The sequence below is a fragment of the Calliphora vicina genome, chromosome 5 (genome assembly GCF_958450345.1).
Source record: "Calliphora vicina chromosome 5, idCalVici1.1, whole genome shotgun sequence".
Taxonomy (NCBI): Eukaryota; Metazoa; Arthropoda; class Insecta; order Diptera; family Calliphoridae; genus Calliphora; species Calliphora vicina.
Window position 1 is genome coordinate 3,394,522 of NC_088784.1, and position 121,896 is coordinate 3,516,417.

General features: G+C 29.8%; 8 protein-coding genes across 13 annotated transcripts; all 8 read left to right on the plus strand.

The window, feature by feature from the left end:
- The first annotated feature begins 60,334 nt into the window (after positions 1 to 60,334).
- LOC135961641 (uncharacterized) lies at positions 60,335 to 67,186 on the plus strand. Its single transcript, XM_065513169.1, has 8 exons — positions 60,335 to 60,562; positions 60,664 to 60,922; positions 60,983 to 62,221; positions 62,303 to 62,924; positions 62,992 to 63,105; positions 63,171 to 63,362; positions 63,430 to 63,567; positions 64,749 to 67,186. Exons 2-8 carry the CDS (start codon positions 60,672 to 60,674, stop codon positions 66,846 to 66,848), a joined length of 4,656 nt encoding a protein of 1,551 aa, XP_065369241.1. The 5' UTR covers positions 60,335 to 60,562; positions 60,664 to 60,671; the 3' UTR covers positions 66,849 to 67,186.
- A 2,281-nt stretch (positions 67,187 to 69,467) lies between these two features.
- LOC135960394 (zinc finger protein 227-like) lies at positions 69,468 to 83,897 on the plus strand. 5 transcript variants are annotated; one of them, XM_065511677.1, is made up of 7 exons: positions 73,945 to 74,229; positions 74,656 to 74,769; positions 81,016 to 81,048; positions 81,114 to 81,915; positions 82,005 to 82,046; positions 82,118 to 82,255; positions 82,323 to 83,897. In XM_065511677.1, the coding sequence occupies exons 1-7, from the start codon at positions 74,021 to 74,023 to the stop codon at positions 83,832 to 83,834; spliced, it is 2,850 nt and encodes a 949-aa protein (XP_065367749.1). In that variant the 5' UTR covers positions 73,945 to 74,020; the 3' UTR covers positions 83,835 to 83,897. The 5 variants fall into 5 exon arrangements, with proteins under 5 accessions (XP_065367752.1, XP_065367748.1, XP_065367749.1 ...); XM_065511680.1 differs by lacking the exons at positions 73,945 to 74,229; positions 74,656 to 74,769 and adding an exon at positions 69,468 to 69,630; XM_065511676.1 differs by lacking the exons at positions 73,945 to 74,229; positions 74,656 to 74,769 and adding an exon at positions 72,689 to 73,077.
- Positions 83,898 to 86,165: 2,268 nt separating this feature from the next.
- LOC135961636 (uncharacterized) lies at positions 86,166 to 91,201 on the plus strand. Its single transcript, XM_065513165.1, has 8 exons — positions 86,166 to 86,470; positions 87,410 to 87,493; positions 87,886 to 88,017; positions 88,205 to 88,258; positions 88,317 to 89,088; positions 89,194 to 89,235; positions 89,299 to 89,430; positions 89,494 to 91,201. Exons 1-8 carry the CDS (start codon positions 86,235 to 86,237, stop codon positions 91,009 to 91,011), a joined length of 2,970 nt encoding a protein of 989 aa, XP_065369237.1. The 5' UTR covers positions 86,166 to 86,234; the 3' UTR covers positions 91,012 to 91,201.
- A 2,493-nt stretch (positions 91,202 to 93,694) lies between these two features.
- On the plus strand, positions 93,695 to 98,785 carry LOC135960613 (uncharacterized). Its single transcript, XM_065511945.1, has 7 exons — positions 93,695 to 93,860; positions 93,940 to 94,071; positions 94,461 to 94,514; positions 94,570 to 95,668; positions 96,727 to 96,786; positions 96,856 to 96,984; positions 97,051 to 98,785. Exons 1-7 carry the CDS (start codon positions 93,778 to 93,780, stop codon positions 98,563 to 98,565), a joined length of 3,072 nt encoding a protein of 1,023 aa, XP_065368017.1. The 5' UTR covers positions 93,695 to 93,777; the 3' UTR covers positions 98,566 to 98,785.
- A 1,274-nt stretch (positions 98,786 to 100,059) lies between these two features.
- Positions 100,060 to 103,461, plus strand: LOC135960861 (uncharacterized). The gene is made up of 6 exons (XM_065512261.1): positions 100,060 to 100,295; positions 100,380 to 100,839; positions 100,938 to 101,415; positions 101,496 to 101,555; positions 101,617 to 101,742; positions 101,802 to 103,461. Exons 1-6 carry the CDS (start codon positions 100,139 to 100,141, stop codon positions 103,122 to 103,124), a joined length of 2,604 nt encoding a protein of 867 aa, XP_065368333.1. The 5' UTR covers positions 100,060 to 100,138; the 3' UTR covers positions 103,125 to 103,461.
- A 2,310-nt stretch (positions 103,462 to 105,771) lies between these two features.
- On the plus strand, positions 105,772 to 109,137 carry LOC135962041 (uncharacterized). Its single transcript, XM_065513770.1, has 5 exons — positions 105,772 to 105,948; positions 106,041 to 107,013; positions 107,070 to 107,129; positions 107,186 to 107,296; positions 107,460 to 109,137. The coding sequence occupies exons 1-5, from the start codon at positions 105,869 to 105,871 to the stop codon at positions 109,029 to 109,031; spliced, it is 2,796 nt and encodes a 931-aa protein (XP_065369842.1). The 5' UTR covers positions 105,772 to 105,868; the 3' UTR covers positions 109,032 to 109,137.
- A 2,454-nt stretch (positions 109,138 to 111,591) lies between these two features.
- Positions 111,592 to 114,009, plus strand: LOC135961906 (KH domain-containing, RNA-binding, signal transduction-associated protein 2-like). Its single transcript, XM_065513554.1, has 5 exons — positions 111,592 to 111,819; positions 111,887 to 112,373; positions 112,436 to 112,513; positions 112,618 to 112,715; positions 113,839 to 114,009. The coding sequence occupies exons 1-5, from the start codon at positions 111,663 to 111,665 to the stop codon at positions 113,940 to 113,942; spliced, it is 924 nt and encodes a 307-aa protein (XP_065369626.1). The 5' UTR covers positions 111,592 to 111,662; the 3' UTR covers positions 113,943 to 114,009.
- Positions 114,010 to 116,940: 2,931 nt separating this feature from the next.
- LOC135962021 (KH domain-containing, RNA-binding, signal transduction-associated protein 2-like) lies at positions 116,941 to 121,520 on the plus strand. 2 transcript variants are annotated; one of them, XM_065513716.1, is made up of 5 exons: positions 116,941 to 117,200; positions 117,274 to 117,760; positions 117,825 to 117,902; positions 118,020 to 118,117; positions 121,153 to 121,520. In XM_065513716.1, exons 1-5 carry the CDS (start codon positions 117,053 to 117,055, stop codon positions 121,188 to 121,190), a joined length of 849 nt encoding a protein of 282 aa, XP_065369788.1. In that variant the 5' UTR covers positions 116,941 to 117,052; the 3' UTR covers positions 121,191 to 121,520. The 2 variants fall into 2 exon arrangements, with proteins under 2 accessions (XP_065369788.1, XP_065369787.1); XM_065513715.1 differs by lacking the exon at positions 121,153 to 121,520 and adding an exon at positions 119,599 to 119,847 and having other exon boundaries at positions 116,945 to 117,200.
- Positions 121,521 to 121,896: the final 376 nt, after the last annotated feature.

Sequence of the window (121,896 nt, forward strand, 5' to 3'; positions counted from 1 at the left end):
GCCATATGTAATTTATAAATGTAGATATGTGTTTATTTACACAAAAACACACTCATACAAAAATAAAACTAGCAGTAAACAACTCGAAAATACACTCGCATACAAAACAACTGCATATTTTAGGGCGAGCAAAAAATGGCGACAGTTCATCATCATCAACTTCAACTCAGTTGCAGCAACAAACTGCAAAGCAAAAAATCAAACAAGTATTTGTTGTCAATATGCGAGAGTGTTTATATCAATATGGAAGAGTGTCTCTTAAATGGAGCTAACAATTTTAAAATAAGGAATATTTTCGCGTTTGTATGAGGAATAAATCAGAGTATTCCCCAGGTTAATGATTTATATTTATAGCGAAATATAAATGATTCAGCAAAAACTTTCATTACAAAAACATAACATAAAATGCTCATTATAATAATGACTTTTCACAGCTTACAAATATTCTGATTTACAGGACTAAGATAAGGAAATTGATTTGCGTTACTGTGAGTTGTGGTTAAAATTTACTCATACATAGGCCTTATATATCCGATTTCCATTTCAATCCAATCACACTCAGAAAAAACATATCTGTCATATGATCACATTATTACAAATTATTCAAGTTATTAATCGTATGACCACTGTAATCATTCATTACACTCTGCTGCAAAATGACACTTTTTGTAAGAACTTGAAAAGCGACATAATGGGGGTTGTAGGCCTAGGTGAGGACATATAAAACCGTTTTCAAAGATTTCAAAACACCCTCAAAATTTTGAGATATTTTGAAAAAACTGTTTTAGGGTAGGTCGTAGTACTTTAGTACCTCTAATTCACACATTTTTAGACCGATTTCAAAATTTTAAACCAGAAAAGTTAGGCAAGAATTAAGCTTTCATAAAATAAATAAACTATTTATATAATAAATAAATATAAATAGTTTCGCTTTCTTTTTTATTTTTTTCGTAATTTTTCAAATTCAACAATAGTTATTTTAATTTTTTTCTATGAATACCTATTCTTCTTTGAAAAGTTTTATAAAGACAATTTTATATAGACAAAAATGAGACATTACTTATTAAAATCGGTTTATACTTGCAAAAGTTATTAAACTTTTTCGAAAAAAAGTTCCACAAAATTTACCCTGTATATTAAAAATTGTACAAACATTTTTTTTGTATAGTTTTTTGTTTTTAAGTTTGTCATTCCGTTTGTAATTTCTACATTTTTCATTTCCGACCCTATAAAGTATATATATTCTGGATCCTTATAGTTAGCGGAGTCGATTAAGCCATGTCCGTCTGTCTGTTGAAATCAGTTTTCTGAAGACCCCAGATATCTTCGGGATCCAAATCTTCAATAATTCTGTCAGGCATGCTTTCGAGAATTTTGCTATTTAAAATCAGCAAAATCGGTCCACAAATGGCTGAGATATGAGGAAAAAACCAAGACAACCTCGATTTTTGACCTATTTTTTACCTATATCTGGATTACTAAGACATTAATATAGACAATATGGATATCTAATGATAGATATTTCGAAGACATTAGCAACGATGCACAGAGGGGCCAAACATACAAATTTTGCGGATTAATTGAAAAAACAAATTTCAAGTATCGTGAAAACTGAAAGTGCCAGATTAAAGAGCACAAAATTCTACATCAGCAGGCAAAAAATTAATGTGAAATATTAAAAGGTATTTTTATAATCACGTGTTGAAATTACATATTGTGAGAAGAAAACTTAAAAAATTTATAAAAAAAAAATAAAACATTGGGCAAATAAATACTATTTGTGATAGGTAATTTAAAAAAATTAACAAATCTAATTATGCATACATCAAGTTCAGGTATTTATTGATATGTTTTGGTTAAATTTAAATTTGAATTATTTGCGGAAGTAGCTTTGATATTAGTTTTTATATTGGAAGTGCAAAAAAAAAAGGAATTTTGTCAGTTCAAATGGCCATAAAGTTTTTAGCTGGGCTCAGCTGGGCAGAGAATTTGATATAATTTAAAAGCCTGGACAGATAGGCGTTATTTCAGAAAAAATTAGGTTGCGCATCGCTGCGCCTCAGAAGTTACATGTAAATTAGTAAAAGCTTCACCCTTTAAGTCTACCATCAAAAAGCACTTTGCGATTCTGATAAACGTATTATTGCTGTCGTTGTTGTTGTTATTGTCATTGTTTTTTTTTTTGAGATGTGTAAGTGCTGTGATTAATAATACGAGAGTCACGTGTGAGTGAGGCCTGGACGTGGCTATATCCTTGTATTATAATGAGATAAACAATAATAAACTTTTACCAATTACTTTTCTTTATTTCAGTTTAGTTTTCCATCTATTGATTTTCTAATCGTGAATGAATAGCACGCGGAATTTTAACAATTTAACTCTCATGCACTCACGCTTGTATATGCTTGCTTAAAAGTTTTTTATTGTGGTTAATACGAAGTCATCCGATAGCAGGCAATTTAGGTTAATAAAAAAATCATGTTAGTAAACGCGATCGCGAGAATTTTAAAGTTTTATATCGGGAGCCAGTTATCACTCACGTTCAGATCTGTATTTTTTATATTGTCTCATTTCAAATATTGTGTTGTATAAATTTCAAAGCAGTGCATTTAAAGTTTGCAAGTCTTTTAGTGTCATGAGTTGGGAAAGATCTCTATTATTCAACCGCCCATTACTAGTTAATATAATGATATCATCTTAAAACAATATGGTAGTTTTTTTTATCAATAACATGCATAAATTTAGTGTATCTCACTGATGTAGTTCTATAGATATAGGAGAATTAATAATTCATTTGTATGGGGGGATACCGATTCCACCCTCGTATACCCTTCCGATTTTGACGGAACGTGTAGTTTGTTCTTATAGTTACCCACAGCAAAATTAGTGTGCATAACTATTGTAGTTCTATAGATATAGCACAGTTAATAATTATTTTATATGGTGGGTAATTGAGTTCCCCCTCCTATATCCCTAAAATTTTGTTACAATATGCTGATTGGTCTAAGGGCTAACCACGTAAAATTTTGCGAGCGTCGCTATTATTGTTGTTGAGATATTAATAAATCCGTAAAAAAGAGGCATTTGACCCCACTGTGCGATGTATATAAGACCATAGTAAGTTGGACCTACAATGGGTCAAAATCGGTCAAAATTTTGAATCCGAATTTTTTTTTTCACCAAAAAAAAAATTAAAAAAACAAAAAAAAAAATTTTAAATTTAAAAAAAAATTTAATTAAAAAAAAAATTTAATTTAAAAAAAAAATTTTTAAATTTAAATAACAATTGGAATTTTTTTTTCCAAAAAATGAAAAAAACAACTTTGGAAAAAAAATAAATTTTTTTTATTTTGAAGTATAATTTGGTGGAGGGTATATAAGATTCGGCACAGCCGAATATAGCACTCTTACTTGTTTTTTATCCATATGGGCTGGGGAGAAAATACTAAAAAAGGTGTTAATGAAAAGTTGAATACCTTTTACAATTTTCATCCGATTTGAATAATTAAAGCGTTTGTTTGTTAAGAACTAAATTTACGTAATACATAGGTATAAATTTGTATAAGCTTCCATATCAAAATAAGCAATGAGAAGCGACTAAATTCAAAAAGTTGATCAATTTTGTCTTTCTTTTAGATATTCTTAACAAAACCATACTTATGACTTATAAATGTATCAAAAACCGTTAATAGTTTAAATCTGCAGTTATATTCAAAGAAACACAAAATCAATTATAAGCATTTCCAATATCAAGAACGCGACATTCGCATGTTTTTGAAGTTAAAGGGGAAATCTTAACAATTTGTTTTCTTATATCCAAATTTCGATATTAAGTAGCACTATGTTTAGGTCGTTTTCTTGTTTCCATATATAAATGGGTTCAAAAACGCGACAAATACTAGATCTCGCAAAAATGCAAAAATCTGCAAGCATTGTTGCTTCCTTCATCTTTAGGCTGTCATCTAAATAGGCCTGTTTAAATAATATTTAATTATTCATTTAATTCAGTCTAGAAACAAAACTCTAACAGATACACTTACTATAGCGAACGCGACGTATTTTCAAAATCAATATATAATATGTTCAGTGTGATGTAATAACTTTTTTAATTAAATTTTAATTTGAATTATAATTATCTGCCACATGTATAAAACAATTGCAGATTCCTGGTGACCTGGGCACCAGAACGCAACATTGGGACATGAACAAAATCAAATGAAAAAATGTCCATGAATAAAGCTTTATTTTGCCTCTATTAATTTCTCTGCATTAATTTGTTGTTGAATAAAAAAATCGAAATTGACAAAGAGCAAGAAAAAAAACTAAATTTAAGTTTCAGTTTTCTAATAATAACAAACAACACTAGCTGTAAATACACAATTGGGGTATTCACACGGTGTGCTATCAAGTAATATTTTTCTTTAGCTAATAAATTTAAAACTTTTTGCAACAATTTTTTTCACTAAAAAATTTTAATAGTTTTGAAATGAAAATTAAAAAAAATTGGAAAAATTTTTTTTTCTTTTTTCAGCTAACTTATGAGGATTGCTCACAGCAGTCATATTTGTTCGTGTTATTATTTTATGACATACAACTTTATGACTACCGTGTGAATACTATAAATATTACACAAATGTTAACACATTTTTAATTTTTTTGGGGGTCTACCCTTATGTTAACCCATACATAAAAATGTTAAATACAAAATTTCATATTTTTCAAATGAATATGAAACATGTTCAATATATCACTGTGATATTTGATGCTTTCATTATCCAGTTACTTTTGATGACATGCAGTGCAATGTATTGCTCACTATAGAGTAAAAGAGTCTAGTGATGCTGGGTAAACATTTTCACTCGCTTATCTCCATAGTCATCCGTCTATGTATGTTAAAGTTATCAATGGAAGATAACAAGGTTTATCCTATACCAGCAAACATAAACTCAAAAGTTTGAAAAATTATGATTTTTTCAGTTGTTATCAAATGTAATTTTAAACTTATAGAGAAAAACAACTCAATTGTTGACTAAGCCAAATTTCACAAGTTTACATTTGAGAAAGTCATTTATTTCAAATCATTCTCAATTTGAGCTTAAAACTCCTTGTTTTGCTGGGGTATTATTAGAGTAATAATTTGTAAAAATGTTGCTTATTCGCGCTAATATATGAAGCATTTTTTTTTTTGCGCTATTCAACAATTTTGTCAATGAAAATCATGTAAAGTTTTTTAATGATTGATGATGGAGTAATAGTATTTACAGTTTCAAATTTTGAGTTTTTTTCTTTATGTTTTCCTTGTTATTGAGCTTTCAATTTGTCTGGTTATTCAATGGAATTTGTGAGATATTAAAGAGATTTAAGTAGTTTTAGAGCTATATACAAATGATATTAATAATAATCATACGCCATGGTGCACCTTATAAATATTTTCAGCCATTTTGTCAGACCAAAGGGAGTTTCTGAAATGTTCTATATTCAAAAACACTCTAAACATTTGCCAGTATTTTTTAAATTGTATAATATTTTTTAAAACTATAACTCTCTAACATTTCCACTTAAACAAATTCCATTTTCTATTGTCTATTTAAATATCATTTTTATTAAACTGCCCCAAACTATGTAGACTTTAGACTTTATGTTGATTCATTAGTCTAGTCTTTGTTTAAGTGAAGTGTTTACAAATCTCTCTGTATGAAAACTGTACAAATGGATTTTACTTTAAATTGTTCTAGGAATATTTTGTTAAAAGCAAATGCCTTATTTACCTATAAAACTTCTATGATTTTGTTCCACTCAAAAGCTAAATATTTTAAATTATTTTGTGAACAACTACAAAAAGACAAAGAGGAAACAACAACAACAACAGCAACAGGAAATACAAAAACATGAGAACAATATAAATATAAAGTTTCCAGGCGAAAGTAAAAACATACATAACAGCAAAAACAACAACATCACAACATTTTTGCCTTGCTCTTTTCCCCTTGTACTTACTCTCATATATTTGCAGTATTTTCTATAGCTCTCTTGTTAAGTAAGTATTTATTATTTTAACTTGTTTACATGTTGTTGTTGTTCTTTATCAAATAGGTGCAAGGAGCAAGAGCTCGTATATTTATAAGAGAGTATGTAGTTTAATTAAAATCAAAAACTCAGGCACGAGTACAAAATAAACTAAACTAACGAGCAACTACTGAAAAATCTCTTGAGGTTTCGCCAAACACAAATATGAAGCAGAACAAAATAGTGCAAATTAAACTAAAATAAACCACAGACAATAAGCAATTGATTTGGAAAACTAAATTTTTGATTAAAAGTTTAAGTGATTTACAGAGTTATAGACAATATAGGTTTGGATCGAATTTCTATAAAACTAGTGTTGATCCCAGATTGAAATTATTTTCTCAAAAAATGCAGTATTTACAAAGTTATATACGATTTAAGTTATGAAATTGATTTTTCCAAAAACTAGAATGATCCAAAACTACTGTTATTGGAATACCAAGTTTCTTTATGAAGAAAATTTAGCATGAAAATTTCACAAAAATGGTAATACAAGAAATATGACACAATTTTCTAAACAAAAGCAACAACGAATTTGTGAAATAAAAAACTGCATAAAACAAATCAAATAAAAACTACACTAATTTCTACTGCCACACTGAAAGACAAATCAACAGTAACAAAAACTTAATAATAAAAGCGATCAATACAAGTAGTGAACACAGAACTAGTTCAAAAACAAACAAAAAGCTGCATACAAATGTACAAAATAACAAACACTAGTCCACTCACAATTACAGAACGCACACATACTAGCACGAGCACTAGCCCAGCAAACATAATTAATTGTTTTCAAATCTAAAATGATATGAAATCGAAGCCCTGTCCAACATTGACAATGATTTGCTACAATTTCTTAAAAATTATTTGAATTAAATTTAAGATATTTTTTATCAATTTCAAAATTTTGTTTGCTGGGTTCATAAACAAACATTTACATCTACTGCTTTGCAACCACATTTTTATACCCTTCACCATGAGTGGCAAGGGTATATATAAGTTTGTCATTTCGTTTGTAATTTCTACATTTTTCATTTCCGACCCTATAAAGTATATATATTCTAGAACCTTATAGATAGCGGAGTCTATTAAGCCATGTCCGTCTGTCTGTCCGTGTGTTTGCTGAAATCAATTTTCTGAAGACCCCAGATATCTTCGGGATATCTGTTTCCTATTTAAAATCAGCAAAATCGGTCCACAAATGGCTGAGATATGAGGAAAAAACCAGGACAACCTTGATTTTTGACCTATTTTTGACCTACATATATCTGGATTACTAAGACATTAATATATACAATATGATAGATATTTCAAAGGCCTTTTCAACGACGTATATAATACCATAGTAAGTTGGACCTACAATGGGTCAAAATCGGAAAAAATATTTTTTAACCCCAACTTTTTTTCTCCAAAAAAAAAATTGAAAAAACAAAAAATTTTTTTTTTCAAATTTAGAAAAAAAAATTTATTTAAAATAACAATTCGAAAAAAAAATTTCCAAAAAAGGAAAAAATCAACTATGGAAAAAAAATAAATTTTGTTTACACAAACATATTTAAAATTTTTATTTTGAAGTATAATTTGGTGAAGGGTAGATAAGATTCGGCACAGCCGAATATAGCTCTCTTACTTGTTTTTGTTTAGAATTTATTCTTTTCACATGGCTTTGTTTCTTTATATCGTCGGATTTGCTTTATGTTCGCCTGATTTTTTTTTTGGTTAAAACCAACATCAATGTGCTTGCATTATTGAGAGCAATATTTCAAAAATTTTGACACTCATTTTATTTGTTAAACCAACAAACTGTGCTTTTTTGTGGGAAATCTTTTTTAGCACTCGAATTTCTTTCATGTTGGAAACCAACACAAATTTAACAAAACCAAGTACACAAAGAGAGAAGAGTTGTTAAAAGTTAAAAATATATAAATTGACACATTGATTTATGTAATAAAATAGACATAAACGAGATTTCTTAAAAAGGATTTCGATTGAAAGTAAAAAGATTATATTTGGTTGGTAATCATATCTAAAGGTGACCCCATGGCAAATATTTGACGAAAAAGACGTAACCACTAAATAAAATACATTTGAATTCTTTTATTTATTTGAAAAACTTATTTTACTTAGGATGATTCAAAACAAAAAATTTAGTTTTATTTTATTTGATGCTGTTTGATCTTACAAAACACTTGTAAGAGTAAACACGTCAAACAAATTTGTGCTAAAAAAAGTGGTTACGCTTTTTTGAGCAAATATTTGCCATGTGTGACCCTACCTTAAGAATAGTTTGTTTTAGAATTATTAAATGGCTGTAAATTTAATGTGAAACAAAACTATAAAGGAATTACTTTGTAACACATGTAACTCCTATATACATAAAACTGATTTTAAATCAAAAGTAGAGTGAGCACAGATTGAGCTCATTTTGGATCCGAAGCAGAAGTGATCACAGATTGAGTTTATTTTCTCAAAATACGCTGTTTTTACAAATTTATTAACGATTTTGGTGGATTTTTCTATGAAAAAATCGTTTTTTGATCCAAAGTAGAAGTGATCACGCATTGAGCTTATTTTATCAGAGTTATAAACAATTTCAGTTTTGATGAACTTTTCTATGAAATAATCGATTTTAGATCCAAATCAGAAGTGATCACATATTGAGCTAATTTTCTTAAAATACTCAGTATTTACAAAGTTATAAACAATTTAAGTTTTGGTGGATATTTCAATGAAAAAATAAATTTTTTATCGAAAGTAGAAGTGATCACATCCCAGTATGCAAAATGATTCGAAGTTATGTCGAAAATGAATCATTTTTTCGTAAAATTTTATCGATATCGACTTCGATATAATGTCGAGAATGTGCGGGTTTTCCTAAGTAGAGTGCAGAGCGATAAAGAGTCGAAAATTATTTATTATTCTGATTCTAATTTTTATCGATATACTATACCTTTTTCGGTATTAAAAATGTTCTAAATTGATTCGATTTCGATTAAATATATGAACAATTTCGAATACTTTATACCATCGAGCAATTTTTTCTTGAAATAATGCATATTCGATACCTTTATTATTATCCAATAATGTTGCGTTAGATGTGTTTGCATTTTCAAATGAAATAAGCTCTGCACATATTTCTGATGTTTGCTGATTATGAGATTCGAATTGTCAAAAAACACCATCAATAATTGGCTGCGCTTTTCATTTAAGACGTCTTTGATCCATTTTTCGTGTTAAACTATATTTTTATGAATATGTTATTGATAGGATAAGACATAAAATTTTATTTTCTCACAAATTGACAAAAGAATAATATGTATGTATATACATTTGTACATTTTGTGCAAAAATAAAATTTGGCATTAAAAAAAAACTCGAACATTATTCGCCATTTCTATAAAATATTAAAATACGACATTCTAAAAAATGTAGATTAGATAGAGCATCATAATAAATTCATATTTTCGATTTTAATTCGAAATAAGTTCGATAAAAAGAACTGACTCGAAATGTTGCATACTGGGATATTAAGCTTATTTTCTCAAGAAAAGCTTTATTTACAAAGTAATAAACAATTTATGTTTTGATGGACTTTTCTATGAAAAAATCGAATTTTAATCAAATGTTGAAGCGATCTCAGATTAATTGATTGATTGATTTTTTCAAAAAAAAACCCAGTATTTACAAAGTTAAATTTGATTTTAATTCTAATGGAATTTTGTATGAAAATATCGATTTTTAATCCAAAGTAGAAGTGATCACACATTGAGGTTTTTGAAGGGTATCACCATGAGTGGCAAGGGTATATATAGTTTGTCATTTTGTTTGTAATTTGCGACCCCATAAAGTATATATATTCTTGATCGTTATATATAGCGAATTCGATATAGCCTGTATGTTGAAATCAACTTTTCGTAGCCCCCAAATAACTGACAAACATGATTTATACATCAATATATCGGGAATTCTTCCGGCTCGGTTGCTATTAAAAATCGAGAAAATCGGCTCATAAATGGCAGAGATATAAAAAAAACCGGGACAACCTCGATTTTTTACCTATTTTTAATCTATAGGCAATATGGATATCTTATGATAGATGTTTCAAAGTCCATTGCAACGTTGTATATAAGGCTATAGTAATTTGGACCTACAATGGGTCAAAATCGGGAAAAAATTTTAACCAGAATTTTTTTTTTACCAAACAATTTTTTTCTCATAAATTTTTTCACTAATAAATTAAATTTTTTTTTTTTCAAAAATTACCAAAAAAAAATGTTGAAGAAATTAAAAAAAAAACCGAAATTTTTTTTTTTAAATTTTAAAATTTTTAAAAATAGAACCGAAATTTTTTTTTAAATTTTAAAATTAAAAAAAAATATAAAATTTTTTTTTAAATTTTGATTACTTAAAAATATTAAAAAATTTGTATTTTAAAGTATAATTTGGTGAAGGGTATATAAGATTCGGCACAGCCGTATATAGCACTCTTACTTTTTTAAATTTATTATAAACTAGTTGACCCACCCGGCTTAGCCCGGTAGCATTTACTAATGTTAGTTCTTCAAGTATCTCCAACCCACATACACCTGCCTGTTCTTATTTATTTGCAAATAAAATATCTAAATTTCTACTGCATACTTTAGGGAGCTTTTTTTTATTACAGTTGACTGGAATAAAAAAAAAAATCCGAGTTTTACCCTGAATTTTTGAATTTTTTTCTTTACAAACCATCTCCTGAAAATTTCGTATCGAATAAAAGAAAAATCAGCCAAATCGCTCCAGTCGTTCTCACGTGATGCCATTACATACATGGACCATTTCATTTTTATATATATACATAGATTTCAATTTGTTTTCATTAATACTTTATGGAAAACAACCATCATTTAATCCAAATTTCCTAAACAAAGTATGTAATTTAATTAGAAAATCCTCTTCTGCCATGTAAAAGTAATTAAATTAATTTAAACTTATTTTGTTACAATACTACTCATTTTAAAGAGAAAACAAAATGTTCTGCTGATATCTTGCATTGTCGACCATGTTGTTTTTTTAAATGAACTTGAAACTTAATTTGCCAAGGGCTTATACTAGCACAAGGTCTCAATGTCATTTCCTATTTGTGCTCAGCTCATGTTATGAATAATCATTGCTACATTGTGGTAGCAGGAATCAATAATACGTATGGAAATACTGGAAATACCGCAAAGTTATGCGGATACATGGCAAAAGAATGAAACACTTATGCTTAAATCAAGAGAAATTGTTAAGAGCGGAAGCAGAAACAATCAACACATATGACCACAATTTAATTTCCGTTGATAGATCCAATAGCTCTAAGCAAATATCATGTTTTTTCGATAAGTGCTTCTGTTTTTTTGTTTACTTTTCTACGAATTATAGCTGTGACCCTATTAGGAGTTGAAAAGGGGTACGAAATGTTGTTTCAATATCGACAAGCATTTACATGATTTATTTTGCATACAAATGACAATTTTTCATAAACAGTTTTGAACGTTAAGACTCTTAAGGGAAACAACATTGGTCCAGCTTATGCATGCACAGACAACACAAATACTAAAACATATTCAAATATCCTGCTAACTAAGGACCTAGACAACAACCTACATATTTGCATTTATTTCTTTTTGTTTACATTTACAGCAACTTGGGAAAAAAAAAACAGCAAAATATAAAAAATAAATAGAAAGAAAGAAACCCTTAAAAGACCATCAATGATGAAAAATGATAACATCAAATAGCAATCAAAACGATTAGAATTGAAAAATCAATTCATTTTTGATAGAGCAAGAAAAATTTTAAAAAATAAATGACAAAAGTAAGGCAGAAGCAGTGGACTGGGTTTAGGAGACTAAGGAAGGACAAAAAATACAAAATTTTTTGGAATTTAGTAAAAATTACTTCAGCAGCAGAAGCTATTCAAATGAAGATATCAAATTTAAATGAATAGAAAACATCATATGAAAAGACAAAGAAAAACGAGACAAATATTTGTGGGCTTAGCACAATATTTTAAGGGGAAAACTCAAAAACTAAAACAATATTCTATACTCTAGAGTAGTGTACTCTAGACTCTAGAGTAGTGTACACTAGACTCTAGAGTAGTGTACTCTAGACTCTAGAGTAGTGTACTCTAGACTCTAGAGTAGTGTACTCTAGACTCTAGAGTAGTGTACACTAGACTCTAGAGTAGTGTACTCTAGACTCTAGAGTAGTGTACTCTAGACTCTAGAGTAGTGTACTCTAGACTCTAGAGTAGTGTACACTAGACTCTAGAGTAGTGTACTCTAGACTCTAGAGTAGTGTACTCTAGACTCTAGAGTAGTGTACTCTAGACTCTAGAGTAGTGTACTCTAGACTCTAGAGTAGTGTACTCTAGACTCTAGAGTAGTGTACTCTAGACTCTAGAGTAGTGTACTCTAGACTCTAGAGTAGTGTACTCTAGACTCTAGAGTAGTGTACTCTAGACTCTAGAGTAGTGTACTCTAGACTCTAGAGTAGTGTACTCTAGACTCTAGAGTAGTGTACTCTAGACTCTAGAGTAGTGTACTCTAGACTCTAGAGTAGTGTACTCTAGACTCTAGAGTAGTGTACTCTAGACTCTAGAGTAGTGTACTCTAGACTCTAGAGTAGTGTACTCTAGACTCTAGAGTAGTGTACTCTAGACTCTAGAGTAGTGTACTCTAGACTCTAGAGTAGTGTACTCTAGACTCTAGAGTAGTGTACTCTAGACTCTAGAGTAGTGTACTCTAGACTCTAGAGTAGTGTACTCTAGACTCTAGAGTAGTGTACTCTAGACTCTAGAGTAGTGTACTCTAGACTCTAGAGTAGTGTACTCTAGACTCTAGAGTAGTGTACTCTAGACTCTAGAGTAGTGTACTCTAGACTCTAGAGTAGTGTACTCTAGACTCTAGAGTAGTGTACTCTAGACTCTAGAGTAGTGTACTCTAGACTCTAGAGTAGTGTACTCTAGACTCTAGAGTAGTGTACTCTAGACTCTAGAGTAGTGTACTCTAGACTCTAGAGTAGTGTACTCTAGACTCTAGAGTAGTGTACTCTAGACTCTAGAGTAGTGTACTCTAGACTCTAGAGTAGTGTACTCTAGACTCTAGAGTAGTGTACTCTAGACTCTAGAGTAGTGTACTCTAGACTCTAGAGTAGTGTACTCTAGACTCTAGAGTAGTGTACTCTAGACTCTAGAGTAGTGTACTCTAGACTCTAGAGTAGTGTACTCTAGACTCTAGAGTAGTGTACTCTAGACTCTAGAGTAGTGTACTCTAGACTCTAGAGTAGTGTACTCTAGACTCTAGAGTAGTGTACTCTAGACTCTAGAGTAGTGTACTCTAGACTCTAGAGTAGTGTACTCTAGACTCTAGAGTAGTGTACTCTAGACTGTAGAGTAGTGTACTCTAGACTGTAGAGTAGTGTACTCTAGACTCTAGAGTAGTGTACTCTAGACTCTAGAGTAGTGTACTCTAGACTCTAGAGTAGTGTACTCTAGACTCTAGAGTAGTGTACTCTAGACTCTAGAGTAGTGTACTCTAGAGTAGTATACTCTAGACTCTAGAGTAGTGTACTCTAGACTCTAGAGTAGTGTACTCTAGACTCTAGAGTAGTGTACTCTAGACTCTAGAGTAGTGTACTCTAGACTCTAGAGTAGTGTACTCTAGACTCTAGAGTAGTATACTCTAGACTCTAGAGTAGTATACTCTAGACTCTAGAGTAGTGTACTCTAGACTCTAGAGTAGTGTACTCTAGACTCTAGAGTAGTGTACTCTAGACTCTAGAGTAGTGTACTCTAGACTCTAGAGTAGTGTACTCTAGACTCTAGAGTAGTGTACTCTAGACTCTAGAGTAGTGTACTCTAGACTGTAGAGTAGTGTACTCTAGACTGTAGAGTAGTGTACTCTAGACTCTAGAGTAGTGTACTCTAGACTCAGGAATAGCGTACTGTACTCTAGAGCAGTGTATTCTAGACTCTAGAGTAGTTTTTTTATTTATACTTCTTTATTTACAGCCTGTTTGTTATTTTTGCAAAATCACTTAGTTTATTTATCTATTAATCATATAAAAAAAAAATTATAATATTAAACTAACCTTGAATATTAACCTTGGTTTAACCCCGACATACAGTGCATCATAGCCTGCAATAAGAAAGGGAAATATAAAGTTTTTGTTACAAAAAAAAAAATAAAATTTTATTTTCACTGTCATTCAACTGCAGTTGAAAATATTCAAAAAAAGTTGTGGTTAAACATTAACAAAAGCAAGAGCAACTATAACTGCAACAAACAGACAACAAAACTTTATCGTTATCAGTTTTTGTAATTTTCAAATAAAAAAACATTAATGAAAATAAATTTAAATCTACAAATATATTTTGCCAGCATTTTTTAAATATACAAATGACCACAATAAAAGTAAATTTAAAATTTAACCACTAATTAACGTTGTCAAAAAGTTTCACAGAAATAAAACATGTTCGTCTAATAAAAAGCTGTATTACTTAGTAGCAACCATAATATAGGAACTTGTTAAAGGGATTTACAGATTTGTTGGTTAAATGAAGACGGATTCTTCTATTTCATAGACTTCTTCTTGAACTATAAATCATGCTTTAACTTAATAAAATATATTTGACGATCTTTCAAAATAATTTGTTAAGAGGAAAGCAGGAAAAGATCTGTCAGAATATACAGAATCATGTTTTACGGATATTAGAATGCTGCTACAAATTTTGGCAAATAATTATGCAATTTTGCTTAAATACAGTGTAGATCAATGATCGGAACTCATAGCCACTAAGGGCCGAACATAGTCGATTATTTCCCTGTAAACAATATGAATGTCAACAAAGTTCATAAAAATTATTAAATGTGAATAATTAGCTGTTCAGATTACAACAGAGATTGAAAATGCATAACATTATTCATGATCTCTTTATGCCGACCACTGCTGTATGTAACCAAAAACTCCCCTTAGATAAATAAAACAACAGTTTTTTGCAAAAAATTTCAGCCAGATTGCAACTTTAAAACACTCACAGAAATGTAGTTACAGTTTGTAATTCATTTTGTTCAACAAATTTTATTTTTTTAATAAATAATAAAATAATGTATAAAAGAAAATACTTGTATGCACAAGAACAACAAACACAATTACATATAAAATAAACAAAAGGACTTGCCCCAACAATCACCGAATCCTCCTGATGCTGCTTGCCAGCAACTATAGAGACTATAAAACCAAACACTGGCTGGTAGACAAAGGGGAAAAAGAACACAAGAGAACTAAAATTGTTCGAAAACTATAGTAGTTGAAAGACTACAACTGTTACTATGGTTTATGGAGTTCTTTTGTCATTCGGCACATTAACGCTATAAAAAAGGATATGAGTACATATGAAATATCATTTTGTTTGTAACATGAAGGAAATGGCAAATCTTGAATAGCCTAAATACATCGAAAACTAGAATTAAACACATCTCAACATATTATTGTAGATTTTTCATGAAAAATGTTTAAAATACAAAAACAATCAAGACTACAACAATATGTTTAAACTCATAAACACATTTTAACAACAAGCTAAGCAACAGTAACATTGTTAGCAAGTAATAGAGCAATATTCTATATATTTTTCTTAATTTTTTTTTTTAATTTTTAAAATTTTTCTTTTTGGAAAAAATTTTTTTTTTATTAATAAAAATTCGGGTTAAAAAATATGTTTCCCGATTTTGACCTATTGTAAGTCCAACTTACTATAGTCATCGTTGAATGGACTTTGAAATATTTATCATTAGATATCCATATTGTCTATATTAATGACTTAGTAATCCAGATATAGATCAAAAATAGGGCAAAAATCGGGGTTGTTCCGGTTTTTTCCTTATATCTCAGTTATTTGTGGGCCGATGTTGTCGATTTTAAATAGCAACCGATCTAGAAGAATTCCCTACATATTGATATATGAATCATGTATGTAAGTTATGTAAGAAGGGTATAAAAATATAGATAATCCCAAAATTTTTTCTAGGTTGTCTTACATTTTGTTTCATAACATGTTTTCTACTTAACCGATTTTACTGATTTTCAATACCAAACTGCTTAGACTAATAATAAACATTTTAGAGGAATCTCATTAAATTATGTTTTGTATTTAGGATATGAGAGTGTTTTACACAAACAATCTTTAAATTTGAAAATCATTAAAAAAATTTCTATCCAACAACAAATTTTATTCACCACAATTGATGTTGTAGGGTATAAAAGATTCGTCTCAGATGAATTTTTCAATTACATTAGTTTTTATAGCATTTTGACAAACGATTCAACATTAAGTATTTGGAGAATAACAGAACTTTAAAGGTATAAGTTAAAAAGTAAGAAAGATACCAAACACTTGTGTCTAAATCTTGTGATTTATTTAACGCCGGGGTTTAAGTAGTTTCACCACATTGTGCATGTTTGCGAAATAGAATTCGGGATTAAAATGATTTAATTTACAACAAATCAGATCCTCAAAATGGATCTATTTCCAGCAAAGAAATAGATACACTACACCATTTCCAATTCTATTTCAGAAGTTTCTAATTGTATTTCAGAAATTTCTAATTGTATTTCAGAAATTTCCAATTGAATTTCAGAAATTTCCAATTATATTTCAGAATTTTCCATTTATATTTCAGAAATTTCTAATTGTATTTCAGAATTTTCCATTTGTATTTCAGAATTTTCTAATTGTATTTAAGAATTTTCCAATTGTATTTCAGAAATTTCCATTTGTATTTCAGAAAATTCTGATAGCAATACCAATGGAAATTTCTGAAATACAAATAGAAAATTCTGAAATACAAATAGAAATTTCTGAAATACAATTAGAAACATTTTAAGTATAAATTAAAACTTCTGAAATACAAATGGAAATTTCTGAAATACAATTGGAAAATTCTTAAATACAATTAGAAAATTCTGAAATATAATTAGAAAGTTCTGAAATATAAATGGAAACTTCTGAAAAATAATTGGAAATTTCTGAAATTCAATTAGAATTTTCTGATATTCGATTGGAAATTTCTGTAATACATTTAGAAACTTCTGAAATACAATTGGAAATGGTGTAGTTAGCTCGGGAAAACAATCTTTTGGCACACTTGAAGAAAACACAAAAGCGTTACAAAATCACCTCTATATCAATGGTTGGCATAGAGAGACCGTGAAATATATTATAATCTGTGCAGCTATTGATGGCGATTTTTGTTTCTTATTTGATTTACATGAACTTCATTGATATTTGTGTTGTTTCTAGCTAAACAAACGAACTTGTTGAGCACGAGTGCCGACCACTGCTTTACATTTTAGATTTTTTTTTTATAAAAATTCGAAACCAACCATACAACTACATTTGTTATGAATTTTTAGATTTATTAAGCTACGAAAAAAACTAAATAATTTAAAAAAAAGGTTTCCCTACTGTTAAACTTAAACATTGATAAGGTTTTTTTCCCTTCTAGTTGTGGCTAAAATACATTTGAAATGAAAAACCAAAATAGTAGAGTGGCAAACACAAGTTTATGCCACAAATGTTTGGGTATGATTGTGTTTTGCAAATGATGTTGACTTGAAAAGCCAAAGGGCATAAATGTAGTTAAGAACTTGCTTTTTTAAATGTAAAATTAAAAGGAAAATAAAATAAATTATAATTGAAAAGAAATCAGGAAAGAAATTTGAGCACATTAAATTAAAACCTAGTGTCTTGTCTAAATACGACTTTTATTAGGATTTTTACAAATATAGGTTTCTTTCAAAATATTTAAAATTTCCTTAAAAAGGAGGGTCCATTTTCAATCCACATTTAATAGTTACATTAAGCTTCATTGTAATGGCCTTTGAAATACCTTTCACTTAATATATATATTGTCTATATACAGAATATTTGCAAATTTAAAGCCACGCCCACTTCAAAGTAGGATTCGCCTATAAGTATGTTGTTGGTATGTTGTTGTAATCCAACGACAGATTTTACAAAAGTCTGAAGTCTTTTTTAAAAACCGGTTTTCGCTTATATGTATCTCGTCCATTTAAACAACAATTTGGATGATTTCCACTATTTAAACAGAAAATTAAAGAAAGTGTTTCTGACCGAGTGTCTTAAGTAAAATTCGTTATCGAGCTATTTGTAAGTTCACCATTCATGGAAACTACAATTTCTTTTTGCATTTCATGTAAAAAATTATGAATTTATTTTCTTATTTTAATGAACATTTAACTGTTACTCAATGAAAAGCATACAAAACTATATAAAATTAAATTCATATTAAAAAAATCAACATCTAAATATTGTGTTTGAAATGAAAGTTAGAGTCTGTGGCGAAACTAGGTTTCAACTCCTTGTCAGTTGCCATATGCAAACATTTTGTCACATTGTTGCTTAAAGTCATATTTCATTACATTTTGTTTTTGTTCTTTTTAAGTTTTTTTTGTTCACTTTACATTCCTTATTATGCCTTTTCCATGTTTTTTTATTGTATATATGAATTGGAAGCTCAAAAAGGCTATTTTTATATAAAAACGGCTGTTGTATGGTCATGACAGCATCAAACAAATGTTTGTGACAATTGGAAGACTTATAGCCAGAGCAGGGAGGAACTAACTAAAGTACCAGGATAATATTAAGGAGAAGGGAAGGGAATGAGAACTTTTGACTAAAATTTCCAAAATTTCACTCGTCTCAACATTGATGCCACACATTATTGTTGCTTTTTCTTGAATACAACAACAATCCAAACTACAACAACATATAAAACATTCATATAAATATTACAACAACAAACTAAACAACAATAACAAAAATATGTAGTTTTAATAAAAAAAACAATTCGAGGTTGACCTACATTTTCGTTCATAACCGTTTTTCTATTGATTTGATTTTGCTGATTTTCAATACCAAACTACCTAGGACAATGATAAATATTCCAGGTGGAACTTATCCATTTCGCTTTTGTATTTTGGATGCTAGCATGTTTTACACAAACATGCATTTGCTTGTTTAAAACTACTATTTATACCCTACACCTCCATAGTGGGGAGGGTATAATGCGTTTGTGCAGATGTTTGTAACGCCCAAAAATATTAGTCTAACACCCACCTTAAAGTATACCGATCGACTTAGAATCACTTTCTGAGTCGATTAAACGATGTCCGTCCGTCCGTCTGGTTGGCTGCCCATTAGAGTGTCCCAAAAAATTTTGGAATTTCGGATTTTAAAAGCTGAGTGTCTTTTTAACCCCAGGTGCTATTAAGGGTTAATTTAAATGTTTGTGCTGTTATTATAAATACTAGACTTCATGTTATACTTTTCTTGAGTTTCATCAAAATCGGACCAAAAATATATAACATTTCGCTATTTTTCCATGAGAAATTCCAAATATTGAAAAATTTGACCTTTGACATTCTCGATTTAAGGGTTGACGTTTTCCGATTTTAGTAAAACTTTCAGACTATATTTAAAATTATATGCCTTATAATATTCTGAATAGCTTTTACTTAAAAATCATAACAGTAAGGAAATTCGGCTCATTCGCCAAAATATGGCCAAAAAATTGGTTTTTCTCGAAAATAGATAAATTTAAATCGCACGTACGGAAAAACTATAGGAGGTATTGACATAATTTTTTCACATTTTTATTCCCTATTATGTTGTCAATAAATCCCCATGTGATGATCAAAAAATTCTGAAATTTGTTTAACAAAATTTTAAATTGGAGTTTTGAAACTGCCGTTAAAAAAAAATAATTTTTTTTGGTCATAGGTTAACGGTATCCTACGAAGACAAAAACTCATATACAAGTAAATATGTATATATTTTAAGTAAAAAAAATAAGCTCTTATTTTAATATTTCTCAAAATATGTTAATTTTGTTCCTACGTTTCTTGTTCTAGTGGCCTGAGACACGTTAATGGCCTGGCGATTTTTTAATAACTTTAACATTTTTTAACCAATTTTTGTGTTTTATGTCTTATTAGAACGACAATTACGTACACATCTCGATTCTTTTAAATTAAATTGCAAAAATAATTATTTAATGGCAAAATTTTTACAAAAACTGAAAAAATTGCATTTTTTCCCCTTGTAAATGCACCTCAAAACTAAATCGCAAGTTGGCATGGGTTACAATCATGATAGAAAGACAAAATTTCATATTTAACTATACTATAGTTTTATATATATAAAAAAATTAGAGGGCATGCGTTCCAAAATTCCAAAAAAAAATTTGTTGGGGCACACTACTGTCCATGTAAACCTTGTGCGCAAAGTACAGGTCGCATATGGTACATATTAGTTTTTCAGCCCAATGACCAAGCCTATTAAAACTGGCTAAAATCGGTCCATTATTTCACCTAGCCCCCATACAAATGTCCTTCTGAAATTGAACTTTATCGGTCATAAATGTTTAATTTATAAATGTATCTCCACAAATTGAGCTCCAAATAAGTTTTATATATACAAAATTCATGTCACCAAATTTTGTTACGATCAGTCCATAATTAGTCATAGCTCCCATATAGACCCGCTTCCAAAAATCACTTTAACGTGCATAAATCTCTTAAAAATGTTGGTTTACACACAAAATTCACCATAAATAACTATCATATAGACATAAATCACACGAGCTAATTTCATGGTTATCGGTTTATAATTGGTCATAGCTCCCATATAAGGCCCACTTCCGAAAATCACTGTTTTTTCTCTTTTACTTAGTGTAGGGTATTAAATGGTCGGGCTTGACCGACCATACTTTCTTACTTGTTTTATTTTTATTTTGTAATAAAAATACAACAATAAACAAAACTACAACAACATACATAATACTTATTTAAACATTACAACAACAAACAAAGCAATAGCATTAATAATGAGTTTGTCTCACATTTTGGTTCATAACTTTTATTCTACTAAACCGATTTGGCTGATTTTTAATACCAAACCTCCTAAAACAGTAATAAACATTCCCTGTGAAACTTATTCATTTCCATTGTACATTTTGGACGTGAGCGTGATTTACACATACAAATAATTGTTTCTACTTTAAAAACACTTATTGATGTTTGCTCTCAAGGTTCAGAATTGTTATTCTACTAAACCGATTTGGCTGATTTTTAATAACAAACCTCCTAGGACAATGCTAAACATTACATGTGAAACTTATTAATTTATATTGTGTAGTTTAGACGTGAGCATGATTTACACATACAAGTTATTTGTTACTAATAAAAAAGCCTGCCCTCAAACTGTTACATCTCTGTTACTTCAGCCCCTCAAAGCCAAATCATATTCAAAAGAAGTTCTACATTCTTCCACTTAACAAAATAGAAAAACTTTATGACCATTTTCAAAAAAAGAAACATCAAAAACATTTGATTTGAAGTACATATTCCAAACCTAAAAAAAGGTAGTGGTCATCACACAAGCAATGAGCAAATATGCAAGCCACTCCTAGAAATCATAAATCAAAATGGTTAACATTTATTTGTAGTACTGTGTAACGTAAACATTTATGTAAAAACTAAAATGTGTGGCCAAACTGTCAGAAACATTTGTCAGCAACATGGAACTGTGTAACCAAAAAAGGACATTCATCTGGCTAACTAAATGTGTTAACAAGGTGTTAATATAAATGAAAAATTTGTTTAGGATTTAAAAATGTTGTAAACTGAATTTCAAATAAACGAACAAAGCAATTATATTCAAAATTTGTAGGAAAATTACATCAAAACTATTCCAAAACTTACTCTCTGAATCAGAAACATGAAAGGAAAATTATTTTCAAAATATATTTATCATAGATAACACCGTCCGACAAATAGAGAAAAAATTCGTTAGACATGAACCGGATGATATACGTCTGAAACTATAAATTTAATGGAGAACAAGTAAGAGTGCTATATTCGGCTGTGCCGAATCTTATATACCCTTCACCAAATTATACTTCAAAATTTTAAATATTTTTAGGTAAACAAAATTTAATTTTTTTTTCCTGTTGTTTTTTTTCATTTTTTGGAAAAAAAATTTATTCGTTTGTTATTTTAAATTTAAAATTTTTTTTTTTTTCAATTTTTTTTTTTGAAAAAAAAATTCGGGTTAAAATTTTTTTTCCGATTTTGACCCATTGTAGGTCCAACTTACTATGGTCTTATATACGTCGTTGCAAATGTCTTTGAAATATCTATCATTAGATATCCATATTGTCTATATTAATGTCTTAGTAATCCAGATATAGGTCAAAAATAGGTCAAAAATCGAGGTTGTCTTGGTTTTTTCTTCATTTTGCTGATTTTGAATAGCAAAATTCGATTTTGCTGATAGCAAAATTCTCGAAAGCATGTCTGACAGAATTATTGATGATTTGTATCCCGAAGATATCTGGGGTCTTCAGAAAATTGATTTCAACAGACAGACAGACAGACAGACGGACATGGCTTAATCGACTCCGCTATCTATAAGGATCCAGAATATATATACTTTATAGGGTCGGAAATGAAAAATATAGAAATTACAAACGGAATGACAAACTTATATATACCCTTTTCACGAAGGTGAAGGGTATAAAAATTGTGTTTTCAGTTTTTCATTTCGTGATCCTGTGTCCTTTTTTAAGGACTTCAAAGTTTCAAAGTAGTACATTTTTCAAAAAATATTTAAAAATACTCCAACAATGACAAATTGTATGTCAAAAGAACAAGAAGAACATGTCAAAAATGTCCTTTAAAATGTTTATCCTTTAATATCATTTAAGATAAAAAAAATAGTGCGTTAAAGACCCAAATATTCTATACTAAATGTCAAAATTTAATCCTTTTATCTTAACTACTTAAGTGTTAAAAAATATTTTAAATTTGAATTATTTGATTTTTTATTTTAATATTTCATTCGAAAAAAATATAACAAAATCCGTTGTGAAAAGCAACGAAGAAGACTTTATAATAAACAAGTAAAATGGTATAATATTCAAGGATAAAAATTTGAAAGAACATTTTTGACATCTTTTGATCCTTACAGGATAAAATAAAAATAATACGAAATATTTTACAACTCTTCTTGATCATTAGACACCAAATTCGACACAGTAGGATGATCAGAAGTATTTTAAAACATTTTTTTTAAAAATGTACTCCTCTGAAATTTTGAAGTCCTTTTAAAAGGAAACAGGATCACAAAATGAAAAACTGAAAACGCAGTTTTTCTCCATTTAATTTATTGTTTCAGACGTATATCATCCGATTCGTGTCTAATATTGAGTGTCGTACGGTGTAAATATAAATCAGTAAGCCTCAAAAATGAGTAAATACCAAAAATTATTTTATTTTTTTAAGATAAAGAAAACCCTAAAATCTATCTATCGATTAAAATTTAAAATTTTCGGGTTGTTGGAGATTTTGTGAATAATAGATTCGGTTCTGAATAAGTCGGACTATAATGATTTTAATGATCTTAAAAAAATCAAAAAATTCATTGGTGTTTACTCACTTTTGAGGCTGTATTTAGATCAGAAAATCTCCTATTAATGACCTAACTCAGTTGTCAAAAACCTAATATTTTTCAAAACGAAATTAAGATTCTAATTATATGGAATGCATTTGGAGCTTGAATAAAAATGTTCAGCTTCTTTTTGAAAATTGGAAAAAATTTTAAATTTCTTAAACTTTTCTACAATTGTTTTTTTCTTTTTATACCCTTCACCTTCGTGAGAAGGGTATATATAAGTTTGTCATTCCGTTTGTAATTTCTACATTTTTCTTTTCCGACCCTATAAAGTATATATATTCTGGATCCTTATAGATAGCGGAGTCGATTAAGCCATGTCCGTCTGTCTGTCCGTCTGTCTGTTGAAATCAATTTTCTGAAGACCCCAGATATCTTCGAGATCCAAATCTTCAATAATTCTGTCAGACATGAATCAGCAAAATCGGTGCACAAATGGCTGAGATATGAAAAAAAAACCAAGACAACCTCGATTTTTGACCTATATCTGGATTACTAAGACATTAATATAGACAATATGGATATCTAATGATAGAAATTTCAAAGACATTTGCAACGACTATAAGACCATAGTAAGATGGACCTACAATGGGTCAAAATCGGAAAAAAAAATTTTTACCCGAATTTTTTTTTCACAAAAAAAAATTTTAAAATTTAAAAAAAAAAAATTTTAAAATTTAAAAAAAAAAAAAAAATTTTAATTTAAAATAACAATCGAAAAATTTTTTTTCCAAAAAATTAAAAAAACAACTGAAAAAAAATATTTAAAATTTTGAAGTATAATTTGGTGAAGGGTATATAAGATTCGGCACAGCCGAATATAGCACTCTTACTTGTTTTATTATAAAACACTTAATGGTCTCTCTGTCTGGCTGTCTGCAGTAATAAAAATATTTCATGATTCTTTAATACTTTGAAAATTTTAAACAATGGCAAAAAATTCAATGCTCATTAATGAATAATTAAAATCAAATGAAAACTTTTCCGTATCTTCCTTCCATAACAAAAGACCAAATCAAATCAAATATTTTACTTCCGCTGTCAGCATAACAAAAAATAAAATGAGCAACTCACAGACAGCCTTACACAATTAAAAGCTTTCATTGAATTTGCCAGGATATAGACTAAAAAAAAACTGAAATCAAATGCCGCCACAAAAATTCCTTCATTTAAATTCTTTTAGTAGATAATGAAAAAATAAAAAAACAGCAAAAATTCTTCTTTAATCAATTCAAGATTCATGTTGGGTTAATTAATATAAGGAAAAGTTTATAATTCAAAAAAGGGCTAAAAACCTTTTTCCCGTGAATTCCTATTAAACCACAAGAGTTATAATAAAAGTTAAGAAAAATTTGATTTGCCAATAAATAATAAGCTAATTTTTCATATTATGATAAAATAAAAAATACATCAAAATATGAAATTGAAACAAAAAAATAATAAAGAAAAAATCATATAATTTTGCATATTTTTGTTTTGTTTGAAAATATACTTTGTTAAAATAAAATGTTTCCAACATAGTAATTTAAAAAAACTTTTATAAACACACATACGCTCTTTGCCACACACCCAGAAATAATGTAAAGCAGTGGCAGGCAAACAGAGCAATCGAAGGTTATTAAATGTTAACGAAACTCTTAAGTGAATTAAACTGCAATCACTACATCATTTCATCCATTTTTATAACCAGTGCAGCATCAGAAGTATCTTTGATATAATATTGATTTTTCCTATTTTATATTTAAACAGAAATAAAAACATATTTCCGAATTAATATTTATATTTATTTTATTAGTTTTTAAACTATTCATTATTATAAATCTAACGTTAGATTTCTTTATTTTTTTTTGTCTACTTTGTTTTGCATTTTATATGACAAAAACTCTAATATACTCTTTATGCCTAACCCTGCTCTAAGGACAAAAAAGTTTTGTTTCTTTTCCAGGAAACAAATGAAAATTGTTGCTGTTGAAAATGTGCAAAAGAAAAGGGTTGTTGTTCTCAAGGTATTTACAAATGTTATCTACCAGTTTTATAGCAATTTTATATAACTTTGAACCGCTAACTAACAATGCCGAAACTGCACAGTGGGCCAGATCATAAAGAAATGGTAAAATATGATGCTGTTAAAGTATGTGTCTAGTTTGTTTGAATTTTTTAGACAATTTTAAACCACCAGAGTTCAATTTCCTAGGAGCAGGTAAATACACACCTTTTGGGATCTCTGTGACAGGTCATCTGAAACTACAACAAATTTTATTACAACAAGTAAGTGTACCAAAGTATACTTTAAGAAAAACATTAAAAACATTTAAAAATTCTAAAAAAGTTGAATTTTTGAAAAAGAAAAAATTAAATTATTTAATTTATTGGTGAAAAAAAATTTATGACAAAAAATTTTTTTTTGTGAAAAAAATTTGATTCGACATGAGTGAAAATTTTATGACATACAAATTTTTTTAGGTGAAAAAAAAATCGATTAAAATTTAAAAAAAAATTTTAAAAATTAATTTTTTTTTATTTCCCTTCGCCAAGAGGGTTATTAAGGAGTGAGATCGAAAAATTCTTAACATACATATATGTTTATAAAAAAGAAACCACTAAACTTACAGCTTTAATTTTTTTTTTATTTGATTGAAATTATTATTACAATTTACAAAAAAAATTATTTTTATAGTTTTAATCACTAGTGATGAAATTTTGAACCTTTTTCGGAAACCCTTCCATTAACGTTTTTATAGTGCTTTCTGTCACTTTGCTCGAACATGTAGTCCATCTCCGTTTAAAATCTACCACACTTTTGGACACCTTTTTTGTACTCTTCAATTCTCTTTTAACAAGAGCCCAATATCTCTCCACTGGCCTTAGCTCCGGGCAGTTTGGAGGATTTGCCTCTCTTGGTACAAATACCACATTATTGTTCTTGTACCACTCAAGGGCTTGTTTGCCATAGTGACAGGATGCCAAGTCAGGCCAAAAATAAGTGGACACATTATGAAGTCTTATGAATGGAAGCAGCCTTTTTTGTAAACATTCCTTGATGTAAATTTCGGTATTTATAGAGCCCGTTGTAACAAATGAGTGGCTTCTTTTGCCGCAACTGCATATTGCTTGCCATACCAAGAACTTTCTGGGAAATTTTGTCTGCTTTTGGGTCCTAAACTTTTCTTCAACATTCCCTCGAGCATCAGCAACATAAAATTTTTGACCTGGAAGTTGCGAAAAATCTGCCAGAACATACGTTTCGTCATCCATTATGCAGCAAGAATATTTTTTTATAAAACTTGACTTCAATTTCCGTGCTCTGTTTTTGGCCTCTAAATTTTTAGTAGCGTTCCTGTCAGGAACTTTTTGAGCCTTGTATGTTTTTAAACCTGCATTAGCTTTAACTTTTCGTACCAAATAGTCCGAGCACTGAGCTAACCGGGCTGCTTTCCTACCGGATGTGTTGGGAGCTCTTTTGAAAATGCGTTCTATTTTTTTGGCTTTAGAAACATCATGTGGACCATTCCTTCTACCTGAACCAGGTTTTCTATCAACTGACAAGTTCTCCCGGTACTGTTTAATAACATTGGAAACAGTTTGACGGCAGACCTTTGTATGCTTGGCCAACTTTTTGTAAGACCAAGTTGGGTTTTGTTGAAAATATTTAATAATTTCAGTACGCACTTTTTTCTGGTCACTCATTTTAATCAGATTAACAAAAAAATTAATATAATTGACATTACACATAATAACTGACATGTTTTTCAAAGGTAACTTGATCAAAAAAAAATTCAAATAATACTTGGGTTAAAAAATGTAATGAAAAACGTGTGTTAAGAATTTTTCGATCTCACTCCTTATATATAATATATAATAATTAAAACAAAAATTTTTAAGTCCAAAAACAGCACGATAACGAAAAAAAACGCATATTTCACTCTTTAAGGCCCGCTCGCATAGGGAAGGCGTGGTCGCAGGGGCGTAAAATTTTACATTAGTTATATACAGGTCCAATATAAAAAATTTAGCAAATTTTGATCAGTACTATTGAAATTGACAAGGTTTTTTTTATGGTTTTAGAAGTTTGGGGTCATTTTAACACCAAGTGCTATTATGGGTTAATTTTAATTTTTCTGCTGTTTTTGTAAATACTAGGCTTTGTGTTATATTTTTCTTAAGTTTCATCAAAATCGGCACAAAAATATATAACATTTCGCTATCTTTCCATGAGAAATTTGAAATATTGAAAATTTTCAACTTTGACCTTCACGATTTAAGGGTTAAAGTTTTCCGATTTTAGCAAAACTTTCAGACTATATTTTGAATTACCTGGACTATATTATTCTGAATAGCTTTTACTTTAAAATCATAACAGTAAGGAAATTCGGCACATTCTCCAAAATATTAGCTTTTCTCGAAAATCTCAAAATTTAACTCGCTGGTACGGAAAAACTATAGGAGGTATTGTCATATTTTTTTCATATTTTTATTCCCTATTATGTTGTCAATAAATCCCCATGTGATGATCAAAAAATTCTCAAATTTGTTTAACAAAATTTTTAAAAATTTGAAAATGGAGTTTTGAAACTGCCATTAAAAAAAATAATTTTTTTTGGTCATACCTGGGAATAGGTTAGCGGTATCCTACGATGACAAAAACTCATATACAAGTAAATATGGATATATTCTAAGTAAAAATAAACCTTTATTTTAATATTTCTCAAAATATGTTAATTTTGTTCCTACATTTCATGTTCTAGTGGCCTGAGACACGTTAATGGCCTGGCGATTTTTTAATAACTTTAACATTTTTTAACCAATTTTTGTCTTTTATATCTTATTAGAACGACAATTACGTACACATATCGATTCTTTTAAATTAAATTGCAAAAGTAGTTATTTAATGGCAAAATTTTTACAAAAACCGAAAAAAATGCATTTTTTCCCCTTGTAAATGCACCTCAAAACTAAATCGCTAAGTCGGCACGGGTTGCCCTTCTTAGAACAAGCTAAAAAAAATGTTGGTGGTATTTTATGTCATTACACAAGTTTTCAGGGGGTACCGTCTCAACATTTCCAAAAATTTAATTCTAAGGGACACTAATATATATGTATATTCTGGATCGTTATAAATAGCGAAGTCGATATAGCCATGGCCGTCTATTCGTCTGTATGTTGAAATCAACTTTCCGTAGCCCCACAAATAACTTACGTAAAATCGACAAAATCGGCAAACAAATGGCTGAGATATAAGAAAAAAACCGGGGCAACCTCGATTTTTGCCCTATTTTTTATCTATATCTGGATTACTATGTCATTAATATAGACAATATGGATATATAATGATAGATATTTCAAAGATCTTTGCAATATATGTATATAATATATAAAAACCATAGTAAGTTGGACCTAAAATGGGTCAAAATCGGGAAAAATATTTTTTAACCCGATTTTTTTTTTCATTAAAAATTTTTTTTTTTTTCATAAATTCTTTTTAAATTTAAAAAAATTTAAAAAAAAAAATTGGAAAACAAATTTGGAAAAAAAAATTTTGAAAAACAATTTAATTTTATTTAAATAAAAATATTTATATACTTTTTGTGGTTGCAAATGAAAAATGTCACTCATAGTGAAGGGTATAATAATGTGTATGACTTAAAAATGCGGGACTTTGTCAAATTTTTAGCTTTTATTTTGATACATTTGTACAATATAAATTTATTCAAAATATAATTTATAAATATGACCTTCTCCCATCTTTATGGCAACATATGGATTCCGAGCCAAAAGAACTGCTCATCTTTTGAAGACAATATCGGATACTCTGATCCAAAATGAAGTGTCCTGCATCGATCGAAACAAATAGTAGCCGGACTGGCCATGGTCTGGACTATAAAGCGGGTGAGCCAAATCTTCCCAACCACTTCTTTCTAAATACTTTTTAACAGGTATTGCAGCATGTGGCCGAGCGTTGTCATGATGGAATATTACGGGTTAATGTCTGGCAGCATATTCTGTGCGATTGTTTGATACGTGAGTGCCCTTTTTAATACAAATATAAGTCAATTGGTTACTTTATACATCCCAGATAATCTAGCCTGAAGTCAATTGTCACATTAGTGTCTCTAAGTAATCTACAGTGTAGTCACTTTAAACTCTTTTGCATTGCCCATTACAAAACGTAAGAAAATGGATATTACTGTTGAAATAATTTTTTAAGTTCTCATTTTAAATGAAAATATAACTTTTAAGCTGATAAATTTCCTTTTAAAAATTTTATAATTTTATCCCAAATGCTAACACTGTAATAAGTATATCCTTCTCACCTTCAGCATCTTTACAGTATGTTGAAAATATTTCGAGGCATCAGCAGCAGCAAAGAAAGTTAAATTGCTTTATAATGTTGTATATTAGAACTCTTGCATTTACATTTCTATTGCTTTGGGATAATTTGCTCTTTTTTTTATCAGTTTACAACAATAAAAAATAAAAAGAAACAGGATATTACTTCTATGATACTTTTGCTACACTTTTTTTCATTGTTGGTGTTGTTGTTGTTATTTTTGTGCGTAATGATGAAAGTTTTATAAAACATTGTTGCTGCTGTTGGCTGCTACTTATAGCAGTTTCACTACTATGTGTAGGATCTGTTGTCTTCCTCTACTCTTATGATGATAATTATGACAGTTTATGTTTGTGATATTTATTGTTTAAGTAAGAGAAACAACAACAACAAAAACCTAATAAAATACTACTTGAGTGATTTTGTAATTAAATTACAACTTATTATTCACAGCTTAAGGATTTTGTCGGAAAAAAACTGAAACAAAGTAATTTATGCAATGTGTGTGTTAGAGAAATTTTAAGATTTATTTAAATTTTTTTAAAAATTAAATTTAAATAAATTTATTGGGTGTATGGTTTAAAAATGTGGGATTTACAATAGATGACATAGGTGAGAAAAATACATTTAAGAACCCATGAATATACGAAATTCTATGTCAATTTAGCTTTAGCCTGTCTGTCAGTTAGTGTAAATCATGCTCATGTCTAAAATACTTAGCCGAAATTATTAAGATTCATCTAAAAGTATTTATTATTGTGCTAAGCAGTTTGGTATTAAAAATCAGCATAAATGATTCAATACAAAAAAAGTTATGGACTAAAATGTGAGACAACGTAAAAAAAAAAATTATTTTATTAGTTTCCCAAAATATTGTTGTCTATGATTTTTTTGATAGGCTTATGTATATTTTAAATCCCCATTAATGTAGAGACATCAGTAATTTTACACAAACCTAAACGATGTCCGTCAGTCCGTCCGTCTGTCTGGCTTTCCATGCAAACCTTGCGCTCAAATCACAGGTCGCAATTATGAAGATATTTCGATACAATTAGGCATATGCATTTTTTGGGTCCAAGGACGAAGCCTATTGAAACTGAGTGAAATCAGTCCATTATTTCACCAAGTACCCATATAAATGCTCTCCCGAAATAGGAGTTTATCGATCATAAATGCTTAATTTATATTGGAATCTACACAAATTTCGCTTTTATATAGGGAAGTCATATCCCCTAATTTTATGTTTAATAAGGCAAACTGCCGAAGAGCACTTACGAAAATAAATTATTGAAATTTTCAAAGAAAAATATTTTTGCTCATTTTCTGTAGTTTATTATGATCGACCTTGACCGACCATACTTTCTTACTTGTTTTTCTTTAAGTTCATCTAACCCAGTGTCTTGCTTTGCACAATCCTTTGCTTCCTTGAAATTGCGGTTTATTCTCATTAATATTTTTGTACAAAATTGTTTCCTATTAAATACCTTCATTAGTAATCAAGCTCATATTGTTTGTGTGCGGGTTTGGGGACTCTCTTAAATATCAATTTGTTGCCGTTGCTTAGTCATATTTTGTATGCAATGAATGTTGTGAGTGTCCGTAAAGTATCTAAAGAAAATTCGTGACATTTTGTGTCAATGCCCACACAACCACAAAACATTCAAAATCTACAATTTCACACAATGGATGATGGTCAGTTGGCCGCTTGTGCTGCTGCTCATTTAACTGTAACTTAGGACAATCTATAAATGCGTGCGGTGAAGTCCAGCTATATAATCATGTTTTTAGAAACTGGCACGCTCGGATATTTACTCAAACATATATATTCTCTAATATATTAAATTATAAGTATGTTGATGGCTGTGCAAATACGTAACCTTCAACGGAATGAGCAATTGCTATTTGTTAACAATTGGAAGATTCTCAAACAACATTCTGGCTTGAATTGTAGGAATTGTAGCCATAGCATTGGTGGGGCAACAAAACAACAAAGATTTGTAAAAAATGTGTGTAAATTAATATTGAATTGTTGTTTAAACCTCTTGTTCCCCTCATCGCATCAATAGTTTGTTTAGATGATGATGAAGTTGCGATGTGTATTTCAATCGAATCCTTGACTTGTTCACAATATTTTCTAAGATGACAATTTAGGACGACACACATACATAGTTGGAAATTTGGCAGGAAACAAGCAGCACACTTATACTTAAACATGTATATATATTAAGGTGGCCATTATTATGACCATGACTAGACTATGACTAGACTATGACTAGACTATGACTAGACTATGACTAGACTATGACTAGACTATGACTAGACTATGACTAGACTATGACTAGACTATGACTAGACTATGACTAGACTATGACTAGACTATGACTAGACTATGACTAGACTATGACTAGACTATGACTAGACTATGACTAGACTATGACTAGACTATGACTAGACTATGACTAGACTATGACTAGACTATGACTAGACTATGACTAGACTATGACTAGACTATGACTAGACTATGACTAGACTATGACTAGACTATGACTAGACTATGACTAGACTATGACTAGACTATGACTAGACTATGACTAGACTATGACTAGACTATGACTAGACTATGACTAGACTATGACTAGACTATGACTAGACTATGACTAGACTATGACTAGACTATGACTAGACTATGACTAGACTATGACTAGACTATGACTAGACTATGACTAGACTATGACTAGACTATGACTAGACTATGACTAGACTATGACTAGACTATGACTAGACTATGACTAGACTATGACTAGACTATGACTAGACTATGACTAGACTATGACTAGACTATGACTAGACTATGACTAGACTATGACTAGACTATGACTAGACTATGACTAGACTATGACTAGACTATGACTAGACTATGACTAGACTATGACTAGACTATGACTAGACTATGACTAGACTATGACTAGACTATGACTAGACTATGACTAGACTATGACTAGACTATGACTAGACTATGACTAGACTATGACTAGACTATGACTAGACTATGACTAGACTATGACTAGACTATGACTAGACTATGACTAGACTATGACTAGACTATGACTAGACTATGACTAGACTATGACTAGACTATGACTAGACTATGACTAGACTATGACTAGACTATGACTAGACTATGACTAGACTATGACTAGACTATGACTAGACTATGACTAGACTATGACTAGACTATGACTAGACTATGACTAGACTATGACTAGACTATGACTAGACTATGACTAGACTATGACTAGACTATGACTAGACTATGACTAGACTATGACTAGACTATGACTAGACTATGACTAGACTATGACTAGACTATGACTAGACTATGACTAGACTATGACTAGACTATGACTAGACTATGACTAGACTATGACTAGACTATGACTAGACTATGACTAGACTATGACTAGACTATGACTAGACTATGACTAGACTATGACTAGACTATGACTAGACTATGACTAGACTATGACTAGACTATGACTAGACTATGACTAGACTATGACTAGACTATGACTAGACTATGACTAGACTATGACTAGACTATGACTAGACTATGACTAGACTATGACTAGACTATGACTAGACTATGACTAGACTATGACTAGACTATGACTAGACTATGACTAGACTATGACTAGACTATGACTAGACTATGACTAGACTATGACTAGACTATGACTAGACTATGACTAGACTATGACTAGACTATGACTAGACTATGACTAGACTATGACTAGACTATGACTAGACTATGACTAGACTATGACTAGACTATGACTAGACTATGACTAGACTATGACTAGACTATGACTAGACTATGACTAGACTATGACTAGACTATGACTAGACTATGACTAGACTATGACTAGACTATGACTAGACTATGACTAGACTATGACTAGACTATGACTAGACTATGACTAGACTATGACTAGACTATGACTAGACTATGACTAGACTATGACTAGACTATGACTAGACTATGACTAGACTATGACTAGACTATGACTAGACTATGACTAGACTATGACTAGACTATGACTAGACTATGACTAGACTATGACTAGACTATGACTAGACTATGACTAGACTATGACTAGACTATGACTAGACTATGACTAGACTATGACTAGACTATGACTAGACTATGACTAGACTATGACTAGACTATGACTAGACTATGACTAGACTATGACTAGACTATGACTAGACTATGACTAGACTATGACTAGACTATGACTAGACTATGACTAGACTATGACTAGACTATGACTAGACTATGACTAGACTATGACTAGACTATGACTAGACTATGACTAGACTATGACTAGACTATGACTAGACTATGACTAGACTATGACTAGACTATGACTAGACTATGACTAGACTATGACTAGACTATGACTAGACTATGACTAGACTATGACTAGACTATGACTAGACTATGACTAGACTATGACTAGACTATGACTAGACTATGACTAGACTATGACTAGACTATGACTAGACTATGACTAGACTATGACTAGACTATGACTAGACTATGACTAGACTATGACTAGACTATGACTAGACTATGACTAGACTATGACTAGACTATGACTAGACTATGACTAGACTATGACTAGACTATGACTAGACTATGACTAGACTATGACTAGACTATGACTAGACTATGACTAGACTATGACTAGACTATGACTAGACTATGACTAGACTATGACTAGACTATGACTAGACTATGACTAGACTATGACTAGACTATGACTAGACTATGACTAGACTATGACTAGACTATGACTAGACTATGACTAGACTATGACTAGACTATGACTAGACTATGACTAGACTATGACTAGACTATGACTAGACTATGACTAGACTATGACTAGACTATGACTAGACTATGACTAGACTATGACTAGACTATGACTAGACTATGACTAGACTATGACTAGACTATGACTAGACTATGACTAGACTATGACTAGACTATGACTAGACTATGACTAGACTATGACTAGACTATGACTAGACTATGACTAGACTATGACTAGACTATGACTAGACTATGACTAGACTATGACTAGACTATGACTAGACTATGACTAGACTATGACTAGACTATGACTAGACTATGACTAGACTATGACTAGACTATGACTAGACTATGACTAGACTATGACTAGACTATGACTAGACTATGACTAGACTATGACTAGACTATGACTAGACTATGACTAGACTATGACTAGACTATGACTAGACTATGACTAGACTATGACTAGACTATGACTAGACTATGACTAGACTATGACTAGACTATGACTAGACTATGACTAGACTATGACTAGACTATGACTAGACTATGACTAGACTATGACTAGACTATGACTAGACTATGACTAGACTATGACTAGACTATGACTAGACTATGACTAGACTATGACTAGACTATGACTAGACTATGACTAGACTATGACTAGACTATGACTAGACTATGACTAGACTATGACTAGACTATGACTAGACTATGACTAGACTATGACTAGACTATGACTAGACTATGACTAGACTATGACTAGACTATGACTAGACTATGACTAGACTATGACTAGACTATGACTAGACTATGACTAGACTATGACTAGACTATGACTAGACTATGACTAGACTATGACTAGACTATGACTAGACTATGACTAGACTATGACTAGACTATGACTAGACTATGACTAGACTATGACTAGACTATGACTAGACTATGACTAGACTATGACTAGACTATGACTAGACTATGACTAGACTATGACTAGACTATGACTAGACTATGACTAGACTATGACTAGACTATGACTAGACTATGACTAGACTATGACTAGACTATGACTAGACTATGACTAGACTATCTTTTTTATGGACGGTATAGAAAGTGCGAAATAAGGGCCACCCTAGTTCAGATGTGTGTCTCAAAGTCTGTATGGTGGTCGAGATTTTGCTGAAAATATAAAAAAACTGTCAAAATGATAATGATGAGATGTGACGATGACAACAATGTGATTTGCTGTTTATAAATGTTAGATTGTTATTTATTGTAATAACAAAACGAGGTTGATTTGAAAATTATTTTTGAAATAGAAGAAGTTAATGAAAGTTTTCAATTATTTTCAAATAACTTGTATGTCTGCCTTCAATCACAAAGAACAGTATCAATCAGAATTGTTAATACGTCTGTTCATATTAATATTATATGTGAGTCTAGGTAGGTAAGTAAGTATTCATTGAAGGTATTTATTATATTGCTATATTATTTGACAATGATAATAATAAATTGACATTTATTTCAGTTCGCTTGATTTTATCTAAATGTCTCCATCTCTCTTTCTCTATCTCTCTGTGTGTGTTCACAAGTTTCCATTTTGTGTCTGTAGCCCCGCTGCCATTAAGATTTTCTTTCTTTGAAATATAATAATGCTGTGTAATGTAATCACAGAACTTTGCTATTTGCAATTTATCCAACAACTGAAGCATGTTAATACAATTTGTTGGAAAATAAGAGTATGAGTGTTTTGTAATCGACCTTAGGGATATATTTATAAGGAATTGTATAACAAATCTCTTCTGCCTGCTGGAAATCTCCAATTGACTACCTTTAACAAGTACATAGTTGGCTGGGATTGTGGCTGTAGTTTTGTAATATTTCTTTCTTTTTGAATTTATTGCTTTTGTCGTTCGTTAGAAATCAATCATATTAAATTGATATCACTTGGATTAACATAATTGTTGTGATATTTAAACAAGACATGATAATTTTATTTGCAATTGTGCTAGAAATCATGGGGAATAAATGAATAAATAGCTAAGGAAATCAAAATGTAAGAAATAAATGTAAATCCAAAGCAAATATTTAATAGAATACACAAAATAGTTGGCAAAAGAGTTGGTATATTTAGAAAAAAATCCTCATAACTTGCAGTTATGATAAAATAAAATAGTTTCTTGTATTCGCTCACTTAACGAATCCTAATACTATCATTACTTATTGGATTTTTGAAAGATTTGAGAAAAATAAGTTTTTTAAATAATAAATTCACATTTCTATGGTTATGAACGCGACATTCGTACGTTTTTGAGGTAAAACAAGTAAAATAGCTACATTCGGCTGTGACGAATCTTATATATCCTTCACTAAATTATATTTTAAAATAAAAATTTTGAATATTTTTTACCTAAAAATTTAAAAAAATTAAATTTTTTTTTTTAATTTAAAATCACAATAAAATGTTTAGTGTGATTATTATATGCAGTAACTTTCATCCGCTTGATTAAAACGATAACAAAGTACTGACGATAATCTATCATTTAGCTACAAGAACGCGACATTAGAACCCATTATTTTTATTTCGACGCACGCTTTCACCATCTAAATATGGCTATTTAAATAGTAAAAGTATTTCTTTTTGATAAAGAATAGTTTTATGATAGCGAACGCGACATACTTTAAATATTATTATATGCAGTAACTTATTTTTAGTTAAAGCCACTAAATTTTTAATTAAAACTTTCAGTCACTTGATTAAAACGATAGCGGAGTATTGATAACAATCCACCATTTAGGTACAAGAATGCGACATTAGAACATTTTTCCTAGTAGCCCATTATTCTTATTATTTTACCAATCTAGATATGGCTGTTAAAATAATAAAAATCCTTGGTTTTGAGAAAGAATACATCTATGATAGTGAACGCTACATTAGAACATTTATCCAACTACAACATGGAACTACTTCCGGCGCACGTTTTACCCACCCATCTAAATATGCTTGTTAAAATAATTAAAATTATTTGTTTTTGAAAAATAATACATCTATGATAGCAAACACGACATATTTAGAAATTCACAATAAAAAGTTTAGAGTGATTTTTATATGCAGTAACTTGTTTTCAGTTAAAGCCATTAAATTTTGATTTTAATTAAAACCTACAACCACTTGATTAAAACGATGGTAGAGTGCTAATAACAATCGATCATTTAGATATATGAACGCGACATTAGAACATTTTTCTAACTGGTTCTTCCACACGTTTTACCCACACGTTTACCCACCCATCTAAATATGCTTGTTAGAATAATTAAAATTATTTGTTTTTAAAAAATAATACATTATGATAGCAAACGCGACATATTTTGAAAATCACAATAAAAAGTTTAGAGTGATTTGTATATGCAGTAACTTGTTTTTAGTTAAAGCCATTCAATTTTGATTTGAATTAAAACCTACAACCACTTGATTAAAACGATGGTAGAGTACTAATAACAATCGATCATTTAGATACATGAATGCGACATTAACATTTTTCCAACTGGTTCTTCCTTCAGCACACGTTTTGGCCACTTATCTAAATAAGCTTGTTAAAATAAAAAAAATTTTGTTTTACCTATGATAGCGAACGCGACATATTTTGAAAATTACAATGAAATGTTTAATGTGATTATTAAACTAAATTTTGATTTGAATTTAAAATTTCAGCCATTTTATGAGAACGATCGAGGAGTATTGTTAACATACAATCAGTTAGGTATAATAACGCGACATTAAAACAGGAACAAATTAAAAATTAATTTATTTAAATCTTTTTAAATTAAGTTGTGATTGATATAAAAAATTAAGCAATGGAAATTCAATTTGCAACAAATTCATTTGTTACAACGAAATCATTTTCTCTTTTGTATATAGTTAAAATTTAACATCATCAACTATTACAACTTCCTCCCCCAACAAATGATGTATTTGCTCATATTTCATATACATTTAGACAATTTTAATACAATACTTATTTTAAAAATTAAAACCACAACCAAAATTGTTCATATTAAACTTAAACAATGAATTTAGCAGTTTACACACTCCCACTCCCAACACAAATACTAGAAAATTATATCCTGTAAACGGAAATTTTGAAAATCTCTATGAATAGTGGCAGATAGCGGGGCCAGGACATGAGTAAATAATGTAAATATTGTGGTAAAAATGTAACTTGTAATCTATACATTGGGTTGTTCAATATTTCACAGACGTGCATTGAAATTGTATTGTTACATTATTAAAACCTACATACATATGTACCAACAAAGTCTGTAATAGAAATGATTTAAATAAATGAGTAGCGGCTTTCGTACAACGAGGCGTATCAGTGTTGTGTGTATTTTAGCAAAACACTCATACGTACCCAGTGAAATTATATATTATCTACCAGTTGCCAGTGTAGACCCAAAATGCTCATGCATATACATGTTTACATTTACATATACAAATGCATTGCATTTTATGTTTATATTGGCTATTTAATTTACTCAAAATTCTATATAACTGAATATTTTAGAATAAATGATTGATTTTTTTTTTTGTTAATTCTCCTAAAATTTTAGTTATTTTAGTTGCTGTTTTAAAATAGCTTTCAACATGGCTTATTTTAAAATCAGCTAATTAATGGCAGATATTAATTAACTTTATTACAAACATACAACATTTTTCATTCACAATGACTTTTGTGGCTACAAGCATTTTGTTTTTTTTTTAAACAAATAGATATGAAAACAAGTAAGAGAGCTATATTCGGCTGTGCCGAATCTTATATACCCTTCACCAAATTATACTTAAAAATAAAAATTTTAAATATTTTTAGGTAAACAAAATTTATTTTGCTTTGCAGTTTTTTCATATTTTGGAAAAAAAAAATTTTCGAATTATTTTTTAAATAAAATTTTTTTTTTTTTAATTTAAAAAATTAGGTAAACAAAATTTATTTTATTTTGCTTTGCAGTTTTTTTCATTTTTTGAAGAAAAAAAATGTTCGGATTATTTTAAAAAAATTTTTTTTTTAAATTTTTTTTTCATTATTTTTTAATATTTAGCGAAAAAAAAATCGGGTTAAAAAATATTTTTTCGATTTTAACCTATTTTAGGTCCAACTTACTATGGTTTTTTATACGTCATTGCAGAGGTCTTTGAAATATCTATCATTAGATATCCATATTGTATATATATTAATGACTTAATAATCCAGACATATGTCAAAAATATGTCAAATTTGTGGACCGATTTTGCTGATTTTAAATAGCAAACTTCTCGAAAGCATGTCTGGCAGAATTATTGAAGATTTGGATCCCAAAGATATCTGGGGTCATCAGAAAATTGTTTTCAACAGACAGCCAGACAGACAGACGGACATGGCTTAATCGACTCCGCTATCTATAAGGATACAGAATATATGTATGTACTTTAGGGTCGGAAAAGAAAAATGTAGAAATTACAAACGGAATGACAAACTTATATATACCCTTCTCACGAAGGTGAAGGATATAATAACAGTTGGCCTCTTTGATGGAAATAATTTACTGCAGCTCACCACATCATGAGAAATTAAACAATAGCCAATCAGGCATAAAACTAATTTGGATTAAATATTATAACAGAATGAAGCATTTAATTAGAGAAATTTAAGTGATTAAAACATGTAACCATGCTAGATGTAATGAGTATAGCAACAACCAGAGAAAAAAATAAGTTTTACATGTTTACTATAACCATTTCAAGATTTTTTAACAATATTATGGTCACAGTAATTTTGTACATGATTGTTGTAACCATAATATGGTAAAGTTAGAATTCACATGATTGTCGCAATTACATACATACATCATATATGATTGTAGTAAATAAATATATGTTTAAGGCAATCATGTCATGTACTATGGTAAATCCTCCATCATAAAAATGGTTGTTATAAAGATATACATATTTCCTGCAATGATATATATGATTGCTACAATTATGATCATATTATGGTTACCACAATCATATAGATACTACAGTGATCATAGTATTGTTCAAAAACTTGTAAAAATATTGTAATGGTTACCGAAAAAAAATCAGTAAAAACAATCATCAAAAAAATTTATCTTTTAATAGGGAGTGTGTAGAGAATTTAAGGGACCGACTTTCTATTTTCTATTGATTTTTCATTTGATTTTGTCACGTTCTAGATCCTTAATCTTAAACCTTAAGCCTATAACTAACAACAAATTGCTGCATATACAACTTACATCAAACATTTTATTTTGATTTTCAAAGCATGTCGCGTTCACTATCATAAGTGTATATTTTATCAAAAACAATTATTTTTTTGTATTTTAACATGAAGAAGGAAATAGATCAGCTGAGAAGAAGCCGTGAAGAGCTATTGGAATTGGCAAAAACAAAAATATCAAGCTGCTGAAAGCAAAAAATTAAAAACATCATATAAGTTAGACAAATTTGCCAGATCGAAAGGAAAAATTATGCTAAAGAATTATGCTAACAAATAGATTTAATCAAAGAATTAAAGTTTGCGCCTGATTCAATATTACGAACAGAAAATTGATTTTTAAATTGTTTCTGAAAATCACTCAGTTTTCAAATAATTTTTTAGTGTTTTTCATACAAACATTTTAAAATAGTTTTTCATACTTGTTGCTGAATTAGGGGGTCAAACCAATAAATAAATAATAAATGTGTTGGAAAAAATATGTCGCGTACTAAATATTTAAAAAACAAGTAAGAGAGCTATGACGAATCTTATATACCCTTCACCATATTATATCTTAAAATTATGTTTAGGTAAGCAAAACTTAAAAAATTAAATTGGAAAAATTGTTTTTTAATTTTTAGTGAAAATTAATTTTTTTTTTTTATTAAAAAATTTTTTTTTAATTCATTAGTAAAAAAAATTGACAAAAAAATTTTTTACAAAAATTTTTTTTTTAATTATTTATGAAAAAAAAAAATATGACAAAAAATTTTTTGGTAGGTAAAAAAATCGGATAAATTTTTTTCCCCGAAATTTTTTTTACCAATTGTAGGTCCGACTTACTATAGCCTTATAAAGGTCTTTGAAATATCTATCATTAGATATCCAAATTGTCTATATAATAATCCAGATATAGATAAAAAGTAGGTAAAAAATCGAGGTTGTCCTGGTTTTTCTTAATCTCAGCCATTTGTTGACCGATTTTCTCGATTTCAAATAGCAACCGAACCGGGTCTATAGGGGATATATAGATGCATGAATCATGTATGTAAGTTATTTGGAGGCTACGGAAAGTTGATACAGACAGACAGGCGGACAAAGCTATATTGACTCCACTATCTAAACGATCAGCATTTTACAAAATATTGATTTTATAAGTTTATATTATCAAAAATAGATTTATATTATTGCAAAAAAAATCTTCATGAAGTTTGATCAATGCTCTTTACCATGAATTCCCTTTCTCTTTAGTTTTTTTTTTTTTTATTTCATACATATCTCTAATTTTATTATTGAAATTTTACATGTCTGACATTTATATCTTTAGATAATATGAGTATTCATAAAGCATAACAATTAGATTTAGTTTTCTTCTATTTATCTTTTTTTTTGGGAAAATCGTTTACAAATTAAATCATTTAATAAAAATTTCATAAAAACTGATAATATTGTAAAATTTGTTAAACATTTAACTTGACCAGAATCAAATCAAAAAAATTATTATTTCTTTGCCTCTGCCATTTTGCTCTACTCTGCCATTTTGATGTTTGTCTGTTTTTGTTGTATGTATTTGTATTGCCTTGCCTGCCAAAGTGTCAAGAAATGAAACATGTCACTTTATCATACAGAAACACACTAAAAAAAATATTTACATGCATACGAGAGAACATGCATAACATATTTACATACACACATAAAATCAATATACATACATATGTATGTATGTACTTGCATATTTTAAACACACTTTTATACATACTGGGATAACACGCATTCTTTCGAGAAAAAAAATACCTGTTTTTTCTACAAGCATTCCACTAACATACATAGCAACATACATACATTTATGCATTTCCTTTGTTTATGTTGTTTTTCTTGTTTTAATATTGCATGCTCATACTCTCTCTGTTCTTACTTTCTTTTTATATTATTTTTCTCAGTTTCATTTTATGCCGTTATGAGTAGTAGTACTCATCTACCACCCAATATGGTGGATATGCATGTTGTTTTTGTTGTATTTCTTGTTATAGATGATGTCGTATGCAAAATGTGTCTATAACATTTAGTAGTTCAAATTGTTTTTATAAAATTACAGTAGAATTTCTATTATCATTCGAAATTTTACATTTATATTTCACAATTTTTATGTAAAGGACTTTCAGCATCATTCTACTGTCAATAGCAAACACCTAAATAATGTTTGTAGTATTTCTGTATTTTGTATTTGCCATGTCTATCCAGAACACTAGCACTGATCAAGAATTTATGAATATTTTACCTGGTTTTGTATTTTTCCTAAGATTTTACCATTTTGTCATATGTATTTATGCATATATGACGGTAACATAGATTCTATAATGAAAATTTTCTTTCTCAGTTTTATTTCTGTTTTTTTTTTTTTTTTCTGCTTCTGGTGAATAATGACACTTATGTAAATTGGGTGTTATGGTCAAGTTTTTGTTTTTGTCGTTAGATCTGCTAAGGATATTTTTAGTATCTCATATAAATCTTCTTGCCATAGCATGATATGAAAAGTGTGTCTATGACAAACAGAAAGTTTGCTAAGCAAAACTAAACTAGTAAGTTAAAAAGGTTTTTTTGTTTTAAGAAAAAAAAATAATATTTAAAGAAATATTTGATTATTAGAAATAAAACAACTTCTTCCGCCTGACTATTTCAAATTTTAAAATCATAATGCTCATATTATGAGCATTTTGAAAAAGTTTTAGAGTGAAAATCAAAATTTAACAGAAAACCGCAAGATTAAAAATTGAAAAGTGAAGCGGAAATCCTTCTCTATAGTAACCATTAACACTATTTTTCAAACACACCATTGCCTTAACATAAAGGTACGCATTTATTACCATATTTTGATAATCTTATATACCCTTCACCAAATTATACATTAAAATACAAATTTTAAATATTTTTAGGTAAACAAAATTTAATTTTTTTTTTTTTCAAAATTGTTTTTGAAAATTTAAAAAAAATTATTTTCAAAATTTTAAAATTTTTTTTCAAATTTGTTTTTTAATTTTTTTTTAAAAATTAATTAATGAAAAAAATTATAACAAAAAAAATTTTTTGTTAAAAAAATCGGGTTAAAAAATATTTTCCCGATTTGACCCATTGTCCAAATTACTGTAGCCTTATCTACATCGTTGCCATGGACTTTGAAATATCTGTCATTAGATATCCATATTGTCTATATTAATGACTTAGTAATCCAGATATAGATCAAAAATCGAGGTTGTCCCGGTTTTTGCTCATATCTCCGTTATTTATGGACCGATTTTAAATAGCAAATTTCTCGAAAGCATGTCTGACAGAATTATTGAAGATTTGGATCCCGAAGATATCTGGGGTCTTCAGAAAATTGATTTCAACAGACAGACAGGCAGACGGACAGACAGACGGACAGACAGACGGACGGCTTAATCGACTCCGCTATCTATAAGGATCCAGAATATATATACTTTGTAGGGTCGCAAATGAAAAATATAGAAATTTCAAACGGAATGACAAACTCATATATACCCTTGCACTCATGGTGAAGGGTATAAAAACACAAAGAAATTCAAATACATACCTTACAAATCCCATTAATTTAGCTACACTGCGTATGAGTAATATTAATTATATAGAAATATATCTTTACATTACTTTTATATATTTTAAACACCTCATGCTGTGAAAACTCATTTTAATTTTTAAAGAAAAATTAATTAGTTCTTTACATTACTCATATACTTATTGAAAATATTATTAAATTTATACATTTCATTATTGATATCAATATCATACCTACATATTTTTATGAAACACAAATTTTTTCCTCATTTAATTAGTTTCCATTTATTATTTATTTAACATGCTCTCTTTTTCCACCAGAGTAAGAGTTAATTTTATAATAGTTTCAATTAATCTTCTACGTTGTTATACAGAAAAAAAAATAAATATTTTTTTAATTGACCATTTCATATTCATTTCCTTTCAATTAAAACTATAATTTATATACCATTTTTTTTATGCTGACGCTTATAAAGGAAACATTTTAATAAAAAAATTTAAATAGGAAAAAAAATAAGTTTAAGCGATAAATTACATGTTATATGGTTTAAAACTAACAAAATATGAATGATTACCTGTCATTAGTTTCAGTTTTATTATTTTCAAATGCAGACAACAAAATAAACAATAATAACACACCTGTTTAAAGGTTTTGTTAGGCTTTGAAACCCTCAATTTCATATTAAAATAATTTTTATATGCATATGTGGTGCGAAATATTTGAATGACAGGCTAATTATACTAATGGCCTTTCGATTTGAAATATAACACTGTGTAAACGAATAAATTTTATGCTTTTAAATAGACCATCATGACCATCATGATAATAGATTCATATGCAGTAGACTCGAGTTGGAGAAATTCATATAAATGCATTATTATTTTTATTACCTAAAGGGAGAGTCCTTTACAGTCATATGGGGGAGTTTTATATTGAGCTAAAACAAAATTCTGACAACCATCACGTATTAATACAGGTGCCGGTAAAGGCGAATTCAGGCAAATTGGAGCGAATTCGTTTATTCACTCACTCTCATTAGCTCTCTCATTGTTTCGAATGTCAAATTCCATATATAAAAAATTCATGAATTCGCTCGTATTTGCCTGAATTCGCCATCGACACCATCTGGTATATAAATTCGACTTGCTCTATATGGAGATTGATATTCAATTGACTGAGAAGATGTGAGGAGCCGCAGAACAAATGGTACTTTTTTGAAAATTTAAACATTTTGGGAAATTTATCTTTTCTAGAAGATTTCAACCCAAATATTTTAAAAACACCAAAAAATCAATTTGTAAAAAAATTGGAAAAAAGTACCTTTTGTTCGGCGGTTCCTCATGTGGGGTTAATGTCAAACTCTATTTATGCAAATTCTTAAATATTTCCTAACTAAACCAAGAGTTGCACAAATTACACTTATTTCAACATTGATGTCAATTCACAAAGTGACACATTTACACAACAATGAAAGAAATACAACAACAATCAAAGCAGCAACATGATTTCTGATAAACATTTAACTCATATACGAGTACATATATAGAACAACTACAAGCTAAGCCACAGTAACAACATTAACAACTATTTTCTTTAAAAATCTTAAAATTGTTCGAGTTTGTCTCACATTTTGTTTTATAACTTTTCTTCTACTGAACCAATTTTGCTGATTTTCAATACCAGACTACTTAAAACAATAATAAACAATATTTTCTACATTTCATAAATTCTAGTTAAGTATTTTGAATGTAAGCATGATTTACACTAACATAATATTATCGGTTTTGTATTTTTGAACATAAGACAGTTTTACACAAACACCCAACTTAGCTGGCAATTCAGACCTGAATCAGAATTACGAAAGGAAAACAAGTTTGAAATTTTTGTATGAAAATCACAAAGTTTTGAAAGAATTTTTGAGTGTTTTTCATACGAAAATTGTTTTGCTTTCTTGTTTCTGAATCAGGCTCTTAATTTCGCACAAACTACGAAACCCTCCCTTTATCTACATACTATGTAGCTGGAATATAGAATACATATTAACATTGTTATTATTGCAAACGTCTACAATGCAGAGCGGTATTTAGCTGGTGCTACATTGTAACAAACATAGAATGATAAGTCAATATGTCGCGACGCTCAATTAATTATTGATTTATGCCTGGAAAACACTTACCGACTGCAGAGACTATAATACTAAATGAATATTTGTTAGCCAGTGCAAACACATACACGTTGGCATATTTAATGAATGAGTTAATTGATGGCATCAAATTAAGATTATATACAAAAGGGAATCATCATCATCATCATATTGGACGATACCAATCAAACAATAAGCCGTTGTAAACAAATAAAGAAAACCACTTTATTGTACTTTAGCTTTAAAAAATTTAAGTTACAAATCGTTGATTTTAGCATTTTTGTAGATATTAACAAGATTAAAATTTGTTAAAAAATCGCTTAAATTATTTTAGCGTTTTTTTTTTAATAAAATTTTATATGTATAACAATTTTAAGAAAAATAAAGAAAATTCCTGTTTATATTTGTAAAAGTAAAATTTGTTAAAAAATCGCTTAAATTATTTTGGCGTTTAAAATTAAAGAAAATTATTTATTTTTGTAAAAAATCGCTTAAATTAGTTAGCGTTTTTTTTTAATAAAATTTTATATTGTATAAAAATTTTAAGAAAAATAAAGAAAATTCCTGTTTATATTTGTAAAAGTAAAATTTTTTAAAAAATCGCTTAAATTATTTTGGCGTTTTTTTAATTAATTTAATTTTTATATAGTTTTATTAAATTTTTGTTGTGTTTTGTTATAAAATTAAAGAAAATTATTTATTTTTGTAAAAAATCGCTTAAATTATTTTAGCGTTTTTTTTTTTTAATAAAATTTTATATTGTATAACAATTTTAAGAAAAATAAAGAAAATTCCTGTTTATATTTGTAAAAGTAAAATTTGTTAAAAAAACGCTTAAATTATTTTGGCGTTTTTTTTTATTAATTTAATTTTTATATAGTTTTATTAAATTTTTGTTGTGTTTTGTTATAAAATTAAAGAAAATTATTTATTTTTGTAAAATTAAAAAAAAAAAATCGATAAAATAGTTTTGTAATTTTTTCATAAAATATTAGTTTTATTAGAATTTTAAGGGAATTCGTAATTTTTTTTATATAAAAGTAAAAATTCTTGAAAAATCTCTAAAAATATTTTGGGAAATCTTGGACTTTATCAGAAAATTAGAGGAAATTGCAGATTTTTTTGTATTGAAAATTAAAATATTAAAAAAAATAAATTTTTATATGAATTTTATTCCAAATTTTTTATATAAAATTAGAAAATTCTTGATTTTTTGTAAAATTAAAAAAAGAAATCGTTGATTTTAGCATTTTTGTAGATATTAACGAGTTAAACTTTTTTGTCGCGTTCTGGATCACATGTTTTTTGAGGCATTATATAAAATGTATGTCAAACCAATTCATAATAAATAAACAATAGATATGAAGCTTTTGTTTAAATTAACTAATGTTTATTACAAACGTGACGGGATAATATGTCGCATGCTAATTCATAGTAAACAACGAATGTAAATATTTCAACATGATAACAATCAACAGCATGAAACAGTATTGTGCAACTCGCAGATGTTTGCATTTTTCTAGATGCAGTCGGAAACAGATTCTATTATTTGTCACGTTTTTGAATCGAAATGTATTTCTAAATATTTTGAAAATAACAAAACTATAAAACCTTTCTTTTGCAATTAAATAGCTATCGAAAAATGGAAACAAGAAAAAATATTGATTTCTTTATTATTTACTACAAAAGCGTACGAGTGTCGCGTTCTTGACCTTGCAAATGCCCATATACTAAGTGTATATAACATGATATTTGTGTTCATATTTGTTTATGTTGCTATTTGAGAGTATTTAGTAGCTTAATATTTGTTCCAAGTCTCTAATCATTGCATTTTTCAAAAATGAGTTTTATTTTTTGTCGCGTTCTGGATCTCATATTTATTGATAATATATTGGAAGCAACAAAAAGGCAAAACTTACAAGAATTGTTAAGATTTCTTTATTATGTTCACTTCAAAGGCGTACGAATGTCGCGTTCTTGACCGTAAAAATTCACATATATAACATATTTTATATATATCTTGTTGTTTACATTAGTTTCAGTTCCTATTTTTATTTTCAAAATCTTGATATTAGTTCAAATTCTCAGATTGTTGCATTTTTCTATATTCATTCGAAAACGAGATTTATTTTTTGTCGCGTTTTAGAACCCATATTTATTTCTAATATATTGAAAACAACAAAATAAACCTTTTTCGCTAAATATGATGATACTAAAATGGAAACCAAAAAGTTGTTTCATTTCAAATTCCCTCGAATGTCACGTTCTTGACCCTGTAAATGCCCATATGTATTTAGCATATACACTTGCCATAAGACAAACTAAATTCCTTACGGCCTCCCATACCACACACTTGACCTTTAAAATCACTTCAATTAAAACCAACCCACGTAAACTATTCTCCACCACAACTTTATTTAATTAATTCAAAAAATACTATATACATATAGACATACTATTTTTATTGGCCTCCAAAGGAATCCTTTACTTCCTACATATTTCACAAACCAAGAAAAAAATATAAGAAAATTTCTCCTATAAAACTAATAGAAATCAAAAACATTGTGTGTGAGGGTTTGAGTTTTACTAGAATACTTAAGTAGTATGAAGTAATTGTAGCAGTGGCAACAAATAAAAACAAAAAACACATGCAAATTTTACCCCAGGCAGTGATTTGTTTCCGTTTCCGTTAAAATATTCTTTATTTTTTTCCTATCTTTTTGCTTAGCATGTAACTAAATGTCGAAGAAGTTGAGAGTTTTGCTTTATTCTTTTGCTGGTTGTTAATCGAGTAAAGCTGTTGGAAATAATGGAGGAACCTATTATGTTAATTAGTTCCCCAAAAAAACTTGTAACACTCAAGACAATTTTGGTTTCAGGTTGGGTTTTAAAGGTTTAAATTTATAAAAAAAAATTTTTTTAATTTATTACAAATTCCAGAGAATTCTTACAGTTTTTGAGCATGACACAACAATATAAGGTACACTCAGTAGAAAATAAATTCTAAATTATACAATTCTTGTAATGTAAGAAAAGAAAATAAAAAAAATATGAAAAAAATCAATGAAAACTCTCCCTAGTGATTCTACCTTCTACAATTATTGTATCATGGTTTTTGAGTTAAAAGTAAATTTATAGAAAAATGGTTTTAATAAATTTTTAATTTTTGTTAAACTATTTCAATATTTTATAAAACTTTTAAGAATTTGCCCCTTTTATCATAAATTGAATGTGAATTCTAAATTTAAAAAAAAAAAAAAAACTGAAATTAGTTAAAAAATCGCTTCAATTATTTTGGCGTTTTTTTATAAAATATTAGATTTATAAACATTTTGAGGGAAATAAAGAATATTCCTGAATTTTTAATTTAAGAGTAAATTAGTTAAAAAAAACGCTTAAATTATTTTGGCGTTTTTTCATAAAATTTTAGTTATTTAAGAATTTTTGGATTTTTTTTCTAAATTATTACAATAATTTATGAAAAATGCAAGAATCTGAAGCTTCAAATATATTCTCGTTTCATAAAATTTTAGTTTTTTTAAGAGATATGAAGAAAAATTTCCGAATTTTTTATACAAGTGTTAAAAAATCGCTTAATTATTTTGGCGTTTTTTTTATAAAATTTTAGATTTATAAACATTTTGAGGGAAATAAAGAATATTCCTGAATTTTTAAACTAAGAGTAAAATTAGTTAAAAAAATCGCTTAAATTATTTTGGCGTTTTTTCATAAAGTTTTAGTTTTTTAAGAATTTTTGAATTTTTTTCTAATTTATTACAATCATTTATGAAACATGTAAGAATTTGAAGCTTCAAATAATATTTTCTTTTCATAAAATTTTAGTTTTTTGAAGGGAAATAAAGAAAATTCCTGATTTTTTTATGCAAGAGTAAAATTAGTTAAAAAAACGCTTAAATTATTTTGGCGTTTTTTCATAAAATTTTAATTTTTTGTAGAGTTTTAATTAAATAAAGAAAATTCCTGATTTTTTAAAATTATGTATTTAAAAAAAATCGCTTAAATTATTTTAGCGTTTTTTTACAAAATTTTATTTTTTATGAAAATTTTTTTTCTTAAATTATTATAATCATTTATGAAACAACATTAATCATAAAGTTAATGTGAATCGTTTAAATTATTTTGTTTTCTCAAATAATTTTCTCGTTTCATTTTTTTTTATGAAAATTCCAAATATTTTTTATGCAAAATTAAAATTAGTTAAAAAATCGCTTAAATTATTTTAGCGTTTTTTTTCATAAAATAAAAAAAATTCTGTTTATTTATGTAAAAGTAAAATTTGTTAAAAAATCGCTTAAATTATTTTGGCGTTTTTTTAATTAATGTAATTTTTATATAGTTTTATTAATATTTTGTTTTTTTAATTTTTATATAGTTTTATTAAATTATTTATTGTTTGTAAAAAAAAAATAATTTTTATTTTTTTCATAAAATATTAGTTTTATTAGAATTTATATAACACAGTACAACATTTTTCAGTTCATTGCTTTGGGACTCAATTCTGACAATTGCACGTGAAAGTAGACCCAAAAATAAGAACTTCTGCATCATTAGTTTTGTCAAGTTGGCTGCCGTATTAATTTAATGGCCATACGATTTTTTTTTCCTCAAGGTGGATTTTTATCACTTTTTCTATATTTTAGCACGGTTATATCTCGTATACCGTACGGAATATCTCTTTTGTGGCTGAAGCAAAGTTGTAGATATTGAATAGTAGAAAAAAAGTACGGAACATACCTACCCGAAAAAGGTGCATCCAGTGCCTTAAAAATCGCAAAAATGCCCATTTTTTTTTAATTTTTTACCAATTTTTCACCTTTTTTGCTCAATAGCTGGATTACAAATGCAATTATGGACTGATCACCATGAAATTAGGTCGTGTGATTTGTGTCTATATAAAAGTAATTTATCATGAATTTTGTATGTATACCATAATTTTTAACAGATTTATTCACTTTAAAGTGATTTTCGGAAGCGTGTCTTATATGTGAACTATGACTAATTATGGACCGATCATAAACAAATTCGGTACATATAATTTGTTCGGCCCAAGGACGAACACTGTTGAAATTGGCTGAAATCGGTTCATTATTTCACCTAGCCCCCATACAAATGTCCTCCCGAAATTGGACTTTATCGGTTATAAATGTATTATTTATATATGTATATACACAAATTTAGCTCCAAATAAATTTTATATATACAAAATTCATGTCAAAAAATTTTATTATGATCGGTCCATAATTATTCATAGCTCCCATATAAGACCAGCACTTTAAAGTGTTAAAAATGATGGTATACATACAAAATTCATGATAAATAACTTTTATATAGACACAAATCACACGACCTAATTTCATGGTGATCAGTCCATAATTGCATTTGTAATCCAGCTATTGAACAAAAAAAGTGAAAAATTGGTAAAAAATTTTAAAAAATGCGCATTTTTGCGATTTTTAAGGCACTGGATGCACCTTTTTCGGGTAGGTATGTTCCGTACTTTTTTTCTACTATTCAATATCTACAACTTTGCTTCAGCCACAAAAGAGATATTCCGTACGGTATACGAGATATAACCGTGCTAAAATATAGAAAAAGTGATAAAAATCCACCTTGAGGAAAAAAAAATCGTAAGGCCATTAAATTAATACGGCAGCCAACTTGACAAAACTAATGATGCAGAAGTTCTTATTTTTGGGTCTACTTTCACGTGCAATTGTCAGAATTGAGTCCCAAAATCATGTGTTGTACTGTGTAATATAAAGATAAATTCTTGAAATATCTCTAAAAATATTTTGGGAAATCTTGGACTTTATCATAAAATTAGAGGAAATTGAATTTTATTCCAAATTTTTTATAAAAAAATTAGAAAATTCTTGATTTTTTGTAAAATTAAAAAAAATCGTTTTGGCGTTTTTTTATAAAATTTTATTTTTTTATGAGAATTCGAAATTTTTTATTATAAAATTAGAAAATTTTTAATTTATTGTAAAATTAAAATCAAATCGTTTTGGAGTTTTTTTATAAAATTTAATTTTTTATGAGAAAATTAAAAATTTTTTTAATGTAAAAGTAAATTTCATAAAAAATCGCTTAAATTATTTTGGCGTTTTATTTAATTCTTATATAGTTTTATTAAATTTTTCTTGTGTTTTGTTGTAAAATTAAAGAAAATTATTTAATTTTGTTGAATTAAAAAAAAAAACGATAAAAAAATGTTGTAATTTTTTCATAAAATATTAACTTTTATTAGAATTTTAAGGGAATTTGTGATTTTTTTTATGTAAAAGTAAAAATTCTTGAAATATCTCTAAAAATATTTTGGGAAATCTTGGATCTTTATCATAAAATTACAGGAAATTTTGTATTGAAAAGTAAAATATTAAAAAAAATAAATTTTTATATGAATTTTATTCCAAATTTTTTATTATAAAATTCTTGATTTTTTGTAAAATTAAAAAAAAATCGTTTTGGAGTTTTTTTATAAAATTTTATTTTTTATGAGAATTCGAAATTTTTTATTATAAAATTATAAAATTTTTAATTTTGTGTAAATTAAAAACAGATTTTTTTGTATTGAAAAGTAAAATATTAAAAAAAAATAAATTTTTATATGAATTTTATTCCAAATTTTTTATAAAATTAGAAAATTCTTGATTTTTTGTAAAATTAAAAAAAAATCGTTTTGGAGTTTTTTTTTAAAAAAATTATTGATTTTTCTTGTATGTATAATTAAAAAATCGCTTAAATTATTTTGGCGTTTTTTTCATAAAATGTTTGTTTTTATATAATAATTTCAATGGAAATAAAGCAAATTCATGATATTTTTTATGAAAAGAAAAATTTTTTAAAAAATCGCTTAAATAATTTTGGCGTTTTTTTTAATTTAATTTTATTAATTTTTTTGTTTTATTATAAACTAAAGCAAATTATTAATTTTTTGTTTGCTTTTGAGCAATTAGTAAAAGTTGTGAAACATTTTTGAAAAATAAGAATAACAACTAGGAAAATAATTATGTAATATAATTGATTACACTAGTTTACAAGGTTTTTGCTCATGAATTGAAACATATGGGGATGTATGTATTTAGGTCTTCCAACTTCGGAAAAAATATTTTAAAAAATCCTGGACGTCAAACTTTTGAGATATTTCTTAAAAACTAAACATATAAAAATGTACATTAAATTAGGACAAAAAAATTAAAAGTGAAGTGTTTTAGTCTTTTTTTTATAATTATTTTCATTTGTCTCCCTCACGACACTCCAACAGTAGTCTCCTAGCATATTCTGGTTCCAAAAACCTTGATAATTAACATCGAAAAACTTCAAATCTTGATGGGAATGCTCTCCATGTTCGTCACTCAGTGTCCGAGGTTTCCGGGAAAAAATCCACATGAGAATGTAAATAGTGAATTTTGAGGGACATATTTACGCCCATCAGTTCAAAATTATGTAATAAATTCGCAACAATATCTCTGTAATTTTGACTTTTATTATTCCCCTAATATTCTTGAACAACAGGTTTAAAAGAATTCCATGCTGCTTTTCAACATCGGTTAATAGACACTCAAATTTGGTATCACCCAAAATTTTTCTTATTTGAGGACCCACAAATATCCCTTCTTTTAATTTAGCCAAAGAAAGACTCGGGAACACACTGCATAAATATTGAAATGCTGGTTTTGTCTTATCTAAAGCTTTTACGAAATTTTTTAAAGTAAATAAGCATTTTGCAGTGTTTGTGTTATAGGAAAACCTCGATTTGACTGAATAATTTTTCCGAAAATAAAACAAAAATGGTCTGGGTTTATTTTACATTTTCTATAAGATATTTTAAAATAATTTTTACTTTAGAGTTTTGTACTTAATAGCGATTTATTAACGTTTATCTACAGGAAAGATGTCCTTTTAAACAGTATTTATTTTTTTCTCGTTAATTTTTGTTGGAATTTGTCAAAATAATACAACTCTGAAAGTATCTGGTAGCTTCTCCAGAGTGTTGAGTACCCAAAAACGATGTAAATACTTAAATACCACAATTAGGTACACTACAGTATGCATTAGTAGTACTCAGGGCAGGTGAAAAATAAAAACCCATATATCTCAAAATTTTGACGTATAGGTGGGAAACAAAAAATGTTCAATTAACTAGCGTCCGTAGCTCTTCTCAAAAATATAAGTTTCATTCCATGAGCAAACAAAAATGTTTGATTTGTAAACTAGTGTTATTTGCGTTATTTAAATATGTGGACGACTTATTTTTTGCTTTCTTGATGCCAGTTTCGATTAGTTACAATAGTAAGTCGTAGATTATTCTTAAAATAAACTTTCTGAAGCCCAAAAATATCTTAAAGGCGTGTAAGTACGTTTCTGGTATACTCCCGATAAATTTTGTATTTAAAATCAGCAAAATCGGTAAAAAAAAATAATAAATAATGTTGTATAAAATTCTGAAATACAAACGAAAAACCTCTTCTTCGTATACTCAGGTGATAATATTTATCAAAATGGAATTAACTCTATAACTTGTTTTTAATCGGTCCTGAACTTAAGAATGAATTTCTTAACATTATTTTACGATTGTACTCACTGTACGTATGATTATTATTAATATTACTCATACGCCTTATAGTTGTCAAATTTATTTAAACAAAAGTTCTAAAAGATCTTAAAAAACTATGCAAATGTTTAATATATTTAAGAAGCTTTATTTCGGAACAATTAAATAAAAATATTTGCTTTAAATTAGTTTCAAAAAAATAACTTCTTATTACAATTTCACTCTAGCACTATACCGATTTAACATTTTTTAATAAATTTAAAGTTTAATAAAGTTTCCATATAACATGCAGACTGGAAGTTTGAAGAAAAATATGCAAATTATTTCATAAAAATAACATATATTTTATTGAAAAATTAAATATAACTTTTTATATAATAAAAGTATTTGTTGACACTAATCTAGAATGTTATGATTTATAGCAAATTTCCGTTTCAAATTAATAATAAACTACAACATATGACATGAGCACAACCGCAAACAACCAAAGTAAGCAGGGGAAATAAAAAAAAAAATCCGCCAACAGAACGCACATGACTGTCATATAGTATATATTGTTAAAACATTTGGTTGTTGTTATTGCTGCTGTCACTTCTAAATCAAAAGTTATTGTTTAAATGTTACACAACGGAAAACTTACAAGAAAAGCTGCCAAAAAGTTTTCACACACGCACTGGCAAATAGACCGACCAGGCAGTCAATTCAAAATGCTTGAACACACATACAGGTGAAAATAAAATTAAAAAAACCTCAAGGGGTTTTTTCTTAGAAATATTTGAAGTCTGAAGGGTTCAGCGTAAAGGTTTATGAAAATCACTTAGTTTTCAAATAATTTTTGAGTGTTTTTTATACAAAAATTTAAAAATTGTTTTCCGTTCGTGTTTCTTAATTAGATGGTAAATTGCTATTCATATTTTGTATGTGTTGTTTATATTTTTTTTAAGGATTGATATAATGTGGTACTTTCGCTTAAACTGCGTTTTTTTTTGTTACGGCCTATAAACTACTTTTCCCATTTTAAACAACTAAGTTGTCACCACCAAGCAAAATACTGTGATAACGGTAAATACTTGTTTTGTTTACTTTTGTATTTCAAAGAAATGAGCATGAATAAAAGAGAGTGAAAGAGATAACATTTACTTGCTCTAGCAAGTGTTTGTTGTAAAACATAAAAACATGGCTGCTTGTTGATATTTTTGTTGTTTGTTTTTGTTGTTTGCATAAAAATGTAAACACAAAACCTAACAGGAAACGGAAATTGTGAAATGTGATGTAGCAAAGAATAGTAATAGAATATAATGTTGTAGGTAAACTGAATGTTAATTAATATGGGATCAATGTGATGCAATTTATATTATACATTCCAAAAATTTATTTCTATTTTCATTGAGGATGTTTATAAATTATTAAAGTTCCAATACAACCGCAATGAAATTTGTTTATTCATTATGGTTAAATGATAAACAACTTGTGTTTATTCTTTTTAAAGGATTTCCAAAAAGCTAAAGTATTCAAATTACAAATAATACTTGAAGTATAATAATGTTTTCTATGTCACGTACTTATTTAGTGTTCTTTTGATTATTTTTTGAAATTGAAACTTACCTTAAGCCACAATTTGAACATGGAAAACCTTTATAGGAATGCAATATAGCAAAATAAAAAATGAAAAAAAAAGTTTGTTTAAAAAGTATCAAACGCTCAACCTTTTTCAATTTGTATTTTTTCTGCTGCTCGCTACTTAAATCCAAAGCTATCAATGAACAATTTTACAGTTTTAACCCTCTGTTTTACTTTAGTAAACAAATACTTTTCAACGTCTTTTTTACCCACATTTTTTTTTTGATAATTCTTAACGTCCTTGTTTTTGGTTGGTTGCAGCTCAAATGGCACAAAGTGAAAGTTTACATAAAATAAATGATGTTAAGCAAAGAACTTTTGATCTTAAAATACCAAAAAATAAATAAAAAAATCAACAAAAACTAACATTCGATAGCTAAATTTTGCCAAGCAGAAATTCAGCCAACATCAACTAGAAGAGAAGGGTTAAAATCAATTTGCACAAGGGAATTTTCAAACAGCCAACCAACCAACCATTTATCAAAAAAGAAAAAAACAAACAAACAAAAATGTTTGTGTTTATCAAAAAGCACGCAAAAAGTAATAAAATTAATAGTAATTGGATTTGCAAGTCAAGGATTTTTAGCACATTTAAAGTAACGAAAAATTTTCAAGCAAAACTTTGTTTTGCAGACAAATTATAAAATTGTAAAATGTTTCGTAATTAATCATGTGTTTTTCTAACTCGTAATAAATTGCATTGCAAACTATACATTTCTTCATTAAGTATTAAATATAAAATGCCAATAGCAAGCTAATTAACAACTTTATTTTTCGCTCAACAAAAACTTTGGTTTGATGTTAATTTTCTCAACAAGATTTTCAGTCAAATAGCATAAAAAAAGTAAGTTAAAGATAAACACCTAAGAGCGTTATACTCTGCTGAATCCGAATTTTGGATACACTTCATCCAGGCATAACTAAAAGAAATATGTATTTTGTAAAATTTGCATAAATGTCAGTACATCAGAAAATTGATTTGGATAAAACCATAAGAATCGATGCTAAAACAAAAATGTTCGAATTTGTATTCGGTTTTCTTTCGAATCGAATTACGTAGTGACTGCCAAGAATACATATTATTACGTTTTTACCTTTTAAAAACGGTGGTTTATTTCCTTTATTCTTTTAGCTGCAAATAAAATCGATCAGCCTGTTGAAATCAACTTTCCGTAGCCCCCAAATAACTTACATCAATATATCTGCTATAAACCCGGTTCCATTGCTATTTAAAATCGGCCCACAAATGGCTAAGATATATAAGAATATAGATATCTAAAGTTAGAAATGTCAAAGAACTTTCCAACGACGTATATAATGTCATAGTAAGTCGGACCTATAATGGGTCAAAATCGTTAAAAAAAACTATTTAAAACGAAGTAGCTCCCAATTATTTTGCAAGGTCTTGTTGAGTTTGACAACAATATTCTTGGTCTTAGCTCATTTTGCACATATGTGTGTACATTAGGATAACCCCGTTTGTATGGATAAAAATTCGGTTCTGAAAAAAAAGATTTAAGTCGGACTATAATGATTTTTATGATCTTAAAAAAAATCACTGGGGTTTACTCACTTTTGAGGGTCTATGCATATAAGCTTTTGTATTGTTCTTGTCTTGTTTATTGTGTAAAAATTTAACCATTCCCTGAGTAAATAGTTTCTAAACAATAATTCCTTTAATTTTTAACAGTTTTTTTCTGGTTTTTATTTTCATTTTTGTCCTTCTGGTTATAAAAATCTTCGCAAACTGGAAAATAATATGGCTGTAAGTCACATGCTGTGAGGCATGCTGATTTCTTGTAGCCCTTTTTTTTTTGTTAAATATCCATCCGGTTATATTGTATCTATTGTTATGTCAGTGGGCATTGTTTACAGGAATGTAAAATGTTGTCATCAACATGTGTGTAGACACTATTTACGAGAAATCTTCTTCCCCATATTGTAACTATTTTCGTTATTGTTTCCCTGTTTCGTTTTTAAGTTTGAAAACATAGAAACATTTAATGACATGGTCTTTTTAAGCACAAAAAGTAGTAATGAAAATAACCGGGAATATATGAAGAGTTTAAGTCTAGTCTAGTATGCATTGGTATGGACAAATTTTAATTGGAAATCAGACATAAGATGAGATTTTAATAGGTTAGAAATGCATATACATATTGTTACGAAATGCTGCTTGCAACATTCGTCATGTTTATAAACATTTCCAGCAGTAGAAACTTCTTTTTATCAACAATATTGATAACGCGCAGTTATTAGCATTGTTTTTAAGTATGGAAACATTAAATGATAAAAGCTGCTAACATTAAAAGCTCTAGTAAATTTGAATAAAAAGTTGTTTAATTTTCAACTGAATACTAAACTGCTATTATTTGCAATCAAAAGAATTAGGTTTATTAAAAGGTAAAATCGTAATAATGGACATTATATATTGAATTCCACATGATGGAGTGTATGCAACCAGTCTTTCAGAAGGCAGAAGAATTCAAATGAAATTGCGATAATGCGATATATGGCAAATGTATGAATTATATGGTTTCCTACACGTAATTTTTGTGATTAATTTTTTTGTGCCGAATCGTAAATTATACTTTAAAATAAAAATTTAAAATATTTTAAAAAAAAAATTTTATGGCAAATTTTTTCAAAATATTTTTTTAATTTTTGTAAAAAAAAAAATTTATCACAAAAAAATATTTGGTGAAAAAAAAAATTTAGTTAGAAAATATTTTTTTCCCGATTTTGACCCATTGTATGTGAGGCTTACTATGACGTTATATACGTCGTTGCAAAGGTCTTTGAAATATCTATCATTATATATCCATGTTGTCTATATTAATGACTTAGTTTTTAAGCAACCAAAACGGGTATATAACGGATATATCGATGTATGAATCTTGTATGTAAGTTATTTGGGGGCTACGGAAATTTGAATTCAACAGACAAACGGAAATGGCTATATTGACTCCGTTATCTATAACGATCCAGAATATGTTTACTTTGTGGGGTCTCAAATGAAAAATGTAGCAATAGTATGTACATTTATCACATACAAAATTATCCGATCGCAATAATATATTTATTTATTATTGATTTTTATTTCATTCTGTGTAAAAAAAATTGGGCTTCTTGATACATTGCAGTTGAAATTTGTTTGCTAATTATTTATATATTATTTAAAGTTGTTTCCCTTTTTTTTAAAAAAAAAAACTATGTATATTCATTATTATTTGTTACATGCTGTAGTTTCCAATTCCATTTGTTTCAATTTCCCAATATTATGCTTAATGAAACACCCTGTCATATTTTGACAATTCAGTTGTGTCACATTTTTTCATGCCGAGCGTCGTGAGTTTTACGTAGCAGTGTAATAAATACATTACATAGTATAAAATATCGTTTACAACTGAATAAAAACAATAAATCACAAATAAAAATGTTAAATGACACATAAATGAATAAAAGAAATAACTAAATAGTTTACAAAGAAATCCAAAAGTGCAATTTAGTTTGTTCTACCAATGTTTTGTTAGCTGCTTCTAATAAGTTTTGACATTCACTTTAAAGTAATAACACGTGTTGATTTAGTAGTGTTGCCGTACTAATAATTTTCTAGTTTATATAGGAATAATTCTTATTGATGTTTTTAATTTGTCCGTTTTTTTAGAATTTAAAATGTTGAGTCCGGAGGAATATATTTTGGATTTTAAAGCTGAGGACAAAAGAACACATTCTACAGTTTTCGATATAGAAGATATTGAAAGTGATACCAGCACCATATCAGCAAGTGAAGTTAATAGTAATGACTGCAACACTCCAACACCACCACTTCTTTACAAACTTAGGAAAGCTCGGGTGATGATAAAAAAATTACCGCGTCACATTTTAGAAAAATATGATTTAAAGAGTAACAAATCGTCTATAAGGTATGCTGATTTGTTTATAACAAGAACTACGTTCTAATATACATATTTCTTTAATTATAGCCCATCAACAAAACCTGCAAGAGCATCAAAGCGTATGGGAGCTAAATCAGTCCCCGGTTTATACTTATCTTTGCATGTTAATAAACCTCTAAATGAAGTAATGAATAAGAAAAAAAGACGTAGCAGATATTTATTAAATGCTTCAAGATCGCTCAAACAAAAACATATAACTCGTGATAAAAAATCTGTGCGTTTTTCCCAAAAATCGTACGGTTCTTCAAGAACATCTGCTGTTGAATACAGTAGAAGAAAGAATAATGTTGCTGCAAAACCATCAATTTTAATAAATAGTTCTACATCGGCACGTTCTTCGTCCAGTTGTCGTAATTTACATGAAAGAAATGATGACACAATAAAAATAAACAAAGACTCACAATTCATTAAACCCGTTGCATCCATAAATCATGCCGCCTTGAGCAGCTCTTCTTCCAATCGGCGCAGTTTGCATGATAGAATTGCAGCCACTAGACAAATAAACAATGACTATCATCTCAACAAACCAGTAGCATCGATATTACCCAATTTTCCAGATGTTGTGATAACTAAATATGACGTGTCAACTAACAATTTCTCAACCACTACTGAAAATTCACCAATGGTTTCATTGTCAAATCCTATATCATCTTTTGACTATAATCAACCAGTTAATATGGCTTCTCGTGTAGTGCCACCATTTCATAATTCCACAACGTTGTCTACTAGACCTCAACATAATATAACTATACAAGTTCCCAAGTCATACGCTCCTACAATTCCAAATTTCACTCAGGCCCAAAGCTGCCAGTCAATGAATGCTTTTCCTACAGTAATTATGTCTGCACCCCGTCATCTGCCAATGATTGTTAATTCAGCTGCAACTGTGGCAAGCTCAAACCATCAATCAAAAGATCTATTACAACATCAGCCAACGATGGCCAGGCACAAAACAATTGCTGTTCAAACTTCTACAGTAACGCCAGAAAAAACTACACAAAATGATGCCGTTATAATGAATTCCCCAAAAGTATTGGTTATTAAACAGCCATTTAAAAGGAGCGATCCTTTAAATATGCCAGGCTCTACGGCAAGAGCTCAAAATACATCCGAAAGTCAACAAGAAGAAAATGAACATTTTGCAGATAGTGAAATGGAGAGCTGTGCTGAATCCGATTCAGACTTTGAGGTATCAGATAGGGAAAAACGAACAGAGCCGGAAGTGATAAAGAGAATTATATATCACACTAAATCGGCACAAACCAAGTAAGTAATCCATAGATTATTAATCGAGTTTTATTATTTTTATTTTTATACCTCTATTTTTTAAATATTTACCCTCGAAAGGTTCACTTGCAATGGCACTATTTGCGGTTTAGTAGACTCAGATGAATTTAACTTGAATTGTTTTTATTGTTATGAGATATTTCCACTGCACAAGTGGCTGGACTTTAAGGAACATATTAAAATTGTACATCATGTAGAAGAGAAGGAAAATGAATCAGACTCAACTGAAGATGTCATTGAAAATTCACAATCACAACAATGTGACACAGCAAACACAACAGGTCAAGAGAATAGTAAAACCAAAACACCAAATCTTTCTACGAAACCTCTAAGAAAAAGTGTTACTCTAATAAACAAAGACAATTCCGTCAATGAACAGGTCTATAAAAAACTACCACTTGAACCTAGACTGGTTGCTCAACGTCTCAATAAAATGGCCACAGACATTGCAAAAGATTTATCGTCCAGCCAAAAGAGTCCAGTTAAACCCATTAAACAATTAAATCAATCTCAAGACTCAAATCAAACATCTAAGAAGCAGCTGTCAAAGGATTATGTTGATGATATCATAAGTTTAGATAGCGATGACGGCGATGATATCGAACATGTTGATGATGTCACAGAAAATGTGGCGATAAATCAGCCAAGATTTATTAAAACGCCAAACAGTAGATCTCTTTTGGTAAGTAATCTTATTATCAGGTTTAGTTTGAAAACTGAAATAAATATATTTATTTATTTCCTTTTAGAAAAAGAACAATACTAATAATAATAGTTCACTGCTTGATGAAGTAGCAAAACTTATTCCGCCACATATAACAATTAAAAAAGTCCAAACAAATATCTCTAAAGAAACGGCAAATGTAAATAAACAACAATTTATTTCCATACTTAAGAAACATACAATAAATAGAATTTTGAATTTTAGACAACCAAATCAGCCACTGAAATAACGGATTCACTTAAGGAGCCCTTTATTAAATTGCCTTCTAATTTAAATATACAAAGAGTGATTAAATATATACCCAAACCAACAGCAGAACAGTTAACAGCAAACCAAAGTACAAGACCGAGATATTTTGTTGTGAAAAAAATTGTAAAACCAGCAACCAGCCAGATGGTGAGATGATGAGTTAAGAATATTTGTCCAATTTTATAATTATTATATATTATTATATATTTTTTAGAAACCAAATATAAATATATCGAAGGGTACGATTATAACGAAAATGTCGGAATCGATCAAGAGTAAGATTGACAATGATGATATGCTTTCGAATGATGAAAATGAAGATGCGTTACCAACACCAACGAATGGTTGTGGTGTAAGTACATATATTTTATTTCCAACCAAAGATTACTTTTATACCCTTCACAATTTCATTTGCGTCATAAAGTATATACATATATTCTGGATCGTTATCGATATCAGAGTCGATATAATCATGTCCGTCTGTCTGTTGAAATCAACTTTCCAAAGCCCCCAAATAATTTACATACCTGATTGACACATCAATATATCCGCTATAATACCGCTTAGCTTGCTATTTTAATTCGGGAAAATTGGCTTAGAAATGGCTGAGATATATGCGAATCAGAATTACTGAGTCATTAATATATGCAATATGGATATCTAATGATAGATATTTCAGAGACCTTTACAAAGCCGTATATAACGCCTGCAATGGGTAAAAATATTTTTTACAAGAATTTAAAAAAAAAAAATTGTTTTTAAATTTGAAAAAAAAAATTTGGCATAAAAATTTTTTCATTAAAAAAATAAAAAATTTTAAATTTGTTTTTATAACCTTCACCTTCGTGAGAAGGGTATATATAAGTTTGTCATTCCGTTTGTAATTTCTACATTTTTAATTTCCGACCCTATAAAGTATATATATTCTGGATCCTTATAGATATCGCAGTCGATTAAGCCATGCCCGTCTGTCTGTTGAAATCAATTTTCTGAAGACCCCAAATATCTTCGGGATCCATATCTTCAATAATTCTGTCAGACATGCTTTCGAGAAGTTTGCTATTTAAAATCAGCAAAATCGGTCCATAAATAACGGAGATATGAGCAAAAAATCGGGACAACCTCGATTTTTGACCTATTTTTGATCTATATCTGGATTCCTAAGTCATTAATATAGACAATATGGATATCTAATGATAGATATTTCAAAGGTCATTGCAACGATGTAGATAAGGCTATAGTAAGTTGGACCTACAATGGGTCAAAATCGGGAAACATATTTTTTAACCCGAATTTTTTTTTTCATCAAAAAATTAAAAAAAAAAAAAAAATATTTAAAATTTTGAAGTATAATTTGGTGAAGGTATATAAGATTCGGCACAGCCGAATATAGCTCTCTTACTTGTTTTTTTTTAATTTTGTTTACCTAAAAATATTTATAATTTTTATTTTAAAATATAATTTGGTGAAGGGTATACAGATTCGACACAGCCGAATATATCTCTCTTACTTGTTTTGTTTTTTTTTTTGCAGATTTTATTCGGTTTAACAAACCCCATGGTTGTCATAGAATTTCTTTTGAAGCTCAAAACCTTCCCCGAATTGTGGCGTCCACAATTAAAAACTAATTATGCTATTAACTGCGATGAAAGTATTAAGAAACTATGTTTTCATCTCAATAATCGTTTCGATTTGAATATCCAAGATTTCGAAATGCGCCGCAGTATACAACGTGTAAAAGATTGGTATTGCCGCATACTAAAGAAAATCTATGAACACAATCAAAATCTCAATAATACGGAACCCTATAAGCACAAGTTTCCGCTGTATTTTAAAATACTAAATCAGTTCTTAACATCCGACATCCAGTTTACCAATAATCAATTAAGTTTCAAGCCCGATACGTTAGACATTAATAAATATCCCAAATTGATGGAAACTGAAGCAGCTAAACCAAATGCATTTCATTTGGATGAGAAAGTCGCACAAAAGACAGCAGAAGATATAAAAAATAAATCGTTTACAACTCCGACAGCACCATCGAGCACCCCTGTCGAAACTCCATCAACCATAGATGTTGAATCTTCAGAATTGAATATGGAAAATCTTATTGAATTTGATGCCGATACTCTATACGACGATGAAAGTAGCGATGAGGAGATTCTAGAGCAATTCGATGAAACGAAACTGTCAAATAAAAAACTCAATGAAATTGATGCGCCCAAGAAAATCCGAACAAAGATCTATTTGGGAAATTATGAATGTGATGTGTGTCAGAAATCGTACAAACGTAGCTGTGACTTAAAACGTCATAAAATTCATCACTTCCCACCGGAATTTGAATGTGGCGTGTGTTCTCAAAAGTTCTATTTCAAGCATTGGGCCGAAAAATGTAAACACTTAAAAATGAAGCAATATGTTAAGAAACCATATATAAAACAAGATAGTAATGGAGTTGAGATAGTAATGCCCAAAAAAATATGGCCAAAAAAAGTATTTAAATTTAAATTGATTTGCGAAATTTGCGGTGCTTCATACAAACAGATTGGCTCATTGAATTGCCACAAACGAGACAAACACTTAAATCAACGGCTGAAGTGTGTAGTTTGTAATTTTACAGCCCTCACCAATTATCGGATAGTACAGCATCAGAAAAAACGCCATATCGTGGAACCAGGCACAGTGGAGCAAGTTGCTAAGAGAAGCAGAGCTCGAATGGACACCAAAACTCGCTTTTCCACCGAAGCTAGACAAGAATTTGACTGGCGTCGTGAAATGCGAAAAAAACTGAAGCCGGGCGAAAAATTTTATGCCTGCTGTAAATGCAGAATTATCTTTAATACACGCAAGGAAAAGGTGCTGCACAACAAAATTGAACATCCCATAAAAGAAACTACTGTTCTGTGTCTTTTGTGCTTGCCCACCAAATTTCTATTATCGAACTCAAACTCTGCACGTCGACATTACACTGATATCCATAAAGTACCTTGGGATGAAATTGACGCATTGGTCAAACGCACCAAACCCATTTTCAATATACTGAGCAAAGAGGAAATCGAACTCTTAAATGCCAGCGAAAACTACAAAGAACTCCTGGAAGAGTTAATTAAGGATAGAGAACTGGAGCCGGTGGATAAAATAAAGACTCAAGAAGACGAAGCAGATCAAGCGGTACAGAATTTACCAAATGTGACAGAAATCGACGTAGGCATCCAAAAAATGGAAATGGAATATACGCAAGAGGAAAATGTATTTGTTGATGGCATCATAGACCATGACTACAACAACGAGGAGGTGTATAAAGAACACGAGTATGCCAACACCAATGAACACGACTACAGTGAGGAACAAACAACTATTGATAATTATGATGTCTATGAAGAGGGTAACGATCTAAGTAATGGTCAGGTGTATGCTAATCGTAGTGATGTTGAGGGAGTCGAGCATTTAGCCTATAATATTGAATGTACTGAAAATGTAATTCATCAACGGGAACAGGATGAACAAGAATACCTACAAAGTATTGTTGAAGATTTTGCCGAAGGGGAATTGGTGGACGGCCAGTTGGTCGAAGAGTGCATTGTGGTGGAAGAATGTATAGATGATGTTGTTGATGAATATGAATATTTTTAACAATCTGAATTCATTTAAACATATTTATACATTCGCACTCGTTCAACAATACTGTATAACTCAAAATTTTTAAAAATTCACTTTTTGCAAGAAATCAACTAGCAACATCAATCTATCTACTGTAAAAAGTTCAACGTATTTCGATACTCTTTCACCTTGAAAACCACATTTGAGACCATTTTCGTGATAATTAGTGACTACTTGAATGAGTGCGATATGTTAAAATATAAAATGTAATGTTTTTTTTCTATGAAATAAGAATGTGAATTTATAAAATATAAATCTCAATAAAATTGTTGATTTTTAAAATGTATCTATCTACAAGGTGAAAAACAGTAGATATCGACTTTTTGATCGAAAAAAAACTGGAATAATGGCTACGTTATCCCAAAAAAAATTAAAAGACAACAAAATTTTCAAATCGATTACAATGAAACTATAAATACATATCGTCACCTTAAATGCAAACGGACGTAACTACACTTATTTTTTTTTATAGGAGAAGCAAAAAACGTTATAGGTATAATCAATAATAAACGTCCGTTTGAATTTCTTTAATAAAGTTGTCATTTTTGATCATTTTGATGGGTCTAAAAAATTTGCGTGAGCATGTAGTTTGATAAAAAGAACCACAATCAATCAAAAACTCAATTTTTAAATTTTGTTACGTCCGTTTGCATTTAGGGTGAAGATATATTTTATAAAAAAAAATCTTTTTTTTTAAAGAATACTTTTATTGTCTTAATTTATTTTGAATTGAATATATTGACTGTTACATCTATATATTCGCTAAAGTCTAACATAGGTTACTAATAAAAATCTGTCCATAAATGGCTGAGATATAAGCAAAAAAACGTTACTAACTCAAATTAATATAAGGTGACAGCATGTTAAACTTACGCGAATTATTTTTTTTTTTTTTTTATATGGAGTTTGACAATCGCATATGTGGCAAATTATTTTTTTGACATTTGCTACAGAAATCTGTAATATACAATAATGTATGGCAATGCTTGTTCATGCGCAGCATCTGTAATTTGTGAACTGTTTTTATTTATGATTCTTTACAAAACATTTATGCGTTCATGAATGTCACAAAGTCACAAAGTATATACTTTGTGACAAAGTATTGCTTCGCCTTGTAATTGCTTTGCATTACTACGTTTATGAAGTCGGCCTATATTTTATTGTAAAACGATTATTATCAATGAATTTTACGTGTCATTGAAAATATGTTGTTAATTTTCGATAACTTTTTACTGCATATAATCCAATTTTATATAAATTAATACTTTCATTTAAAATTATAATTTAATGACGGCTACAATATTTAACAAGGCGAATTTACTGCACTGTAAAGTAAATTCGCCTTGATTGTAAATAAATAAGATATTTTGACAGCAATACGATCAAGGTGCATTTAATAAGGTGCCATCGGCAGCACAGCTGATTATAGAAATAGCTCGCACAAATGTCAAACTACATATATAAAAAATATTCGCCCGTACGTCCGTATGTCAAACTCTATATATAAAAAATAAGTGAATTCGCCTGTATTTATTTCAATTCGCCACTGCTGTCACCTTGTTAAATACGAATTGAAGGTGCCATCGGCAGCACAGCTGATTATATAAATAGCTCACACAAATGTCAAACTACATATATAAAAAATATTCGCCCGTACGCCCGTATGTCAAACTCTATATATAAAAAATAAGTGAATTCGCCTGTATTTATTTCAATTCGCCACTGCTGTCACCTTGTTAAATACGCCTTGAGTCAGCTGTTCTCGTGAGGTCACCTTATTAGATTCGCCTTGCTATATGTCAAACTTTGTTTATGTTTACATTTTTTATTTAACCCAGATATGCCGACGGCTTGAGCTTGATCATTTTTAAAGTACTTTTATATTATTTTGGAAGCAAATGAGAAATAAAAAACAGTGCAATTAAAGTTTTTTAAAAATTTATTAAAAAAAGTGGTTTTTTAAGTCGTCCTATATATAGGTTTTTGGGGTCACAACAAAAAAACTAAAACGCAATAATGAAACATTCATGCACATAACAATCAAGCTACTCTTCATAAATATAAATTCCAAAAAAATATAGTATTTATTCACTTGTAAATGTACAAAATTTTACTTTCAGCACAAACGAGATATGTCCATAATGACTAAATATGGGGGCATTTAGAAAATATCACAAACTAAAAATTCAATAACTCAAAAATAGTAGCAAAAAATAATGCGATCACACAATCTCCCATGAGATAGTGGTGAGTACTAAGTATGTGAACAACAAAAAATGGTATTTTGATAAACGTGACGTATTCTGTAAACAAGAACTACATGTACTACATGTAGTACAGTCGGCATATCTGGGTTAAAAAAAAGCAAGCGAGTATTGTAATTTAAAAAAATAAACAAATATTTTGTGAAATTTAACATTTAAAAAAGTGCTGTGAAAATTAAAAATAAAGAAATAATTTTGTGAAAATAAATAAATTTAATATTTAAAAGTGCAATTTAACAATTTAAATAAAAAATGCGCAGCTGCTGGCTATGTAAAAAAAAAGTGGAACGGGGAAATGGGACATTTTTTAACGTTCCCAAGGATGAGAAGAGGCGATCAAAATGGGGTGAAATTTGTAAAATGAAATTCACACCAAATGCACGGATTTGCATTGACCATTTTTCATCCAAGCAAATTATAACGTCGGGCCGCAATCGTTATCTTCTGCCCAATGCAGAACCAATTGTACCGTACCAACAACCATTACCTGAGTAAGTACAAATTATAACGTTTGTATACACACATTTAACGACGTTGAAGTGATATTCGGATCTTGTTGGATCTGGATTTCAGAATATTGGGCCATTCTGTGATATGGATCGTGATCCATGAATACTGCATGCTACAAGTTCAATGAATATCGCGATACTGGATTGCGGTCAATATATATTGAACGTGTAGCAGTGCTCTGAAACTAACGCGATAAATATTGAACACGTAGCATACGCACACGATTCATCAATGCATTAAAATGGATTGTGAGCCAAAAATAAATACGTGTAGTAGTGCGACTTGATATTTACTTTATGTTATTTAGGTTGTATTCTTTCAAACAAACTGAAGAAGCAAGTTGCCAAATTGCCTCTGATAGGGTATTAGTTGTCAATCCAGCAACACTCGAGGCAGCAAGTTTTTATATAGAGGAACAGCCCAAAACTTTCAAAGATCAGGAAACGCCGTATATACAAGCCCGCCAAACTAAATTCGCTCACACCCAATTGGGATATGGTATGCCGGCATCGTTGGCTGCCTTTTTGGCCTATTGGAATCAACAGCAAACAATAACAAAATTGCCATTTGCGTACAGATGTAGAAAACTTACGTACCTTGATGTATTGTTGCACTAAAATTGACACAGCTACTTTATGAGGCGTCGGAATTTCTATACGTGATGTGGGATTTTGTGGATCTAATGCTTCCAATTCTTCAAAATGCTTGACACAAATCCGCATCGCACGTAAATATTTTAAATTTCAATTATTTTCATATCCTGAACCAAGGCATATTTATTAAATGCACCTTGTCCTAAACGAATGAAAACAAACGACATCAAACTAAAATTTTAATTGGCTTTTATTTTGTTTATATTTTAATTCGCCTTGATTTTGACATATTGTCTACATTTGAAGAAAAACAAAATGCCTGTTGTTTTTGCCTTGTTGTATTTGTTGCCGGGACGCACTCACCTTGTTAATTCGCCTTGTGTCAATCTTTATTTTTATACCCTACACCACCATAGTGGGGAGGGTATTATGTGTTTGTGCAGATGTTTGTAACGCCCAAAAATATTAGTCTAACACCCACCTTAAAGTATACCGATCGACTTAGAATCTGATACTTTCTGAGTCGATTAAAAAAACCTTGTGCGCAGAGTACTGGTCGCAATTTGAAGATATTTCGATCAAATTTGGTGCGTATTATTTTTTCGGCCAAAGGATCAAGCCTATTGAAACTGGCTGAAATCGGTCCATTATTTTGCATAGCTCCCATACAAATGTCCTTCCGAAATTGCATTTTATCGGTCATAAATGTTTAATTTATAAACGTATCTCCACAAATTGCGCTCCAAATAAGTTTTATATATACAAAATTCATGTCACCAAATTATGTTACGATCGGTCTATAATTAGTCATAGCTCCCATAAATCGCTTAAAAATGTTGGTATAATTTCATGGTGATCGGTCCATAATTGGTCATAGCCCCCATATAAGGACCTCTTCCGAAAATCACTCAAAAATATAAATTATTGAAGTTTTAAAAGAAAATGATTTTGCTCTTTTACTTAGTGTAGGGTATTATATGGTCGGGCTTGACCGACCATACTTTCTTACTTGTTATGTTTACATTTGTTGTTATTAATAAAGCAAGCGAGCATTGTGTTCAAGGAAATGCAATATAAAGAAGTTTAAACAATTGTTAAACATTATAAATTTTGTTAAATTAAGTGGTGTGAAATTTTGCAACTAAAATAGTTAAAAAATGCGTAGTTGTTGGCTTTGCAAAAAAAAAAGTGGAACGGGGAAATGGCACATTTTTTAATGTTCCCAAAGATGAAAAAAACGGTCAAGGTGGGCTGAAATTTGCAACATGCAATTCACACCAAATGCTCGTATTTGCATTGACCATTTTGCATCCACGCAAATAATAACAGCGGTCCGCAACCTATATTTAATGCCCAATGCAGAACCAATTGTTCATTCATCCGATGAATATTTTGTTAGCAATTCGTGTCAACAACAATTACCTGAGTAAGTAAACATTATAACGTTTGAGATTTATAAAATGTTCAAATCGTTACAAATAACAAATATATGAGAGCTTTGCCTAAATGTGGGCCTATTATTACAACAATGTCTTCCCACATTGTTGTGTTTGACCTACTATATTCTAAATCTGCCAGAACGTCATGACCCGAACATGTATATCATCTATATTTCAAACCAAAACACATGTGAGCGGATGAATAGTAGTGTACAACGAACCAAAAATCGTTCCCATTTGATAGTCTTTTGTAAATTTTTATAAAAAAAAAACAAATAATTTACTGTTAGTGTGCTGAACTATTAATCTGTTCAATTCCCGCCAGATACTCTGGGTGTATTTGCAGACAAGCAAAACGTTTCGCATTTGTGTTGTGTTTTAAAAAAAAATTGTACAGTTAACAGACTTTGCCAGGTCTCTATAGATTTTTATTTAAAATTGCAATTACGGTTAAATAATTATTTTATAATGTATTTACGATTTCAATTTTTTTACATTTTAAATGAGTTCCTAAACGAAACAAAAATTACAGTTCGTTTTTAATTTGTTTATGTTTTAACTCACTTTGGTCAAGGCGTATTAACAAGGTGACCGCCAATTCACTTGTGGTTGTTGTGGCGAAAAGTACAACAAACCCAAAAGCAAGGGGAATTTATACAAGGTGGAGTCCAAGGTGTCATCGGGAGCACAGCTGATTACAGAATTAGCACGCGATGTCAGACTTTGACAGCTCATACTTGTTGTAGAATCGACATCACCTGATATAAAATCGTCTTGACTATTTGTCAAAAATTTTTGCATTAGTTATGAGTAAAAATTTTATTTTATATTTTTAAAAAAATAAGTTTTTGGTCACTGTTTTATGTGCGTAAAATAATTGAAAGTGTTAAAAAAAACTATTTCATTATAAAAAGTGTATTTTTGTGAATTTTTTTTAAATAAAAAGTTACTGCAGATACGTGCGTACGTTTAGTTCTTTTTTAATAAAATTTTTAAGATCCCTTTAAAAGTGCCGTTTAAAAATGCGTCAATGCACCTTATGCCGAAAAAAAGGACTAGCTGGAAGTGGTACCTTCTTTAAGGTTCCTCAAGACCCAAGAAGAAGAGAAATGTGGAGTCAAATATGTCAAAAGAAGCTTACCCCAAGCAGCAATATATGCGTTGACCACTTCTCCAAAGCCGACATTATAACTTCGGGACATCGTTGTTTATTAATGACCAACGCTATGCCAATAGTGCAGCAACAAAACGAAACCGAATATGAAATGCCATCCGAACTTAATCCATTAGGGAGTCCTCCGCATGGTTTACATTTCTTTTCTATGAAAGAACTTTCAAATTCTGCAGCTTTACAGCGTCCACAGCAAATTCTGAGAGGAAAAGAATCTCAAACTGAGTAAGTTATATCAAATATGAATAATGTAAGCCATGTACACAGTTATTTTATTGTGCCTTGTGATGAAGATGAATCCATGATATTTTGTAAGATATAGGATACATTTGGAACTGGTAGGCGATTTATGAATTGTTAATTTATATTAATAATACATCTGGTTTAATGTAGGTCTGTCAAAAATTTCTTATGCTTACATTTGTTATTGTAAATACCAAGGTGCATTTAATAAGGTGCCATCGGCAGCACAGCTGATTATAGAAATAGCTCGCACAAATGTCAAACTACATATATAAAAAATATTCGCCCGTACGTCCGTATGTCAAACTCTATATATAAAAAATAAGTGAATTCGCCTGTATTTATTTCAATTCGCCACTGCTGTCACCTTGTTAAATACGCTTTGATTTAAACCAAGGTGCATTTAATAAGGTGCCATCGGCAGCACAGCTGATTATAGAAATAGCACGCACAAATGTCAAACTTCATATATAAAAAATATTCTCACGTACGCCCGTATGTCAAACTCTATATATAAAAAATAAGTGAATTCGCCTGTATTTATTTCAATTCGCCACTGCTGTCACCTTGTTAAATACGCCTTGATTTAAACAAAAACAAAATGGCTGTTGTTTTTGTTACTGTGGCGCTGTCATCTTATTAGATTCGCCTCGAAGCTGTCAAATTTTTTTTAAACTTTCCATCAAGGCGAATTGCACCACAAATTGCATGTGGTTTTTGTAAATGTTGTTTTTGTTGTAGAATCGGCACCACCTTATACTTAATTCGTCTCTGTTAAAATTTATGAAAGAAAATTGTAAAATTGTGTTAAAAATTATTAATTGTGACAAATAGTGAAAAAAAGTGATTAAAAATGTGAAAACATACACATTAAATAAGTGAAAAATATATTATTATATTGAAAAATTAAACTAATAAAAAGAAAATGAAAAACTGTTGCATTTGCAAGAAAAAACAAAAACATGGAAGTGGCAGTTTTTTCGGAGTTCCTAAAGATGAACGTAGGCTTAAGTGGAGTAAAATTTGTCGGATGGAGTTCACCGCTAGTTCCTTAATATGTATGGACCACTTCGCGCCCCAAAGTATAATCAAAACGGGACGAAATGCTTTGTTGATCCCAAGTGCTGTGCCTATGTAAGTACTATTAAGTTGAGGTTTAAACAAACACCAAATGTATGTTTTTGTATGAAAAGAATGTATTTTCAGACGAAGTTCATGTTAATATTCATATTATCTGTCCGAAGCTGTTTTTCTGTAAATCGAAATTTTCTAAAGTAGTGTCATAAAGATTCTAAATGTAGTTTTTGGTTCACAATGCAAATAAATTTTCCTATATTAGATGAAAGGTATTTTGAAGCACTATTCAATGATAACCACATTGTTTGGATATATTTTCAAAATGATTTCTTGACATACCCAATATGATTTAAATAATTTAATTTTAAATTAATACCAAGTATTGTCGTCTGAAAATACATTTAAGGTACATATCAAAGTATACTTTGGTACATACCTATGCATATTTATTTTAAATGATTTGTTAATAATTTTATATTTTAGAATGCCAGATAATCGACTTGCAAATGTAAATTCCAACTCAGCCGTATCCACCGGAATTATATCCCCCCATCAAGTATTTTTGCAGAATTTTGCAGCACAACAAACGCAAACGGGGTAAGTTTACATACATATTCGCCCCTGTTTTGGAAATGGCACGATTTTTCTAAAGTAAAACTAGTAAATCATGTGAATTCCAATTAAAGAACATCAAAATATGTGAATTCGTTTTAAAAACGAAAATATGACTCGGATTCGATTTACTGGACAGGAGCGATTATAATTATATTTCTTATTTTTTTTAAATGATCATTTATTAGATTAAATAAACCTAAACTTGAAATTCGAATAACATTTTGTCTTAATGTTCCAGTTTAATAAATGGAGTAACTCCATAAAATTTCAAGAAGAAACTAGTTTGGTTTTCTTCAAGGCGTATTAACAAGGTGAGTGCATAAAATCAGCTGTTTCTTAATTCGCTGTGGTTTTATGTACACTATATGTCAAACTTTGTTTATGTTTACATTTGTTATTGTAAATAACATAGTAATATTTTAATTCGCCTTGATTTTGACATTTACCTTACATTTTAACAAAAGCAAATTGCCTGTTGTTTTTGCATTGTTGTATTTGTTGCCGGGACGCACTCACCTTGTTAATACGCCTTGGTTTTCTTCTTAGACATTCATTTGATTGCAAGGCGAATTTAATAAGGTGACAGCAGTTACGAATTCATTATTTTAATACTCTTCACCAAGGCGTATTTATACATGGAGACCTCAGCTGTACAGCTGTTCCAATGCATATTCATTATAAGTTGGTGTAGATATCATATCTGATTATTGTTTAGAGGCTGCAGCTGTCAAATACTACACAAAACCAGGGCACACTTAGTGTGCCCTGCACAAAACGTAAAAGCAACAGAAACAGCTAAAGCCAACATGAACAAATTGCTGTATATATTCAACCTTTTTTCTCCAAATATTTTTGTTCATCAAAATATTTATTATTAAGAAAACTATGGTAAAGGGTATATAGGATCTGAATATTGCAATTCTTGCACTAAAAAGGGTGTCATCGAGAACATAGCTGGTAGTAGACAGAAAGAATTTGTTCGGAGAAATGTCAAACTTAACATATAAAAATTATTTGGCCGAACGCAGGTACATATGTCGAAATCCAAATATTAAACAAACATGTAAGGATGATATTTTGTATTGCGCCGACTAATTTGGAAAACAATTTTTTGATAAAAAATGAATTCGATACTGCTGTCACCTTGTTAAATTCGGTTTGATGCTTCTGACCAAGGCGAATTTATACAAGGTGGATTCGGTCAAACAGGCACAAGGCAAATCCAAAGTAAATTAATTAAGTAGACTCAGTAGAACAGCTAACTATTTTTTTTACTTTGGTCTACTCTGTCAATTCACTTGTGGTTGTTGTGGCGAAAAATACAACAAGCCCAAAAGCAAAAACAACAACAGGCAACTTTGACAGCTCAGACCTTAAACCAAAAACAAAATTGCTTGTGGTTTTTGTAAATGTTGTAGTACTGTCGCTACTTTATTAATTTACTTTGGGCGAATCAAATAAGGTGACAGCGCCACGGCAACAAATACAAGGCAAAAACAACATGCTTTTTGTTCAAGGCGTATTAACAAGGTGAGTGGTGCGTCCCGGCAACAAATACAACAATGCAAAAACAACAGGCAATTTGTTTTTGTTAAAATGTACGGTAAATGTCAAAATCAAAGCGAATTAAAATATTACTATGTTATTTACCAAGGCGTATTTAACAAGGTGACAGCAGTGGCGAATTGAAATAAATACAGGCGAATTCACTTATTTTTTTTTATATATAGAGTTTGACATACGGACGTACGGGCGAATATTTTTTATATATGTAGTTTGACATTTGTACGTGCTATTTCTATAATCAGCTGTGCTGCCGATGGCACCTTATTAAATGCACCTTGTTATTTACAATAACAAATGTAAACATAAACAAAGTTTGACATATAGTGTACATAAAACCACAGCGAATTAACAAACAGCTGATTTTATGCACTCACCTTGTTAATACGCCTTGTTTTTGTTTTTGTGAAAAATTCGTCCAAATGTCAAAATCAAATTACTTTTTAACAAAAACAAAGTACCTGTTGTTTTTGTATTGTTGTAGTGATGCAGTAACCTTACTAAGTGTGCCCTTGTTACCCTAGGTCTCCACGTAGCAATTTTTATTGCTAAGCTCAAGCAATAACGTCGGCAGAGCAACAGCAGAGTGATTGCTGATTGCTTTAGGTGGAGAAAACGTTCGTCACAAATACAAAATTTTCAAAGCGAGAAGTTCTATGAAAAACTGTGGTTTATTTTACGTTAAATGATTTTTTCATTAATTTCTTCGTTTTTTTTGTTTGTTTTGGTTCTTAAATAAATTAAATATGGATGAATTAATCGCATCGAATCATAGAAAGAAGAAATTTTACATTAATGACAACTGAACTGACAGCTTATTGCTTAGCAATAATTGCTCAGACAATCAGCAGAGCAATCATTGCGCAATGGATTGCTACATATGGCAATTTGCGGTCTACACTCGCAAATTTCATTGACGCAATCAAATTTGACAATTGCAGCAATAAATATTGCTACGTGGAGACCTAGGGTTAAGACCAATTGGTTTTTGTAGAACTGCCACCACCTTGTATGAATTCGCCTTGCTTCTGACAAAGCGAATTTATAGAATTGATTGTCAATGAGCATACATTTTTTTTCTTTTGCTTTTTATCTCTAGCAACTGTCAAAGTTGTTTTTGTTTACATTTTTCTGTACACTAAATATCTAGACATTTACGTTTCAAGTGTGATAAACTGTGGAAGTGAAAATTTAATAATAAAAGATTTTATCAAAAACATTTTGTACTATATTTACAAAAACTACAATATTTTATTGAGTTTAATTTAATAGTGTGTGTGTAAAAACTTTAACATTTCTTCTAAAAATGCGTGTTTGCAGCCTTTGCAAAAAGAAATGCAAACCTGGAAATGGTACATTTTTTAATGTTCCAAAAGAGGATTTTAGGAGAAAAAGGTGGAGTGAGATATGTCGAATGCACTTTCTTAAAACCGCCAGTATATGTGCAGATCACTTTTTGCCATCTGATATTATTAGATGTGGACGAAATGTTTCATTACTGCCCAATGCTGTGCCTACATTACAGCCATTAGTCGAAAAGCAAGCCACAGATTGTGTCATGTTTCCAATGTAAGCTCTTTTTGTTCATATAAATGCATTCATATTCCTAAGTTTTTACAAAAATAATTATTTTATGTACAATAATATTAAGTATGTATCGTTTTTATAATTGCTAATTTTCACACAATTTTTATTTTTTGACATTTTGCTAAGACCATACACAACAACAACATCAAGGTCAGTTCTACAACATTTACAAAAACAACTTGTAATTTGTTGTTGATGTGATTTAAGCAATCAAAGTTTGCCTATTTTTGTTACTTTTTTTTTGTTTAAGTTGTTGGAGCTGTTTGTGTAGTTTTCGCCGTAACAAACACTAGTGAATTTGACAGATCAAACCAAGGCGAATTTATATCCTAGGTGGTGTCCAAGGTGCATTTAATAAGGTGCCATCGGCAGCACAGCTGATTATAGAAATAGCACGCACAAATGTCAAACTACATATATAAAAAATATCCGCCCGTACGCGGGTATGTCAAACTCTATATATAAAAAATAAGTGAATTCGCCTGTATTTATTTCAATTCGCCACTGCTGTCACCTTGTTAAATACGCCTTGGTGGTGTCGGTGGCGAATTCAGGAAAATACGAGCGAATTCATGCATTTTTTATATATGGAGTTTGACATTCGAAACAATGAGAGAGTGGTTTTGAATGTCAAACTCCATATATAAAAAATTAATGAATTCGCTTGTATTTTCCTGAGTTCGCCACCGACACCACCTTGTATATAAATTCGCCTTGGAGCAAACTATAGAAAACAATCAGCTGTGCTATCGACGCCACCTGGTATATAAATTCGCCTTGATATGTATATTGCGTACTTCTGTCAAATTTGGTATTTGTTTAATACAGTTTAGCCACAGAAAAATAATCTGTATTTTGAAGCAGTCAATAAATCTGGATACAATTTAAAAAGTATTTTGGAAAGCCGTTAGCAATATTGTGCTGGGGATGGTGCGCTCATGTGAAATTTGCAAAAAGAAGAAACATGAAAATGCCACTTTTTTTAAAGTTCCAACAGACGAACAAAGGAGATGTAAATGGAATGAAATCTGCCAGAAGTCATTCTTTAAAAATGCTCATATATGTATGGATCATTTTCATAAATCTGACATAATAACAGCTGGTAATAGGTTGATATTAATGCCAAATGCTGTCCCTTTTGTTAAGCCTTTGCAAAAAGATACAGATAATGACCCTCTTGAAATATATACTGAGTAAGTTTAATTTAATTATAAGTAAATATTTACTAGTTACAAGCTGAACTTTGAGAAAAAATCAAGTTTGTAGTCATCACTCTAGATCTTAACAAAATTTTTGATTAGAGGCTTCTTATGCCGGACGTAGAATTATAGTTCCGGCGTATGGGTCTCTAAAATTTCGGCTTCTTTTTGTCTTCGTATACGCGGTTTGACCAGCCAGTAACAGTTTTATTTTCAATGATTTTTATATGATAAGAACTGTTTCACATTATTCCACAAATCGTTAGATTCCTATTGGATATTTTTCAAAGCAAAATCAAATAAGAATAAATATAACTTTTAAAATATATTCTAATATACATAAATTATGTAGATATTTATACTTATTACAGTTCGTTTCTACACTATTACATTTAAAATAAAATTAATAAGTTTATAAAGAATGTAAAAAAAAATCTAAACAAATGGGCAAGGCGAATTAATAAGACTCTTCTTCTTCGTTTAAATATCATTCAGTCTAGAATGATGTCCATCGTAAAAGTAACATCAAGGCGTATTTAACAAGGTGACAGCAGTGGCGAATTGAAATAAATACAGGCGAATTCACTTATTTTTTATATATAGAGTTTGACATACGGGCGTACGGGCGAATATTTTTTATATATGTAGTTTGACATTTGTGTGAGCTATTTATATATTCAGCTGTGCTGCCGATGGCACCTTATTAAATGCACCTTGAGTAACATTTTCTTATTCGCCTCGTGCTTTCTGTCAAACTTTGTTTATATTTACATTTTAGATGTTATCAAACATAATAAAGTGTAAGATAAAATTGTTTTTAAATTTGGAGTTTCTAACATTATAATAATACATTTTTGGAAAAAATGTAAATAAGTGAAATCAGGAGCACATACAAATAATTTTTGTTTAAAACTTGCTAATTAAACAAATAGCTATTCTGTAAATCATATCCTATAAAACAGTCAACATACATAGGACAAACAGATAAATACCTATAAATCAAAATAATCCAGTTTGTACATACCCAAAATGAGTAGCTGTTCGCTTTGCATGAAAAAATTTGTACGTGGAAATGGAACTTTCTTCAATATTCCAAAAGACGAAAAAATTAGAAAAAAATGGTGTGAAATTTGCAAGATGGATTTCAGTCCATATGCTCGCATTTGTGAGGACCACTTCCGTTCAGCAGACTTGATAATAATGGGCAGAAGAAAGTTGCTTATGCCCAATGCTATGCCCCTCGTTCAACCATTGCAACAAGTTCCATTTCATCCGTTATTAGAAGAGTAAGTTTGGAAAACTTGAAACTTCTTAAACATTTTAAATTTGACGAAATTTACGTAAATTTTATCTCCAGTTGCCATATCACTTAACTCACAGTAATCGTTCACATTAGGCAACTTTTCTTGCCGCAAGTGTGAATTCGTAGAAAAAGCGTAAATGATTTAAGAAAGGGTTACAGACTTGCCTTTACTCGAAAGTTTGCCTGGTCTGAAATTACACTTCGACGTGGATGTAGGTATTTTGATAAGAAGTCAAAATCCCTGTAAAATTTTATATTGCCTTCCTTTTGTCGTATGCAGTGACTTTGTTATCTGAGGTTTATCGTACCCCGGCTTCGCTGATAATACTTTTGCAGTATATATACATTTTCAAGAGTACCGTCATATAGATTCAAAATGTACCATAAAATTTATATATAAGTTGAAAGGTATTTTGAAGCAGTATTCAATGATACTTCTATTGGTCAGATAATTTATTAATTGTAATTTGAACATCTTGATAAATGCAGAAAATTATACTGTTTTTACTTGTTTATCTCTTGAATAATGTACATAATAATCTTAAACATATATTTTAATTTTTTTTTTTATTTCAGAAATACGTTTGGAAAAAATTTCAAAAAACCAAGGTTTGTAAATAAAAGCTATTACGGTTAACTTCTAATACAATACATGCATTTGAAATATATTTTAGCGATCCAAAACGTAATAGTTATGAAGATCAAAAAGGGATATTACGACAAAATTTATTTAACATAAATAACAATGCTCAACCGGCTGAAATTCAAACGAGCCCAATTTTACAAATCCCTCTTTTCAAATCGGATTCTAAAGCAGCGTCAACGCAAACTAATACTCGTTACTGCGGCACTATACAAGTTTCAGAGTTTGCCGATGAATATCGTATAAATTGTTTCTATTGCTGTAAATCATTTCCAATGGAAAAATGGAAAATTTTCAGAAACCATCTAAAGAAACAACACTTTGAAGATGAGGAAGCCTTTAAAATATCGAAATATGTTTCAGACGATCACGATTATACTACAATAGGCTCACCGACGTTCACTCCAATCGAGGTCAATCCTGTTATAGAACAAACTCTTGTTATTGAGGCTGACACATTAATAACTTACATACTCGAATCACTAGACTCAATGGAATCTACGCAAAAAGCAGCCGTAGCTGAAGTTATAACTCCCAATTTTCATACTACAGCAAAAGTTAACCAGTTACCCAAGAAAAAAACTTCCTACTTACCACACAGTTCTAAAAACCAAAAGAAAAAGCCGATTAAGAAAAGCTATTCGATTAAAATGCCAACTTATGACATAGAAACTGAATTTAACGTTTCAAACAACACCGTCGACAATGAAGAACAAATAACTTCCTCCTTTCCAAGCAGTTCTAAAAACGAAAAGAAAAAACCGCTTAAGAAGAGGACTATTAGAAAATCTTCAAAAAATGTGATAGGAAATACAGGGAAAAGTAAGCAAAAGGTAAGTTCTATTTATAGGTATCAACAATATTAAACTTTATTTAAATTTACTAATAATAAACATATGATTTTCGTTTATTACACTTGTAGGTCTTATCCTCGGGTGTACTTTATTTACAAAGCACAAAACGGGTAAGAAAACATTTAAGATTTTATATATATACAAAAAATGATTATAAAACTTGTATATTCTTGGCTTACAGCATCCATCAACTAAAACTGCTTTAAGTCGCTGTCTTAAGAGGTCTAATACAATTGAAACAATAGACCCAATTGATATTAAAGAAGAGTTCGAACCATCTGATGATGTGGAAAGTTTTCAACAAGTTACCACCACAGAGGTGCATTATTCAATGAAATATATTTCAAACAAAATTTGTTCATTATTATTATTGTTATATTTCACAGCTTTCCTTCGAATATACACCACGTGACATAATCGATTTTCTGTTAGATAATATGAAAAATTATGCAGTTTTGTGGGAATATGATGAACATCCATTCAATGAAGACTATTATGAAGCCATCGAAGAGCTGTGCGCATTAGTCAACAGCAAATGGTCAATGAATATAGATAATTTGAAAATGCGTCGCAGCGTAAATCGTGTCTTGCGATTTTACTGTTCTGTATACCCATTGGAAAATGTTGAAAATATTGACCAATTTACTAGCTTTTACGATAAATGTGCTGCTTTTCTGCCTAAATCTGTAAATGATATTGCCTATGCTCGCTGTTCTCATTGTTATAGATGCTACAGAAATGATAGCGACCTGAAAGGTCACCTGTTAGAAGAACAAAAGCATTTGCAATGGCCTTACAAGTGCATACAGTGCAAGGAATGTTTCCGGGATAATGATGAATTTGAGTTTCACAAACGTCTGCCGCACTATAAGGAAGTATTTAGATGTGAACAATGCAGCAAGAAATTTCTTCATCGTAATAAATACAATAGACATATGCTTTTACACCAAATCAAGGAGAGTGACGAACCCGGAAAATACGTTTGCAACATATGCAACAAAGCATTTAAAGCCAGTGGTGAACTTCGCAATCATTTAGTATATCACGGAGAGAAAAAACACAAGTGTCATCTGTGTCCGAAAGCGTATTTTACTAATGCTTTACTAAGGCGCCACATAATGAGCCATAATAACGAATATGACTTAATGTGTGAAGTTTGTGGCAAAGGATTCATCTTTCACAATAATCTCAGAGAACACATGAAAAAACATACGGGTGCCAAAGTCACTTGTAACATATGCAATTTGCAATTAAGAAAATCTAGTCTAATGCGTCACTTGCGAACGGTTCATGTGGCATGTGAAGGAACCATTGAAAGTACATTTAGAGCGAGATGTCATAACTATAAGAGAATATTGCGACCAATGCAAAAACGCTATAGATTCCGCAATAAATACAAAGCAAAGACTTACTTTTGTAAAATCTGTGACATTCAGTTCGATGGTTACAAATTTATCGTAGAGCATAACAAAGAGTTTCATTCCGACTACACCAAGTTACCGTGTAAAATATGCAGTACGGAATTTAAACAAAAGTTAAATCTAAATCGTCATTATCGACAAAAGCACATGTTACATTCGTATCAAGTTTACAAATTAGTGGAACTAGACGAAGATGTAAATGCAGTGTTAGCAATCAAGGTTGAAGAGTTAGAAAAATTAACGGAGACTTTAGCATATTCATTAAATGGACCAAGCAGTTCAACAGCAGCTAATAAAAGTACAGCAATAATAAAGACGGATCCGTCGCCGGATGAGATTTATATTGAAGAAGAAAGGCTACACAGTGATACAATACAAGATCAAATAATGGAAGTTGCTGATAACATCGCTCCACATGAAATTAAAGTCGACGATGATCATTACATGAATGACTTTTTTACAAATCTTTTAAAATAACCGTAGACATAAAAATTTAAAAATTGTTTAATTTCTTTTTTTTAATAAAATAAATTAAACAAATTCCTGTGTATTATATGATTTTCTTTTCGTTTTTTGACTAGAAAATGGCTAAAAAATATAGGAATATCATCTAAAATTATAGTTCATTCTCAAATGTTTATTTTACCATTTAATAGGTAGGTCTTGAATTGCCAATTACGATAAATATAATTGTAAGAAATCGCAACCATATAGGGTCCAAATTTTAATCAGTTTTATGCTACTCCTGCACTGTTATACAGGGTGGTTTACCTCTAGTAGAAGCAGCGTTGGTAGTTTCATGTTAATAACTTGACTTTTGGTAGTTTGTTCCTTTTGGTTGCCTACCATAATTCTAAATGCATATGTATTTTGAGAAAAATTATCTTTAATATATAGTTAAGTCGGGCTATAATGAACGTATCTAGCTAGTAGTGTTCAGTTCAAAAATCGCCAGAGTCAAGAAAATACTTATCAAGGCGAATCTAATAGGTGACAGCGCATGGCATCAAATACAACAAGGCAAAGTGTCAAAATCAGCTGATAATAAATAAAAATTGTAAACAAATACTTTATTTTAGAAATGATGAATATTTTGTAATAGTTTAGATGAAAAACATATAAATTTTACATTTGCGTTTCATTGAACAACTTGTACTTCATATAATTCACATGAAGCTGTAAAATTTTGATATTTTGTATTGCTTTAAGTATAAAAAACTACCATATAATATCCGTATGAGCACCCGGCCAAATTCCGTCTAAACATGAACAAAGTTATTACCAATAAAGATGTTTTCATTTTCGACAACTTTGTACATCATCTAATCCAAGTTTCTATATATTTCAAAGTAATTTTTAAATATTAAAGATGTGCGTCCGGCCAAAGTCCGCCAATACATGCAAGAAGTTATCAACAGTAAAAACAAATTGAAATTAAATCTGTGCTAAAGAAATTGATTTATTTAATAAAACTTTAATTTTTAGTGATAAATTAATAATTTTTTATACATTATTGTGCAAAAACTAAATTTTCACAAACTAAAATTATAATTTAATATGTATGTACAAGGCGAATTTATAGGTGACGACAGAACCAAGGCGTATTAACAAGGTGAGTGCGTCCCGGCAACAAATACAACAATGCAAAAACAACAGACAATTTGTTTTTGTTAAAATGTACGGTAAATGTCAAAATCAAGGTGAATTAAAATATTACTATGTTATTTACAATAACAAATGTAAACATAAACAAAGTTTGACATATAGTGTACATAAAACCACAGCGAATTAAGAAACAGCTGATTTTATGCACTCACCTTGTTAATACGCCTTGGACAGAACCAAGGCGTATTTAACAAGGTGACAGCAGTGGCGAATTGAAATAAATACAGGCGAATTCACTTAGTTTTTATATATAGAGTTTGACATACGGACGTACGGGCGAATATTTTTTAAATATGTAGTTTGACATTTGTGCGTGCTATTTCTATAATCAGCTGTGCTGCCGATGGCACCTTATTAAATGCACCTTGGACAGAACTAACAATTTCATTGTTTGTTGTTTAGTCAAGTGAACTGTCATTCATTGACAACTGAATAAACAACTGAATAAAAAAAATAATCAGCTGTTCTTCTGTAGTCACCGTCTATAGATTCGCCTTGTGTATGAATTTTTCTCAACAATGAGAGTTGTTTCGAATGTCAAACTCCATATATAAAAAAAAATGAATTCGCTCATATTTGCCTGAATTCGTCACAGCTACCACCTGGTACATATATGAATTTGCCTTGATGTTTACATTAATATAATAAAGACGAATTCGACGAATTCATATAGTTTAAAAAGTGTTAATAATAATAAAATAGATATTAAAATATGCGTGTGTGCACTTATTGCAAATTTAAATATCCAAAGGGAAGTGGAACTTTGTTCCGCGTACCTAAGGATGAACTAACTCGGATGAAGTGGAGTGAAATTTGCAGAGTAGATTTCAAGACAAGCTCCCGTGTTTGTTCCAAACACTTTTTGGATTCCAGTATGGTGAAGGTTGGAAGCGGAATGAGCCTCTTACCAAATGCGGAACCTTATATAGGAGAAATTCCAAAGTAAGTATACCAATCTGGTCAGGATAACTTTCAGAGATTCGAATTTTTTCATAACCTTAATATAGAGTGGCTTGCATTTTAAGCGACATATAGTAAAAAAATGAGCTTCGTGTCTCTAGTAGAAGTTTTCCCCTTGCTATCAGTCTAGGTTGAATGACACTAGCAGGCATAAGAAGAAGAATAAGTTTACATTATTAGATGATAGAATTTTACGTGAAATCATCAATTTATTTTATTTGCTTTGAAAAATTCTGAAAAGGAAAGTGTAAAATGACTAGCTGTTGTCTTTGCAAAAAGAAAATGCAACGTGAAAATGGGACCTTCTTCGGTGTTCCAAAAGACGAGAGAAGAAAAAGGTGGAGTGAGATTTGTCGGTTGCAGTTCGCAAAGAACGCACGTATATGTGAAGATCACTTCCTGCCAACCGATATCATAAGATCTTCAAAACAGTTCCTTTTACTGCCCAATGCAGTGCCTTTTGTTCAGACAAAACAAACTCAAACAGCGTAAGTGCACTCAAATCATAAACGAAATTATTTTTGCGGGTAATGTGAAACATGTTCTTGATATTGTGTCGGGAACATTTTCTTATTAGGATTGTAAGGTATATCTTTAATCTTCGGAGACGGGAATATATTTCTGATAACGTCAAACGTTTTATTGTTGTCTCCTTTCTAAATTTCATACGTTATCGTAACTTTTTATGTTTTCACAGAGTCTTTAATTGTGGGTTACCCGCACTACTTCGATCTATATTCTCTTTTATGCATTATATTAGGAATCCACAAATTTTGATACCAATGATTCATTTGGTTATGTTGAACAATATTTTTTAGTTTAAATTGCTAGGTATTGTAATTACTTGATTCTAGAACTTGGAGTCTTCTCATATTCTAATGGTGCTTTTCGGCATAAACTAATTTATTACGATACCACAATACATGTGCAATGTCATGAAAATTCGTTAGTTGGATTGAATACGATTCATTTTAATTTAAATAAGATCATGATGCAATAAGTGATTTTGTATCTACTTGTAGATCTTTAAGAGTTAGGCTTTTATTATTTTTAAAAAATAAGGGAGATTCCGAAGAAAAAAATATATCCTAATTGCCAATTCAAGCTATTTTAAATGATATCGCAACATTTGAGTATCCATATACATATAAGTTTGGCCTTAATTCCATTACTTGAATGTATGAATAAATAATTGTTCAATGCATAACCTGGTATTGTATTGCAGCAGTGCAAGTTGTAAAGCAAAAATAGTTTTCAAAAAATACGTGTACATTGATACAGTTGTTAATTGGTCATATATAACAAGGCGTATTAATACGCCTTGATATACATATAATGTAAAAATAAAAAAATATTAAATTTATTTTACTCCCAATTTTGTAGTACTACAAAAATTAAAAAAAAAAGTTTTATTATTTTTATTTTAGAAAAAAAAGAGTGTTTTGTGCACTAGGCTGCCCATCCGATAAACAACTTTATAAATTCCCAAGCAGAATAAATGATGTAGAAAGGTAAATATAAAATGTAAAAACGACATGCTGTTTTTTTTGTATCTGTTAACTGGTTTTTATAATTAAGAACTTTTTAAATTTTTGATAAAAATCTCACGCTGAAAAATGTTTTAAAAATAAACAGTTAACCGAACCGTATGTATTTATTAGAAACAAATATTTCCTAACTAATTTTTCTAGTAAAAATAATGACAAACTGAAATAATATTGAATATAGTGAAAAATCGGTTAACCTGTTTGTTCAGCTAAAACCGTATTCGAAACCAGTTTTTTAAAGAACAGTGCAATGTTTTTTTTTTCTTTTTTTTTTATATATTTTTCGTTTTGTATACAAAATGATGCGCTAAAAGTTGTAAAATAAATAATGTAATTTACATTTTAAAATGTTGCAGAAGAATGTTATGGCTAAACTTTTTTGATATGGAGGATCCCAATATTGAGGATATCTTTGCCTGTGAAAGACACTTTTCCCATATGCAATCCACTGAAAAAGGCATTCGATTGGATGCAGTTCCAGATGTGCCGTAAGTTGCAAAATATTCTCAAAATGTCTTATGTATTATTCCTAAGTTATCAAATAGATTCATCTGATACATATAAAAAATAAACAATTTCTTGCACGCTTGAAAAGTAATGAAACAGCTTGTGCATTGTCTTTTAAATTATACTTAAACATATATACTTACATATGGATTTCCTCAATAATTGCAGCACATTATACAATACGATAATAGAGTCATTTAGCAAAAATCCCAACAAATTGATGTAAGTAAAATATGTTCAACATAAAACAAAACATATTTAAATTTATAATACATTTTAGAAAAAAGGCCTCCGTAACTACATCTGGCACACAAGAAGATATAATTTATAGCAAGAAAAATGGAATATTTACACAAAATGTATATAACATAAATAACAATGTTCAATCTGCTCTATTCCAAGGGAATCCTGTTTTAGAAATCCCTCTTATTAAAACGGATTCAAGGACAGCATCCACGCAAACTAATACTCGTCTCTGCGGTACAATACAAGTTTCAGAGTTTGCAGATCAATACCGCATTAATTGTTTCTATTGTTGTAAAACATTTTCAATGGAAAAGTGGAAAATATTCAGAAATCATCTGAATAAAAAGCACTTTGCAAAAGAAGAAGCCTTTAAAATATCCAAATATGCTTCTATTGATCACGATTACACTCCCATACGTTTACCATCGTCCTCTCCAATTGAGGTCGATCCTCTTATACATACTCCATCACCTGAAACTGTTGTTATTAATGCTAACTCACTACTACCATACGTAGTCAAACCAGTAGAATCTACATATGGTCCACCTGAAGCTGATGTTTCAAATCCGAATTTCTATTATACACCAGAGGACACCATAATCATAAGTGACGAACCAGAAAATTTTAATAATTTTGTAAATTCTGAGAGCTATTTGTTTAAAGTTCCAACTTCACTGAACAATGTCAAAAATGGACCCAAGCCTTCCTCCTCAACACACTCTTCTAAAAACGAAAAGAACAAACCGATTAAAAAGAGAACTATTAGAAAATCTTCTAAAAATGTTATAGGAAATACTGGGAAAAAGGTGAGTTAAATTTATATGATGATTAGATGTTTACAAGGAAATAACATCTTTTGATGCAATTGTATAAAACTTTATTTAATTCTACTAATAGAATTTCACTTTTAGATCATCTCTTCGGGTGTACTTTATATAAAAAATACAAAACGGGTAAGAATAAATTACAATATATGTGTATGTATATAAAAACATAACAACATACTTGGTTTATAGCAAACATCAAATAAAACTGCTTTAAGTCGCTGTCTTAAGAGATCTGATACAATTGAAACAATAGAGCCAGTAGAAGTTATGGACGAAGGTGAACCCAATACTACTAAAAATTTTCAACAGGAGACTACAGAGGTACATAATGCGAAGAAGTTTACTTTTAAACAGCTTTTGTTATTTGTTATTATCTCTTTATAGCTTTCATTCGAATATACACCTCATGATATAATAGATTTTCTGTTGGAGAGCATGAAGAATTACCCGGTCTTGTGGGAATTTGATAACGAACCGTTCAACGAAGACTATTACGAAGCAATCGAAGAGTTGTGCAAATTAATCAACGTAAAATGGTCTTTGAATATAGATACTTTAAAAATGCGACGTAGCGTAAATCGTATATTGAAATTCTACTGTTCCGTGTACCCATGTGAAAATGTTGAAAATGTTAACCAATTTGCTAACTTCTACGACAAATGTGCTGCTTTTCTGCCTAAATCTGTATATGATATTGCCTATGCTCGCTGTTCTCATTGTTATAGATGTTTCAAAAATGAAAGCGAATTAAAAGCTCACCTGTTGGAAGAGTACAAGTATTTGCAATGGCCTCACAAGTGCGTACAGTGCAAGGAATGTTTTAGGGAGAGTGATGAATTTGAGTTCCACAAACTTCTGCCACACTTTGAAGAAGTATTTAGATGTGAACTATGCAACAAGAGCTTTGTTCATCGCAATAAATTCAACAAACATGTATCTAGACACCAAATAAAGCAAAGTGATGAACCCGGAAAATACGTGTGCAATATTTGCGGCAAAGTATTTAAAATTAGTGGTGAATTGCGGGGTCATTTAATATATCACGGAGAGAAAAAACACAAGTGTCATCTATGTCCGAAATCGTATTATACGAATGCGACACTAAGACGCCACATAATGAGTCATAATAAAGAATATGAATTAATGTGTGAAGTGTGTGGCAAGGGCTTTATCCATCATACTAATCTTAGAGAACATATGACCAAACACACTGGAGCTAAAGTCACATGTAACATATGCAATTTGCAATTAAGAAAATCTAGTCTAATGCGTCACTTGCGCACTGTCCATGTGGCATGTGAAGGCACCATCGAAACAACATTCAGAGCTAAAAATCATCACTATAAACGCTTATTATTACGACCCAATCGACGACGTAGTTATCGCAAAAGATATAAGAAAGAGAAAAATTACATTTGTAAAATATGTAATATACGTTTCGATGGTTACAAATTCCTTGTCGAACACAACAAAGAGTTTCATGCTGATGCCCCGAAATGGCCGTGTAAAATATGCAATACGGTATTTAGACATAAAATAAATATAAGGCGTCATTATCGAGAAAAGCACAATTTACATGTCTATCAGGCTTTCAAATTGGTCGATCAAAATGAGGATCTAGAAACAGTGTTAGCAATCCAACCAGAAGAGTTAGAAAAACTATGCGAAACTTTAGCATATTCATTAAATGGACCAAGCAGTGCAAAAACACCAATTCATACAACAATGGTCAAATCAGATCCGTCAGCAGAAGAGATTTATATTGACGAAGAACGATTGCACAGTGACACAATACAAGATGAAATAATGCAAGTAGCTGATCACGATTCTACGAGTACACACGAAATTAAGGTCGATGATGATCATTATATGAATGATTTTTTTACAAATCTTTTAAAATAACTGTTAAACGTTTTAAGATTGTTAGCTATAAAAATATAAGTAATATACAATATTTTTCTAATCTATAAGCGTATAATTTAATGTTAATAATAGGTATATAACTTTGTTTAATTAATTTTAACTTAATAAAAATACGTATTACAGCACAAATCTTGTACCAAAAAAATGTGCGCATGCGTATATGTATTAATATGGGTGTAAGTTTTTTTATCTCCTTCACCATGAGTGTTAATTAAGAGTATATAAAAATTTGTCATTCCCTTTGTAATTTCTACATTTTTCATTTGCGACCCCTTAACGTTTATATAATCTGGATCGCAATTGATGTAGCCATGCCCGCCTGTTTATTGAAATCAACATTCTGAAGCCTCCAAAGATGCCACATCAATATATCAGCTATAGTCCGCGTTCGGTTGCTATTTAAATTCTGAAAAATCGTGAGAAGGGTTCTATATACCCTTCTCACGAAGGTGAAGGGTTTGTAATTTCCACATTATAATTTTCCGACCCTATACAGTATTTATATTCTGGATCCCTTTAGATATCGGAGTCGATTAAGCCATGTCCGTCTGTCTGTCTGTTGAAATCAATTTTCTGAAGATCACAGATATCTTCGGGATCCAAATCTTCAATAATTCTGCCAGACATGCTTTCGAGAAGTTTCCTATTTAAAATCAGCAAAATCGGTCCACAAATGGCTGAGATATGAGGAAAAAACCAGGACAACCTCGATTTTTTACCTATATTTGAATTACTAAGACAACGACGTATGTATATAAGACCATAATAGTAAGTTGGACCTACAATGGGTCAAAATCGGAAAAAATATTTTTTAATTTTTTTTTTCACCAAAAATAAAATTAAAAAACCAAAAATTTTTTTTAAAATTTAAAAAAAATTTAAATCTAAAAATTTTTTTAAAATTTAAAAAAAAAATTTAATTTTAAAATAACAATTCGAAAAAAAAATTCCAAAAAAATATATTTTGTTTACCTAAAAATATAAAAAATTTGTATTTTGAAGTATATACGGCACGCCGAATATAGTTCTCTTACTTGTTTAACCTATTTTTGATCTATATCTGGATTACTAAGTCATTAACATAGACAATATGGAGACTTCAAAAGCATTTCCAACTATCTGTATAATTCGGACCGACAATGGTCCAAAATCGGAACAAATTTTTAATTTATTTTACAAAAAAAATTTTCACAATAAAATGTTTTTAGTAATCCCTAATCCAAAAAACGATTATTTGCTGATGTTCTTTAACTGTTGGTCTGGAAAACCTGACACAGCTGTTTAAAATTGTTATCATTTTATAGTGAAATCAAGCCGAATTCATATATGGTTGATAGTTTTGTTCTAGAGGCTGTCAAGTACTCTTTTTTATATTTCAATATCGCACAATTCTTAAATAAATACTTAGTTTTTACATACATTAATTACTTATCAGATATAGATTAAAATTTTTTAAATTATGTTCCTGTCCACACCAGACAAATTCATGTATGGACAATAAAGTGTCCGCTAACGGTGCGTTTACACATGCAAGTAGATTGAGGAAAGTTGAGAATACGTATTATTATCGAAAATGTCGAAAATACATCGAAATGTCTACAAGTTGCTTGAGCGTTTACACATGCAAGTAAAAGTTCATTTTAAAAATGTCGTCAAAACGTAAACACCAAGGCGTATTTAACAAGGTGACAGCAGTGGCGAATTGAAATAAATACAGGCGAATTCACTTATTTTTTATATATAGAGTTTGACATACGGACGTACGGGCGAATATTTTTTATATATGTAGTTTGGCATTTGTACGTGCTATTTCTATAATCAGCTGTGCTGCCGATGGCACCTTATTAAATGCACCTTGGTAAACACATTATTATTAAGAGTTGCCTAGGATACCACATACATATATTTGTAGGGAAATAATTGTTATAAATAATTATTATTATTACTTTAATGAGATTAGTGCTCTTAAATTAATTTAATAGCGTTCTTTATTCATATTTGAAGAGAAAAAACAATTTTTTTTACAAATATACATAAAATAAGTTAAAAATATAATAATTATTTTACCACAATCCAGTAATTTTTTTTAAATTTTTTTAGTTAGGCAACTCTGTTTGTGTTTTTGACACTTTATTGCAGTAAGTGTCAAAAAATCACTGTCCATCGAAATTCACTAGGCAGTGAGCTGTAAGTGGCTGCATGTGTGCTTGTGTTAGTGCAAAAGTGTGAATGTATTGTGTTTTTCGAACTGTTACTTGCATGTGTAAACGCTAGGTAAGTAAACAAAATTATATTTTTTTTTTCTTGACTACCATTTTGAAGTTTGTCATGACAACAAATGTATCGGGTATAGACATAGGCATAGAGAATTATACATAGAGACGATACACTCCGATTTGTCAAACTAAAATACAACAAATATGATTGATACAAAAACAAAATACATTGACTAACATGTATTTTGTTGTTGCAAGAGTTAGGTTTTTGACAATTACGTCTCGTCTCTATGTGACCCTATGGACATTGGTTTAAGTTTTAATACAGAGAAATATTTCACTACGTTTTAATACGCATTTTTTAAAATTTCCATTTGTTTTGTGACATTAGCTAAGACCTGTTGTTGTTTTTGTAGAACTACCACCACCTTATATGAATTCGCCTTGGTGAATATCAACAATAAATAAAATCAACAATTCAATAAAAGATTTCAAAATAATAATAATATCTTAAATTTTAGCAAATAAAATGATAAGAAAGATTTGTGCAATAGGTTGCCCACCGGGCAATAATCTTTATAAATTTCCAACTAGAGAAAAAGATGAAGAAAGGTAAACTGAACATGCATTGGACATAAAAATACATTTGTAAACAAATTCAATAATTTCGTGTTGTTATTAAAATTTTCAGGAGAAAATTGTGGTTGGACTATTTTGATATGGAGGAACCAAATATTAAAGATGTATTTGCTTGCGATCGACATTTTTCACATTATCAAGCCACTCCAAAAGGTATTCGAAGAGATGCAGTTCCAGATGTACCGTAAGTAATGAAAGTATTGTCAATCTTGCGTTTTGTCGTTCGTCCAAATTCCATTATGGATTTAATGAAGTAACATTTTAAATCAATCGAAAGGCTATCAGCCCAATTATGAATAAAAAATTCCGCGGGTGTTTTTTCCCACTGAATTTGAATAGGAAAAATGGGAAAAGAGAAAAAACTCCCGGGGAATTTTTATTCATAATTGGGCTGTATTACTTATTGACATTTTGTTGGAACCTCTCTCCTACAAATGCAAAGATGTGGGAATTAATCAATAATGTATTATTATTTTAAATCGGATGGATATGTAAATCAATATTGAAACGACTACTAATTGTCAAAAACCTATTATGTCTACCATTTATTAAATATTGTCTCAATATTTGCAGCATAATATACAATAATCCAAATCCACCATTTAGAAGAAAGCCAAAAAGTTGGAGGTTTGTAAATAAAACATACATACAACGATTATGTATTTTCATGAATATTTTTTAGACAAAATGTCACTGTAGTTACTCCTAGAGATCCAGAATACATAATTTATCGAAAACAAACTGGAATATTTGCACAAAATGTATCTAATAAGAACAACAATATTCAACCGAAACTGTTACATGAACAATTTACGCCATTTATCAAAACGGTTTCTAGTTCAAAGACCACGCAAACTAATACACGCATCTGCGGGTCAGTGCAAATTTCAGAGTTTGTAGATGAATATCGCCTTAACTGTTTCTATTGTTGTGAAATATTTCCATTGGAAATGTGGTCCAATTTTGTGGATCATTTGAAACAGAAACATTTTGAAGAAGAGGAAGCCTTTAAATGTTTTAAATATCTGTCAGAGGAACACGATTATACCCCCATAGGATTGCCATCGACCAAAGGCAATGACAAATTGAATGTAGTAACAAATTCACCAACTGAATCTTTAGTTTTTGGGCTTAATTCAACACTATCTTTATTAGAACAACCAGTATTGCAAGAAAAGTCGAATGTAAATTCCATATTTGATCCTATTATAACAGTTCCACCACTTCAAACTGTTGTTATAGACTCAAGTCCTCCACTACCAACACCCATGTTACTACAAACAGTGGAAACTTCAGATAAGTCATTTAGTATGTGCTTGGCTGACAAACTTATTAAGCTATTGGATGAAACAGTTTTAAATCCCAATTTTCAAAATACAGAAAAGCAGAACATGACTATTACAAACAACATAGAAATTTTGAATAATTTCATAGAATCGGGGAGCTCTGCAATGACAATGCCAACCTCTGCTAAAAAATTGAAACGCACAACCTCATCTAAAAATAAACGACCAATTTATTCTCTAAGTGGTGGTCAACAAAATATTTTATCCAGAAGAAATTCATCTTCATATGCTTCTAAAAATCGTGCAGTAAAAAGAAGAATTACAGCGAAAGCAACTGAGCCAATGACTAATGCCGATTACAACGAACCAATAACTTCCTCCCTACCACATTGTTCTAATAACGAAAATACAAAACCAATTAAGAAGAGGATTGTGCAACAATCTTCAAAAAATACATTTGAAAATATATACAAAACTATGAAAACAAAGCCAAAGGTAAGACAAATTAATATGAGCATCTTCAAAAGTCATTACTAGGGGGCGTAATGACTTTTGCATTTATTATTGGAAAATATGCGCCTAAAAAATGCTTCAAAAAAATCAAAATATGACCTAAAAATTAAAAAAATATGCACTTATATTTTCGTGCAGAAACATAAAATAATTAAGTATGGATTTCGAAATGTCTTAAAAATACACAACACTGTTGCCAGCAGTTAGAACTCTTTAAATTATACTAGGAATTAAACAATTAAAGTTCTAAAACTATTTTTAACATAACTTTTCTTCTAAAAAACGATGGATATTTATATTAATTGTAATATCTTAGTATAAATACATGTTTAAAGCCATGTTATGTAATATATAGTGTAGGGACTTTAAACGTTAATTGAGTAGTGCATTTGTCTCTAAGTTATCCAAAATTACTAGTTTACGACAGTATCGTAGAACTGCTTGGAAATGACTGTCAGGAGCGGTTACTGTGTAGGTGAAGTTACAAAATCTTTCGATAACGAAATCTCTTATAAATCGAATGTGCAATGAAAACAAATATGAATGTTTTCGACACATTTAATGAATTTTTGATACTAAAATTAAACTTTTTTGAAGAAAAATGTTTTGAAATAATAAATTTCAATTACTGATAGAGAAATGAAGAACTTAATGCCAGTTTCTCGATGTCAAAAGAAGTTAGTCGATAAAATTTACTGCTATTTCTATAACAAATTCGACAAAAAAATTTTTGTCGAAACAATGTATTACCCATTAACGACAAAAAATTATATTTTTATTAAAAATTGGCATAATATGCATATAAATATGCATTTTGAAGTAAAATATAACAAAATATGCATTATCAATAAAATATGCAAAAATATGCACTAACAAATCGATGCCATTTTGCAGTAAAATGTGCGATTCGGATAGATAATTAGTCTACATTGTATTTGGACGTTCAAGAAAAAACATGCATTTGCATATAAATCCGCCCCCTAGTCATTACATAAGTCATGAAAACATATTCACCATTTCACTGAATTATTTATTTTTAGGTGATCTCTTCTGGAATATTTTATTTAAAGGATATTAGCAGTAATATATTATCTAAGCGGGTAAGAAATGTAAAACCGTAAATATTAATTAATTACAGATTAATAATTAATTTTATCTAAACTTTATAGCAAGCATCAAATAAGAGTGCTTTAAGTCGCTGCCTTAAAAGGGCAAATACAATAGAAGCAATAGAGCCAGAAGACGAAGAAGAATATAAACCATTTTCCATTGAAAGTCTGCAGTTAAAACCCACAGAGGTAACTCACAAAAATGTAGCAAAAAACGTCTTTTCATAGTTACACATGATGCTCTTCTATTCACAGCTTGTTTTCGAATACACACCACGTGTAATAATAGACTTGTTGCTGGACCGTATGCAGCAATATCCGGTTTTGTGGGAATTCCATGATAAACCATTTAATGAAGACTATAATAAAGCCATCGAAGATTTGTGTCAAATAATAAACGTCAAATGGTCACTGAATATAGATTCTTTAAAAATGCGGCGCAGTATAAATCATATAATAAGATTTTATCGTTATATGTTGCCATGTCAAAACATAAAGAAATTTGCTGATTATTTTGAAAAATGCTCACTTTTTTTACCCCCATCTGTAGACGAAATACCACAGGCTCGATGTTTTCTCTGTTGTTTGTGTTACAAAAATGATATTGATTTGAGACAACATCTGATAGAAGAACATGAATCTTTAAACTGGCCTTATAAGTGTAGACACTGCACGGAACGTTTCAGGGAGAGTGATGAATATGAGTTGCACAAACGTCTGCCACATTATGTCGAAATTTTCACCTGTCAATTGTGCAACAAGAAGTTCAGTCGTCATTATTTGTACCAAAAACATTTAGAACTGCACAAACGAATTCAAATAACAGAAACTGGAAAGTATAAATGTAACATATGTAGCAAAGAATTTAAATCCAACGGTGAATTAAAATCTCATAAAATTTATCACGGTGAAAGAAAACACAAGTGTAATTTGTGTTCGAAATCCTTCTTTAATAGTACCGGTTTGATGTTACACTTAAAAAGACACCGCAAAGAATTAGATTTTATATGCGAAGTATGTGGTAAGGGTTTTATACATCAGGCGTATCTTAATGAACACATGGAAAAACATACTGGAGCTAAAGTCACTTGTAATATTTGCAATTTAAAATTAAGAAAATGCAGTCTAATGCGGCATCTACGCACTGTGCATGTGGCATGTGAAGGCACCATCGAAACTACATTTAGAGCGAAAAATCATAATTACAAAAGGTTACTGCGACCAATGCCATATTATAAACGCACTAAAAAACCCAAAGAGAACTTGCCACGCCAATACGTTTGTAAAATCTGCAAAATACCCTTCGATCGTCTCAAATTCCTCAAAGACCACAACGTACAGTTTCACTCCGATGTTGAAAAGTGGCCGTGTAAGGTATGTGGTTCCGAATTTAGACGAAAACACAATCTAAAACGTCATTATCGTGAAAAGCATAAGTTGCATGTGTATCAAGTTTACAAATTAGTCGATAAAAACGAAGACGTGCGTACAGTGTTGGCAATCAAATCTGAAGAGTTAGAGAAAATGTCCGAAACTTTATCATATTCTCTGAATGGTCCTAGCAGTGTTAAAACACCAAGTTGTCAAACAACAATAATCAAATCAGATCCATATGCAGGTGAGATTTACTTTGAAGAAGAAAGAATGCAAAATTCTTCAATACAATATGAAATAATGAATGCTGTTGATAATATCTCTACAGAAGACATTAAAGTCGATGATGATCATACAATGACTGCATTTTTTAGTGATCTTTTAAGACAACCATAAAGAAGATTTATATTGTTTATATTTATAAATTCCTAAGCTCTTTTATGTATACATATTTGCTTCTTTTCATAGCTTTCTATAGCTCCTCGAAGACGAAATATAGGTAGTAATCCTATAATCATAAAGCAGTCAGATATCGATTAGGAAGTGGACTTTCTTTCTGGCTTGAACAGGCTATACACTTGTTTATAAATAAAATTATTTTTTTTTGGAATATAAATACATTTGTATTAATTATTAATTTATATATTTATGGTTATTAACTTGATTTATAATAAATTTTTCAGCCTAATTTATTCGAACTTTTTCAACTTTTACTACACTGTGTAGCATCTTTAGGGAAAATTAACACAATCAGCCCAATTATGAATAAAAATTCCGCGGGAGTTTTTTCCCTTTTCTCATTTTTCCTATCCAAATTCAATGTGAAAAAACTCCCGGGGAACAAACTCCCGCGGAATTTTTTATTCATAATTGGTATTGTTATATATGTATTTTTGTATTTTTAAAATATTAAACATTTTGTTTATGTTTACATTTGTTATTGTAAATAACAATATTTTAATTCGCCTTGATTTTGACATTTAAACCAAGGCGAATTTATAGATTCTATAAATTCGCCTTGATTTAAACAAAAACAATATGCCCAAGGCGAATTTACACAAGGTGGAGTCAGTCAAACAGCTGATAACTTTTTTTCGCTTTTTGGTTCTAACAATTGTCAAAGCTTGTTTTTATATTAAAATATCTACATATTCTAAGCTTCTTAACAAAAAATATATTTTTACATAAATAAGTAAAGCCATCACTATTCAATTATCTACACCAAAGTAAATTAATAAAGTAGACTCTGTAGAACAGCTGACTATTTTTTTTATTCATTTTGAACTGTCAATTCACTTGTGGTTGTTGTGACGAAAAATACAACAAACCCAAAAGCAAAAACAACAACAGGCAACTTTGACAGTTCCAAGGCGTATTTAACAAGGTGACAGCAGTGGCGAATTGAAATAAATACAGGCGAATTCACTTATTTTTTATATATAGAGTTTGACATACGGACGTACGGGCGAATATTTTTTATATATGTAGTTTGACATTTGTGCGAGCTATTTCTATAATCAGCTGTGCTGCCGATGGCACCTTATTAAATGCACCTTGGACAGTTCACTTACCTTTTATTTGTTGCCGCGACGCACTCACCGTGTTAATTCGCCTTGCGACAAACTGAAAAGTAACCACCAAGGCGTATTGAAGAAGGTGACAGCAGTGGCGAATTGAAATAAATACAGACGAATTCACTTATTTTTTATATATAGAGTTTGACATATGGGCGTACGGGCGGATATTTTTTATATATGTAGTTTGACATTTGTGCGTGCTATTTCTATAATCAGCTGTGCTGCCGATGGCACCATATTAAATGCACCTTGGTAACCACGTTACTTTTGGTAGTCTATACAAAATCTTACAACACTAATAAATATTTTCCCTTGTTTTCAAGAAAACAATTTAATATTGTTGAAAGAAAATAATATATGTCTGTGGGAAATAACTAAACAAGGATTGAAATATGTCTTCTGAAGACCTCAATCCTGAATCATCTAATTATGCGCAAGCATGTCAACCAGAAACAAACGTAGTTGACCAAAGCCTCTTGGAAGATTTGCGAAAGGAACAATCCAGTTTGACAGATAATTTTCCGATATGTGCCCTTTTGATTGATGAAGGTATAGTACATTATAAAATACATAACATACGTAAGTCCTGATAAGTTTCTATTTTATTTGAATTATTTTATAAACATATTTTAGCTTTGGATCGTTTTTTTTCCAACGGACTTGTGCCAGGTTGTGAATGTTATGCCGATGTTCTCAATCATGAGCCAATGAAACTTACCCAAAAGGTTTTTGTGCCTGTAAAACAATATCCTGAATTAAATTTATCTAGTATGTTTGGGAGTTCCTTAGTGCAACTACAAGAGGCAACACAATGTGAGATTCAAATCAAAGGGCGTAATTCTATGATTGACAAGGTTAAGGAAGAAGAACTGCGACAGTCGGGAGATCCACGTTTTAAACATTTAAATAAAGATTTGTTCTTGGAAATAAGCACAGTGTCTACACCAATTGAGTGTTATACCCGTATTGCGTATGCCTTGGGAGAAATACGTAAATGTCTAATACCAGAAACAAACGATGATGTTTCACATGAAGAATTAAGTGAAATAATAAAAATCGAACCGGAAGTAGTTGGTACCCAACAAATTGTCAAGTGAGTTTGAAGATTTACTTTTAAAATAAGTACATATGTACATACTAAGCTCTTGTTATTTCTGATTTTTTTCTGTACACATTTTCTAACGTCCTAAGGTGTGAGGAACTGGAAGATAGCCCTATTATGGATGATCTCCCACTTGAAGTACTTTTTAAAGAACCTAAAACACCACCACCACCCTTATTAGATAAACCCCAGGACAAACCATTTATTTTTGGCTTAGCTGACAAACTAATTAAGCTATTGGATGAAACTGTTTTAAATCCCAATTTTCAGTACTCAGAAGAGGAAACTATGATGGTGTCTAACAACATAGATATTTTGAATAGTTTTATTGTATCTAAAGTTCCATCAAATTCAACGCCATCATCTAGTGGTGCCAACCTGGAAAATAAACTATTAAGTACAACTGCGGCATCGTCCAAAGTACGTTCTCAAAGTAAAAACTTGGGTGTAACAAAAAAACATACAACAAAAAGAAAAATGAATAGAGATTCCAACAATGTTGAATCTAAAACCGATAAAACAAGACCAATTAAAAATATTATGATTCGGAACGCTTTAATGAAAAGGGTATGTATTTTAAAATATCTGTGGTTTTCATAAATAACCTTTTTGATTTTAACATTTAATTTTTATTTAAATGCTTTTAGGAAAGGTCTCCGGGATTATTTTATATAAAAGATAAGAAGAATGATAAAATAATAAAGCGTGTAAGAAAAAAAACGTCTTTGATTTATATAGGTTTCAAACTAATATTGAATAACTTTTTAGCTAATTTCAAATAGAACTACGTTAAGTCGCTGTCTTAAAAGATCTGATAAGGAAACCATAGAGCCAGAAGAAGAAGTTGAATATAATCCATTAACTATAGACTCTCTGCAACAGACGCCTACCGAGGTAATTTAAATAGATCTACCATATAACCTTATTTAACGACTGTATTTTCTAATTTATAGCTTGTTTTTGAATATACACCCCGAGATATAATTCTTTCACTACTAGAGACCATGAAAAACTATCGCGTTTTGTGGCAATTTCATGACAAACCATTCAATGAAGACTATATTGAAGCTATCGAAGATTTGTGTCAAATAGTTAATGTCAAATGGTCATTAAATATAGATTCATTGAAAATGCGTCGCAGCATTAATCGTGTGTTAAGATTTTACCGTTTTGTATTCCCATATGAGAATATTGAAAAATTTTCTGAATATTTCGACAAGTGTGCTGCATTTTTGCCATCAACTGTGATGGAAATTCCCCATGCTCGATGTTCGCACTGTTTTATTTGTTTTAAAGAGGATGTCGAGTTGAGAAGGCATCTTGTAGAAGAACACAAGTCTTTGAAATGGCCTCACAAGTGCCAACACTGCGCTGAAAGTTATGAAGACAATGATGAATATGAGTTTCACAAACGTCTGCCACATTATGTTGAAATATTTACATGTGAACAATGCAATGAGAAATTAAATCATCGCAGTGAGTATAATCAACATCTAGCTAAACATCAACAAAAACAGATTGAAGAGCCTAGAAATCACGTATGTAACGAATGCGGCAAAAAATTTAGAACCAATGGGGAGTTACGAAGTCACAAATACTATCACGAAGAAAAAAAATTTAAATGCCATCTGTGTCCGAAATCTTATTTTAAAAGCCCTACTCTTACAATTCATTTAAAGAAACATCGCAATCAATTAGATTATATATGCGAAGTGTGCGGAAAAGGATTTCTCCAACAAAAATATCTGAATGAGCACATGGATACACACAATGGAATCCAAATAGCGTGTAATATTTGTAATTTAAAGCTGAGAAGGGGTAATCTATACCGCCACTTGCGCACTTGTCATGTGGCAGTAGAGGGCACCATCGAAAGTACATTTAGAGCAAAAGGTCACCGGCATAATCAACTCACACACCCTCAAAGACGAACACATAAAATCAATCCCATTTACCAGCCATCAAAACGTTCAAAACGATCCGAAGAAAAGGTTCCTCGTCAATACGATTGTAAAGTCTGTAATATACATTTTGATCGGCTCAAATTCCTCAAAGATCACAACAGGGAAAATCATGGCAATATAAACAAAGTATCGTGTAAAATGTGTGATTCGCAATTGGCACAAAAAACTAATCTAAAACGTCATTATCGTGAAAAGCACAAGTTGAGTGACTATCAAGCATTCGAATTAGTCGATAAGGACGAGGATATAAATAAAGTGTTATCAATGACAAAAGAGGAAATGAATGAACAAAGTGGAAACCAAAGCGACTAAAATTTTAAAATTAGTCTTAATGAAATAGCAAATAGCTACATATGTATGTCTGTATGTAATTTAATATTTGACTATTACTTAACGAATCACACATCACCATTTTTATCCTTGCAAAATTATTTGATGTTTTTATTATTTTATTTTTCAATAATAACGATGAATCTAACAATAATAATGTTAAATTCGCCTTAAATAATAATTTCCCATCAAAAATATTTGTGTTGCAAGACAAAAATTGTTGAGCTGAATACAATTATTATTCCCATTATACGTTGTATAATAATTATGTACTTTGAATAAAATTTCAAAACACTAATAAAATCTATACTATAAATAATTTAATTTTGTTTATCTTTTAGAGGAATAAAATAATGTATTAGTGAAAAACTATGTGAAAACAAAAACAGCTCACTCAACGCTCTATGTATATTCCTCTATGGTGAGAATGTATAGGTAAATAAGTAAGAGAGCTTTATTTGGCTGTGCCAAATCGTATATATGTATATTAGGGTGGCCCCAAAATTAAAGTTGCGGATGTTCCCACCTAAAATGAAAATTTGATTCATTCTAAGACTACGTTTTGAATTTTTTTCGTCCTGGGGTCAATATTTGGCGAGCTGGATCGAAGGATAAAAAGGTCCTTTTTTGAGGTTTTTTACATTTTTTCCATATTTCTTCCAAAGGAAGTATATGTAAATTTGGTATCATATGAAAGGTCTTTGAGAGACGCATTCAATTGGTTAAAAGAAATTTAAAAAAAAAAAATTTTAATTAAAAAATTTTAAAAATTTTCGACAAAATTTTAGTTTTTTTTAATTTTTTCATAGAATTTATTCAAATACATAGATGAAATTTCTTGATCATAAACATCATGTAATTTCACCGAAATGGTTTTTCTCGTTTTTTAAAATTCAATCCAGTTCAATGTTTATTCAAATTTGTTTAAACCCAATTTCATCCCTATCTGTTAAGCAGTTTTTCACATGTTACTTAAAATTAACAACAACATTCCAAAGGAATAACATTAAAATAATCATTATAGCGCGATGTATAGTAAATGTTTTAGCTTAAATTTAAATATTCGTAGTGTAACAAAAGAAAAGTATAAGAATTTATACATCGATGGAAAGCTTATAAAATTTGAGTTATTTTGATGCCCATACATATACCATGAATTGAGTACAGAGATTGTCAGATAGGGATGAAATTAGGTTTAAACAAATTTGAATAAACATTGAACTGGAATGAATTTTAAAAAACGAGAAAAACCATTTCGGTGAAATTACATGATGTTTATGATCAAGAAATTTCATCTATGTATTTGAATAAATTCTGTGAAAAAATTAAAAAAAACTAAAATTTTGTCGAAAATTTTTAAAATTTTTTAATTAACATTTTTTTTTTTTAAATTTCTTTTAACTAATTCAATGCGTCTCTCAAAGACCTTTCATATGATACCAAATTTACATATACTTCCTTTGGAAGAAATATGGAAAAAATGTAAAAAACCTAAAAAAAGGACCTTTTTATCCTTTGATCCAGCTCGCCAAATATTGACCCCAGGACGAAAAAATTTCAAAACGTAGTCTTAGAATGAATCAAATTTTCATTTTAGGCGGGAACATCGATACCTTATTTTTTCTCCATACAAACGGGGCCACCCTAATGTATATCCTTCACCAAAGTAAACATTTTTTTTTTTTTAATTTTTTAGATTTTAATTTTTTTTAGGCTTTGTATTACAAATAAATGAAATAAAAATTAAATTAAAAAATTTAATGGTAAAAATATTGTTGGTGAAAAAAAACGGGTTAAAAACATTTTTCCCGAGTTTGACCCAATGTATGTCCAAATTTCTATTATACTGAGGATTTTCTATAGAAAATACTATTATAGAGAAAATAGATCGTCAGCGGAGTACTACGGTCAAAAACCCAAGACTTTTTTCAAAAACCTAACTCTTGCAACAACAAAATACATGTTAATCAATTGGTCAATTCACAAGGTAATGTCCTAATATTTCACAATGGTTTTTATTGCTTTTCAAGCAAAAAATGTCCTAAAATAATACTACTATGCATGCTATGTTTATTGTGTTATCGTAACCAATCAGCAGAGTCGTGATATATTAGGACATTATCACAATATGACTGATAAGATACCTTGTGAATTGACCAAATGTATTTTATTGTTGTATCAGACATATAATTTGTTGTATTTTTTTTGACAAACGGAGTCTCTCTTTTGTGTAATTCTCTATGCCTACCAAAGTTAATTAATGCATACAAGGTGCCATCGGCAGCACAGCTGATTATAGAAATAGCACGCACAAATGTCAAACTACATATATAAAAAATATTCGCCCGTACGCCCGTATGTCAAACTCTATATATAAAAAATAAGTGAATTCGCCTGTATTTATTTCAATTCGCCACTGCTGTCACCTTGATAAATACACCTTGAGCTGCCCCATGAACAGTTTTCAATAATCAGCTGTGCTATCGACACCACCTGGTATATAAATTCCCCTTGCACGGTGACCTTAACGAAACATCTGTTTTCTATGGCAAACGTCAAACTCCATATATAAAAAAATATACGAATTCTTCTGATTTCTTCATGCAGCCACCTTGTAAAAATTCGACTTACCACAAAGTAAAATAAAACTGCAGTAATCGTAAACACAAAAAAATACACTTTTGTTTTATTTAAAAACTAAATTCGAAAAAAATAATTTATGTGAAATGGAAAACCAGAGATGTGCTTTAGGTTGCCCACCAGCTAATCTTTATATTTTTCCTAGTAGGAAAAATGACAATGAAAGGTATATTATGTTTGTATCTTGTAGTTAGAATTACAATGTTTTTTGCTGGCACATAAATTATACTAAATTATGTATATTTATTAATTTCCTAGAGATCCAGATTTTCCTATACATGAAACGGTAATATTTCCGCCAAATCTTATTGATGAATCTAACACTATACAGCCTGTGATGCAAATTCCAATGATCAAATCTGTATCTTGCTCGATGTGGACCCAAACTAATACACGTCTCTGTGGTTCAGTAGAGATTTCAGATTTAATAGAGGAATACCGCCTTAATTGTTTCTATTGTAGTGAAATATTTCCATTAGAGAAATGGTCAGCATTCGTTGTTCATTTAAGGGAGAAGCATTTCAAAAAAGAAGAAGCCTTTAAAATGTCTAAATATCATTCACAGGATCATGACTATACACCTATAGGATCTCCATCGACTTCGCCAATGAAGCCAGAAATAAAATTTAATATGGTTTCTAATCCTATAGTACAAATACCACCATCTCTGCCGGTTTTCACAGAACCTATTATACTACCACCCTTATTGGCCAAACCGCAGAAATGTAATAATAAACCTCTAAAATTAAATCCTCCACCACCTTTATTGTCCAAACCACAGCAGTCCAACAATAAGCCATTTAATATAAGTTTAGCTGATAAACTAATTAAACTCTTGAATGAAACAGTTTTAAATAAAAATTTTCTACACACAGAAGAGGATAACATTGTGATCATAAAAAATTCTGCATCTAGCAATATTGAAACAAGTCATTTTTTACAAAATTTTATGAATTGTGAAAATATAAGTCCAAAAAAGGCTGCGTTTAGTGCTAAATTAAATACTCCAACTTCAACAACTTCGTTGCCCAAAAATACTCGTCCAATTTATACTCTAAACTATGGCCAACAGAATATTCCTTCGAGAAGGCATTCATTTTCACGCGTCTTAAAACCATTAGTTAAAAACAAGATGACTAGACTAGTACATAAGAGAGTGGCCCAACAAGCCTTAAAAAACATAAATGTATTTGAAAATGTGTATAAAACTGTGAAAACAAGACCACCAAAGGTAACGCGAAAAATTTTTAATTTCAATAATACTTAATTTACGTATTATATTTTTAGGTATTGGATTCGGGCATACTTTATTTAAAGGATTTTGATAGTAACAAAGTTAATGAACGGGTAAATATAAAAATGTAAATCCTAAACTTATTGATTAATAAAATCGCTACTTTTAGCAAACTTCAAATGAAACCCCTCTAAGTCGTTGTCTTAAGAGAAGCAGTACGGTTACGGAACCTGAAAATAAACAATTTTCTGTTAACAGTTTCCAGCAAAAGCCTATCGAGGTAATACATACAGCCCTTTTCCCTTTTCTCATTTTTCCTATCCAAATTCAATGGGGAAAAACTCCCGCGGAACAAACTCCTGCGGAATTTTTTATTCATAATGTTAATGTTTCTGCATGCGAATTTTGAAAATCTTTATACAAGTCACACTTTTTCTTTATAGCTCGTTTTTGAGTATACACCAGAAGACATCATTGTTTCACTGCTAGAGTGTATACAAAATTATCCAGTATTATGGAAATTCCATGAACAACCTTTCAATAAAGACTATTACAAAGCCATAGAAGAAATATGTCAAATAATTAACGATAAGTGGTCACTAAATATAACTTCGCTGAAAATGAGACGAAGTATAAATCGTATATTAAGATTCTATCGTTTCATGTTGCCTAGTGAAGATATTGAAAAATTCAATGACTATTTCGACAAATGTTCACTTTTTCTACCCTCATCTATAGATGAAATTCCAAGGGCTCGCTGTGACTACTGTTCTATATGTTACAAAAGCGACAAAGAGCTGAGAAAACATTTAATAGAAAAACACAAGTGTTTGAAATGGCCATACAAATGTCAACAATGTCACGAACGTTTTAGGGAACGTGATGAATATGAGCTGCACAAACTCCTGCCACACTTTGTGGAAATCTTCAAATGTGAACAGTGCAGTAAACGATTTAATCGTCGGTATTTATACAATAAACATGTAAGTTCACACCAACGAACAATACAGCGGAATATTCCCACGACAGCCGGTTCTACGCAACAGAATGACCCGAGTTCACCCGGCCATGGGCCGTCAACTCAAATGTTGTTACAACAACAACAGCGGCCCATAAAGTCAGCCAAACAGAATATAAAACCTGCAAAATATTCGCGTGAATTAAGTGACGGAGAGAATTTATTTAAATGTCCAATTTGCCCAAAAGCTTATGTATTGAAATCGACTCTGAATCTACACTTGAAGAAGCATCGTAGCGACTATGACTTCATATGTGAAGTCTGCGGAAAGGGATTTATCCGTCAATCAAGTCTCAATGAACACATGAATACACACACTGGCGCTAAAATAACTTGCAATATTTGCAATTTAAAACTAAGAAAATGTAGTTTATCTCGTCATCTGCGACTTGTGCATGTTGCAACTGAAGGCACCATTGAAAGTACATTTAGAGCGCAATGTTATCATTATAAAAAGTTTATGTTTCCAAAATCTCAACAATCACGTACTAAAACAGTGAAAGGAAACGAAAAAATTACGCGGCGATACTTTTGTAAAATTTGTAAAATAAACTTCAGCCGTCTTAAACAGCTAAAAGACCACAACAAAGAACTTCACTTTGATGTAGCAATGATACCGTGCAAAATGTGTAATATAGAGTTTAAACATATGCATAATCTTAAGCGCCACTATCGTTGTAAGCATAACCTACACATGTATCAAATTTTCAAACTAGTGGATCACAACGAGGATCTAAATACCGTGTTGGCAATACAAACGGAAGATTTAGAGACTGAGCAAAATATATACATATCTCATGCACTGAATAAACAACACGACAATGTAAAAAGATCAACATTTTCATCTGGTGAGAATTACTTTGAACCGGACAGAATACACAGCGATAAAATACAAGATGAAATAATGAAAGCGGTAGAAAATATTGATAAACAAGAAATCAAAATCGATGATGATCATTCAATGAATGATTTTTTTACAGATCTCTTAAAAACGTAGTAAAAAAGGGTAATTAAAACTTAAAAAAATAAATATACATATATACTATTTTGTTTTTATCTATTTGTAATCTTAATCTTATGTTAATAAAAAATCAAGAAAATCATTTGCCATATGATTTCATCATAAGCAGCATCATCCGTCTCAGGAAGAAGTAGTTTAATAGAGTCTGATATCACTAATCTGTGATCACTCATATTTCCCACCAAATATCGATTTTTTGTGAAAAATCTGAAAACACTAAGAGGTCCTAGAAGAAAAAGGTTAATAATCTGTGATCACTAATATTTCACACCAAATAACAATTTTTTGGTGAAAAATCTAAAATCATTCATATATCGTTAAAAAGAGGTCCTAGAGAAAAAAGGATAAAAATCTGTGATCACTCTCATTTCCCACCAAATATCAATTTTTATATGAAAAATCTAAAATCACTCATATATCGTTAATAAGAGGTCCTAGAAAAAAAGGATAAAAATCTGTGAAAAATCTGAAATCACTTATAGTTTATTAATAAGAGGTCCTAGAATAAAAAGGATAATAATCTGTGATCACTCACATTTACCACCAAATATCAATTTTTATATGAAAATCTAAAATCACTCATATCGTTAATAAGAGGTGTTAGAGGAAAAAGGATAATAATCTGTGATCACTCAAATTTCATACCAAATATCAATATTTTTGTGAAAAATCTAAAATCAATCATATATCATTAATAACAGGTCCTAGAGAAAAAAGGATAAAAATCTGTGATCACTCATATTTCCCACCAAATATCAATTTTGTGAAAAATCTAAAATCATTCATATATCGTTAAAAAAGAGGTCCTAGAGAAAAAAGGATATAATCTGTGATGACTCATATTTCCCACCAAATATAAATTTTTATATGAAAAATCTAAAATCATTCATATATCGTTAATAAGAGATCTTAGAGGAAAAAGGATAAAAATCTGTGATCACTCACATTTCCCACCAAATGTCGATTGTTTTGTGAAAAATCTAAAATCATTCATATATCGTTAATAAGAGGTCCTAGAAGAAAAAGGATAATAATCTGTGAACACTCACATTTCCCACCAAATATCAATTTTTATATGAAAATCTAAAATCACTCATATATCGTTAATAAGAGGTCTTAGAGGAAAAAGGATAATAATCTGTGATCACTCATATTTCCCACCAAATATCGATTTTTTTGTGAAAAATCTAAAATCATTCATATATCGTTAATAAGAGGTCCTAGAGAAAAACTCTCTTACTGATTGTAGATGTTGGAGAAATCGAAGCATATAAAATCCTCCATCATACCATTGGAGTCCTTTTTGATTTTTTTTAGATTTTGAATACTTTAATAGTTTTGTTATGTTCGGATAAAAGACTCGTTTCAGTTATGTCTTCAGTTTCGTCTATTACCATGTCGACCTCCCTCTCATTAGGACAAAGTTCAGCATAGAACGTTCTAGAAAAATGTCATTTCCAAATTCCTTAGTTCCAGTTTTCGTACTGTACTTCAAAAAACTATAGCTAGATGGGAATGTTCAGGATTTAAGAAATAAAATGTTTCGGTTAATCTGTTAATCGACACAAATTATTCGGTTTATTTGTTATTTGAAAATCGTCAATTTTAAATTATTCTAACCGACGAAAATTAATCGGTTAACCGATTAACGGTTAATCGATTGAATACCCTAGTACTTGATAACCAAATAATCATTACATGTACATCACTACTACTGAAGCCATGTAGTTTTGAAGTTGCGGCGAAAACTACAAAAACAGGCATACTTTGACAGCAGAAGCAACATATACAAAAACAAATTGCAAGTTGTTTTTGTAATTTTTGTACTATTTGTAGCAAGGTGCATTTAATAAGGTGCCATCGGCAGCACAGCTGATTATAGAAATAGCACGCACAAATGTCAAACTACATATATAAAAAATATTCGCCGTACGTCCGTATGTCAAACTCTATATATAAAAAATAAGTGAATTCGCCTGTATTTATTTCAATTCGCCACTGCTGTCACCTTGTTAAATACGCCTTGATTTGTAGAATCGGCTTCACCAAGGCGTATTTAACAAGGTGACAGCAGTGGCGAATTGAAATAAATACAGGCGAATTCACTTATTTTTTATATATAGAGTTTGACATACGGGCGTACGGGCGAATATTTTTTATATGTGTAGTTTGACATTTGTGCGTGCTATTTCTATAATCAGCTGTGCTGCCGATGGCACCTTATTAAATGCATCTTGGGCTTCACCTTATAATAAATAATTGCAGTTTACTTTACTAGTTATTCTTTGCTATAAGAAGAAAGGCAAAGTAAATTAATAAAGTAGACTCAGTAGAACAGCTGACTATTTTTTTTACTTTGGTCTGAACTGTCAATTCACTTGTGGTTGTTGTGGCGAAAAATACAACAAGCCCAAAAGCAAAAACAACAACAGGCAACTTTGACAGCTCAGACCTTAAACCAAAAACAAAATTGCTTGTGGTTTTTGTAAATGTTGTATTTGTTGTAGTACTGTCGCTACTTTATTAATTTACTTTGAAGAAAGGATTAGGAAAAGTTTGTGAAATTTTTTAATATATCTCAAGAAAAAACATAAACATTTTTAAAATATGTCGCGTGGAACTGATCATACTGAAATACAAGGTGGTGGAATAGGTTATCAACCCAAGATAAATGAAGTTGCCCAAAATTTTTTGAGCGATCTGCAGAAGGAACGCTCTCGTCTAACAAACGAATTTCCATTGTGTGCTCTTTTAATTGATGAAGGTATTGTATATTAATTATTATTTGGTAAAAGTCGCAGCAAGCTTCCTTTTAATTTATTTTGTTAAAGCTTTCGATCGAGTTTATTCTACTGGGCGTATACCCGGCCGCGAATTTTATGCCGATGTACTCAAGCAAAAGCCAATGAAACTTACCCAAAAGGTGTTTGTGCCAGTAAAACAATATCCGAAATTCAATTTTACTGGAAAAATTTTGGGACCCAAAGGAAATTCCCTTATTCGCCTGCAGGACGAAACACAATGTAAGATAACCATCAAGGGGCGTAATTCAATGCGTGACAAGATCAAGGAAGAAGAATTGCGTAAATCAGACGACCCTCGTTTTAGTCATTTAAATAAGGATTTATTTTTGGAAATAAGTACAGTAGCCACACCAGCCGAATGCTATGCTCGTATTGCCTATGCTTTGGCCGAAATTCGTAAATATCTAATACCTGACAAAAATGATGAAGTCTCACACGAACAGTTACGTGAAATAATGGACATCGATCCTGAGATGGCTAAAGCTGGATATGGAGGTAAACCGGAAATATACAAGTGAGTTGGAAGATTTTTACTTTAAAAAAATGTCATAAATCAAATGAAATATGTACTCACAGGACTGTATTTGACAAACCTGGAGGTTCAAAGGGGACACCGAGGTATTTGGGAATTTTGAAGCATACTTCATATGCAGAGTGAGTATTACTAAAAATCTAATATAGAATTTTTTTACTATGTTTGAATTCGTTTAAATTTGATATTCAATAATTTGTATTTTAAAAATGGATTTTTCTTTTAGACGAGAGGAATTGGAAGACGAATATGAGTATGAACATATTTCACATGCCCCACCGCCAAAACGCCATTTAAATTCAAGTGGTTATGAATATATTAAAGGTAAGTGATTCTTCTAAAAATAAAGCTTAATTTGTACCAGGGTTGGTATTTGAAATTGTAGTTTTTCATTATAAGTCGTAAGGGTATATATGAGTTTGTTATTCCGTCTGTAAATTATATAATTGATCGTTATAGATACTGGAGTCGGTATAGTCACGTCCCTCTGTCAGTTGAATTCAACATTCCGAAGCCCCCAAATAACTTACATATGTATATGATACATCAATATATCCGCTATGGTCCCCGTTCAGTTGCTATTCAAATTCGAGAAAATCGGCCCGGAAATGTTAGATATATGCAAAAACATCGACTATTTCGATTTTCGGTATGGATTACTATGTCATTAACATCGACAATATGGATATATAATTAATATTTCAAATACCTTTCCAACGACCTATAATGACACCTTAAAAATTCAGACCGACAATAGGTCAAAATCGGGAAAAATATTTACCAGTATTTTTTTACCAACAAATTTTTTAATCCCAACAAAATTGTTTATATAAATTTTTTTTAGAAAACTGTTCTTAATCTTTATTTTGAAGTGCTTTGATGAATGGTATATAAGATTCGGCATAGCCAAATATAGGTCTCATACTCATTATAATCCATTTTAAATTACATATTTTCACATCATTACTTCATGTTTTATACAATTGACTTTAAAAATGCTCAATCAATCTTAATATCCAATATTTATATTAAAAATAAAACCCTCGTGTCTTATTTATAACAAGAGAAAACTATAAACAAAATACACAATTGAAATAAAATAACACAAGCAACCACTTTAGATAATTTTGTAAAGAATAATAAATTTTTATAAATAACTATAAACATATAACAACAAAAAAACGCCAATAATGGGTATGAACTGAAAATACTCAAACGATTTAAAAAGGAAATCAAAAAAGATGTAACGAAACAAACAATTTAAATGATAATTTTACTTAACATTACATATAAAAAGTAAAAAATGCTACACAAAAAAAATTAAATCTGATACAACAATAACAAACTCATTACATTGTTGGTTGATTTTAAATCGTTTGACTATAGATTTTCATTACATATCTGAATATAATTAAAAAAACTGATAAAATCAAATATAATTTTATAGTTCCATCATCTTCGAAAGGATACAAACGTGCTGTACCCATGTATACAGATACCAAACGCGTACGTGAAGTCTCTTCATCTAAACCGTATAAAAACCGTTTATAAATATAAAAACTTCTAATATGTATGGAATTAAAAAATAAATCTAACTAAAATGAAAATTAATATAAAACTTTTTATAATAATTTAAAAAATATATGAATGAAATATTAACAAAATAAAATATAGATATTTGAATTACAAACATAAGAAAAGTGTTCACATAACAAATAAAACTCTAAGATAATTTTACATAAAAAATAAAGTAAACCGAATTTACTATCTAATTAATAGATGGTAAAAACGGCATATAAAATATTATAAACATCGTTAGAATAAAAATTTTGCTTATAATAAATAGATGCTGCACATATTAGGCCTTATTCATAATTTTGTATGGAAATTTGTATAAAATTTGATTATGAATAATAGCATGTAAATTTAAAAAAAAACTTTTTTTAATTGGCACAATAAATAGAAAATTATTCCGAAACTTTTAAAAACTTTTGCACATAAATTTAGGTTATACAATTTTAACTCTTTGAAAAGCCATAATTTTATCTCTGTCCAAAAAGATGTTTACGGATTTTAACTATAATTCAAACAGAATAATGTTTTAACTATAAGTTAAGATAGAGACGAAGTCAAAAAGTATTTTTGCCTGTTTAGGATTTATATTACAAATAAATGAAATAAAAATAAAAAATAAAAATTAATCTTGAGAACAACAGCATATAACTAAAAACACTCATATCTGTCAGATTTACTTTCTGAATTGTCTGTGTTGAAAACATCATCCAAAATCGGTACATAAATGGTCGACATAAAAACGAAACCCTGTTTTTGGGTTCTAGACATTTTTTTTATATCGGATTTAAAAAATATTAAGACTAAAATTATAAATAAAATGAAATTTATATAATTCTATAGAAACCTCAACATACAATCGCTTATAATCAAGCGTATTGTAAGAGATGGTATAAATAATAAATTTTGAAAGAAAAGAAAATGTATCAATTATTATGAGTATAATCCCAATAAATCAGAAAACGATATGATAGCAATACCGATATTACTTTATGGGGGCGATTGTGATATCATATATTATTATTGAAAACGATATTCTCATAATATAGTTTTCAAATATCTTCCTTCCAATAAAGTAAATAAGCCAAAAATATTTGAAAAAATTGAACTGAGAAATAATATAAATTAAAAAAATTACAAACAACATACGCAAGATGAAAACAAAATAAATATTAAATTATTTAAAACGTTATTAGTTGATCTATAATGTTCTCTGGTTTATTGGGATAATAAATAAGTAGTAAAATCACAAAAACAACAAGATTTAACAGAGGTTGTGGTGAACGTAAGGTAAGTAAGTACATATTTTAATGAATAAATTCAGTAGCAAATTAGGTCTGGGTGGATTAATTAACTTGCGCGTCATTGTCATTATTTCTTAAGGGCAATTAGGTTCGTTTTCCTTTTTTTGTCTTTGACAGTTTTGCTTCTCGTTCTGGCGCGTGTAACGGTTCCTTAAATCCTAAATTGGTGGACTACCATTTATAACTCGACGTATGAACTGGTGCAGTACTATTATAACTCTTGATATTAATAATAAAGTTTAAGCGTTCCAGCTTCTTATATGATGATATAGGTCGACTATGGACCTGATTCGATGTGGGATAACCTGGCAATTTGTGGGTCGTTAGATTCCGCCATTAAACTTTAAATTACAAAAAAAATAGGTATGAAAAATTTGTTAGTATTAATGTATATTAATTTTTTTATACAAAAATAAAAAGAAACCCACGTGGCCAATAAGATATAAATAATTTAAAATTGTTTTATTTATTTTAAAAATGAATATATAGTAGCTAATAGCAGAATCTAAGGGTTTGTAACTAACTCACTTTATATTCAAAGAGGGGTGAAGTGTTTTGTATATCAATATATGTTCTATACTTTTATAAAATAACAAATATTAAAAAAATATATTTTCGAATTAAAAAACAGGGTAACATAGTGACGAGACGTAATTGTCAAAAACCTAAGTCTGTTGTCAAAAACCTATCTCTTGCAACAACAAAATACATGCTAGTCAATGTATTGTGTTGTTGTATCAAACATGATTTGTTGTTTTTTTGTTTGACATATCGGAGTGTCTCGTCTCTATGTATAATTCTCTATGTTAAAAAATCTTAAAATCTTTTCAGTGTTTAAAAACAACGAAAATAAATAAATCTTCACATAGTATATCAAGTTGATATTATCAACACTGGTTAATGCTGCTATTACAATCAGGGATGGAAAAGTTGTTGCAATTTATATTTTGTTTTTCTATAAATAACCCCCGTTGCCACATGTAAGTAATGAATACGTATTATCATCGAAAAACCACAAAATTGTTTGTGTGTCTACACTATGCGTTGCAAGTTCATTTTAAAAATGTCGCCAACAATGAATGTTCTTGCTAAAATTGCTATGTTGAACGAATTAAAAGAAAATATTAAGGGAAAGCCAGTATTGCCGTGTTGTAAAAATTATAAAATTACTGAAAAAAATATTTTCGTTAATTTTATTTTAAATTAATTAAATTTATTTTTAAAAATATTAATATGTGTTGTATATTTGTGTTTTATTTTATTTTTTTTAAATACATAGAAAATCTGCTAATTTCTTTTACTAAGTTCTAGTAAATTGATATAAAACTCATTCTTGGTAACACTGTTTCTTCATTTGTCATTTTGCTTGCGACAAGTAACAAAAATTTACTTACAAGCAAATTCTCTTGTAAGCTGAGTTGTAAGTAAGAAAGATGCGATTGTGTTAGTAAAAAACTTTGAGTGTATTGAGTTTTTCGAACTTGCACTTACATGTGGGGGTAACCAGACGAATTTTCTGAAAATTTGAGTTCCTCAGAGAAATGTATTTTTTATCAGTGTGAAAAATGCTATTGATGGTGAAAAAATGTAAAAATTCAATTTACGCTTTCCATCTTTGGTCTGTATTAAGTACTCGGTACCAAATACTCAATATATGTACAACACTAGTACGGAGCCATTTTATTTTCCTAGTTATTCTTTGATTTGCTATAAGAAGAAAGGGTTAGAAAAGTTTGTGGAATTGTGTATATATATCTGAAGAAAAAACAGAAAAGTTATTAAAATATGTCTCATGAAACTGAAATTCAAGGAGGTGGAATAGGTTATCAACCCAAGATAAATGATGTTGCCCAAAATTTCTTGGTTGATCTGCAGAAGGAACGCTCTCGTCTAACGGAAGATTTTCCATTGTGTGCTCTTTTAATTGATGAAGGTATTGTACAATATATTAGTTATTATTTGGTAAAAGTCCCAGCAAGCTCCCTCTTTCATTTATTTTGTTAAAGCTTTCGATCGAGTTTATTCTACTGGGCGTATACCCGGCCGCGAATTTTATGCCGATGTACTCAAGCAAAAGCCAATGAAACTTACCCAAAAGGTGTTTGTGCCAGTAAAACAATATCCGAAATTTAATTTTACTGGAAAAATTTTGGGACCCAAAGGAAATTCCCTTATTCGCCTGCAGGACGAAACACAATGTAAGATAACTATCAAGGGCCGTAATTCCATGCGTGACAAGGTTAAGGAAGAAGAATTGCGAAAATCAGACGACCCACGTTTTAGTCATTTAAATAAGGATTTATTTGTGGAAATAAGTACAGTAGCCACACCAGCCGAATGCTATGCTCGTATTGCGTATGTTTTGGCCGAAATTCGCAAATATCTAATACCCGACAAAAATGATGAAGTCTCACACGAACAGTTACGTGAAACAATGGACATCGATCCTGAGATGGCTAAAGCTGGATATGGAGGTAAACCGGAAATATACAAGTAAGTTGGAAGATTTTTACTTTAAAAAAAAATGTCATAAATCAATTGAAATATGTACTCACAGAACTGTATTTGACAAAACTGGAGGTTCAAAAGGAACACGGAAATATTTGGAATTTTTGAAGCATACTTCAAATGCAGAGTGAGTATTACTATAAATGAGATAAAATATAAATGTTATTACTAAAAATTTAATTGTTTGATTCGTTTTAATTTAAAATTTAATCATTTGTATTTTAAAACATTATTTTTCTTTTAGGCGAGAGGAATTGGAAGACGAATATGAGTATGAACATATTTCACATGGCCCACCACCAAAACGCCCTTCAAATTCAAGTGGTTATGAATATATTAAAGGTAAGTGATTCTTCTAAAAATAAAGCTTAGTTTGTACCAGGGTTGGTATTTGAAATTGTAGTTTTTCATTATAAGTCGTAAGGGTATATATGAGTTTGTTATTCCGTCTGTAAATTATATATATACAGGCCTGTCACACATTTTGTTCGGAATGGTTTCAATTCCGTAGTTTTTATTCCGATCGATTTCGTTTTAGGTTCTTCAGATTCCGTGTAATTTATTAATTCCAAACATATTTAATAATTCTATATTTCTGATTTAAATTAGAAAGCGTTTTTATATTAAAACAAAAGGGAAGCTTTTGGTACAGAAATTGATTAAAAATTTTAGAAAATCAAATAATTACAAAGAAATATCAATTCCACTTTGAAAACTGAAAGTGGTTTCATTCCGAAAGAAATTTTCGTTTTACTTTTTCTGAAGAAGCAAAATACGGAATTAATTCCACTTTCGATCGGAATGGAATTCTGTGACAGGCCTGATAATTGATCGTTATAGATACTGGAGTCGGTATAGTCACGTCCCTCTGTCAGTTGAATTCAACATTCCGAAACCCCCAAATAACTTACATATGTACATGATACATCAATATATCCGCTATGGTCCCCGTTCAGTTGCTATTCAAATTCGAGAAAATCGGCCCGGAAATGTTAGATATATGCAAAAACATCGACTATTTCGATTTTCGGTATGGATTACTATGTCATTAACATCGACAATATGGATATATAATTAATATTTCAAATACCTTTCCAACGACCTATAATGACACCTTAAAAATTCAGACCGACAATAGGTCAAAATCGGGAAAAATATTTACCAGTATTTTTTTACCAACAAATTTTTTAATCCCAACAAAATTGTTTATATAAATTTTTTTTAGAAAACTGTTCTTAATCTTTATTTTGAAGTGCTTTGATGAATGGTATATAAGATTCGGCATAGCCAAATATAGGTCTCATACTCATTATAATCCATTTTAAATTACATATTTTCACATCATTACTTCATGTTTTATACAATTGACTTTAAAAATGCTCAATCAATCTTAATATCCAATATTTATATTAAAAATAAAACCCTCGTGTCTTATTTATAACAAGAGAAAACTATAAACAAAATACATAATTGAAATAAAATAACACAAGCAACCACTTTAGATAATTTTGTAAAGAATAATAAATTTTTATAAATAACTATAAACATATAACAAAAAAAAAAAAAACGCCAATAATGGGTATGAACTGAAAATACTCAAACGATTTAAAAAGTAAATCAAAAAAGATGTAACGAAACAAACAATTTAAATGATAATTTTACTTAACATTACATATAAAAAGTAAAAAATGCTACACAAAAAAAATTAAATCTGAAACAACAATAACAAACTCATTACATTGTTGGTTGATTTTAAATCGTTTGACTATAGATTTTCATTACATATCTGAATATAATTAAAAAAATCAAATATAATTTTATAGTTCCATCATCTTCGAAAGGATACAAACGTGCTGTACCCATGTATACAGATACCAAACGCGTACGTGAAGTCTCTTCATCTAAACCGTATAAAAACCGTTTATAAATATAAAAACTTCTAATATGTATGGAATTAAAAAATAAATCTAACTAAAATGAAAATTAATATAAAACATTTTATAATAATTTAAAAAATATATATGAAATATTAACAAAATAAAATATAGATATTTGAATTACAAACAAGAAAAGTGTTCACATAACAAATAAAACTCTAAGATAATTTTACATAAAAAATAAAGTAAACCGAATTTACTATCTAATTAATAGATGGTAAAAACGGCATATAAAATATTATAAACATCGTTAGAATAAAAATTTTGCTTATAATAAATAGATGCTGCACATATTAGGCCGTATTCATAATTTTGTATGGAAATTTGTATAAAATTAAAAATTGATTATGAATAATAGCATGTAAATTTAAAAAAAACTTTTTTTAATTGGCACAATAAATAGAAAATTATTCCGAAACATATACATTTTTAAAAACTTTTGCACATAAATTTAGGTTATACAATTTTAACTCTTTGAAAAGCCATCATTTTATCTCTGTCCAAAAAGATGTTTACGGATTTTAACTATAATTCAAACAGAATAATGTTTTAACTATAAGTTAAGATAGAGACGAAGTCAAAAAGTATTTTTGCCTGTTTAGGCTTTATATAAATAATATAATAAATAAAAATAAAAAATAAAAATTAATCTTGAGAACAACAGCATATAACTAAAAACACTCATATCTGTCAGATTTACTTTCTGAATTGTCTGTGTTGAAAACATCATCCAAAATCGGTACATAAATGGTCGACATAAAAACGAAACCCTGTTTTTGGGTTCTAGACATTTTTTTATATCGGATTTAAAAAATATTAGGACTAAAATTATAAATAAAATGAAATTTATATAATTCTATAGAAACCTCAACATACAATCGCTTATAATCAAGCGTATTGTAAGAGATGGTATAAATAATAAATTTTGAAAGAAAAGAAAATGTATCAATTATTATGAGTATAATCCCAATAAATCAGAAAACGATATGATAGCAATACCGATATTACTTTATGGGGGCGATTATGATATCATATATTATTATTGAAAACGATATTCTCATAATATAGTTTTCAAATATCTTCCTTCCAATAAAGTAAATAAACCAAAAATATTTGAAAAAATCGAACTGAGAAATAATATAAATTAAAAAAATTGCAAACAACATACGCAAGATGAAAACAAAATAAATATTAAATTATTTAAAACGTTATTAGTTGATCTATAATGTTCTCTGGTTTATTGGGATAATAAATAAGTAGTAAAATCACAAAAACAACAAGATTTAACAGAGGTTGTGGTGAACGTAAGGTAAGTAAGTACATATTTTAATGAATAAATTCAGTAGCAAATTAGGTCTGGGTGGATTAATTAACTTGCGCGTCATTGTCATTATTTCTTAAGGGAAATTAGGTTCGTTTTCATTTTTTTGTCTTTGACAGTTTTGCTTCTCGTTCTGGCGCGTGTAACGGTTCCTTAAATCCTAAATTGGTGGACTACCATTTATAACTCGACGTATGAACTGGTGCAGAACTATTATAACTCTTGATATTAATAATAAAGTTTAAGCGTTCCAGCTTCTTATATGATGATATAGGTCGACTATGGACTTGATTCGATGTGGGATAACCTGGCAATTTGTGGGTCGTTAGATTCCGCCATTAAACTTTAAATTACAAAAAAAAAATAGGTATGAAAAATTTGTTAGTATTAATGTATATTAATTTTTTTTATACAAAAATAAAAAGAAAGCCACGTGGCCAATAACTTTCGTTTAATAAAAGAAAAGAAAAATATAAATAATTTAAAATTGTTTTATTTATTTTAAAAATTAATATATAGTATCTAATAGCAGAATCTAATGCTAGGTATACACGTTACGATAAATCGTATAAGTATGAAATTAGTAACGTGTATCATCATGTTGTCGTACTAACGAAGTATGAAAATCAAAAATTTTTGATTTTTGTGATATTTTTATTACTTGTCATTTTTTTCAAAGGAAATAGTACGATTTGTAGTAACGTCTATCACTCATTAACGATACTACGATTAGTACGAAAAATGGTATCGTGTATACCCAGCATAAGGGTTTGTAATAGGGTTCTATAAGTCGATTGTTCGAACAATCGACTTTTTGGTCGGCAAAAAGTCGAACAATCGATTATGTCGATAAAAGTCGACTT

Excerpts from the sequence above, each read along its gene's own strand:
- LOC135961641 (XM_065513169.1), top strand. The coding sequence starts at position 60,672 with ATGTTGAGTCCGGAGGAATATATTTTGGATTTTAAAGCTGAGGACAAA. Across the intron at positions 60,923-60,982 it reads AGTAACAAATCGTCTATAAG|CCCATCAACAAAACCTGCAA; the intron begins GTATGCTGATTT and ends CTTTAATTATAG. Across the intron at positions 62,925-62,991 it reads CAAACAGTAGATCTCTTTTG|AAAAAGAACAATACTAATAA; the intron begins GTAAGTAATCTT and ends ATTTCCTTTTAG.
- LOC135960394 (XM_065511676.1), top strand. The coding sequence starts at position 72,704 with ATGCGTCAATGCACCTTATGCCGAAAAAAAGGACTAGCTGGAAGTGGT. Across the intron at positions 81,049-81,113 it reads AAAAATTTCAAAAAACCAAG|CGATCCAAAACGTAATAGTT; the intron begins GTTTGTAAATAA and ends AATATATTTTAG. Across the intron at positions 82,256-82,322 it reads AACAAGTTACCACCACAGAG|CTTTCCTTCGAATATACACC; the intron begins GTGCATTATTCA and ends TATATTTCACAG.
- LOC135961636 (XM_065513165.1), top strand. The coding sequence starts at position 86,235 with ATGACTAGCTGTTGTCTTTGCAAAAAGAAAATGCAACGTGAAAATGGG. Across the intron at positions 89,089-89,193 it reads TAGGAAATACTGGGAAAAAG|ATCATCTCTTCGGGTGTACT; the intron begins GTGAGTTAAATT and ends TTTCACTTTTAG. Across the intron at positions 89,431-89,493 it reads TTCAACAGGAGACTACAGAG|CTTTCATTCGAATATACACC; the intron begins GTACATAATGCG and ends ATCTCTTTATAG.
- LOC135960613 (XM_065511945.1), top strand. The coding sequence starts at position 93,778 with ATGATAAGAAAGATTTGTGCAATAGGTTGCCCACCGGGCAATAATCTT. Across the intron at positions 93,861-93,939 it reads AGAGAAAAAGATGAAGAAAG|GAGAAAATTGTGGTTGGACT; the intron begins GTAAACTGAACA and ends TAAAATTTTCAG. Across the intron at positions 95,669-96,726 it reads CTATGAAAACAAAGCCAAAG|GTGATCTCTTCTGGAATATT; the intron begins GTAAGACAAATT and ends ATTTATTTTTAG.
- LOC135960861 (XM_065512261.1), top strand. The coding sequence starts at position 100,139 with ATGTCTTCTGAAGACCTCAATCCTGAATCATCTAATTATGCGCAAGCA. Across the intron at positions 100,840-100,937 it reads GGTACCCAACAAATTGTCAA|GTGTGAGGAACTGGAAGATA; the intron begins GTGAGTTTGAAG and ends TAACGTCCTAAG. Across the intron at positions 101,743-101,801 it reads TGCAACAGACGCCTACCGAG|CTTGTTTTTGAATATACACC; the intron begins GTAATTTAAATA and ends TCTAATTTATAG.
- LOC135962041 (XM_065513770.1), top strand. The coding sequence starts at position 105,869 with ATGGAAAACCAGAGATGTGCTTTAGGTTGCCCACCAGCTAATCTTTAT. Across the intron at positions 105,949-106,040 it reads AGGAAAAATGACAATGAAAG|AGATCCAGATTTTCCTATAC; the intron begins GTATATTATGTT and ends TTAATTTCCTAG. Across the intron at positions 107,130-107,185 it reads GTAACAAAGTTAATGAACGG|CAAACTTCAAATGAAACCCC; the intron begins GTAAATATAAAA and ends CGCTACTTTTAG.
- LOC135961906 (XM_065513554.1), top strand. The coding sequence starts at position 111,663 with ATGTCGCGTGGAACTGATCATACTGAAATACAAGGTGGTGGAATAGGT. Across the intron at positions 112,514-112,617 it reads AAGCATACTTCATATGCAGA|ACGAGAGGAATTGGAAGACG; the intron begins GTGAGTATTACT and ends TTTTTCTTTTAG. Across the intron at positions 112,716-113,838 it reads TGGTTATGAATATATTAAAG|TTCCATCATCTTCGAAAGGA; the intron begins GTAAGTGATTCT and ends ATAATTTTATAG.
- LOC135962021 (XM_065513715.1), top strand. The coding sequence starts at position 117,053 with ATGTCTCATGAAACTGAAATTCAAGGAGGTGGAATAGGTTATCAACCC. Across the intron at positions 117,201-117,273 it reads TGCTCTTTTAATTGATGAAG|CTTTCGATCGAGTTTATTCT; the intron begins GTATTGTACAAT and ends ATTTTGTTAAAG. Across the intron at positions 118,118-119,598 it reads TGGTTATGAATATATTAAAG|TTCCATCATCTTCGAAAGGA; the intron begins GTAAGTGATTCT and ends ATAATTTTATAG.